Source organism: Muntiacus reevesi, chromosome 18 (assembly GCF_963930625.1).
Source record: "Muntiacus reevesi chromosome 18, mMunRee1.1, whole genome shotgun sequence".
Classification (NCBI taxonomy): domain Eukaryota; kingdom Metazoa; phylum Chordata; class Mammalia; order Artiodactyla; family Cervidae; genus Muntiacus; species Muntiacus reevesi.
The window spans coordinates 32,513,121-32,649,716 of record NC_089266.1 but is presented as its reverse complement, the minus strand read 5'-3'; the positions used below and the strand labels follow the sequence as shown (position 1 = coordinate 32,649,716).

The following is a 136,596-nucleotide window of genomic DNA, read 5'->3' as shown; positions in this document are numbered from 1 at the left end:
AAGATGGATTGGAGAAGTGTAACAGAGATAACCTACTTAAGCAGTTGTTGTGCTATTTTAGGGAAGAGTTGAGAACCTAAACTAAGCCAGTAGCTCTTGGAAAAGAAAAGAGGCGGGGGTGTGGGTGTGTGTGTGTGTGTGTAGGGGGGATTGTAGATTTGACTGTGCTTGCTGCTAGTGAAATATAAATAACTGTAGATGTTTCAGTTCAGTTCAGTCGCTCAGTTGTGTCCGACTCTTTGTGACCCCATGAACCACAGCATTCCAGGCCTCCCTGTCCGTCACCAACTCCTGGAGTTTACCCAAACTCATGCCCCTTGAGTCGGTGATGCCATCTAACCATCTCATCCTCTGTCGTCCCCTTCTCCTCCTGCCTTCAATCTTTCTCAACATCAGAGTCTTTTCAAATGAGTCAGCTCTTCACATCAGGTGGCCAAAATATTGGAGTTTCAGCTTCAACATCAGTCCTTCCAATGAACACCCAGAACTGATTTCCTTTAGGATGAACTGGTTGGATCTCCTTGCAGTCCAAGGGACTCTCAAGAGTCTTCTCCAACACCACAGTTCAAAAGCATCAATTCTTCTGCACTCTGCTTTCTTTATAGTTCAACTCTCACATCCATACATGACTACTGGAAAAATCATAGCCTTGACTAGACAGACCTTTGTTGACAAAGTAATGTCTCTGCTTTTTAATATGCTGTCTAGGTTAGTCATAACTTTCCTTCCAAGGAGTAAGCGTCTTTTAATTTCATTGCTGCAATCACAACCTGCAGTGATTTTGGAGCCCCCAAAAATAAAGTCAGCCATTGTTTCCACCATTTCCCCATCTATTTGCCATGAAGTGATGGGACCAGATGCCATGATGTTAGTTTTCTGAATGTTGAGCTTTAAGCCAACTTTTCACTCTCCTCTTTCGCTTTCATCAAGAGTCTCTTTAGTTCTACTTCACTTTCTGCCATATGAAACTAAGCCATGCCATGTGGGGCCACCCAAGATGGAGGAGAGGTCTGACAGAATGTGGTCCACTGGAGAAGGGAATGGCAAACCACTTCATTATTCTTGCCTTGAGAACCCATGAACAGTAGATGTTTAGGAATCACTTAATTTATTCTACCCCAAGACAATGAAAACAAAATTTCCTGAGATTACTGTAATGTTTCTCCATGGAAAGGGAACAGATTTAGAAGTAATGGACAAAGGATAGAGCTGTAATTCAACAGCAAATTGCAATATTAGTTTGTAGTAAAAGAATGCAAGTTTCCAAGAATAATAAACTTTTACTGACAGCAAAGTAACAAGCCCACCCTTGAGTTCAGTTCAGTCACTCAGTTGTGTCCAACTCTTTGCGACCCCGTGGACTGCAGCATGCCAGGCTTCCCTGTCCATCACCAACTCCTGAAGCTTGCTCAAACTCATATACATTGAGCCAGTGATGCCATTCAACCATCTCATCCTCTGTTGTCCCCTTCTCTTCCTGCCTTCAACCTTTCCCAGCATCGGTGTCTTTTCTAATAAGTCAGTTCTTTGCATCAGGTGGCCAAAGTATTGGAGCTTCATCATCTGTCCTTCCAATGAATATTCAGGGCTGATTTCCTTTAGGACTAACAGGTTTGATCTTGCTGTCCAAGGGACTCTCAAGAGTCTTCTCCAACACCACAGTTCAAAAGCATCAATTTCTCAGCATTCAGCTTTCTTTATGGTCCAGTTCTCACATCCTACATGACTACTGAGAAAACCATAACTTTGAATATACCAACCTTTGTCAGCAAAGTGATGTTTCTGCTTTTTCATATGCTGTGTGTAGGTCAAACCCACCCTACCTGACATCAAACATATTTTAAGAAATGTAGTGATGGAAATAGTGTGAAGTTAGTGTAGGTGAAGATGAGTAGATTAGTAGAACTACTATTAGTAGTCCAAAAATGAGTTCTGGCATGTTCAGAAATTTAGTATATCAAAAGATAGACTTCAGATCACTTGAAGGAGGAGAGAGAAAGGACAATTAGGTCCTTGCCTGACACCATTTATAAAAAATAAATGCTAGATGAATTGAAATCTTAAGCATTAAAGCAAAACTGTAAAAAAAAAAAAAAAAAAAAAACACACACACAAGAAATGGAGATATGAGTAAATAGAAAAAGTAGCCATAAGATACAGACAGATAGTTAATGGAAGAGGCAATACAAGTGGCCAATAAACTTGAAAATACTCAAAGTTCAGAATATTCAAAACCTAATAACAACTGGTATATTTCACCCATCAGGTTGAACAAAACCAAAACCAAAAACTGAACTAAAATTTAAAAAATGGACTTGATTGGTATAGAGAGGCATTTATTTGGGCTTTATTCTTTATTAGGACAAGAAGCACTTGAATTGTGTTCCGCTAGGCTACAAAATGGGAAAGATTTATATAGGCAAAACCCCACAAGGTTGCATAAACTGTCAGGAAGTAGGATTGGAACAGGTAAAAAGTGAAGGTGCTTGTTAAGCAAGGATTTGTTGGGTCTGTAATGATTATATGGTGGGGAGAGTACTTTAAGTTTGTAGAGTTATAATGTTTTGAAAATGGTTGTTGGTGTCCTTGAGTTTGATACATTTCAGAGAAAATTCAAGTCTTGATGTAGGAACATGTCTTGAACCACATGTAAAATGTCCATCTGGCTCCATTTTGGATGCCAGAACCATAGTTACTCCATTTTGATTTTTTAAATGATCGTAAATATGTCATCAAAATTGATAGTAGCAAATGGTGATGTGGAGGAGTGTATACTCTCCTATGCTGTGGGTAAGGGTGTAAAATTCCATCTTTTGAAATTTAAAATCGCAGTAATTGCCATCTTACTCTTTTCATATAGAACGGGGTGGGGGTGGGAGGGACAAGAGGTAGGCCAAGGCTGTGCATCTAATGTTTCTTCTAATAGCAAAACTTTGGAAACAAATGTCCCTTCAGTTACTTTGTCTGTGATTAATTAAGTGGCCACCTGTTAAGCAGTGATGCTCTGATTATGTGGTGAGTAGTTGAAACCTTATACTCACTTTAATCTGAGATAGGGATCAACATAATGCATTTTCCACTTGTTTTCTTTGAGATGCAACCCTGGAAATGGAAAGCACTATTTAAAATGACAGTAAACAAGCATGTCAAGAGTTTTGATGGCAATGTATAATAAAACTAGGCTGTGAGCTGAATTTTGCTAAAACTTATTTATTGCTGTATTCCAACCCTTCTCCAATGCAGATATCTCTTACACAATTCTTGTGTGACAACTCATTTCTTTTAACTTGGAGCAAAAGTTCTTCCAAGGTCTGGCTTATATCCATTGTCCTTGCTCTTTTCACTGTTGTCTGCTTATAATTAAGCCCAGAGCCAGCATTAAGTTACTGTATCTAATGGTCCTTTTCCTCTGATCCTATCCAAGAATTAGCTTACAATTCCTAAGGTTCTCTTTGCCCTAAGAATTTTTCTACTTTTTCTCTTGATTGAAGGGAAGCAGAGGAATTACAGCCACTTGAGGCACTTCTATCTTTTCTAGTTATCTTATCTTCAAGAAAACGAAGTAACTACTGTCTTTTCATGACTCGTGCCAAAGAGGAATGTTGTTTAGATTCATCTATCCTCTTTCATTTCTTTTTACTGGTGAATAGTAGTCTGTTGTGAGGATATACCATGTTTTTTTCATCTATTCTCTTGCCAAATCATATTCTTTCCTTTTTTGGGCATATCTTTTATTTCTTTTGTTAAATCTAAGGAGTAGAATAACTATATCTAAATGTGTAAAGGTATGTACTTAATTTATAAGAAATGGCCAGACAGTTAAAAAAAGAATTGAACCATTTTACATCCTTACTGGTATACATGAAAAATGTAGTTGTTCAGCATCCTTGTCAATACTTGTCATTGTCAGTCTTTATAATTTTAGTCATTCTTATGGATGTATAGTAGAAGCTTCTTGTGATTTTAATCAGTATCCTCTAGACCAGTGATACTGAACATCTTTAAATCTGATTATTGGACCTTCACATATCTTCATTTTGGAAGTGTATGGTAAGTTTTATGGTAAGTGTACATTTCATGCTTGCATTTCATTTCCTGTATGCACTGCAATGTGCTCATCACCAGAAGTTTAGTTTCTACCTAGTCACCATATAGTTGACCCCCCTTTACCCATTTTTCCTTTCCCCAGTCCCCTTCTCCTCTGGTAACCACTGTTCTGGTTTGTTCTCTATCTATGTGTTTTCTTTTGTTTGTTTGTTTATCCCACATATGAGTGAAATCATACAGTATTTGTCTTTTTCTATCTGCTTTATTTCATTTAGCATAATACCCTCAAGGTCTATCCATGTTGTTGTTTATGACAAGAATTCACCTTTTTATGGCAAAGTAGTATTCTATTCTGTATACATCTGCTTTATCCATTCATCCATCAGTGGGTACTTAGGTTGTTTTTTATCTTCACTGTTGTAATAATGCTGAGAATGAACATAGGAGCGCATATATCTTTTTAATGTTTTCATACTCTCTGAATAAATATCCAGAAGTGGGACAGTTGGATCAAATGGGAGTTCTAGTCTTAATTTTCTGAGGAATCTCTGTACTGTTTTGCACAGAGGCTATAACCAATTTACATGCACATTAGCAGTTCATGATGGGTCTCTTTTCTTCACATCTTGGCCAACACTTGTTATTTCTTTTTCTTTTTGATAAAGTCATTCTAACAGGCTTGAGGTGATGTCTCATTGTGGTTTTGATTTGCATTTTCCTGTAATCAGTGATACTGAACATCTTTTCATGTGCCTCTTGGCCATTTATATATCTTCTTTGGAAAAATGTTTAATTAACTCCTCTGCCTATTTTTTAATCAAGTTGTTGTTTTTTGTTTTGTTTTTGGTTATTGATTAAATGGTATGTCTGACTGCTTCCAAGATATTTTTCTTTGCTTTTAGGATTCAGACATTTATGATAGAACTTGCTGTGGATTTGAATTTATCCTACTTGAATAAACTCCTTATTGAATCTGTTGGTTATGTCTCTTGACAAATTTAGAACTTTTCAGCCATTATTTCTTTGAGTACTTTTTCACACTGTTCCTTCTCTTCATTCAGGACTCTGATAACAGAAATGTTAGGTTTGTTTGTTATGGAGCCATGGAACCCTTAGACTCTGTACATTTTCCTGTTCATTTTCTTTCACTTGTTCAGGTTGGGTCATTTCTGTTCCATATTTCAGTTCACTGATTCTCTCCTCTGTCCCCTCCATTTTTCCATCGAGCCTGTTCATTGCATTTTTAAAATTTGTTATTGTATTTTTCACTTCTAAAATTTCCATCTTAGATGTTTAGATCTTCTGTTTCTTTGCTGAGGCTTTATATTTTTACATTTGTTTCAAGCATGTTTGTAATTGCTTTTTGAGGCATTTTTATTGTAGATGCTTTAAAATCTTTGTCAGATAATTGTAACATCTCATATCATCTTGATTTTTACTTTTTCTAGTCGTTTATCCTTTTTTTTATTCAGTATGAGATCTTCTTGAATGATGAGTGATTTTCAGCTGAAGCCTAGACATTTTTGTATTATGTTCTGTAATTCTGGATCTTATTTAAAGCTTTCACCTAACTTTCTGTGACATTGTTCTGTTAAGTTAAGGGAGTGGTACTACTTTGTTACTGCCAGGTGGAGGTACGAATCCAGGTTTCTTTCTGTTAACACTTGAGAGGGAAGTCTCCTTATTAATCCTGGGTGCAGATGGATGTCTTCCAAGTGGTTGTCTCTGCCTCCACAGTTAGGGGCCAGTAGCCTCATTACCACTGTGCAGTTGTGAAAATGCTGACTTCCCATTAGGCCTCCTTTGACAGTGAGAAGGACAAGAGTTACTTGGTGGCTGAGAGTCAAGGATCCCATCTATTGACCACATTTGTGGGGTCCCATTACTGGCTAGCAAGCATGAAAGTCTTATCTTCCTATTTGGACTCTCCTGACACCACCCTAGTGGTGGTGGGGGGGCACCTCATTATGGCCTCATGGGGGTGGAAGAATAGATTTTCTCCTTGACTTTTGCTGGTGGTGGGATAGAGCCATAGTTTTTCGTTTGTTTGTTTTGTTTTTTGGTTGGATTGGATCAGTTACCTAAAAGTTTCTCTGTTGCTAGGCTGCCCATTACTTTGTACTTGGGTTAGAGAGAAAAGATTCTTGTTGGGGCTTTCTTGGTCTGCATCCATTTGTGTTTCTGTGTTGTCTGCTTCTTCAATTTCAAGTCTGGGGCATATTAGGCAAAAAGAAAACCTGGAGAACTTACCTAGCTGGTCTATCTTCTTCTCTCCACTTTCAGAATTTCTTAGGTTAGTTTTATGTCTAATGTTCAGGGAGTTTTAGCTGTTATTAGTGGGAGGAACAGGGGAAAGCAGATCTACCTCATCTTCCTGGAGACAGAAGTATCCTTACTGATTTTTTTGTTTAATTTCTATTGAATACTGAGAAAGTGGAATTAAAATATCATCTGGCTTGAGATTTATTTTGGGATAATGCATGTAAAATCCCTAACACTGTGCATGGCACACATTAAATTATTACTGGATTATTATTCATCCCACAAATATTTCTTGAGTACTTGTTACATGCCAGGCAGTGTTCAAGTTATCAGACATTCAACAGTGAACAAAACAAAGTCCTGCCCTTGTGGAGCTTTTGTTTTAGCTGAGGGAGAGAGAGATTAACAAGTAAGTTAAAAATCAAGGGGTGATTTATTCCTAAGTATTTTATTATTTTCATTGCAATGGTGAATGAAATCATTTCCTTAATTTCTCTTTCCATTTCCTCATTGTTAGTGTATAGGAATGCAAGGGATTTCTGTGTATTAATTTTATATGCTGCAACTTTACTATATTCACTGATTAGCTCTAGTAATTTTCTGGCACTGTCTTTAGGGTTTTCTTTGTAGAGAATCATGTCAACTGCAAACAGTGAGAATCTTACTTCTGCTTTTCCAGTCTGGGTTTCTTTTATTTCTTTTTCTTCTCTGATTGATGTAGCCAAAACTTCCAAAACTATGTTGAATAGTAGTGGTGAGAGTGGGCACCCTTGTCTTGTTCCTGACTTTAGGGGGAGTGCTTTCAATATTTTACCATTGAGGATGATGTTTGCTATGGGTTTATCATATATGGCTTTTATTATGTTGAGGTATGTTCCTTCTATGCCTGCTTTCTGGAGGGTTTTTATTATAAATGGACATTGAATACTGTCAATGGCTTTCTCTGCATCTATTGAGATAATCATATAGTTTTTATCTTTCAATTTGTTAATGTGGTGTATCACTTTGATTGATTTGTGAATATTGAAGAATCCTTGCATCCCTGGGATAAAGCCCACTTGATCATGATGTATGATCTTTTTAATATGTTGTTGGATAATGTTTGCTAAAATTTTGTTGAGTATTTTTGCATCTATGTTCATCACTGATATTGACCTGTAGTTTTATTTTTTTGTGGCATCTTTGTCTGGTTTTGGTATCAGGGTGATGGTGGCCTCATAGAATGAGTTTGGCAGTTTACCTCCCTCTGCAATTTTCTGGAAGAGTTTGAGTAGGATAGGTGTTAGTTATTCTCTAAATTTTTGGTAGAATTCACCTGTAAAGAAACAAAAGACCTATATATGGAAAACTATAAAACACTGATGAAGGAAATCAAAGATGACACAAATAGGTAGAGAAATATACCATGTTCATGGATCAGAAGAATCAATATAGTGAAAATGAGGATACTATCCAAAGCAATCTATAGATTCAATGCAATCCTTATCAAGCTTCCAACAGTATTTTTCACAGAACTAGAACAAATAATTTCACAATTTATATGGAAATACAAAAAATCTAGGAAATCTTGAGAAAGAAGAATGGAACTGGAGGAATCAACCTGTCTGATTTCAGACTATACTACAAAGCTGTAGTCATCAAGACAGTATGGTACTGGTGCAAAGACAGAATTATAGATCAATGGAACAAAATAGAAAGTGCAGAGATAAATCCACACACCTATGGACACCTTATCTTTGACAAAGGAGGCAAGACTATACGATGGAGAAAAGACAACCTCTTTAACAAGTGGTGCTGGGAAAACTGGTCAATTACCTGTAAAAGAATGAAACTAGAACACTTCCTAACACGATACACAAAAAACAAACTCAAAATGGATTAAAGATCTAAATGTAAGACCAGAAACTATAAAACTCCTAGAGGAAAACATAGGCAAAACACTATCTGACATAAATCACAGCATGATCCTCTATGACCCACCTCCTAGAGTAATGGAAATAAAAACAAAAATAAACAAATGGGACCTAATTAAACTTAAAAGCTTTTGCACAATGAAGGAAACTAAGCAAGGTGAAAAGACAGCCTTCAGAATGGGAGAAAATAATAGCAATTGAAGCAACTGACAAAGAATTAATGTCAAAAATATACAAGCAGCTCATGCAGCTCAATACCAGAAAAATAAATGACCTAATAAAAAAATGGGCCAAAAAACTAAACAGACATTTCTCCAAAGAACACATACAGATGGCTAACAAACACATGAAAAGATCAACATCACTCACTATCAGAGAAATGCAAATTAAAACCACAATGAGGTACCATCTCACGTTGGTCAGAATGGCTGCTATCAAAAAGTCTACAAACAATAAATGCTGGAGAGGGTGTGGAGAAAAGGGAACTCTCTTACACTGTTGGTGGGAATGCAAACTAGCATAACCACTATGGAGAACAGTGTGGAGATTCCTTAAAAAACTGGAAATAGAACTGCTATACCACCCAGCAATCCCACTCCTGGGCATACACACTGAGGAAACCAGAATTGAAAGAGACACGTGTACTCCAATGTTCATCACAGCACTGTTTATAATAGCTAGGACATGGAAGCAACCTAGATGTCCACCAGCAGATGAATGGATAAGAAAGCTGTGGTACATATACACATTGAAATATTACTCAGCTATTAAAAAAGATTCATTTGAATCAGTTCTAATGAGGTGGGTGAAACTGGAGCCTATTATACAGAGTGAAGTAAGTCAGAAAGAAAAACACCAATATAGTATATTAACGCATATATATGGAATTTGGAAAGATGGTAACAATGGCCCTATATGTGAGACAGCAAAAGAGACACAGATATAAAGATCAGACTTTTGGACTCTGTGGGAGAAGGCAAGGGAGAGATAATTTGAGAGAATAGCATTGAAACATGTATATTAACATATGTGAAATAGATCAGCAGTCTAAGTCTGATGCGTGAAACAGGGCACTCAAAGCCAGTGCACTGGGACAACCCTGAAGGATGGGATGGGGAGGGAGGTGGGAAGGGGTTCAGGACGGGGGGGCACACGTACACCCGTGGCTGATTCATGTCAATGTATGGCAAAAACCACTACAGTATTGTAAAGAAATTAGTCTCCATTTAAATTAAGTAAATAAATTAAAGAAAATCAAGGGGTGATTCGGTGCACGGAAGCATTTGAAGTGAATCCAAGGAGTTAGAAGTATAATTGGTAGGACAGGGAGAAGGGGTTGTCTTTTGATACTGAGTAGCTGGGGAAGGCCTCTCTAAGAAGGTGTAATAGACTTGAATCCTGCAGCTATGAAGGTGTGAGCTGTATGAATGTCCAGGTGAAGAGCACTCGCCCTTCCTTTCCTCTCATGAAATGCAGATTACTGACCTTGTTTCTAGGGGAAGGTTGTCATCAGCACCTCTCACTGGTCAGGCTAGGCTGGGTTCCTCAGTTCTTCCAGGATTGAGTTAGAAGATACAGGTCTAGGTCTCACTTTATTATCTGTTAATTATGCAACTATGGCAAACTATTGTCCTCTTTGTATCTCAGTTTCCAAAAGGATTCTGTCTGTCTCACATCACTGTGAATGTTTAGTGACTGATAAATTGTAAGTGAAAATGTTTTGCAAATAAAAGAGTCTACAGATGTAAGATATTATAATTATTTCATATAATTACAATGACAGTGCTTTCCAACATGAACTCAAAGGCATTTACATGGTATTTTAGTGATTATTTTAGCTCAGCTTTTTCATTTTATAGGTGAAGAAACTGAGGCCCAGAGAGGTTGGGCTGAATTGATAGGTATATATGGAGCAATAGTACATCGTATGTAATTTCTTTGTGAAATATTTGGTCATAATTTAGAGCCATGGTTTTCAGAATGTAATCACTGAACTAGCAGCAGCATTAACATCACTTGGGGCATTGTTAAAAATACAAATTCTTGGGTCCAAACATAGACCCACTGAATTAGGAACTCTGGAAGCGAGACCCAAAAACCTGCATTTTAACAGGACCTCTAGATGACTCTGATGCATGCTACATTTGAGCAGCACTAAAGAAGAGGTTCAAGTGGTCTTTTGGCTCTTGAGGAAGGATGCTGGCAGTCTTAATGCTCCGAGGCAGCCCTCAGCAAAATCGTTAGTAAATGGCCTCTGTGGATACATTTTCTTATCTCTGTCTTTCCCTGTCTCCAGCTTGCCTTCCTTCAGGCACATCTCAAGGGACCTCTTTCTATGCTTTTTTAGTTGGTTAGCCAATAATTCTAGCTAGAGTATTAGTTGAGATTAGTATATTCTCAATTTAATTAGAGATTAAAGTGAACATTGTCGAAGAAGTCAAGGGTTCAACCTCTAAGAGTAGGACACGTAGAGAGAAGATTGAGAGAAGGGAAAGTACTGTTTTGGAGTAGAGGGATCTTGAGATTTCTTCTGATTTTGGTGTCTGTTGCTTATGTGAAGACTTAAGAATTGAGGGGAAAACATTCATGATATTTTCAAGTATCAGTATGTTAATGATCCCAGATTTTGCTTTCAGTTGTCATGGTCCTAAGAGCATAGAGAGGTAAAGAAACTGGCCTTTGTACAAATTTTTAGGAGATGTTTTAGTATAATGGTGCCTGGCTAGATACAAAAGCACTAGGGCATGGCCATCTCTGCTTAGTTCTGCTTGCATATATTTTATTTTATTTTATTTTATTTATTTTTTATTTTTTCCCATTTATTTTTATTAGTTGGAGGCTAATTACTTTACAATATTGTAGTGGCTTTTGCCATACACTGACATGAATCAGCCATGGATTTAGATGTGTTCCCCATCCCGATCCCCCCTCCTGCCTCCCTCTCCATCCCATCCCTCTGGGTCTTCCCAGTGCACCAGCCCTGAGCACTTGTCTCATGCATCCAACCTGGGCTGGTGATCTGTTTCACCCTTGATAGTATACTTGTTTCAATGCTGTTCTCTCAGAACATCTCATCCTCGCCTTCTACCACAGAGTCTAAAAGTCTGTTCTGTACATCTGTGTCTCTTTTTCTGTTTTGCATATAGGGTTATTGTTACCATCTTTTAAAATTCTATATATATGCATTAGTATATGTATTGGTATTTATCTTTCTGGCTTACTTCACTCTGTATAATGGGCTCCAGTTTCATCCATCTCATTAGAACTGATTCAAATGAATTCTTTTTAATGGCTGAGCAATATTCCATAGTGTATATGTACCACAGCTTCCTTATCCATTCATCTGCTGATGGGCATCTAGGTTGCTTCCATGTCCTAGCTATTATAAACAGTGCTGCGATGAACATTGGGGTACACGTGTCTCTTTCAGATCTGGTTTCCTTGGTGTGTATGCCCAGGAGTGGGATTGCTGGGTCATATGGCAGTTCTATTTCCAGTTTTTTAAGAAATCTCCACACTGTTCTCCATAGTGGCTGTATTAGTTTGCATTCCCACCAACAGTGTAAGAGGGTTCCCTTTTCTCCACACCCTCTCCAGCATTTATTGCTTGTAGACTTTTGGATAGCAGCCATCCTGACTGGTGTGTAATGGTACCTCATTGTGGTTTTGATTTGCATTTCTCTGATAATGAGTGATGTTGAGCATCTTTTCATGTGTTTGTTAGCCATTTGTATGTCTTCTTTGGAGAAATGTCTGTTTAGATCTTTGGCCCATTTTTGATTGGGTCATTTATTTTTCTGGAATTGAGGTGCAGGAGTTGCTTGTATATTTTTGAAATTAATTCTTTGTCTGTTTCTTCATTTGCTATTATTTTCTCCCATTCTGAAGGCTGTCTTTTCACCTTGCTTATAGTTTCCTTTGTTGTGCAAAAGCTTTTAAGTTTAATTAGGTCCCATTTGTTTATTTTTGCTTTTATTTCCAATATTCTGGGAGGTGGGTCATAGAGGATCTTGCTGTGATTTATGTCGGAGAGTGTTTTGCCTATGTTCTCCTCTAGGAGTTTTATAGTTTCTGGTCTTACATTTAGATCTTTAATCCATTTTGAGTTTATTTTTGTGTATGGTGTTAGAAAGTGTTCTAGTTTCATTCTTTTACAAGTGGTTGACCAGTTTTCCCAGCACCACTTGTTAAAGAGGTTGTCTTTTTTCCATTGTATATCCTTGCCTCCTTTGTTGAAGATAAGGTGTCCATATGTTTGTGGATTTATCTCTGGGCTTTCTATTCTGTTCCATTGATCTATAATTCTGTCTTTGCACCAGTACCATACTGTCTTGATGACTGTGGCTTTGTAGTATAGTCTGAAGTCAGGCAGGTTGATTCCTCCAGTTCAATTCTTCTTTCTCAAGATTGCTTTGGCTATTCGAGGTTTTTTGTATTTCCATACAAATTGTGGAATTATTTGTTCTAATTCCGTGAAGAAGACCATTGGTAGCTTGATAGGGATTGCATTGAATCTATAGATTGCTTTGAGTAGTATACTCATTTTCACAATATTGATTCTTCCAATCCATGAACACGGTATATTTCTCCATCTATTTGTGTCCTCTTTGATTTCTTTCATCAGTGTTTTATAGTTTTCTATGTATAGGTCTTTTGTTTCTTTAGGTAGATATCCTCCTAAGTATTTTATTCTTTTTGTTGCAACGGGAATGATATTGTTTCCTTAATTTCTCTTTCTGTTTTCTCGCTGTTAGTGTATAGGAATGCAAGGGATTTCTGTGTGTTAATTTTATATCCTGCAACTTTACTATATTTCGTTGATTAGCTCTAGTAACTTTATGGTAGAGTCTTTAGGATTTTCTATGTAGAGGATCATGTCATCTGCAAACAGTGAGAGTTTCACTTCTTTTTTCCTATCTGGATTCCTTTTATTTCTTTTTCTGCTCTGATTGCTGTGGCCAAAACTTCCAAAACTATGTTGAATAGTAGTGGTGAGAGTGGGTACCCTTGTCTTGTTCCTGATTTTAGGGGAAATGCTTTCAATTTTTCACCATTGAGGATAATGTTTGCTGTGGGTTTGTCATATATAGCTTTTATTATGTTGAGGTATGTTCCTTCTATGCCTGCTTTCTGGAGAGTTTTTATCATAAATGGATGTTGAATTTTGTCAAAGGCTTTCTCTGCATCTATTGAGATAATCATATGGTTTTTATCTTTCAATTTGTTAATGTGGTGTATTACATTGATTGATTTGTGAATATTAAAGAATCCTTGCATTCCCGGGATAAAGCCCACTTGGTCATGATGTGTGATCTTTTTAATATGTTGTTGGATTCTGTTTGCTAGAATTTTATTAAGGATTTTTGCATCTATGTTCATCAGTGATATTGGTCTGTAGTTTTATTTTTTTGTGGCATTTTTGTCTGGTTTTGGTATTAGGGTGATGTTGGCTTCATAGAATGAGTTTGGAAGTTTACCTTCTTCTGCAATTTTCTGGAAGAATTTGAGTAAGATAGGTGTTAGCTCTTCTCTAAATTTTTGGTAGAATTCAGCTGTGAAGCCATCTGGTCCTGGGCTTTTGTTTGCTGGAAGATTTCTGATTACAGTTTCAATTTCCGAGCTTGTGATGGGTCTGTTAAGATCTTCTATTTCTTCCTGGTTCAGTTTTGGAAAGTTATACTTTTCTAGGAATTTGTCCATTTCTTCCAAATTGTCCATTTTATTGGCATAGAGCTGCTGGTAGTAATCTCTTATGATCCTTTGTATTTCAGTGTTGATTCATCTGTAAGTTAGAGAAAAAGGTCCCTTGCCCTTTGTAACATTTCACAGTCTTCTTTCGGTCTCAGATTCTTTCCATCCTAGTAAGTCTAAGCAATACTTATCAGGAAGGAATTGGACTTAAACTGCCTCCATTTTTCCTGATTTAACATTTACCATGGAGACAGCCTTCTGTTTTCTCCTTGCTAGCATCCTGTTTGGATTCTTGTATCTGGTATCAGTAATTTAGACACAGTTCCCAAATCTCCATGATCCCACATATCAGTTAAAGAAAATACAAAGAGCATTATAAGTATTTATATATGATCATGTGTGGTTTTATTGTAAGACAAAAGGATATAATCTATAAATCACTTAATCTATGAAGAAGATGAAGAAGAATATTAACTAGCATAGCTGTGACTCTAAATCCTTGCTGCTTTATTTAATCAAGCACCCCAGAGTAATTGACCCCTAGATAATGAAATCCACTCTCAACTCTCTACATAAGCAATTATTTAAATAATTAGGAGACAGGATAATAAAGTAATTGCCCAGTGCTTTTGAGGTCAATAGGTTAACTCTACAGAGTTTAATTAAAATTTGATAATAAATGCCTACTCCAGGCAGAATATTTCATTAGTCTTCATCATGACCTAGGTAAAATATTCCTTATAATTATGTTCTACTGCTTTTAAATTCTCTTCTCATGAAGCAGGTTCCTTATTGCTAATTAGGATTCCCACACTGGGGAAAGGAGGCTTCCCACAGTAACTTCCTCACGAGAGAGGGATGCACTGTAGAAGAGTAAATTGGGGTTCTACTAGCTTGTTTTTAAATGTCTACATAGTGAAAACAAATTGTAAGCTTTAAAAAGTATTTTAAAAAAGCACTCTGGCAATGGCTGTGATAAAATTTCAGTCACATTCTTTTTGATATTAAGAAATTATTTTTTCTAGTTCCTGCTTGAAATATGTATGGTACTGAGAAAATTTAGGTTTCTTGGTAAGCAGAAGTGTGTGTAGAAATTAGGTCAAAAGGAAGATTTATCTTAAAAGTTCTGTCCTTTTTCTTGGAGAGATAGGTGGTTCCGAGGAAAAGCTTTTCCCTCTGAAGGAAATAAAATCTGTAACTACAAAGTAACTGTGAGGTTTGAGTGGTATGAAACTGTCTTAACTTTCTCATGCTCTCCCAGGCCTTTCTTTATAGCATTGTTGGAACCCTGCTTTCATTCTGCATTTGTGTTCATTTCTGTCACTGTCATCTGCAGTCTATCTCATGTAAAAAGCTCCTCAGTCTTTCCAGGCACTGTTCTTTCCTATCCTCCTCCATCCTCCATGCTACTACCAGAATTACATCAACTCTCCTTCACATGAAATGTGACTAGGTAGATGCTTGTCCTAATTCCTCAGGCCTGCGTGTGGGACCGTGCACCTCACAGTCAGGTCTCAGCATCTGTCTCTGGCCTTTTCAGATGCCTTTTGTTCATGGAGCCTCTGCTTCAACTATTCTGAAATTTCATGCTGTTTTCTCTTCTTAGAATGCTCGTCTCCCTTTCTCTTTCACATGATAGCTATCTACTCATCTGTTAGGAGCTAACTCTGTCTCCTCTGAGACACCTTCCTAGATTCCCCAGGTTCGCATCTCATTCTCTGTTGTTACCACACTTTGTTTTCATGCTTCTCTTAGAGTATGCATACTGTACCAGAATCTGAATTGCCATGACTTGCTGGCTTGAGGTCTTCAAGAGCAGGGACACAGTGGTCATATCCACGGTGCCCATTTCTGTACAGACATGTTCTTGGTACTCAGTAAAAATGGTTGAATGGAATTGAGGGTCCATTAAACACCTTTGCTTCATTTCATTTGCCTTCTATTAAAGTTGGTTCACTGACCACATTCATTTTTTGTCATCATCTCTGATTGCACACAGTAGGAGGATAACAAATGTTGAACAAATGACTTAGTTCTAATAGCACTGTTGAACTTGTAATTAAGAGGCACATGTATTTTTAGATTGCAAAATTCTCTGCAGATTTATTTCCTTGATATTAAAATTACATTTGACAGTGACAAAGAATTTCACATTTTGTGCATTTCTTTGGTCACCTTTTTGCCTTAGAATGAATTACTCTTCACTTATGACTTTTGTGTGAACCTCCCGGCTCTTCAGCCGGAGCTTGTTGACCTGGGACTCGGCAATGTCAGCCCGTTCCTCAGCCTCCTCCAGCTCGTGCTGGAGTTTGCGGAATTTGGCAAGATTGACATTGGATTGTTCCTCCTGAGAAAAGAAATGCATTTGAGAGAACAAGAAAATGTGACATTTCCTGATTCTTACTGCCTTTGTTACTAGGAGCAGCTACAGGATTTGCTTCGTAAGTGAGAAGCAGAAGGTTCTGTTCTTTGGTGATATACCTGTTTGGGACAGGGCATCCCACACATTCACCTCTGTGTTGTTTGGGCTTACAACTCCCTGTTCATTATCTCTTATTTAACTCTCTTCTTGGCAAACTTAAGATGCTACAGTGACAACAGGGAGATCAAAGTAGCAGGAATTTGAATCAACTTTGTTTCTGTAAAACAAACTCTTAAAAGTAGGTACCATGGTAGTATTGGGTGCAGAGAACCTTAAGGAAGGATTTTAGAATTAACAGTATGAGAAAGCACGCATAAGTGCTCAGTTGCTAAGTTGTGTCTGACTCTTTGTGACCCCATGGACTGAGGAGCCCACTGGGCTCCTCAGTCCATGGGATTTCCAGGGCAAGAATACTGGAGTAAGTTGCCATGTCCTTTTCTAGGGTATCTTTCTGACCCAGGGATTGAACCAGAGTCTCCTGCATTGGCAGGAGGTTTCTTCACTACTGAGCCACCTGGGAAACCCATGAGAAAGAACTGCAACCAAATGAAAAAGAAATGTTCAGAGGTGGATTCATCATAAACTTAAATAAGGCTTAGATTCAGAGCTCTCATTTGCACACCTCTGTGAGTACTCATTGTTGCTGAGTGTTCTAGATAGGGAGGGACGTGAGTTATAACCAAGAAACATTTCTATACTACCATGTCTGGCAAACTGCTTAAAGAGATCTCAGAAGAAATGAACCTGAATCTCCAAGGCTCCGGTAATTAGTGTTATGGTTTCTTTCCTTCTAAATATTCATTTTTTAAACCCAATTTCATATGCCCAATTCTGTGTTCTTTGCCTTAAAAAAAGCATCTTAAATTCTTTGACCTTTTGTCTCCACAAAACCTGGCCCTGCTCCTGAACCTTTCTCTCTTGCTTAGAGGTACTCACAGCTTCTTCAGCTTGTCTCTTGTAGGCTTTAACTTTGCTTTGTAACTTGTCCACCAAGTCCTGCAGCCTGAGAACATTCTTGCGGTCCTCCTCAGTCTGGAATAAAAGAGGTAGCAAATAGATAGTGTCATAATTTGAAAACAATTTATTTTTATTTTCTTGAAAGCAGTAGGCCTGAATTACATGGAAAGACTTGTCACCTGATAAGTGAGTTCCTTTACTCTTCTCTCATGTTTCCGAAGACCCTTGACAGCCTCAACATTGCGCTTCTGTTCATTTTCAACCTCATTTTCAAGCTCCCTCACCTGCAAGAGTACAAAGATGGTTAGCCACTTGGCTGTAACTAGCAGCATGAACAGGCTGGGAGTTGAACAGGTTGGGAGACCCACCCTGGCCTCCAGTTTCTGGATCTGCTTCTTCCCGCCCTTCAGGGCCAGCTGCTCAGCCTCGTCCAGGCGGTGCTGCAGGTCCTTCACCGTCTGCTCCATGTTCTTCTTCATCCGCTCCAGGTGGGCGCTGGTGTCCTGCTCCTTCTTCAGCTCCTCAGCCATCATGGCTGCCTAATTGGCAGTAAAACAAAGCTAGTTGAGAAAGGTGAGACAGCCCATCAAGATTCTAGCTTGACAACCCGGTATGGCCCTCTGCTCACATCAGTGATGGCCTTCTTGGCTTTCTCTTCTGCGTTGCGAGCTTCCTGGACAATGTCCTCCATCTCTCCCTGGATTTGAGTGATGTCTGTCTCTAGCTTCTTCTTGGTGTTGATCAGGCTAGTGTTCTGTTTCAAATTAGTAAAAAAGAAGACAAGGTCATTTAATTGTATTATACCTTATTTACATTGTTATTTTTACTAGGCATTAACATTACTAATCATAAATATTCAGAATAAAAACCAAATCAAAGGTAGACTCTGTTTCACTTCTCTTCTTTCTACCTACCTACATCTGTTAATAAAAATTCTTTTAGATTCTTCCAGATGAAAATTAATTTTGGATACCAAGCATATTCAACTGTTATCAGTGGCTGCTGTAAGTATAAAGCATGACCACTGCCCCAGGAGAAAATGTGAAGTGCTGCAGATAGCATCACATAGCTCATGATGAATGGATTATTAATTTTTAGTTGTTTATTCACATTTGTTGGCTCTATATGGATAAATAGCATCATTATTGGTACAAAAATGGACCAAGGATCTCTTACATTTTTAGAAAGTTGATAGTATTTGAAGTATGCAGTCAATTCAAGGATACTAATGATGAATAACAAAAATGCTGCATTTTAACTTGATTTTAAAATTATTTTGTAGTATGTGATTTTAACTTTTCATGATGGCTATTTCCATATATTGCAACTTTAAAAAAGTATACAATAATATATGTTTATTGTAAAAAAAATTAGTTGAGATACAAATTAGCAAAGAAGAGACAAAGAATAATTACTATATTCTTACTACCCAGAGATAACTGTTGATAAAACCTTTGCTTACACTTCTGGATGTTTTCCATGTATTTTTAAAAGAAAGGATAATGCTTTTTATATGATTAAATTGCTTTTTTAACTTATTACATTGTGAAAATATTTCCATAACGTTTATTACATGAATATTAAGTGCTGCCTGTTAGCCTTTGTGAGGATATAGCCACCACTGATTTAACAAATCCATTATAAACAACAAATGTTGACTAGAGGTACTGTGGCCTTCCTGCATTTGATTTATCTCTTTGCAGCTTAAAGTTACAAGATAAGATGTGTTACTGATGTTGTAAATATGATTGTTAGTAGGGGGTCTTTTGTGCTTTTTTTAAACAGAAGTTTCTACAACAGTAAATTATTTCAAATCAAGATGATTAAGCCAGCCTACAAATGTATTTGTGAATCTGCTGGACCCCAGTACGTATTTACTGCTGTACATTTTCCTGAACTCCTGGGAGGGACCCTTGCCAAGGTTTCTCCTTACTGTTGAACAAGCTTATCCTCTGCAGTGGTCTTCAGCTTCAGGGAGTGCATTTGCTCAACCATAGTCCCAGACCTCACCTGTGTGTGCAGGAGCTGCACACGCTCACTGGCGTCCAAAAGCTCTTGCTCTGCCATTCGCCTGCTCCTCTCTGTCTGTTCCAGCGATGCCCTCAGCTCTTCAATCTCAGCCTGCATCAGGTTGGCTCTGCGCTCAACCATGGCCAGCTGCTCCTTAAGGTCATCCTGGCTCCTGATGGCATCATCCAAGTGGAGCTGAGTGTCCTGCGCAGATGGAGCAAAGGGCTGTTACTCATGCTCCAGTTAAAGCAAATACAACTTTAGGGTCATGTACACACATTGATCTTGACAACTGAGTGCTTGATTGGACAGGAAAAATCCTCAAGTCTCTTTAAAGACAAATTCTTTGTAGCTTGGGTGGCAGTTCTACCCAAGAATGTGATGTTATATTATTTTAGATCCTGAATCATTAAAGAAAATGCTACGAATAAAGCTATACAATTTTGGATTAGGAAAGTATCCTTAGAGATGAGCTAATAAAATGGTCTTATTTTATAAATGTTAAATAAATAGAGATAAACATATTATGTTTCTATTTATACATTAAACACATGCAGTCCTTGTAAGTGAAGTGATTTGTGCAGTGGTATGTAGCTAAAATCGTTCATCACTACCTCTGTGTTGTCACCCCTCATCACTTTGTCTTCTTTTCAGATGACAAAGTAAATTCTGCCCTGGGCTTTTAAGAATTAAGCTGTTTTTCAACTGTGTACAGCAAAACTTCAACTAATTACTGTACTATTCAGATGATTTATGGCATATAGTCCTCCTGAAATATTAAAATTTGAGTCACACAATTACTCCCAGACTGTATGACACCAAGTTTGTTTATCCTAATGTACCTTCAGTACTCCTTGTGTGTTTCTAAGATTCTTTATTGCCTCAGTAGCCTGGCGGTTGGCATGGTTCAGCTGGATTTCCATTTCATTGAGGTCTCCCTCCATCTTCTTCTTGATCCTCAGGGCATCATTCCTGCTCCTGATCTCAGCATCTAGGGTGCTCTGCATTGACTCCACAACTCTGAGATGGTTCCTCTTTAACTGATCAATTTCTTCATCTTTTTCAGCAATTTTCCGGTCGATCTCTGATTTCACCTGATTTAACTCAAGTTGGATGCGAAGGATTTTGCCTTCTTCGTGCTCGAGAGATGCCTTTAGAAAAAGAAACATTTAAATTATCTAAGGAGTGCTTTTGGGGGGTACATTATGATGATTTCTTCAAGAAGGCATGAGAAAAACTCACAAGTTCTAATACAGCATAGTTTAGCCTTTTATTCTGTATTCCTAAGGTACAATTCAATATTTCTTACTGAATAGCATGAGTTATCCCCTGGAAGTTTGCAACGTGATAGATCTCAGTGGCTATTAATTTTTCAATTTATGTATAATGCATAGGTGAGCAAACAAAACATGTACCTCTGCTTCCTCTAGAGCAGCCTGTAGTTCACCCTTCTCATGTTCTATTTGTTTCTTTACTTTCTCCAGTTCATGGATATGCTTTCCTCCCTCTGCAATTTGCTCGGTCAGGTCAGAAATCTCCTCTGTAGTTTAATAATAAAATACAAAGTTCAGTTGAGAAAAATGAAAAATTGAAAAGATACCTGTCTACCATTTTTGAAATAGAAAGGTTACAAAGACTCACGCTGTAAGTTCTTGTTTTCTCTCTTTAGGGTTTCAAGTTGGTCCAGGGACTCCTCATAGGCATTCTTGACTTTGAACAGCTCAGTACTGAGAGAGCGGGACTCTTTCTGGGAGGCCTCAAGCTCAGCCTGAGTTTCCTCATACTTTTGTTTCCATTCTGATAGGACCTGAAAAACAGTAAATTGTCAGTTGATGGAGAAAGGGAGACTAAATATTAATAAAACATGGGTGGAGTTTGTATAGGCTGAGCCACCTTGTCAAAGTTCCTCTGCTTCTTATCGAGAGCCGCACAGGCAGCATTGGACCTCTCCACGTCGAGCATGAGGTCCTCAACCTCATTCTGGAGCCGCTGCTTGGTCTTCTCAAGGGAGGCACATTTGGCATTCACCGCTTCTACATGTTCCTCAGCATCCTGCAGACGCTGGGCCAGCTTCTTCCTGAGAAGTTGGTCAGTGTGAGTGACCAAGTGCAGAGTCAGTTACCACCATGAACTTTATAAAGCTGCTGGCTAGCATATTTTCCCCAAGACTTTTTACTCCTTTGCCCATAAGTTATTACAGTTTTCTAAAGTACCTTCTTAGCACCTGTTTTATCTCCGATTCTGTTTTCCCTAGTGAATTCTTTTTTATCTTGGAGATATTCAACAATGTATGAGGTCATTTTGGTGTGTTTGCTGGTGGTAATGGTTGAGGGGGTATGGAGAGTCTGAGTAAGCACTTTAGTGGAGCAAGCAATGTGAAGATGTGAGAGTGAGGAAAAAGGGACAGCCATGAACAGGAAGCCTGGCATTAAAGACTTTTAACTTTGAATAGGATCCTCAACCATTTTCTAGTATTGTGTTCTTTACAAAGGAGGAAACTGTGGCCCAGAGTGATACTGTCAATGTCATACAATTAATCAATATTTTTCTGGATTTGGTCCCTTGAGAGAATAATATTATTCCCTTATTACACTTCTCCAAAGCCTTATTGCTCCCTTTCAGCCCACACTCATAACCAGGATGCTTCCTCTACAAAAGCTCATCAAACTCTCTCATTCTGTTTAATTCTAACAACTGCAAAGATAAGCCAAACTTTAGAAAACGTCCTTCACTAGAATATAATGGTTATTTTCCTTCCATGTATACCTCCCATGAGTTTTATTCCACAGCATGTGTAATTAGTAAGTTCATTGGTACTGGTTGTTAGTTAAAGGATGGGAAAGTATGATAGTCTTATTCTGAACTAATAATACTCCAGGTAAGGATAAATGGATTGCTGTTAATTATAATATTCATAATAATGTACTAGGTAGTCTCAGTACCTCTGTTTTTCCATATATTAAAGAAAATGAATTATTCTTAATTCATAAAGGATATGCTGATAGTTATTAATTCATTTTGGTGGAAAGAAATTTAAGTTGCTTTTGTAACAGACCAGAATAGGGTGAGGGCTCTGGTCTTGGCCTATTCTCTAGTGGACAAACACTGGGCTGACAGAAGGAGAATATGGTAGAGTCTACCATTCTGCATAAATAGGCTGAAATCCTTCCCCTATCTCCATGGAATAGTCTCTTTCTTTTTTCTTCACTATTTTAAAGCTTCTATTTCTTTCCACCCGCCTTGCTAAGAGCTCATACTTGGCCTCCTCCAGCTCCTCCGTGCGCTGGATGGCGTCCGTCTCATACTTGGTCCTCCACTGGGCCACCTCGCTGTTGGCCTTGGACATTGACCTCTGCAGCTCAGCCTTGGCTTCCTGCTCTTCCTCGTACTGTTCCCGCAGCAGGTCACAGTCATGGCGGGCTGACTGCAGGGCATGGGCCAGGGCACTCTTGGCCTGGACCGACAGAAAGTGTGCACTATAAGTTTATGTTCTGATCACTGATATTCTCAGTGTGGAGTTGGATAGTGTGACATGTTGCAGAGTTCAAGTGACTGAAGGTATCATCTGGAGAATTCTCACCTTAGTCTCCTCTTCTAGCTGCCTCTTTAATTCCTCAATTTGTTGTGTAAATGCTTGTTTGCCTCGGGATAGCTGAGATACCAGAGCATCTTTCTCATCTAGCTGTCGTGAAAATTCACCTGTGAGAGACAGAATGTGGTGATTTAGTTCTGTTGTCTAGGTGAAGAATAACTTAATGAATGAAATAACACCAGAGCTCTGTTATTTCATATGATAAGGAGAGTAACTCAAGAGCTTCGATGCTGTTGAAAAGTTTATTTCCTGCTCTTTTCTTCAAAAAGTGTGGGAGTTTTCTTTGGTATTTTAAGGTTGAGAGGAGTGGTTTGAGTAATGCTGAGGCAAAAAAAAAAAAAAAAATCTCTTCAGCCCACTGAGATTAAATTTTTTTCTGATTATAACTTGTAATCATCCTACTGTCTCACAGTAAAAAGACAGAGGAATAACATATCAATGATAAAGGGGTGTACATGGCCAAAGAAATGATTCCGTTTTGATAGGTGTACCCTGCACTCCAGCCCCTCCACGTTCACTGACCTGACTCTGTATGTAGACGTGCCTTCTGGGCTGACAGTTCATTGATTAGGCGCTGCTGCTCCTCTTCCTTAGTTTTCACTTCACTCAGTTGGTCCTCTAGTGTACGGCACATTTTCTCAAGGTTTCCCTGTGGTGGGAAGTAGAAAACAGGGAAAGATAACATGCTTGCCTTTGTAAGTCTGGGGAGACTTACTTCTCTCTGTAAGTCTGTAAGTCTTTGCACAAAGGGGCTGAGTTTTCTTTACCTTCCTTTCTGCTGCAAAGCCCTGCACAGTGCCTTGGATGCAAAGTCAGAGGCACCTGATTTTGGCTAAATGAATAAATGAGCTATTTAAAAGTTAGATTATTGTCTTTTGAAAAACTATAACATCATTTAAATTCTGCACAATGGAGGATATGGTTTTTACAGAAGTTTTTTATTTCTGTATTTTCATTGTTTTGTGGTAATAGTGACGAAGTTTAAAGTGATTTTTCTACAAAGGAGATAGGAAGATTGAAATGATTCATTTCAATATAGTAATACCTATTAATAATAATTTTAAAGTTTGACATAACATCTAAGGCATGTACAGTTAGATTAGATCATATAGAAACTCAATCATTTTGAGTCACGGAAAATAAGATGAAATGGGACAGGTTAGTATATACCTTGGCTTTGGAGACAGTCTCCATGTTGCTGGCCAGGTCGTCGATCTCCATCTTCATCTCGCTCTTCTCCTTCTCCAACTTCTGCTTGACCCTCTGCAGGTTGTCGATCTGCTCCCCCAGCTCAGCCACACTGTCCGCGTGCTTCTTGCGAAGAGCGGCCGCCGTGGCCTCGTGCTGCAGCGTGGCCTCCTCCAGGTCCCGGCGCATCTTCTGGAACTCGGCCTCGCGCTTCTTGTTCATCTCAATCTGGGCGGAAGTGGCCCCGCCGGCTTCTTCCAGCCGCTCGCTGATCTCCTCCAGTTCCCGGGAGAGGTCTGAGCGCTGCTTCTCTGCTTTGGCGCGGGAGGCGCGCTCGGCCTCGATCTCCTCCTCCAGCTCCTCGATGCGGGCCTGGAGGTGGGAAGAAGCTCATAATGAGCTCCTTTGAGATAATTGGTAATTTTATCATGTTGCATGAGACTGATGGAAACCATGGACTTACCTGTAACTCCTTGATCTTCTTCTGCAGCTGCATCCCGAGGGCCTGTTCATCTTCAATCTTGCTTTGCAGATTGCTCATTTCAAACTCCTTCCTGTTAGGAGAGCAGCATGTTAGCTCACACTGTGTCCTCTTGCCAGTCTTCTTTTCTATGTGTAACTGAACATTTTTATATGGCTGGTGTTGAGGGAGTGCTAAGTACATGTTTTATAAGTCAATAATGTAACATTTTCATTAAGTACAAAAGTCAAAGATGTCATTATTTGTATTGTTTTTTTTTTCTGTGTATCATAAAGTAATATTTTTGAGATCCAGATCGTGAGCCGGTTACAAATGTATTCTCTCATACTCACTTTTTAAGTTTCTCATCCAGTTGCTGCTTATCATTTTCTACATCCATTGTGGATTCTTGGGCCAATTTTAGGTCACCCTCCAGTTTCCTCTTGGCTCTCTCTAAGTCCATGCGCAGTTTCTTCTCTTGTTCCAGAGATCCTTCAAGCTAAGTTTATAATGCATTTTATTTGTTTCAGTTCTTAAGCACTGAACGTAGCTTTCAAAGACACAGGAGTATTTTAAAAGATACAGCAAAGAGCATGAAAGCTTTAATTATTTTCCAAATCAGCAATTAAAGGCTTATGAGCATCCCTGATGGTTGTGTGTCACAATTGTTTATTTCACCTTAAGAGGGAACACTGTGTTTTTCACACTTACGTCATCCACTTGCTGTTCTAGCTTGGTTTTAGATTTGGTCAGGGTGTTGACTTTGTCTTCTTCTGCCTGCAAGTCATCCAGGGTCTGCTGGTGGGCCTCCTGAAGGGCCTTCTTCTCCTTGGTCAGTTTTGCAATATTTTCATCAAGGCCTGCCATCTCTTCTGTGAGGTTTTTCACCTTTAGAGTTAAACAAATTACAGGAATATTAATGACATCCTGTTGCCTTGATGAGAAACATGGTAATATTTTAGAATAATGTCAACCTGAGATGAAGAATGGAAACTAGAAGTTAACCAGGCCTATGTAACTGAAAAATATGGGAGATAAAGGTCAAGGTAAATGGATAAAGATGATGAAAACTATAGAGATGACATAATTATAACAGTATTATCTTTTCATATTCAATAATTTCAGGATTAAACATGCAGTTAAAATACATCAGTAACAAGCTCGCAGTTGTAAACACTTTAAAATGGGTCATGATTTGTACCTTGTTCTCTGTGGCATGTTTCTCCTTCTCAACCTTGGCCAGTGTCAGCTCAAGGTCATCTATGTCTTTCTTTAGTTCCGAACATTCGTCCTCCAGTTTCCTCTTCTTGGCAGTCAGCTCAGCATTGATCTCTTCCTCATCCTCTGCTCTCTCAGTTAGCTCTTTGATTTTTGCTTCAAGTTGGATTTTGGTTTTAATCAACTGGTCACACCTTTCCTCTGCATCAGCCAAGCCATCTGCTTCCTAGAGGCGGAAAGGAAACATATTCATTTGTTTAAGCTGTATCTGCAAATACACAACAATGTATTAAAGGGAGTAAACTTCCATGACTCAGTGAGAATGGTCAACACATATGCCAACTAACCTGTCAACTTAATCAAATGGACAAAATGTTAGTAATTGCAGTCTACTGATTAAATAAATATAATAGTGAATTTCTTCCAAATATCCGTGTGTGGAATGTCAAATCAGTAAAATTAGCCTTTTGGCAAAATCTGCTCCTTGGCTACTTTGGAAAAGTTACTTATTCATTCTAGAGATCAGTCTTCTCACATTTGAGGGGGGATTAATTTAGCCTTTTTTCTGTCCTGGTAAGAACAACATAACTTCCATTTTATGCACAAAAACATTTATTAAGAGGAGAACATTATAATGCAAGGGAAGGTTCTAGAAAGAAAGGAAAATGTTTATGGATTGTTTTGTGTGTGACTTTGCTCACCAATGACCGAACTATGCATGAATGTGCATTGAATGTATAGGGCATAATTTGTGACTGCGTCTACTCTTCTTTAGGTCTGAGTGTTAGAATTTTTGAAGGGTAAACAGTTACAACAAATGTTACAGTGGAAACCACTTATTTATAAACCTTCAGTTTAAAAAGCTTCATATCCAGTCAGTGATTGGATGATATGTAGCTGAACTGTGCAATGTCTCATACTCACAGATTGAACTTGGAGTTGTAAGTCGTTTTTCTCTTGCATCAGAGTCACCATTTTCTCTTCAAGTTCTTTCCTTTTTGCCTCCGACTTAGCCAGCTCTTCTTTGGTCTTCTCAAATTCTTCCTTCATGTTGGCCATCTCCTTCTCTGTCTCTGCACTCTTGAGGAGGGGCTTGATCTTGAAATACAGCTTCATCCAGGGCCAGTGCTTGACGTTCATGAAAGCACGGACATTGTACTGGATGCAGAAGATAGATTCTCTGTTGGAAGAAAAGATGCAAGTGAAGAAGAATGTGGAAAGTTAACATCTCTCAACAAAAATAATGACTGGGTTAAGCTATGAATATGTGGAGAAATGAGACTTGTACTTGTTTGCTCACCTTCTCTCCATCATCTTCTTGAACTCCACTCTCATCAGGAACCCTCTGCAAATGGCCTGAGTGCGTGTGATGAGCTGAGCCAGCTTTTCATCTCGCATCTCCTCTAGAATTCCCAGCAGGCCAGCCTTAAAGAAAACCTTGCCAAAGAACAAGATAAATATGTTACTTCTGCTCATAAGAAAGCCCAAAGGGGGTGAATTATGATAGAAATTAGGGTTGCTGGTACCTTGGTGTGACCGAATTTGTACTGGGTGTGGTCAATGTCAATAGACCCTAAAAGTTTCTCAGAAGCCTTTTTGCTGTCGATGAACTGACCCTCTGGGATAGCACTTGCATTTAGAACCTTATATCTGTCAGAATAAAAAGAATAAAGATGTGGATTTTCGCTGAAAAAAAATGAAACTCTTGGTAGCTACTATTGAAAAAATTAGAGTTTTGGAGAAAAAAATTCCATTAAAACCATCAATGCCTTTTGTAAAACTTGAGAAGATAGGATGAAAAACTTAATGACTATATAAACCAAGGCTTGCTTCTTTTACAATCACCTTTAAAATGGCTGAAGCTCACTTTTCAAGAAAAAGTGTTACAAATGAACTGTGTGGCAATTTTTACATAGACTAACACACTAAAAGAGAAAAATAAAGAGACACAAACCTCTGTTTGAAGTCTGCATACAGGATTCTGCTGGGGAAGCCCTTCCTACAGATGCGGATACCCTCCAGCACCCCGTTACACCTTAGCTGGTGCAGGACCAGCTCGTGCTCCATGGCCCCTAAAAAAAGACATGTTCTCCATATAACAGTCTCCTGAGAAGTCACACTGGAGCTTGTCTGGGTATCAGAAGTGCCTTACCAGGAGTTTTAGTTTCATTGGGGATGATGCAGCGTACAAAGTGGGGGTGAGTGCTCCTCAGGTTGGTCATCAGCTTATTCAGATTCTCCTGTGGAACCATGTTAAAAGTTTCAAAACAATTTCTAGTTGCATCAACATGAGAGTTCCTATCAATGATCCTTAGTGAATTTACCCCCATTTCATATTTTAATGAGCTGTCTCAATGAAAAATTAGTCATAATGACCAGGAGAAATCATATGTATGCAGTATATAGAGGAAATTATCGATTACAAAATATCAGTCAACTTCAGTTTATTTTCCTCAAGCACTGCCAATCAGAGAAAATTTGTATTGAGACTTCAGTCATATGAAGTAGATGTAACTGACTACATCTGCTTCAAAGAGGGTTTGATTTCATGTGAAATTTGCTTACTACCAGAGCTTTTAGATATGGGGCTTAAGGGGTAAATGATTAATTTATCCTAAAAGTTGATGTGAAGAAGAGACACACCATGGGTCTTTTTGCTAAATTTTTCCTTAAGGAATTTTCCATTTTTTTTTTTAAGTATGTCACTACCTCAGTTTCTCCATATATTTCTTTAAAATAATTTTTTTAAGTTATGGTAATATTATTTTTTAAAAGTAATCCTTTGGAATTCAAGAATATACTATACCCTGAAAAGAGCTGACACAGTCTGGAAAGAAGAACCCTTCTTCTTGCCACCTTTCTTTCCACCTCCACCCTCTGAAATATGAAATGGAAAAATTAAAATTATTTACAATGATCCATAGGCATGAAGGCTGCCAAAATTCCCCTGAGAATTTAAATTTGCATGCATTCACTTGTGTCATTCCTATTCTTTCCATGTCTCTCCCCCTTCAACTTTAGATTAAGAAAATATGTGATGGTTCATGTAATAGGCATGTAGAACAACAGCAACAAAAACAAAAAAAAAACTTGCAGGTGAAAAGAATATATGTGGGGAAGGGATGGGACACAGCTACTCCAAACTGGCCAAGTCTGTCCCCTGAAGGAAGTGCCCAGGAGACAGAGTAGTAATGCCTCCTTAGTGCACACAATTCCTGGAGGGAAGGGAAAGTTGCATGCTTGGTCCCAGGTGGGTGAACCTCTGGTCACCTGCAAGGAAGTCTTATTTCCTATTTGCCCATACCTTTGTCCTTTTTTTTTTGCACATTTTGATTTTAGGAGAATAGAACTTTAATTTCTTAGGCACTGGTGGGCTGACAAAAGATGTCCTCATTTCTAGCTTAGCTGAATCCTTGAAAAACCCAATACTGTTAAAATACTATGAATGAGCTCTATGATCTGAGTAAGTCCCTTAAGCTCTTGGAGTCTTCGTTTCCTCATTGGTGAAATGAGGCTATAGACAAAGGATCCATAGTGTCAACTGTAGCTGTGAAAGTCTGTGATCTTAGAATGATACCATGCTTATTAAATATACCTCTTTCTATTAGGTCCACATTGGCCAATATTTTCAATGATAGATTTTGCTATATCTGTCTCTGATAAGCAAGGTATTTCTGTTTTGAGACTCTTAAGGATATATAATTGATCTTAAAAATACCTTCAGCACTTGGACCTCCAGCAAAGAGGAAAGCCAAAGTCTTCATTGCAGACTTCTGGTACAGCCCAACCACCGTCTCATTCAGGGGGTCCTTGTTCTTGTCCAGCCAGCCAGTGATGTTGTAGTCCACGGTGCCCGCATAGTGCACCAGGGAGAAGTGGGCCTCAGCCTTGCCCTTGGCAGGTTTGGGTTTCTGGAAGTTGTTGGACTTTCCAAGATGCTGTTCATAAAGCTTGTTCTTGAAGGAAGTGTCTGTGGCCTTGGGGAACATGCACTCCTCTTCCAGGATGGAGAAGATGCCCATAGGCTGAGAGAATGAAAAGGAACATGCCACTTGAATTGTCTGCCTGCAGAAATAATGGGTAGCGTTCTGATCTGACTTGAGTAAATACATCGTATCATTCTTTACAGTTAGTGAAAACTCATTTCTTTGGTCAGAAGTTGTTAAATGGCAAGTATTAGTTGGGTGCCTATCAACACCCAGGTGTGTGCTGGGCTCTGGGATATGGCGGGGAGTAGGATGAGCAGGAAGGACCTCCGGTGAAGTTTGTGTCTTTGCCCCAAAGCCTTGGAGCACTGTTTCTCCAAGTGTGACTTGCAAATGGGTTGTGTCAGAAACACCTGGTAAAAATGCAAATTCCGAGGCCCTACCCCACCCTTACCCAAAGCTATTTCTAGGAATGAGTTTAGGGGAATGTGCAGGTTTACTCAGTACTTGCGGGGTCTTTGGCACAACTGAGAGCCCCTGCTTTAAAATACTAGGAACTCCACCTTCAAATGCCAGCAGTGATGACTCCAAAACTGACAAAGAAATAAGTGAATCATGCTCTCCTCAGGGCTCTTTAATAAGGAAAGATGGTTTAAGAATCAGACTTGTCATCAGACTATGAGGAAGGGTAGAGTTCTGGACTCTAGGAAAGACTCAGTCTCCTTCCATCAGATGATCTCCCTCAGAGTTGGCCAAAGGACCTTCCCTGATCTTAGTTACCAATAGAAACCTTTCACCAGAGTGTGCAGTGAGATTTGTGATTTTCTTTTAAATACGGGTCAGAGGGTGACCTGTGGTCTGAGAAAGGAAAGCGAACCTTCTCGATGAGCTCGATGCAGGCAGCCAGGTCCATCCCGAAGTCAATGAACTCCCACTCGATGCCTTCCTTCTTGTACTCCTCCTGCTCCAGCACGAACATGTGGTGGTTGAAAAACTGTTGCAGTTTCTCATTGGTGAAGTTGATGCACAGCTGCTCCAGGCTGTTGAACTAAATAAGTAGAAAATACAAATGAACATTTTTCTCGTGATAACAGTTTCTCCTCGAAAGGACCCTTCTTACACAGTTAGCCTAACTGCTCCCTGCTTGAAAACACAACCTGACCCAGAGCGATGTCCCCATACACAGAAGCCAAAGAGGTCTGAGACACGGGTGAACCTTGCAAATACTAGGCTGAGTGAAGGTAGCCAGGTTCAAAGGACCACGTAGTGTATGATGTCATTTACATGAAATGTCCAGAATAGGCACATCCATACAGACAGAAAGCAGATTTCCAGGGGATGGGATAAGAGGGAAATGGGAACTGACTACTTAGTGGGGAGTGGTTGCCCACTCGGGGGATGAAAATGTCCTAAAATCTATTGCACTGGTCTGTAAATATATCAGAATTCATTGAATTCAGTACTTTAACAGGGTGAACTGCATGAGATGTGAATTATATCTCAGTAAAAAAAGCTGTTATTGAAAACTCTCAAAGAGGTTGCCGGTTTACACTGTCCTTAGCTCTCATTTGAAAACATGTGGATTACTCTTTGTATTGTTGCTTGGAACAAGATTATTCCTCTCTTCCCATGTTGGGTTGAGGATTTCTAGAAATGCTTTTGTTCCTAAACCCAGAAAATCTCATCCAGTGTCCATGAGTGTACCCAGAGAAAGGTGTGGAAATGAGACCTCTGGATCAGACACACCTGAGATACTGCTGTTGGGGAGAAGACTTGGGTAAACTGTATGGGAGGTATTCTGTCTTAGGCAGATGAATTTGAGTTTCTTTACCATGCCATTTCCATCCCCTCTACTGGCCATGGAGGGCAGGTAGGAATCTCAGAATTGGTCTTTGAATTTGTCCTTGTCTCCCACACAACCATCTCTGCTAACTATGAAAGTGCTAACTATGTGCTGGGGGATGGTGCTTAGGCCTATTTTTTAGGTTTTCACTATTTATTTATAACAAATATTCCATGTCTGGGATCCTCTTCAGTTAAAAATATGGAATGAGTTTGCGTGTCATCCTTGCGCAGGGCCCATGCTAATCTTCTCTGTGTCGTTCCAATTTTAGTATATGTGCTGCCGAAGCGAGCACGGTGCTTAGGTCTTTAAATCCAGAAATCTTGTAATGGCAAAAGATTCACAGAAGTAGATCTGTTATCTGGGGTGCTATGTGCTTTCTATACAGGTTTTAGTTGAATTTACCCTGTTTGGGGTCAATATCATTTCCATTATCCAAGTACACAGGTAGGAAATGACATTGGTGGAGTTTGAACACAAAGTTGATGCCCTTTCATGGACTTTTTGATTGTCTTCCATGTGTCAATTTAAGGTGTTATAGTGTTAACTGTTGTTTTATAGACCCTTTCTAGTAATGACTACAGCAGCAAGATTTGTAAGTTTTCCTCCTGCAAAGTTTCTGCTTACTCACATCAAAGATCTCAAAGCCAGCGATGTCCAAGACCCCGATGAAGTACTGCCTGGGCTGCTTGGTGTCCAGCTGCTGGTTGATGCGGGTGACCATCCACAGGAACATCTTCTCATAGACGGCTTTGGCCAGAGCACCCACTGCATTATATACCTTCATGGACAGAGTAATAATTGTTGCTCTTATTAAAGACATGACCTGAAGGCCTGGAAAATGTGTGACTCACAGAGGTTGTGCCCTTACCTGCTGCACAGTCTGGCCTTTGGTGACAAACTCATTGCCGACCTTGACTCTGGGGTAGCAGAGGGCTTTGAGCAGGTCAGCAGAGTTCAGACTCTGGAGGTAGGCGGCCTTGTCAGCAACTGCAGAGACACAATTCAGACATCTAGCATGGCCCACTGTGGCCCCATAACACCTAGGGGCAGAGTAAGGAGATAATCACTGCTATGTGGGATTTGGTTTGTGTGTCCATCAGATGCTCAGGTGTAAAGGAGACATGAGTTTGGAGTTGCCTATTTTCTCTCATTTAACCCAGTTGGGGGTTCATTTGGTACCTTCAGTGCCATCTGGTTCTGCTTGCTCCTCACGCTGCTTTTGCTTGAATTTCAGGTTCCCATAATGCATTACTGCCCCCGTGAGCTTGTAGATGGACACTCTTTCATCGGAAGTGAAGCCCAGGATTTCAATGGCACTCTGCCAGGAGAGATGAGAGGATTGAATTAGGACATAAGACACGAACTTATTCAGGAGACTTTATACTGTGTCCTGAATCACACCTACAGCAGGGTTGTCACTGTCATTCCCATATATAACAATTCATTTTAAAAAACTGCCTGTGAAACTTACATCTGTGGCTATCAGCTCTTCTTGGTCATCGATGCTAGGGACTGTGATCTCCCCTTGACTCACAAAGGCGTAGTCATATGGGTTGGTGGTGATTAGGAGCATTTCTGGGTACATAGAATTCAGCATGTATGTTTTGCATTAGAAGGGACTAATAAAGATGTTAGCTTTTAACTTAATACAGTTAAACTCTTGCATACCAATTAGCTCTGGCTTCTTGTTAGACATGATCTGATAAAAAATATGGTAGCTTCTTTCTGCCTTCAGCTGGAAAGTGACTCTAGACTTCTCCAGAAGATCTGCAATGGCAAGTGGACTTGGAATTAGATGGAAAATTGATAAAGTTCTTGGAGTGACTTTGGATTGTAGGTTCATGAACTAAAAATTTCATTGACCCCTTGTGATTTCAGCTAATGGTCTGATGAGGTACCACATAATTTTGTCTTTACCACTGTGGTTACTCTTACCCCTCTTGAAGGAAACTAAAGTTGTCTGTCTCAAGACATATTCATTTCTCATACATAGGATCCTTGACAATTGGTTCTTGATAACCTGTTCCTCCTCAGGGTCTCTGCTTACTTAATAATAGAGTAGTTACTAAGAGCAATATTTATCAAGCTCACACTAAGGAAGAAATCTCACACTAAACCCAACTAATGCACCTCTAGTCTTAGTTTTTTCTGAGAAAATTTTGAAATGTCTTGTGAGGCTGAAATCCTTCTGATAAGCCCAGCAATTCCTGGCAGTTTCTATAGCAGAGTTAGCTCCTGACTGAAATGGGTGAAGCACACCTTTGGGTCTGGTTAGACTGGCATTTCCCAAGGGCATGTTTGGTGTTGCACAGGCTCCTAGGCCCAGCAGGAGCTGGAAGATATTCCTCCAGTCCATCACTGTCACTCCAGATTCCATTTAGGAGGTCCTGTTACTCACATGTTTCAATATCAGCAGAAGCCAGTTTCCCTGTGGTCCCGAAGTGGATCCTGATGAATTTACCCTTGCAAGTGAAAAAGACGATGTTACATACAAAACAGCACATGAGTAAAAGAGATTGAAATAACAACTGAGACATGCCTTTGTGGGCATTTAAGACCTGACAAAACCCTTTTGTGACCCAGAAACTCACAAAGCGAGAGGAATTGTCATTCCTCACGGTCTTGGCGTTGCCAAAGGCCTCCAGCAGGGGGTTGGCACTGATGATCTGATCCTCCAGAGTCCCCTGCCAAGGCAAAAGCAGTGCTCACATCCGGGGCTTGGGAGTTTTTCACCTGACAGCAACCTGACAGCTGACCTGGCAACCTGACCCACCTGCATTTTGCCTGAAGTTGGTTCCTCCTTCTTCTTCTCCCCAGTGACTGCAATTGTTGCAAAGTACTGGATGACACGCTTCGTGTTCACAGTCTTTCCTGCCCCGGATTCTCCACTGTCAAACAAAAACCAAGTCAGTAGAGTTCCTAAAACCAGCAGTCCTGAAAACAAAGCATCACGTCTACTTACGTGATCAGGATTGACTGGTTCTCTCGGTCTATAAAAGAGAAATTATAGGCAGTCAATACCATTTTTTAATATATTTGTAAATGGTAAATTAATAAAATGGCATGAACCTAGTATTTTTCAGCAATCCTGATGGCTTGGTGGTCCCCAGGCCCAGCACCTTTTCCAGCTCCCCTCTCTCCTTCTCCCTGAGGCTCCCCCCATCACATCAGCTTACAGACCACCGTGGTAACAGGACACTACAAGGAAGTAGCAGACTTCCTCTTTTTATTCTCCACACTAAATGCACACCAAGTGGACTGGGGTTTTCAGATGGATTTAATTGACAAATTAGCATGTTTATTGTAGATACATGAAGTAACGACATAAGGCATTAGAGATATTTTTAGCATGAGAGAAGGAGTCAGTATAGTAAAGGTGGTAGCTTTGGAAGTAATCATGGCCTTAGTCATATTTTCACGGAAAACTAAAGGCTCATTTTGATGTTCTGCTCTCTCTGAAGAGGAAATCTCTCAGTCCTTTTCCCCAGGTGCCATTGTGCCTTAGAATGGTCTAGCTGAGACAGCATTCTAGGAAGAAGATTCACAGTATGATCTCTTTAATTCCAGATACATCTTAAAATTTGGAGTGTGTTTTGGTTGGTTCTGGGCAAAGGGTGATGGCATTTAGGGGACCACCTCGAAGAGTGTGTTGAGATGAGCAGAGTCTCCTTCTCCTATGGTTAGTCTCTCTCTCCTAGAGTCTCATCTCCTAAAAAGATGCACATGGAAAACATCCAACTCACCAGTCAGCATGAACTGATAGGCGTTGTCAGAGATGGAGAAGATGTGGGGCGGGGCCTCCTGGCGCTTTTTGCCTCGGTAGGCCGTCACCACCTCTGCATTGTACACCGGCAGCCACTTGTAGGGGTTGACGGTGACACAGAAGAGGCCCGAGTAAGTCTGCACCATAAAGGAAAAAAGGAATATAATTATTTCATGAGGACACTAATACTGTTTTTCAAAATATTAACCACCTGTGTGAACAGAGTCCATGAGAACAAACTCACGTAGATCATCCAGGCTGCATAACGCTCTTTGAGGTTGTACAGCACAGCGGGCTCGTGCAGGTGGGTCATCATGGCCATGTCCTCGATCTTGTCATATTTAGGAGGGTTCATGGGGAAGACTTGGTCTTCTTTCACAGTTACTGTCTGTTGAGTCAAGTAATAGAGGCCATATCAAAGAAGTGTCAGCTCTCCTAACTGGCAGTGGAGCCCCATCTCATCCCCTCCAGATGCTCTACTCACCGCTCCAGCTTCAGTCTTGGCTGTCACCTTCCCGCCTTCCCTGCTCTGCACGGTTGCTTTCACAAAGGACTCCTTAGGGTCCACCACGAAAACTGAGGTCTTGGCATCGAAAGGTTTATTCTGGGCCTCAATGCGCTCCTTTTCAGATTTTCGGAGGTAAGGAGCAGCCTCGCCAAAAATAGCCATCTCAGCGTCGGAACTCATGGCTGCAGGTTACTGGTGGCAGCAGGGCAGCAGATACCTAGATGGAGAGCCAGCTGGATGGTGAACCAGGGTGCAGGTGGACCTCTTCCCTTTGCTTTTTGGTCAGTATACTTCAGTGGCTGTGCTTATTCCTCACTCTGACTTGAGGACTTACTCCTGTGTACTATGCCAGTGTGCTGGTAGAGTAGATCACTGATTTGAAAGTCTTATCTTGGTAGCTTAGTATTTGTGATATTTAAGCCTATATCCTATCCTCTATATTATTAGCCATCCTTGACAAATGTGGAGTAATTGACATTTCAACCAGCAACATCTCCGATGTGTTCAGAATTTTTTTCTTCTCCTTGCCTTTTTTTTTTGTTTACTTTTCCAAACCCCCTGCCTTTTTTTTTTGACATTGTGACCATAAAATAAATGGAAAATAACTATTTCTAGTGGCTTTACCATCTAAATGAACCTATTTTAAAAACTCAACTACTCAGGCAAATTTTCCTCCTGTCTCAAATTATTAAAATTGGATTTATTAATTGAACATGAAAATTATTAAAATTGGATGTGTCAAAAGGTAAACCTGTTTTTTGAACAAAATTCCATGTTGAAAACAGCTGATAAACACAAATATACTCCTCATTAATTCAAAGGTATTGGACAAGTAAAAGGATAAGTACAGTGAAAGCTGAAAATGCAACAAATGATTTTGTCCTAAGTCATAAAAAAGTCTTTTCCTATAATCTGTTCTTAAAATTTGTGGAAGTCAGTGGTTTATCTGAACAGAAGATAACTTTAAAAGACTCTTGAATTAAAACATCTGAATTCTTAGTAAAATTTCATAGTGATTGTATATCTTTGGTCTATGATTTTTTAAGCTAGATTTCAGCATACTAGTTGCTTTTATCTGATTCTTATTATTTTAGGTACATATTTATATCTATATCTTCCTCTTTCTCTTTCTTTTAAAAAATAGACCAGTCCTCTAAATCTCGCTTCTGAAATGGGTAGCCAGTATAAAGTTTCAAGCCAAAGTGAACTTTTTTCTCACTCACAAATTAACTATGAGAAAGTCCTCTAGCCCAGATGAGTGACCAGAGTTAAAGAAGGTGGAAAGCCATGTGTTGGTTGCCACCAGCAATGACAGCAACAGCCTCAACATTTTGTAGGCTTTCCAGAAGAAGTCTTGGTCCTTAATCATCAGGATTAAACTTCCCTCAACTTAGAAGGTTTGGGTGTTTGCCACGTACCGTATCTCTGAAATCTATCTAATTTGTACCTCTAACAGTCTCTTGACAATACTGAAATTTAGACATATTTTCAGATACCGAGACATTTAATGTTAGGGCTTTCTCTTGCAAGGCGAAAAGCTTTTTTTGTTTCTGTGTTTGTTTTCACACCAGGCAGTTTTGAATTAACAATATCCTACTTTGCAGAGATTACTACGGTGCATTGTATCCACAGAACTCAGAAAGGATGCTTCTCATTTCAGTCTGAGATAAATCATTTCCCAACGTGAGGGTCACAAACCTCCAAGGATCCCCAAGGTCCTTGAATCCACCCGCACAATGATAATGGTCTCAAGTTCGAACAAGCATCATTCCCAAACTATGTTTTCTCTTCTTTTAATGAATATATCTAATATAGCTGCTATATTAAATATAAACTCATTCAAAATAGTTATTAAAAATAGTAGGTTTTTATCATTATGTATATTTCTGGTGTAATAGTAAAAGTACATGTTCCAATACATAGAGTGAGGGAGATCCATTAAATGTTTCAGTTCCAGGGAGAAGTCCTTGGAACCATTGACTTAGATCATAGATTATAAGAGCTGGAGGCACCTGAGTAGTCATGCAGGATTCAGCTTCCTTATTTTGCTGGTGAGGAAACTGAGGCCCAGAAAAGTGAAGAGTCATGCAGTGTTCCAAATGTGTGAGTGGTGGTGTTAGGATGTGAGCCCCATTGTCTTAAGTCCAGGTTCAGTGCTAATTCCACTGCAACATGCTGTATTTTAAGATACGCAAAGCCAACTGGCTTGACCCAGGCAACTAGAGTTGGTGCAAAGCCTGGATTGGCACCTGGAAATTTTGACATCTATAGCTGCATGTTGTTGATTTTATCCCTCCTGATAATATCCTCAGTGGTTAAGTTGCAGTAATAGTTCATATTAAATATGAGATGTGATCTTTGCATTCTTTCTGAAGTTCTCACATGTCAAAGAGAAGAGTCATAGATTTTGTGTGGGTAAGTGGTCTGAAAAGCCAAAATTTTATGAGAAGCCAGTTTTAAAGAAGAACTGCTTCTTGTATCCTATTCCCAATACTAAACTAGAAAATAAACTGGTAGCTCTTTAAGATATAGCAATATAGAAATCCCTTTATTCTTTAGAGTATAATAATAAATTACTCTTACCTCTTGTGTTATCAGATGCAGAAGGTGGCAGGCTCAAAGCAGAAACTACTGTTGAAAGACAAACAAGAGAATGCAGATTCTTTCTTTTTTTTCCCACTTAATCACAAAATATTAGTAATTATATTGTGTACGATGTCATCTTAGGAGTGTCGGACAGAGAAATTAATTTCGGAAATAGTAGCCATCTCCCTTAAGTGAATAATCATTTTCATCAGGAGTGTAAGACTAGCCAAGTGTTCCTCCACGTATACATACCTTAAAGACTTTTGAGGAAGGACAGGACAGAGGCATCCCAACTCCACTTTTATAGAGACCGTTCTGCAAACACAGCAGCCACCTCAGCTGTCCCATCCGGGAACCTACTTGGCAAAACCTTTTTTGGCAATCTCTTTGCACAATATTCACTGACTGTGGCTGTGAATGGATATAATTAGAAATATTTCTTGACACCTATAAATAATTTGACAGAGGATGATCTAGGGTTCTTTATAGGCATTTGATAGGGATGGGGATTCAGTGCTTCTGAGGCTATTTCTCCAGCTTTGCTGTTGCATCATTCATCACAGCATTCATAGCCAGGTTCCCACTATTCTCCTATAAAATTGGTCCAACAGAATGAGCTTGACATGAGGAGTTTAGAACTAATGGATTTGTTAGCCCTTAGTGCCATTAAGGAGCTGGGATGAATTTTAGATCCGACAGTATGATTGGAAGCTGTGAGTGATGGATATTGAAGCAGAAAATTTCTAGCCCAGGTCCAGATCTTGGAAACACTAATGATGGATTCTTTTCAAGTCTGAGTGCCTAAACATGAAGGAGAAAGTTTAGGCAGATTCTCAGATTAGGCAGTAGTGACAGACCAGTGGTGGAGTCATATAGGATTTAGAGTGGATATAAACACTTCTGTTCCTTTCTGGAAGACATGGCTGTCTTCAGTTCACATGTTTTCACTGAGGAAACAATAAGATGCCATGTTATATTCCATGTATGTTTCCACTGAATAATGGAAGGAGACATAAATACACATTCCTAGTTGACAGGCAAATCCTCATGACTATTTGTTGCTCAAATAAGGTGGGTAATACACATTTTTATTGAAGGTGGGAGGAAAGCTATGGTATCCATAAGACTCTCTCTCTGAATTGAGAACATGAGCGGGCTGTCACATACGCCCATAGTACATGTAAACTGGGTTTTGGTGGTTTTGCCACAGACAGCTGCTGCTGAACATGACAGGAAACCTATCTACTCTGTGTGACTGAGATCTGATATGATATTTTTCGCTATCATCTAATAGCTTAAATGACCGATCAGTGTGACTACTGTTTTCAAATATCCTATTAACTTAGAATTTTTCTTTCATACATTTGCAGATTGAATCTTTTACATGTTTTATTTCTTTGATAACTACTGTGGAAGAGTTGGTCAGTCTGTTCCCTGCCTCCCTTCCCCGTCTCCATGGAAACGATTCACAGAAGTCTGGTGACTTACCCAAAATGTTAGTCTTGAAGCCAGAAAGAAGAGACGTCTTTTTATTTTTTCTCAAATTTAAGATTTTCACAACTGATTTATTTTTACTTCTTCTGGAACTTAATATCTAAATGATAGACATAAATGTTATCAAACACATGCACTAGTTTTGGAACTGAAAGATGAAATTATGGATGAGACCAAGACATATAGGCTAAGTTATACAGATAGTGGGGATTCTCTACCTAAAAGCTACAGCTTTGCCCAGTTGTAGATAGATTGATCATGTAGTTCTTAAAAAGTCTAAAGCAAGGAGTAGGTGGAAGGTGAGGAGGTAGAGTCAGTTTGTATATATAACACTTTTGAGAATCTGTGTAAAGGAAAGCAGAGAAGTGACTCAATAGCTGGAGAAAAAAATTAGGGCCAAGGGAGAGTTTAAGAAAGGATACAGTAGAGTGGGAGGGATTGGAAATAAAACTGAAAGAAAAGGATAGTCCATTGTAGAAATATTCTAAGTGGGGGGAAGGGATGAGACTCACAGCCAGGCAGAGGAGAGGGCCCTGAATTAGTGGAGAGACCTCCACATCAGAAGGATAAAGCTGGTTTTGCAGTAAAATTGGATGGCCTTTTTCATCTGATGACATCCAGTTTATTTTTTCTTTTAAGCAGGATGTGAGATCATTTTGTCAGGCAAAGAGGGAAATGGAAATTTGAGGAGAGTGGGGAGATTTGAAGTAGAAAGAAATAAGAGTGAGAAAGTTGACTATGTAACTCCAGCACTGAAAGCTCACTGGGGTTAGTGATTGGGAGTTTCTCTGAAGTGTGGAATAATGAGTTGTCTGATTCATTAGTGTATTTGCTCTCAAGTGTGACAGGGGATAGGAGATGGCAAGGACGTTTAGTTCCAAGGGGCATGAGGAATCTCCTGTTTTCCAGGAGAGTCAGTATTCAGTGAGGTCCCACTAAGACTGGCTGCCATTATCAGAGCCTGCCTTTCTTTCTGTTTCTTTGCTTAACATTTCTCCATTTTCCTATTCATTTTTCTCATTAAGTCAGTAGAACAGACAAAAAGCCAAATTATGAATTTTTGCTTAGTTGGGGAAGAAATAAAGATGAAATAGGGGCTGATGGATATGGGAGAAACAAAAGGTCAAAATACTGGAAATGTCAATGGAGTTGAACAATTGTTATGTTGAAAATAGTCCAACAAACAAGCTAGAAAATCAGGAGACAGATACTTGATTTGGTGACTTAGAAGTTTAGGCATTTTCTAGAGTGAGGCTGTAGAAGAGATGGAATGGAGGTAGGAGTCAGTGTATTGGATGAACCATCCATGTGGACACTGAAGTCTACCAGGAATGCAGTGTGAATTGCATGGAGAGAGGAGAGGTGCCAAAATCTTCAATGAATGAGAAGTCATTAGGTATCATCAGTAGGTATGCTGAATAGCAGAACAGCATGATTCTCAAAGGAGAGTTTTCTATAAGAGGATAAATAGCAGTCGGGGGTCGAGCGGGTTATCATTTCTAGTTTAGGACTAAGGCATTCTTAAAGCATTAGGGAATAATGGTCAGCTCTTACAAGTGCTTCCAGAGAAGCACTGTTCTTGGTGGGTGGCAGATTTTAGTTCAAGCCAAGAGGTGGAGCATGTTCCAAGGGGCATGAGGAATCTCCTGTTTTCCAGGAGAGTCAGTATTCAGTGAGGTCCCACTAAGACTGGCTGCCATTATTAGAGCCTGCCTTTCTTTCCTGTTTCTTTGCTTAACATTTGTCCATTTTCCTATTCATTTTTCTCACTAAGTCAGTAGCCAAATTAAATGGCAATGTGAGATTGGAATATTAGGTTGTAACCACTGGCAGAGAATTTAATAATATATTAAGGACTGTTAAAAACTGCTTTATATAGTATTTTAAAGTGCAACTCGAGGTGCAGCATTAAACAGTTGTCTCTAATGATTGATAGAAAGCAGATGGAGGTGTGTAATACCCCAGAGGGAATCGTCCCCAGGAGCTGAGGTCCAGAGGGTACAGTTGGGTAACTTAAGCTACTAGATAATGTAATTAAAAACATTTAATTTTGTATTGTTCCTTTTAAATAGGTGCGTAATGTTCTTGTAAGACCTTTGTTGTATATACTCCTAATAGACAAGATAATGCTCTTTAACCTGCTCCCTGCCTGTGAAAAATAAGGGGAAGGCCCATGCTGGCCTCAGCACTTGTAAATCTACAGTAGTAACACCAGTTAGAGTAATGATAGTAATTGCCGTACACTGGAGAGAGGCACAGTGTAGGAACCAAAAGATCAAATAATGACAGCAGGGAACCGACTCTTTGGAAATATAAATTGACCTTCTGTTGCTAGTAGAAGTACTAGGAGAAAGCCTTATAAAAAGTACAGAAATTTCCAAAGAGACAGAACTACTGAAAATATATCCATTCTTAATAATTGAGAAGACTCAGTAAAACAAACAGCAGAACATCTGTAGGTAGCAAAAAAACTAACAATTCCAGAAAATCTATAGAACGTATTTCCCTCTCTAGGGGTCCTAGTCCCAACTTAGTGGATATAGTTTGCATTTTAAACACTTCGGCATGTCTATTCCAATTTTTTTCAACTTTTTCTTTTCTTTTATGTAGGTAATTGGTGTTTTATTTATTGTAGGTAATTTGGTGTTTTATTTCCTTAGGATCAAGGACTTCCTACCGTTTTATGAAGAAGGTCAGTAAACTCACGAAGAGAAATCGTTTTTTCCTGATAACTAGCTGATGTTTTGCCAGGTGCGATTTACACTCGACTCTGCATACTCTTGTTTTGTACGTCTAAGATCTGCCTCTAGGCTTTACCTGCTCTTCCCACAGGGCCACGTGGTGTTTAAGGGCTCTTCCTAACAGGGACTGGCTTGGCTGCTCGGTCCATGTTTTATTTTTGGTGACTAAATACTTCTCCATAAGTTATAAGTAATATGTTTGTTTCTTGTGGCACCAAAAGATAAACTGACACGGTGTAAAAAAGAGACTCACAAGGTCTTTGCAGATAAATTTTTTATCTGCAAAAATCATAAGTACAAAACAGAGTGACAAAGATTTTCACATTTTGTGCATTTCTTTGGTCACTTTTTAGCATTTGGATGAGTTACTCTTCACTGATGATTTTTGTGTGAACCTCCCGGCTCTTCACCCGCAGCTTGTTGACCTGGGACTCAGCAATGTCAGCCCGTTCCTCGGCCTCTTCCAGCTCGTGCTGGAGCTTGCGGAATTTGGAGAGGTTGACATTGGATTGTTCCTCCTGAGAATAAATGGAAATGCATTTAAGAGGGGGGAAAGTTCAAAATTTCTAGTTTCTTAGATCAGTGGGTCTTGAATTTATTACTTAAAAATGGTTCACTCTAGTATACCTTTTTTTAGCCTAGAGAAATGCTCTTGAATTAAAAAAAAAATTAACTTCTCTCATGCTTCTGAAGTCATGGGTGGCAAGGAAGGACAGGTGACATTTGTCTCCAAGTTGTTCTAACTAAAAGTTCTCTTTTTATAACATCTAAACATCTTAGGTGGTGGTGGTGGTTTAATTGCTAAGTCGTGTCCAACTCTTGTGATCCCATAGACTGTAGTCTTTCAGGCTCCTCTGTCCATGGGATTCTCCAGGCAAGAATACTGGAGTGGGTTGCCATTTCCTTCTCCAGGGGATCTTCCCAACCCAGGAGTCAAACCCTGGTCTCCTGCATTGCAGGCAGATGATTTACCAACTGAGCTATGAGGGAAGCCCAAACTACTGCTAAATATGCCAGCTTTCCAGCCTCTTATTTTTTCCCCTTACCTCCCAGAATTCTGAGAATGGAGCCAGATCTCTTAAAAATACATGTATACAATTTGTATTATACCAAGCTAGCACCCTTGACTATAAATTATTGTCATGCTAAGTCGCTTCAGTTGTGTCCAACTCTGCGACCCTATGGACTATAGCCTGCCAGGCTCCTCTGTCCATGGGATTCTCCAGACAAGAATACTAGAGTGGGTTGCCATGCCCTTCTCCAGGAGGTCTTCCTGACCCAGGGATCAAACCTTCATCTCCTGTGACTCCTGCATTGCAGGTGGATTCTTTACCACTGAGCCACCAGGGAAGCCCCGTAAATTATTGTTGTCACTTGAGTATAAATTATTGACACTTAATGCAGTTTAAAAATTAAACAGGAAGTTGTTTGCCAAGACAGTCTATGTGTTCCCTGATTATATGAATATTTGAACACATAGCAGTAAATTTGGGAAGGCCAGTTCTAGTTTAGTCTCTAGTAGTCATTCTTTTTTTAAAGGCTCATTAAGAACTGTCCAAAGTAAGGCTTTCCAATTTAGAATGTTTAGAAAACTTTGAGTCACTTAAAAATAGAGCTTGAGAAAACCCCCAGATGGCCCTCTTGTAAATGAAAGAGTAGGAGCCAGAGAAATGTTTTCTCTCTCTCTCTCTCAGACCTTAGATCAGGGGAAAAACAAAACCAGAGATGGTCAGAGGGACTAATTTGTGATATTTAGGTATGTATCTATTCATACTTTTATACCTGGGAAATTCATATTTTTATTATTAGTTCAGATAATTCACAGGCTGAGGAAATGAGATGGGGTGGAATGCTGAGGATCTAGTGGATGGAATATAACCAAGACCTTCTGAGACTTGATATTTAAAGGTTTACTTGACACCTTCACTTGTGTATGTATAATGGTATCTCAAAGAATGTTTCCAAAATAGGATTCCTGTTTCCTTCTTGGCCTACATGTGTTCCTTCCTTAGTTCCTCATTTTAGTAAATTTATGTCATGCACCTAGTTACTCAAATCACAAATCTGATTAATTATCCTTGTTTTCCTTTCTCTGTCTTTCAAAGAAAGACCTATTAGTATATCTTCTAGTTTTGACCTCCAAAATATATCTTGAATCTCTCTCCTTCTGTTTTCTCCACAAGTCACTGGACCACTTGAAAATCCTCCTAAAATGTCTTCTTGTACCTAATAGTGTTGTCTTACTATCCATTCTCCAATAGTAGTCAGAATTCTTTTTTTAAAAGTATAAATCAGGGCATGACCAACCCAGCTTAAATCCTGCTGTGGCTTCCCCAGTGTTCCACTGTACCTCGAATAAAAACCAAACTTCTTATCATTTCCTAGAAGACCCCATGACCCACCCTCTGCCCAGGGCGGGGCATCTCTATTGCTGTTCCCCTATTCTTTCCACCTCTCAGACCAGGCTCTTTCCCACTCAGTAGATTGACAATGGTGTTCCTCCTTCCTAGAACATTCTCGCCTATCTCGTCAAGTGGTTGGTTTCTGTTCATTTGTCACATCTTCATTGAATCATCTTTCATTGATCCTTCCTTATTTTACCCTTATTTCTTTCACCCCTTGAACTAAATTGGCTTGAATATATATGAGAACAGGAGGCAGCCCCATCACCCCGAGGGGGTCTGAACTCACCGCTTCCTCAGCTTGTCTCTTGTAAGATTTCACCTTTGCTTGCAGTTTATCCACCAAATCCTGGAGCCTGAGAATGTTCTTGCGGTCCTCCTCAGTCTGAAATATTTTCAAGAGTGAGTTTCTTGAAAGCACAGATACCATCCCATTTTGTTGTTTATTTGGTTTTTGATCCCCTGTAGCCGAGGGGAAAACAGAGATGGGGTATTTTCCTTACCTGGTAAGTGAGCTCCTTCACTCTTCTCTCGTGTTTGCGCAGACCCTTGACAGTTTCAACATTTCGTTTCTGTTCACTCTCAACTTCTGCTTCCAGTTCACGTACCTGCAAGAAGATGAATATTTTAGAGATGTTTACTGTGGTCCATTCACTCAGTGGATTTCTTCTTCAGATGAACCATAATGCTGCTTTTACTCTGCTTTATATGTAGTATACGATGCCCTAGTCTAGTCACCCCCTTTATAAGCTCTTACAAAGAATATCTCTTCTGAATGTTTGTATGCCCCACATCATCTACCAGTGTAAGGTTCTTAAAAAAAAAAAATCATGCATTAGATTAGAATGAGATGGGAATAGGCTGATCGGAAGACCCACCCTGGCCTCCAGCTTCTGGATCTGCTTCTTCCCGCCCTTCAGGGCCAGCTGCTCAGCCTCGTCCAGGCGGTGCTGCAGGTCCTTCACCGTCTGCTCCAGGTTCTTCTTCATCCGCTCCAGGTGGGCGCTGGTGTCCTGCTCCTTCTTCAGCTCCTCGGCCATCATGGCTGCCTGATTAACAGTAACACAAAACCAGTTGAGAGAGCTGACAGGCCATCAAGATTCTAGCTTGATGACCCGGCATGGCCCTCTGCTCACATCAGTGATGGCCTTCTTGGCCTTCTCTTCTGCGTTGCGAGCTTCCTGGATAATGTCCTCCATCTCTCCCTGGATTTGAGTGATGTCTGTCTCTAGCTTCTTCTTTGTGTTGATCAGGCTGGTATTCTGGTTAAAATGCCAAATTTAGAAATATTAATACATGAGCGCAAAATCAGGGTGTCCAATGTTCTAATGAACCCACAAGCTAATTAATTAAGGTAACTAATTAGTATCCCTTCTTGTTCCATATATTTTTATAAGACAGTCAACTCTGAATGTCATAGTTCATAATAATAAAAATATTTGTTAATTCAAAAATATTACATATTTTAAACTTTAACCCCCCATATAACACTGTGAATAAATTTTTAAATAATATGAAGATTAGAGCAAGATTTTCATTTCCAGTATCTTTTGCTCTTCTGTTATGCCCACCTGAGTGTGCAGGAGCTGGACGCGCTCACTGGCATCCAGGAGCTCCTGCTCCGCCATCTTCCTGCTCCTCTCCGTCTGCTCTAGGGTGGCCCGCAGCTCCTCAATCTCAGCCTGCAGCAGGTTGGCTCTGCGCTCCACCATGGCCAGCTGCTCCTTCAGGTCCTCCTGGCCCCGCAGAGCATCGTCTAGGTGGATCTGGGTATCCTGTGGAATGAATGATCATTGAGACACCTTGTTCTCAGGGCTGCAGTCACCCACCTGCACTGGGACCATCTCCAGAACCCACTTACCTTGAGGATGGCTTGGGTGTTCCTGTAGTTCTTCAGGGCCTCAGCAGCCATGCGGTTGGCGTGGTTCAGCTGGATCTCCATTTCATTGAGGTCTCCTTCCATCTTCTTCTTGAGCCTGATGGCGTCATTCCTGCTCCTGATCTCAGCATCCAACGTGCTCTGCATGGACTCCACGACTCTAATGTGGTTCCTCTTCAGCTGGTCAATTTCCTCATCCTTTTCAGCAATTTTCCTGTCAATTTCAGACTTGACCTGGTTCAGCTCCAGCTGGATACGCAGGATCTTTCCCTCTTCATGTTCAAGAGATGCCTTAACAACAGCAAGGAGGTGACGTTAGCAGGGAATGGAAGTGTTTAGTATTCTGGAGATAGGAATTAGCTCCTACCTTTGTGCTACCATAATGCATCTTTATTCCACTGTTACAGAAATTTCTGCAATGTGGAGTTGTTGGTTTTATATAATTCTATCTTCCCAGCTATCTCATGCCCTGGAGTTCAGGGCCCTGACCTCATCTTTGTTTTCTCAGTCTCTAGCGCATAGTTCCTGATGTCCAGTTATGCTTGTTGTATGCATGGACAATTTCCACCCTCATATTTACTATTACAGAGTAGAAATTATTTTTCTTTTCTCTTCATTCACCTGTTCTTGCATGTATTTGATCTCAGTTGCTCTCAAAATGGTTTTAGAGTCTACAGTAAAATGTGTACCTCTGCCTCTTCTAAAGCAGCCTGAATTTCAGACTTCTCTTGTTCCACTTGCTTCTTTACTTTCTCCAGTTCATGGATACGTTTCCCTCCTTCTGCGATCTGCTCCGTGAGGTCAGAGATCTCCTCTGTTGGTGAAAAAAATTTAAAAATTCATTCAATGAGGAAAACATTCTTTCAAATTCTTTGTTGAAGAAAAGGTAAGGTGCACTCACGTTGCAAGTTCTTGTTTTCCCGCTTCAAGGTTTCTAGTTGGTCTAAGGACTCCTCATAGGCATTCTTGATCTTGAACAGCTCTGTGCTAAGGGAGCGAGACTCCTTCTGGGAGGCTTCAAGTTCAGCATGAGTTTCTTCATACTTCTGTTTCCATTCTGATAGGATCTGAGGGGCAAGGAATGGTCAAGAAATTTGGGGGAGAAGGTTGGATGGGATGGAACCAGTTTTTCTGGCAGCTTTCAGACAGAGTTGAGATGGTCGGGGACTGAAAAATAATTATGAATGAGAAGAGTAGAAACCACAGGAGTCGCCCCTCCTCCCTGCCTACTTATGGCAGGAGCTGCTAAGCACAGCCCTTGGATGGTTTGAATAGGCACACGGAAGGTGACCAGCTGCCCTCAGTCACACATGAATGCTGAGGCAGAAACTGGTGCAGAAGTTACCTTGTCGAAGTTCCTTTGCTTTTTGTCCAGGGCTGCACAGGCAGCGTTGGTCCTCTCCACGTCAACCATGAGGTCCTCAACCTCATTCTGGAGCCTCTGCTTGGTCTTCTCAAGGGAGGCGCATTTGGCGTTCACAGCTTCTACGTGTTCCTCAGCATCCTGCAGACGCTGGGCCAGCTTCTTCCTAAAATGTGAAATAAATGCTCACACAGATACTCTTCTAAGGCATCCACTAAAATGTTATCATTCCTGTCTGGCTGTACAGTATTCACAGAATAAATGACTAGATCTCTGCTTAAGTTTTCTCTTGAATAAGCAGGTCCCTTCCTTAAACTTTTTGTAGAATAAGATTCTCCCTGTTAAGGTCAGTCTTGAAATTTTGGTTGCATTTAAATCTTTATATAAAAATGTTTTCTTTCTGATTATAGAATTTGATGTCTCCTTTTTAATCTTTAACAATAGATTTCTTTTTCCCTCTACAAGTATCTGTACTTTTACATCTCAAAAGGAGGAGCTGTGGTTTAAAGCCAGATATTATTTTCTCTTACATACCTATCACTTTGGATCAATTTTTCCATTAGTGACTAAGAAGGAGGAAAAGCTCAAGACCGTACAATTGACTCTTACTCTATATACACTTGTGTAGGAATGATGACATCAAAAATTTCCTTTTTAAAAAATAATCATTCAGCTTCCTGTTGCCCATGTCCTTCTTCCTTCTACCCTCTAACTTAATTTCTTTTCCTAGATAACCTAGAGTATTTGTTTTACTTGCTTAAGTTTATGTCATGCATGATCTATTCCTAAGTTTTTGTTTGGGGAGCAATGGGCATTTGTTCATGTGGTACTTAATATCAGGTGCACTTTGATTGTTATCTCTATTTCCATTTTAAGTAAGTCTAGAACATACTTGGCTTCCTCCAGCTCCTCCGTGCGTTGGATGGCGTCTGTCTCATACTTGGTCCTCCACTGGGCCACCTCGCTGTTGGCCTTGGACATTGCCCTCTGCAGTTCGGCCTTACCCTCCTGCTCCTCCTCATACTGTTCCCGCAGCAGATCACAGTCGTGACGGGCTGACTGCAGGGCATGGGCCAGGGCACTCTTGGCCTGAGAACATAGCAATTGGTGACTTAATTTTATCATCTTTAAAGTGATGTTTAATGAGACAGGTGCTTAAGGCTGGTGCACTGGGATGACCCAGAGGGATGGGATGGGGAGGAAGGTGGGAGGGGGGTTCAGGATGGGAACACATGTAAATCCATGACTGATTCATGTCAATGTATGGCAAAAACCACTACAATATTGTAAAGTAATTAGCATCCAACTAATAAAAATAAATGAAAAAAATAAAACATCACAGATGCTCTGATAAAAATAAATAAATAAATAAAGTGATGTTTAGTCCCTAAGCTCCTGTAGGCCACCAGAAGAAAATCTGTAGAAGTAAGCAGAAAACAACCTTAAAAGCAAGTGTAATGACAGAAACAACAACAGTAATAAGTAAGGCTAACCTTTATCTCCTCTTCCAGCTGCCTTTTCAGTTCTTCAATCTGTTGTGTGAATGCTTGTTTGCCCCTCGAGAGCTGAGAAACTAGTGCATCCTTTTCATCTAGCTGGCGTGAGAATTCACCTATAGAGACCAAGAACCAGAAAACTCAACTTTACTTTGGAAATTAAAACTCTTAAGTTTCAAACTGGAGCAGGGGAAAGGGAGCTGGGGTTGAAACATGATGCAGAGTGCAAATTACAGCAAACCACTAATTTCTACTTCAATCCTGGTGAGCACATCCATGTGAAAATGAAAAGTAGGGAAGACTTTAAGGCAGATTACACTCTTCTGAACAACATAAAAGATTTCAGGATATATTTAAAATTGTTTGTTCACAGTAGAAATTGATGAAGAAATATATGAAAAGAAATATAAATCAGACTAACAAAAAGCATTCCAGTTTTTTTTGTCTATGGCAATGGTGTTGTACTAATTTAACTTCCATTGAAACTTGACTGAAACAGAATTTATTCTGTGGGATGTAGGAGATTTTGAGCAGCACCCTTTGAACTGATGTTCAAAGAAAAATCCTGGAAGAATTTTTATATTGAGACAGTCAAATGTCCTTCCACCCCAAGAATGAGTTGGTTTGTGGATAACAAATCAGTTCCTAAACTGTCATTTAAGTTTGTCTCCCATTCTTTAAGCATCATAATTTGAAAATATGCCAAACAGTTGACCCTTGAACAGCCAAGGGATTTCAACCCTTTGAGCAGTTAAAAATCCAGTTATAACTTTACAGTCAGCTCTCTCTGTCCACACCCATGGACTCAACCATCTGTGGATCATCTAGTATTAGAGTACATTTTAATTGAAAATAATTCACGTATAAGTGGACCCACACTCTTCAAACCCATGTTGTTCAAGTGTCAAATGTATTATGTTAAAAAGAGGGAAAACACTTTCAGCACCATTTTTGAACTGATAACCTGGAAGCCTTAGCTCTTTAACATTTAATAAGAAGCACAACTTCCAATTTTTTTCATACCACTGGATTACTAGGAGCAAACATTTAATGAAGAAAAGAAACTACAAGGGGCATTTTGATTCTTTGAGAAGACAATTTTTTCTTTTCATGAAATGTACTTACCACCTTTATAACAGTAATAAAAACCTTACTTGAGTTTTGTTTTAGAAAGAGCAATATTTGAATGAATATGAAAGAGTAAAAGTGGTTCTCCAACAATTTGATCTACCCATTGCTTTGCTGGTTCAAATGACCCATAAAGCAATTTCCATCTCGTTACCTCTCACTTGGGGAGGCAGAACTTTGGTAGAAAGTTGGACAAGTTGGTATGTACAGGGAGGAGTAAATGCAGAGACTTTCTAGTTTGGAGAATCAGAACTCTTTGGACCTCACTTGCATGCTCCTGGTTAGATTGTGGTCCTGAATAGTTCCCTCTTAACTGTGGTGTTACCAGAAATTGTCAAGACTTCAGGGAAAAGACTGGAGTAAGCATTCTTGGACAGGTCATTTCTCTGCTATCGTAATCTGACGTCGTTAAAATGGGGATAACATTACACAGACTAATGAGGGTAAAAAAGTAATTAATGTGTGGAGGCATTTTGAAACGTGAAAGTAAATACTGTTGTTGTTGTTCAGTTGCTCAGTCATGTCTGACTCTTTGTGACCCCGTGGATTGCAGCATGCCAGGCCTCCCAGTCCCTCACAATCTCCCAAAGTTTGTCCAAGTTCATGTCCATTGCACTGGTGAATACATGTCCAAGCCAGTGGTAGCTAAGGTGTTCATATTAGCAGCGCCTCCCATGACCTCAAGTAACTCAGTACAGGGTTTATCAGCCAGTTGAGAATCCAAGGTAAACTGGTCATTCAAAGTCAGGACTGGTAGATGCCCACCTGATTCTGTCTGCAGACGCGCTCTCTGAGTCGTCAGGTCGTTGATCAGCCGCTGCTGCTCATCCTCCTTTGTCTTAAGTTCACTCAGTTGATCCTCTAGAGTGCGGCACATCTTTTCGAGGTTTCCCTGCATTCAAAAAGTGGTAGATGGCATCATCTCCAGTATTTGGATCATGGAAATCTGCAGTAATCCCAGGATTCCATAGGAAATGTACTCATTTCCTTTGAGAATAAGTTATCTTTACAAACAAAACCAACTGAGGCCTTAGACTGTGATGGAAAGAGTCATAAGGTAACAATCTAAACCTACTGCCATGAAATTGTCTTGTGACGCAAAACCTTTACTCAGCTGGCTTATCTGTGATATGAGAATAGTGATAGTCAATGATTCAGCTCATGAAATTTTTTTTGAGAAATTATGTATTTGTGCTTAAGGGGAAAACAAAGAGCCTACTCAAGGTGAGGTGTTTTTAAAATTTCAAAGTATACCATTGAATTGTATTTTTTATTGGAAGGAACTTGAGTTCTCAGGATGCACAGTCTTGGGATACAGCTAGTCTCGTGTAAGAGGGAACATTCGGCCCCATCACACTGGGGTTACCCCTTCCTGCCACTAGCCTCTGGTCATAGTCTCATCCTGCCAGTTGCTAATGATTCCTGAAAGGCTCGCTCTCACCTGTCCCACAGAAATCTCTTTTAAGACTTAAATCATGATTGTACCTTGGCTTTGGAGACAGTCTCCATGTTGCTGGCCAGGTCATCGATCTCCATCTTCATCTCGCTCTTCTCCTTCTCCAGCTTCTGCTTGACTCTCTGCAGGTTGTCGATCTGCTCCCCCAGCTCAGCCACACTGTCCGCGTGCTTCTTGCGAAGAGCGGCCGCCGTGGCCTCGTGCTGCAGCGTGGCCTCCTCCAGGTCCCGGCGCATCTTCTGGAACTCGGCCTCGCGCTTCTTGTTCATCTCAATCTGGGCGGAAGTGGCCCCGCCGGCTTCTTCCAGCCGCTCGCTGATCTCCTCCAGTTCCCGGGAGAGGTCTGAGCGCTGCTTCTCTGCTTTGGCGCGGGAGGCGCGCTCGGCCTCGATCTCCTCCTCCAGCTCCTCGATGCGGGCCTGGGGGTGGGGAGAAGCTCATCGTGAGCTCCTTTGAGATAATTGGTAATTTTGTCATGTTGCATGTGACTGATGGAAACCATGGACTTACCTGTAACTCCTTGATCTTCTTCTGCAGCTGCATCCCGAGGGCCTGTTCATCTTCAATCTTGCTTTGCAGATTGCTCATTTCAAACTCCTTCCTGTTAGGAGGGCAGCATGTTAGCTCACACTGTGTCCTCTTGCCAGTCTTCTTTTCTATGTGTAACTGAACATTTTTGTGTGGCTGGTGATGAGGAAGTGCTAAGTGGGTGTTTTACAAGTCAGAAATGCACCATTTTCATTAAATCAAAAGTCAGAGATGTTATTTTTTTTTTTCTGTGTGCCGTGAAGTAATATTTTTGAGATCCAGACAATGAGCAGGTTACAATCGTATTCTCTCATACTCACTTTTTGAGTTTCTCATCCAGTTGCTGCTTATCATTTTCTATATCCATTGTGGATTCTTGGGCCAATTTTAGGTCACCCTCCAGTTTCCTCTTGGCTCTCTCTAGGTCCATGCGAAGTTTCTTTTCTTGCTCCAAGGACCCTTCAAGCTGAATGTAAATAATGTTGAGTCAAAGAATTGCTTAGCTTCCTTTTAAAGAAAATTTCCTTGACAGTCCTAGACTTACATCATCCACTTGCTGCTCTAGCTTGGTCTTAGCTTTGGTCAGGGTGTTGACTTTGTCTTCTTCTGCCTGCAGGTCATCCAGGGTCTGCTGATGGGCCTCCTGGAGGGCCTTCTTCTCCTTGGTCAGCTTGGCGATGTTTTCATCAAGGCCTGCCATCTCTTCTGTGAGGTTTTTCACCTAGAAAGGTTAAGAAAGAGATTATCTCTGCTATAAAGCAGCCTAATTAGATGGCAGAGTCTCTATATGCTGTATAGAAGTATATTTCATACCTTATTCTCTGTGGCGTGTTTCTCCTTCTCAACCTTGGCCAGTGTCAGTTCAAGGTCATCTATGTCTTTCTTCAGTTCCGAACATTCGTCCTCCAGTTTCCTCTTCTTGGCCGTCAGCTCAGCATTGATCTCCTCCTCATCCTCGGCTCTCTCAGTCACCTCCTTGATCTTAGCCTCCAGTTGGATTTTGGTTTTGATCAGCTGGTCACATCTTTCCTCTGCATCAGCCAAGGCATCAGCTTCCTGAGAAGGGATGGTAGACACTTTTAGCTCTTGTTCGGTGGACCTTTTCAGATTTTATTAAGAATTGAAACCAAATAAGTAAATTGTACTTTAAAGCTTTAGGTTAATTTTTATTAGTTTTCCATCATTTAGGAAATATTTACTGGGTATTTAAGGCACTGGAGATTTTTTTAAAAGGAATTTAAGTTACAATTCCTGGTGAAATTATAATAAAGTAAACTTACTAATGATGAGTTTCAGGATACACTACCCAAAATATGGTACCTTGGCACAATGAATATCTTAAGCTAAAGGAGTTTGAGAAAAGAGCAGAAACAGGAAGACTACTCTGAACTATTCCTCTTGGCCCTTTTCCCTGAAACAAGTCATTAACCTTCTACGTGGAAGGTCCCCTCTCTGTACTGGGAGGGAAGAAGGCATTCTTATTACAAGAGATGGGAAATTTAGTGCTGAGAAGGTTGTATAAACAAATTTTGTTAAACTAACTCTTATATTTCTGTTTCTTCATCACTTACTACCCCAGTCCAGGCCCCCTTGTCTTGTCAGTTCTTCACGTATTTACCATTTCTTTGTCTCTAAAAGCTTCATGTTCTGGTCACTTCTTTGGGTTTTCAGTCTCTTGTGAAGGCTTACATATATACATAAAAATAAAGTTTGTATGTTTTTCTCCTATCAATCTATCTTTGTCAGTTTAATTTTCAGACCTAGCCAAGGAACCCTAAGAGGGTCAATGAAATTTTTTTATTCCCCTACATGATAACCCATGTTTGCAGTCAGATTCTTTACCATCTGAGCCACCAGAGAAGCCCACACCTGATTCCCATAATTTCAATTAACGGTCCTTATTTAGTATTGCTTTCCAGAAAGGTTTAGTAAATGAAAAAAAAGAAATGGTTGGAGCATATTATACTGGGAGGAGTCAATTCCCATGTAATTATCCCTTGATTTTTGAAGGTATGATAAATTTGTCCTCAGTTTGAAAAACCTTGGGCTCCATAAACCACAAGGGAAGTCACAGTGCCATCCCAAGTATTTATAATTCACTTTTATTTTTTCTAGTTATGTGTTTAAAACCTGTGCACTCTCTAGAAGCAATGTAGATTCCCTTCTGGATTCAGAGAACTAGGGAGTAACTTTTAACATTTCTGTTGTTGATTTCATTGGTGGCAGCTGAAATTTTCTTGTCATTTGGGTCACAGAAATGGGATAGACAGTGGTGTTCATCAAATATCTCTTCCCAAGCCTCTGGAGATTTCTTAGGACATCAGAACAAGAGCATCAGCTCATGCTGTGCCTAATTGACACTATTTATAGAAAGTACTGCCATTATCTTGGCAATGATATTATTTTTTCAGGCATTGGAGGGTTCCTAAAGAGAGAGTTGAGAGGGAAGTTGCCAGGGGGCCATAGATTTAAAAATTCACAATATTGGTTTCCAGTTGGTACATTTTTATCATAAAGTCTCCACCCTCTTCACTGTCTATATTGTTCTTTCTTCACTGTTCTTATTTGCATTTTTAAGTGGGGATAATCTTAGGGAGCAAAGATCACTTTATTTCCTGCCCATATTCTGCTAGGAAAAACACCAGGGGCAAAGGAAAATCATTTTTATTAATCTCTTCTCAACAGCATGGAATCCTCTGACAGAGCTGTTCATAGTACTGCATATGAAGTTCTGTGGAACACTTTGAGGACAGGAATTAGGAAAGACTGGTGATCAGTCCCTCAATAAGGTGCCATCTAGACTCTCCCCTAGCAGCTGCTGAATTGGGATTTTAGCATCAGATAGTAGACAGTGGCTTCTGATACTCACAGACTGAACCTGGAGCTGCAGGTCATTTTTCTCTTGTGTCAGAGTCACCATTTTCTCTTCAAGTTCTTTCCTTTTTGCTTCTGACTTAGCCAGCTCTTCTTTGGTCTTCTCAAATTCTTCCTTCATGTTGGCCATTTCCTTCTCTGTCTCTGCGCTCTTGAGGAGGGGCTTGATCTTGAAATACAGCTTCATCCAGGGCCAGTGCTTGACGTTCATGAAAGCACGGACATTGTACTGGATGCAGAAGATGGACTCTCTGTGATAGGAGCAGAAATGTTCAAAGTCAGGTATATCAGGAAACAGAATTACAGGTCATAGACTGATAGGGTTAGAAAGTTTCCCATATAGTACCTCCTCTCCACCATCTTCTGGTACTCCACTCTTGCCAGGAACCCTCTGCACCTGGCCTGGGTTCGGGTAATCAGCTGGGCCAACTTTTCATCTCGCATCTCCTCTAGGAGCCCCAGAAGACCAGCTTTGAAAAAGACCTGTGCATGGCCAGAGTTGCAGATCAGAAACTTTATACAGACTCCAAAGGGACAGACATAGTGCCAGGTGGGCCTTAGAGACTATTACCTTGGTGTGACCAAATTTATACTGGGTGTGATCAACATCAATGGATGCAAGGAGCTTCTCAGAAGCCTTCTTGCTGTCAATGAATTGTCCTTCAGGGATTGCACTTGCATTTAATACCTTGTATCTGTTTGAGCCAAACAAATAAGTTATATAGCTGTTGTCACCAACAAGAACTCTTTCTGCCTTACTACAGAAACGGTTGAACTGCTGGGTAGTCTAACACACATAACCAAGTAATCATATCTACTGCTTTATCTATTCTTTGTATATTCAAAGGCTGTCAAACTTTTGGTATATCAATATGGAATTTGTTAAATTCGTTGCTTTTTCCAGTTGTAGTAGAAGTTATAAAGGATAAGCTTATTTCACTGAAAAATTCAATAACAAGAACCTTGTAAAATAATTCATAGTGAGAAAGTCTGACCTTTGTTTGAAGTCTGCATACAGGATTCTGCTGGGGAAGCCCTTCCTGCAGATACGGATGCCCTCTAGCACGCCATTACACCTTAGCTGGTGCAGGACCAGTTCATGCTCCATGGCCCCTAAAAAAAAAGATATGTTTTCCATAGAATAGTCTTCTGAGAAGTCATGCTGGAGCTTGTCTGGGTATCAGAAGTGCCTTACCAGGAGTTTTAGTTTCATTGGGGATGATGCAGCGTACAAAGTGGGGGTGAGTGCTCCTCAGGTTGGTCATCAGCTTATTCAGATTCTCCTGTGGACCCATATGCATATCTGGTTAAAAATGCACCATTTTTATACATTCATATTTATAGATATAATTGTCACCATCCTTGACATTTGTTTAATTCCAGTGAATAGTATCTAGATTGAATTTGCCAAGGGTTGTCTCTGAAAATAGCTCTACTTTCCCTATCTTTGTGCATTATAAACTTGCTGTTGAAGTGGTTGTTCATTCCTGTTGAATTTTCTAGTATATGTTGTAAATGTATGGCATTTAAACATATGGAAGTACTCCACCCATTATGTTTTACCATGATATGGAGTCTGATTTACAAATTCAGAGTCTTCCTCCAATTCACCCCTTTCTTTCTTTTCCAAACTTTTCAATTGTATCTGCTTCTCTAGCACATGTTTTTTTCTTTATAATTACATAGCTGTGCCCTCCTGCTGGTTTCATAGAAAGGGGTCTTACAATGCCTGATTCTGGGAATTGGCAGAAAATGGACAGCCATATTATCAAGTGTGAGAGATCATTCACCCTATGGAAATCCTGAGTTTTCAGAATAACTGAAACTTCAGTTATTAAAGATAGAATTCTGAAAAGATAAATAAATTTTCCTTAAGAGGTGTTTCTTAGCACACCTTTTCTGATTTCTTATTTTCTTCTTTTAGAACAGCCTTCAAATCCTACCACTATTTTTCTATCCTCACCTTTCAAAATCCACTCATTTTAGTTCTGTGCCAAGATACACCTAAGCCTCTACCTCAGTTAGACGCCCCCAGAAACTCAAGAAAATCTCCTGATTTGCTTTTCCAAGAAGAACCTTTTAAGTATCAAATGACTATATTGCCCAACCCCAATATTAAATTTTACCATCTTATACTGAGTCTGACCTTCTGACACCTCTGTTTCCCATCTGCTGACTATCTCTTCCAAGTTACCCCAGATCTTCCTGAGAGACTCGGTGCTCCTGCCTCTGCTGCCCTGTCTTCTTGAGTTACATTTAGTTCTAGAATATTTGCAAGACTATTTCCCCTTCCCCACACAGTAAATTAATATTTAATTTCCAGAATCTAATTAGAGAAAATGGAGTCCGTACCCTGAAAAGAGCAGACACGGTCTGGAAAGAAGACCCCTTCTTCTTGCCACCTTTCTTTCCACCGCCGCCCTCTGAGGGGAAGAGAAACCACACGCACTCATAGTATAGGCTTTCTTTGTCTCAGTTTTATACCTTAAATAAAGATGAATTCTGTTGGTAATTACCTGCTTCAGCAGATGCCGCGCCAGAGAACAGGAAAGCCAGAGTCTTCACTGAAGACTTCTGGTACAGCCCGACCACCGTCTCATTCAGGGGGTCCTTGTTCTTGTCCAGCCAGCCAGTGATGTTGTAGTCCACAGTGCCCGCATAGTGAATGAGGGAGAAGTGGGCCTCGACCTTGCCCTTGGCAGGTTTGGGTTTCTGGAAGTTGTTGGACTTTCCAAGATGCTGTTCATAAAGCTTGTTCTTGAAGGAGGTGTCTGTGGCCTTGGGGAACATGCACTCCTCTTCCAGGATGGAGAAGATGCCCATAGGCTGAGAGAATGAAAAGAAACATGCCACTTGAATTGTCTGCCTGCAGAAATAATGGGTAGCGTTCTGATCTGACTTGAGTAAATACATTGTATCATTCTTTACAGTTAGTGAAAACTCATTTCTTTGGTCAGAAGTTGTTAAATGGCAAGTATTAGTTGGGTGCCTGTCAACACCCAGGTGTGTGCTGGGCTCTGGGATATGACGGGGAGTAGGATGAGCAGGAAGGACCTCCGGTGAAGTTTGTGTCTTTGCCCCAAAGCCTTGGAGCACTGTTTCTCCAAGTGTGACTTGCAAATGGGTTGTGTCAGAAACACTTGGTAAAAATGCAAATTCCAAGGCTCTACCTCACCCTTACCCAGAAGTATTTCTAGGAGTGAGTTTAGGGGAATGCGCAGGTTTACTCAGTACTTGCAGGGTCTTTGGCACAACTGAGAGCCCCTGCTTTAAAGTACTAGGAACTCCACCTTCAAATGCCAGCAGTGATGACTCCAAAACTGACAAAGAAATAAGTGAATCATGCTCTCCTCAGGGCTCTTTAATAAGGAAAGATGGTTTAAGAATCAGACTTGTCATCAGACTATGAGGAAGGGTAGAGTTCTGGACTCTAGGAAAGACTCAGTCTCCTTCCATCAGATGATCTCCCTCAGAGTTGGCCAAAGGACCTTCCCTGATCTTAGTTACCAATAGAAACCTTTCACCAGAGTGTGCAGTGAGATTTGTGATTTTCTTTTAAATATGGGTCAGCAGGGTGACTGGTGGTCTGAGAAAGGAAAGCGAACCTTCTCGATGAGCTCGATGCAGGCAGCCAGGTCCATCCCGAAGTCAATGAACTCCCACTCGATGCCTTCCTTCTTGTACTCCTCCTGCTCCAGCACGAACATGTGGTGGTTGAAAAACTGTTGCAGTTTCTCGTTGGTGAAGTTGATGCACAGCTGCTCCAGGCTGTTGAACTAAATAAGTAGAAAATACAAATGAACATTTTTCTCGTGATAACAGTTTCTCCTCTAAAGGACTCTTCTTACACAGCCTAACTGCTCCCTGCATGAAAACACAACTTGACTCAGAGCGATGTCCCCATACACAGAAGTCAAAGAGGTTCTGAGACACGGGTCAATCTTGCAAATACTAGGCTGAGCGAAGGAAATCCAGGTTCAAAGCTCTACGTAGTTTATGATGCCATTTACATGAAATGTCCAGATTAAGCATATCCTTACAGACAGGAAACAAATTTCTAGGGGGTGAAGTAAGAGGGAAATGGGAAAGAGGTTGCAGGTTTGCACTGTCCTTAGCACTCTTACTTGAAAACTTGTGTATTACTCTTCATATTGTTGCTTGGCACCAGATTATTCCTCTCTTCCCATGTTGGGTTGAGGATTTCTGAAAATGCTTTTGTTCCTAAACCCAGAAAATCTCATGCAGTGTCCACGAGTGCACTCAGAGAAAGGTGTGGAAATGGGACCTCTGGATCAGACACACCTAAGACACTGCTGTTGGGGAGGAGACTTGGATAAACTGTGGGAGGTATTCTGTCTTAGGCAGATGAATTTGAGTTTCTTTACCATGCCATTTCCATCCCCTAGACTGGCCATATTGGAGAAGGAAATGGCAACCCACTCCAGTGTTCTTGCCTGGAGAATCCCAGGGACGGCGGAGCCTGGTGGGCTGCTGTCTATGGGGTCACACAGAGTCGGACACGACTGAAGTGACTTAGCAGCAGCAGCAGACTGGCCATGGAGGGCAGGTGAGAATCTCTGAATTGTGCTTTGAATTTGTCATTACCTTCCCCATGGCCATCTTTTCTGACATTGTCACCCTCATCACCTTCTTTATCATTTACTAAATGCTAAACTATGTGCTGGGGGACAGTGCTTAGGTCTTTAAATCCAGAAATCTTGTAATGGCAAAAGATTTACAGAAGTAAGTGTGTTATCTGGAGCTTTCTGTACAGGTCCTAGGTGAATTTACCCTGTTTGGGGTCAATACCATTTTCATTATCTAAGTTCACAGAGGTGCAGTTTGAGTCCACATGTGTCTTATCCCAAAGCTGATGTCCTTTCATGGACTTTTGATTTCCTTTCATGTGTCAGTTCAGTTTGTAGTGTAGCTATTTTCATGGATTTCTTAAAACATTTACTGTGGCAGCAAGATTGGTAAAGTTTTCTCCTGCAAAGTTTCTGCTTACTCACATCAAAGATCTCGAAGCCAGCGATGTCCAAGACCCCGATGAAGTACTGCCTGGGCTGCTTGGTGTCCAGCTGCTGGTTGATGCGGGTGACCATCCACAGGAACATCTTATCATAGACGGCTTTGGCCAGAGCACCCACTGCATTGTACACCTTCATGGACAAAGTAATGATCATTGCCATTAATAAAGTCATGAAATGAAGGCCTGGGAAGAATGTGACTCACAGAGGTGGTGCACTTACCTGCTGCACAGTCTGGCCTTTGGTGACAAACTCATTGCCGACCTTGACTCTGGGGTAGCAGAGGGCTTTGAGCAGGTCAGCAGAGTTCAGACCCTGGAGGTAGGCGGCCTTGTCAGCAACTGCAGAGACACAATTCAGACATCTAGCATGGCCCACTGTGGCCCCACAACACCTAGGGGCAGAGTGAGGAGGGAATCACTGCTATGTGGGGTTTGGTTTGTGTGTCCATCAGATGCTCAGGTGAAAAGGAGACATGAGTTTGGAGTTGCCTATTTTCTCTCATTTAACCCAGTTGGGGGTTCATTTGGTACCTTCAGTGCCATCTGGTTCTGCTTGCTCCTCACGCTGCTTTTGCTTGAATTTCAGGTTCCCATAATGCATTACTGCCCCCGTGAGCTTGTAGATGGACACTCTTTCATCGGAAGTGAAGCCCAGGATTTCAATGGCACTCTGCCAGGAGAGATGAGAGGATAGAATTAGGACATAAGACACGAACTTATTCAGGAGACTTTATACTGTGTCCTGAATCACACCTACAGCAGGGTTGTCACTGTCATTCCCATATATAACAATTCATTTTAAAAACTGCCTGTGAAACTTACATCTGTGGCTATCAGCTCTTCTTGGTCATCGATGCTAGGGACTGTGATCTCCCCTTGACTCACAAAGGCGTAGTCATATGGGTTGGTGGTGATTAGGAGCATTTCTGGGTACACAGAATTCAGGGTATATGTTTTGCATTAGAAGGGACTAATAAAGATGTTAGCTTTTAACTTAATACAGTTAAGTTCTTGCATACCAATTAGCTCTGGCTTCTTGTTAGACATGATCTGATAAAAAATATGGTAGCTTCTTTCTGCCTTCAGCTGGAAAGTGACTCTAGACTTCTCCAGAAGATCTGCAAGGGCAAGTGGACATGGGATTAGAGGGAAAACTGATAAATTTCTTGAAGTCACTTTGGTTCTTGGGGCCAGTAACTAAAAATTTCACTGGCCCCTTGTGATTTCAGCTGAATGATCCCATGAGGTACCACGTAATTTTGTCTCTACCACTGTGGTTACTCTTACCACCTCTTGAAGGAAACTCATGTTCTCTTGCTCAAGACATATTCACCTCTCATGCAGAGGATCCTTGACATTTTAGGTATAATTGATTCTTGATAACCTGTTCCTCCTCAGGGTCTCTGCTCACTTTATCACAGGGGGGTTATTACTAAGAGCAACATTTATCAAGTTCACACTAAGGACGAAATTTCATACACTAAACCAACAAATGCACCCCTAATCTTAGTCTTTTCTTAGAAAAATTTGAACTGTCTTGTGAGGCTGGAATCCTTCTGACAAGCCCAGCAACTCCTGGCAGTTTCTGCTTTCCCTGACTGAAGTGGGTGAAACACACCATTCGCTTTAGTTAGACTGGCATTTCCCAGGGGCGTGTTTGGTGGTGAGTGGTGTTGCACAGGCTCCAGGCCCAGCAGGAGCTGGAAGATGTTCCTCCAATCCATCACTGTCACTCTGGATTCTGCTTAGGAGGTCCTGTTACTCACATGTTTCAATATCAGCAGAAGCCAGTTTCCCTGTGGTACCGAAGTGGATCCTGATGAATTTACCCTTGCAAGTGAAAAAGATGATGTTATATATAAAACTGGAAGCACACAGTAAAAGAGATTGAAATAATAACACAGACAGCCATCTCTGGCATCTAAAAGAACACCCTTCTGTGACCAGAGACTTACAAAGCGAGAGGAGTTGTCATTCCTCACGGTCTTGGCGTTGCCAAAGGCCTCCAGCAGGGGGTTGGCACTGATGATCTGATCCTCCAGAGTCCCCTGCCAAGGCAAAAGCAGTGCTCACATCTGGGGCTTGGGAGTTTCTCACCTGACAGCCCACACGCTGACCTGGCAACCTGACCCACCTGCATTTTGCCTGAAGTTGGTTCCTCCTTCTTCTTCTCCCCAGTGACTGCAATTGTTGCAAAGTACTGGATGACACGTTTCGTGTTCACAGTCTTCCCAGCCCCGGATTCTCCGCTGTCAAACAGTTATCAAATATATGTGAGAATTTAAGCTCTATGACAAGTGAAACTGTTTCCCTCATCACCCTTAACTATCCAATGTGCCTGTCTTTATATGCCTTTGTCAGAGCCCCCTAGGTTTTTCTCTTCAGCCCGTGTTTAGCTCGTATTGTTTCTGTTGCTTTGCATTGATGAAAAGCTGAGACATTCAATCATTAATCATGCAGCACTTGTTTCTTGAGTGCTTAAAATGTGTCAGACTCTCTTCTATGTGCTGAGGCCAGGGCTTGAGGAGTCCAAGAAGCAGCTACTCAACCATTATGTAGAAAATGAAATGATTAGTAAAAACTCTCTGAAACAATGCATGCGTTCTTTTGCTTCCTTAGACTAAAGAAACTCCCAAGTTAGGTCTTTGAAGGAATAGACATTCCTCCAGTAAGGCTTGAAAATGAAACACTGGTAATATTCACAAAGTGTCCAACCTTTAGAAGGTGTATATGCTTGCTGTCCAGTACTGGGTTCTGGCCATGTGTGGACATAGTGTTCTACATCTAATCCCTGGAAAGCTCTGAGACTTTTAAGGTTGGTCTAGCAAATGATGTAATTTGGGACATTGCTATTTTACATTCGGATGCAATCCGAACCCTATAATAAATAATAACGATATTTAATTCCGGCTGATTTGCCATTGCTTTAGTATGGGGGCATGAATTAATTATTCCTTTGATTAGTAATTTTCCCAGTGAAAATAAAATTGGAGTAAGTGTCAGAATAATAATACATACGTGATCAAGATAGACTGATTCTCCCGATCTAGAAGAAAAACAGTGGACAATCAGCTTATCTACCAGTTGCTTACACAGAACTTCCTACAGGGAAACATTGAGGGCATTGAGTATAAGTGTCATATTCAGGAGAATTTTTCAGTATATTATTATAAAGGTACATGTGATGTTGTTATATCTCTCAAGTTGGGGAAGAGAAATGTTAAAATGTTGTCATATTTTAAACTCCTTGAACTCCACAGAAAGTGTGTCCTTCTGGTTTAAAGGAAAGAGCAATTCTTTCCAGAGGCACAGTTGTTATCTCTAGGCTCCAGTGGCCTGCTCTTCATGGACAAATGCATATAACTGAGAAATGCACGGTACACTAAGGATTCAGGCTGTATTTCATTGTTCCAAATAGTGTTAATTAGGCCAAGATTGAGATTTAGTTTCTAAATGGATCAATCTCACACAGACATACAAACACACATACACACATCTGTCTGTCTCAAGATCCCAGACTGTAACCTTAACTCTGATCAGGCTTCCCAGAGTAGGCCACTGGGTCAAAGACAGATCAGAGAGGATGCCTTAATCAGAATAAAGTCCTCTGGAGAGGGGCCAGTAGCAGCTTCCATTTGAATGCTGTAGTCCCCCAATACCATTTCATTCAGAGAGAGGCTGCTATCTCTGAAATGGGTTCTGATAATTTTAAAGACATAACAACACTTCTTAAACCATCTAATTCAAAATCAACAAGAAACTTGAGTATTAAAATGATTAAACATATATTTTTCATTTCTGTTCAGACAATACTATTCAGCTCTAACTTAACCTTTTTTGTTACTTGAATATATAAAATGAATCATGCATTTCTCAGCAAGGAGACTGTAAATAAATTAAACTTAATTGTGTTGGAGCAGCAGCGTGGTCTGGTAAAGTCGTGGAGGTGGAATCAGGAGAACCGAGGTTTTTTTTCCCACTTGACAGTATATGCATGTCTGTTCTTTCCTTACTTTTGGTGTGTAACTAAGGGGCTTGGATTTGGATTTGGTTATTTCTAAGGGTCTTTTTATGTTTTACCTTCACCATTTTATGATTATAGATGGTGAAATAATTTGTACGAAAAACAGTCAAGGCTCATACCAGTCAGCATGAACTGATAGGCGTTGTCAGAGATGGAGAAGATGTGGGGCGGGGCCTCCTGGCGCTTTTTGCCTCGGTAGGCCGTCACCACCTCTGCATTGTACACAGGCAGCCACTTGTAGGGGTTGACGGTGACACAGAAGAGGCCTGAGTAAGTCTGCACCATAAAAAAAAGGAATATAATTGTTTCATGAGGACACTAATACTGGTTTTCAGAATGTTAACCGCCTGCCTGAACAGGGGCCATGAAAACAAACTCACGTAGATCATCCAGGCTGCATAACGCTCTTTGAGGTTGTACAGCACAGCGGGCTCGTGCAGATGGGTCATCATGGCCATGTCCTCGATCTTGTCAAACTTGGGAGGGTTCATGGGGAAGACTTGGTCTTCTTTCACAGTTACTGTCTGTCAAGTCAAACAAGAGAAGCCAGGTCAATAAATAAGTGTCAGCTCCCCTAACGGGCAGTGGGGCCCTGTCTCACCCCCTCCAGATGCTCTACTCACCGCTCCAGCTTCAGTCTTGGCTGTCACCTTCCCCCCTTCCCTGCTCTGCACGGTTGCTTTCACAAAGGACTCCTTAGGGTCCGCCACGAAAACCGAGGTCTTGGCATCAAAAGGCTTATTCTGGGCCTCAATGCGCTCCTTTTCAGACTTTCGGAGGTAAGGAGCAGCCTCCCCAAAAATAGCCATTTCCTGGTCTGAACTCATGGCTGCAGTTTATTGATGGCAGCCCAGTCAAAGACCCTGCCTGGCAGAGGAAGAAAACATTACAGAAATTCAGAAACTGGACCATTAGATTCATGTTTAAAAAAAAAAAAAAAAAAAAACCCAACCTTATTCCTTGACAAGTTGAACACTAGCCTCTTGTTGGGTATGACTACCTCCCTGGCTTGGCTGGAGGTGAAATGTCAGCCTCTGTTCTGTACCATTGCTGACAATACTTATTTGGCAAGAGACTGTTGGTTCTGGCTCATCTTCTACACTATATTGTAACTCCTTTCTCTGTTTCTTTTCCAGAAAAGAAAGGAGCCTATCATCAGCTTATACAGAACACAATGCTAAGATGACAGCAGGGATTTCTCAAGTTCTTTCACCTGTCTTCCAATCAGATTACAGGGACTTTGCAGGCTGGGAGTATGTTCCTTCTAGAGCATCCTTCACGCCTCTTAGAACACATGCTGGGTGTGGGTAAGGACCAGAGTTGGCTTTATAAATTAAAAGATTAATACAACTATGTTGCTAAAGTTATAGGAACTATTTAGTGCATGGTGAAAACGTTTTCATTATAGATTTGGAATTTACAAGGACCACCTAATAATAAAGGAAAGCATAAATGTGAGGAGCTTTGTTTTGCATTGTTCAGTTAAAAATATCCTGTTTTTATATCCACTGCTCTTGTTCCTGTGCCACAATTTTGAGAAACTCAGCTTCTTCACCTGTCTTTAGTATTTCTCAAAGACATTAATTATTACTTAAGTTTTCTAGCTTTATTACTAGTATTCTCATAAAAATTTCAGGAAACTTTTTCTTTTCAAAATCTGTCTCTTGTCACTTTAACATTCATTAATCTTGTTAATAAGAATCATATATAACCTATTTTATAATTTTTAAAAAGATATTTTATAGAGAAAAATTCAAAGCACGTGAGTAGTCTTCTCAATATTTTTCTATTCAACTACAGTGGTTTGGATAGCACAATTAAAATCCTTTGTCTAGATTTTCCTGGCAGTGCAGTGGTTGGGACTTCACTGTCCAGTGTAGGGGATGCAGGTTCGATACCTGGTCAGGGAACTAAGATGCCAAATGCCTCAGGGGCAGAAACCCAAAGCATGAAACTGAAGCAATATTGTAACAAATTCAGTAAGACTTTAAAAATGGTCCACAGTAAAAAATATTTTTTAAAAATCTTTTGTCCTACTAAAAATGCTCACAATCATTTTTCGTATCATATATTTTTTTAAATGTTTGTTTTACAGAGTGTGAAACAGCATGCAGATTTCAGCCATTTTTCCAAGTCAAAGATTCACTTCATTTTATTAGTCCAGTAATACCGCATCTCAAGGGTTTTTATATTATATACAGTGGTAAAAGTTGTAGTATAGGACATTTACATTTTCTCTGTAAATGAGCAATAATGGTGTGAAATGCTGTGTTGCATATTGTCATTGAATTATTTAAAAGATATTCTTCAATGCTGGAAATAGAAAAAACAATGTATCTAAAAACTCCTGAAGCATTTTATTTATTGCAAAAGATACTGATTAATGAGAACCAGTTTCCAAAGTCTCCCTCTGAGTTTTTCAGGGAAGCATGAACAGCCATGAAATTGAAATGCTTTTATTTTGTAGCCCTTCCCCTCAACCACTCTCCAAACCACTGCAGAAGGTTTCCTACACCTTGCAAGGAATGAGAAAAACAAGCCAGTGCCTTACCTTGGAGATGCAACCTTGAAGTGGGTCAGAACTGTAAGAAAAAGAGCAAATGTCCTGTGATTAAATGCGAATAGTTCCCAATAGTAGCAAGAATGATTCTGAATTGAGAAGCAGGAAGTGACTGGGAACACTAAAACATCTAATTAAAATTGCTGTGGAGTAAGTTGGTGCTTCGCTGGAAGGGCTCCCAGGGGCAGCAGGAGCCAGGATGTGTGGCATGCATGCGGGCAGCCAGGCATCCCTGCTGGCCCTTCAGACAGAGCCCTGTCCTCACACACACTTACCTTGAAGCTTTATGAGGAAAGACAAGTCATACTCATCCCCAGGGTACTTTTATAGGGTCAAATATGGAAAACACGTCGCCGCCTCCTCTTTCTTAAATCATATTTGGCAAAACGTGTTTTTGGCAATGAAGGTCTCCAAGCATAATTCCCTTCATATTAAAGATGTTTGGATATAATTAGAAATATTTCCTCTCACATTGGGTTAAGTGTATAAATCAATCTCCTATAAATAAGTTGAGATGTTGGCAACCTGAACGTGGCTGCCTTTGGAATAATGTAAGGTGTTGTTTCAGAGGCAGCTATGAGCTGGGTTCCCTGGACTTTGTTGCCTGCTGCTGTTGTATTTCACTGAATCGCCTGTGGGAGTCTTTTCAACTGCCCGCACAATTGCAGATATTATACTAGGGAGGAAAGTTTCTGCTCTTGACCAGAGCATCAGAAAAAGATAGTTTCTCCCAAGAAGCCATGGTTTTTTTCTCCCAATTTATTGTATTTTTTTTCAAGGATGCTTGGAAACTTAATTTTAAAACTTTCTTCATGAAGAGCAGTCAAAGATAGACAGCTTCTTTTGTTTCCTTTGGTTAGTCGCTTCTGATTCATTGTCAAATCATTTTTGCCAAGCCGGCAAAATCATTTTCCTTCACTTTTAATTTTTAAATGCAAGTTGCTTGTGACATCTGTTTTCCTCTATGAAACTTACCATAGAAAACACTAGAAAACAGGGCATTTCTCTGTCTAAATATGTAACATCTGTGACTTCTCTATCAGTTATCTCTGGTATATATTTTACATTTTGCTTACAAACAATGCCGGTACATTATTTTCTATTTTGATTTTTAATTTTGAAAAATTTTGCTTATTGTCTCTGTGGTCTTGCATCTCTTTATGTCAGCATTGTTTATCTGGGACTGAGACAAAATTTGCTTAATATACCCTGTTTGGCAACCATTCCTGTATTATTGTACTGATATTTCAGTTGATTCAATGCAAAGAGGCTGCCTTATGAAAAGCAGACATCTGGAGATACTGTTTGTAACAGTCACATGATTTGATTGCTGTACTGGACTATCTAACCCCTATTCCTTACTTCGCTAATAAAGTAACGGAGATTCCAAGAACAGAAGAGAGTTCACAAATGACACAGCCGTGTAGACACGGGGCACCTGATTGGCAGTCCAGTGTGCTTGCTGGTAACTGAGTAGGTTAAAGCCTTCAGGAAGGGTCCTTGGAGGTGTGAGTCTGAGAGGGGCTTTCCCTAGCCTACCCTTCACCTGCTTTGTAACCACAGGTGCATCATTTGGCTTTTTTACACACTTTATCAGGATAATGTTGCGTTTTCTGGAAGAGAGAACATTTAAATAATGCTCTCAATAGAGTTCTGTGGGAATTTTAAGACAGCCTTTGGACTCCTCTGGATAGAGTTTCCAATAAGTAGAAAATAGATGTTGGTTTTGGTCATTACTGCCAAGTTCTGAGGCACACATGTATTTACAGGTGGTGTGGGAACACAGTGAAAGCGGCCAGGGCAGCGAGAAGGGATTCCATGCCCTTCCTGAGCCAGTGTGACAGTCTGAATCCAAATTACCTGTGCAACTACTTCCGCACATATGACTAAGTCAGTTCTCTCGCAGGGCCATTTAGACTGATGTGCCTTCTATTCAGATGGGAAATCATCATTTAGTCTTTCCTTTATTTTATGCTGTCCAAGAAGGCTATATTTTGGGGTATGCACTGCAATTAAATCCAGCTTAAAAAAAATCTTGATTCTCTTGGGAAACTCCTCTAAATAATTCAGGTTGCTACTATATCTAGCTTTTGCACCAAATTCTTATCATTCTGTGGGTTTAATATACATTTGAATAATTTATTTGGGATCATTGTATTGATACTTGTAATAATTTATTTTGACTCTTTACATAATTATAGGGGGCCATAAAGTCTGGAAACATAGGCTAATAAACAGCCTATTGATATTACATAAGATATAGAACAATATTTTGTCTCCAGACTTTATGGCTTTCATAGAGAGAAGTCACATCTCAGTTTCATGTGGTTACCTATTACCCAGCACATATACTATGAGTATATTGTACACTGGTATTAATGATGAAAATCTTTCTGTGCTAATAATACCCATACTTGGAATTCATATTAATTCTGAATTCAAGGAGAATTAGCAAGGAGAATTCATGATATACTTCAGGAGGCACCCCTGTATGAGAATATAACTAGGGCCATTCCTTGCATAAACCTGGAAAATAGATTCACATTAGGAGAAGTAGGAACTTTCTGAGTTCCTACTAGACCCCAGTATCAGGGAAAGATTAGGAAGAAATAAAAGTAATTTCCATATTTCTGTTCATCAGAATAGGCTTCCCTGATTAGTGACAACCTTATGGTCTTAAAGTATGACTATTCCCCCTAAGTTGCTTCAGTCATGTCTGACTCTTTGCGACCCCATGAACTGTAGCTTGCCAGGCTCCTCTGTCCATGGGATTCTCCAGGCATGAATATTGGAGTGGGTTGCCATTTCCTTCTCCAGGGGATCTTCCCAACTCAGGAATTGAACCCACATCTCCTACATGGCAGGTAGATTCTTTACTGCTGAGCCACCAGGGAAGCCCCAAAGTATGACTATAGACCTAAAATAAAAGCAAGTGCATAATTACTTCTTAGTGGCAGATCAAGTGGGATTGTTTATAACCTATGATTATTTCAGTTTTGACTTTGCTTCAGTAGAGAAAGAAAGGAAAAGACCAGTCTAAGGGTATTGCTTATACAGTGCCCTATGCTCTTTATTTCCTTTGCAGTAGGGTAGGATAGATGATAATTACAGAAAGAAATGACCAAAGACTTCACATTTTGTGCCTCTCTTCAGTCATTCCATAGCATCAGGACATGATCACTCTTCGCTGATGATTTTTGTGTGAACCTCCCGGCTCTTCACCCGCAGCTTGTTGACCTGGGACTCAGCAATGTCAGCCCTTTCCTCGGCTTCCTCCAGCTCGTGCTGGAGCTTGCGGAATTTAGATAGATTTGTATTGGATTGTTCCTCCTGAGAATAAAAATGGAATTGTAAGGAACGCATACTGAACATCTTCGTAGATTCTGTAGGCCTAAGGAAAGAAAGGACTTGGCATCTACGAAGAAGTTAGAATACTCAACAGGAGACATTATTATCCTACCACCTCCTGGATTTTTCTTATCAATGAAATTAACTTTAAGATTTATCTGGGGCTTTATGTTTCATAAAGAATTGCAGCTCTACTTTTGCAACCAAAACAGGATAACAAATATGTACCACAAGTAACCAAAACATGGTAACAAATATGTACCACAAGTAAAGCAAGAAATAGTATAAGAGCAGGAAAGAAGGCAAGGATAAAATCATGCTTGTTAATGCTTGCTGGAAGATGATGACTGTTCACTTGAGTTAGATATTCTTCATCACTAAGGATGCATTTCTTAATAGCTTCTTTAAGTAGAAATAAATATTGGATTTTATCATATATTATTCTGGCACATTTCAAAACAATCACTTTTCCCCTCCTACTTCATATGTAATGATTCTGTTGACAGACTCCTTAATATTAAGTAATCCTTACTTTGTAGGAATTAAATCTATTTAATCACTGATGGACAATTTCCTTAATAAAGTATGGGTTTCAGTGACTTAGTAATTCATCTTCACTACAACTATACTTATGAATAAAACTGCCTTTAGTGTCTTTCCCCACCCCTGTTCTCCTTTGGACAGGTTTTGGTATGAGTGTTATGTGAGCTTCTTAAAATGATTTGGAAAGCTTTTCATCTTTTCCCATGCTCTGAAGTAGCTTACATAGCTCAGGGATTATCTGTTCCTTCAAATTTTGAAAGACATATCTGGACTGAGTTCATTTTCAGAAGTAATTCTGAAATAACTTATTCAGCCAATTTAATAATTTATATTCTCTTATTTAAATTTCAACCACCTTGATAGATATGTATTTTACATTTAAAAATAATCTTTCTGATATGGTTTGTCCCCTTTCTCATTTGTAATGTTGTGAGTTTTTACTTTCACTCACTTTTTCTTTGATTATATAAGTATATTTATTTTTATTAATTCCCAAGATACTACTGAGATTAGCTGTTGAAAATAGGATATACTAATTCATTCATGTCTACATTACCTTTAACAGTACCTCTTCATTATTTTACTATTATTTTTAACTTCTTTATTGGACTGTCAGTTTCTTCATTTATTTTTATTTTTGATTCATAATGAAAGCTTACAAAGAAATGAATTGTCCTTGAAGGACAGCTCAAACTACATTATAGGTTTATAAAAGTCTCATCTTCCCTGAAATTTTATTTACAGTTAAAATTTATTCAGTAATTGTGTTTTTATTTCAAGTTAATCCAAAAAATTTTTAGGAAAGTCAGTTTTTTAACATTTAAATGCTTGGAAATTTTTGTTTATATTTTCTCATCACTTTACAACTTTATCACACTAGGGCTAGAGGATGTAGCCTGTATTATTTCTGCTTTGAGATTTCTTGAGGTTTCTTTGTGGATAGAAAGTTAACTTTAAAAATTAAAAAAATGAGCAAATATTTTTAAGAAGTACTCAGTCTTCTATAATGCAGATAGCTTATTTACTACAAGTAAATAGTAAATCTAATTATTTATGAGTTTTTCTTAACAGAGGACTTTCTTCTCTTTGTCTTAAGAATACTTACAGCCTCCTCAGCTTGTCTCTTGTAAGATTTCACTTTCGCCTGAAGTTTATCTACCAAGTCCTGAAGTCTGAGAATATTTTTCCGATCTTCTTCCGTCTGAAAGATGATAAAAGCCACAGGGTCATAGTTCAAAAGCACACAACTGTTGTATCATTACCTGGGAGCGTTTCCCATATATTCAAGGAGTGCTGAGCTGAGAGAAACTGTTGTTGTACCTGGTAGGTGAGCTCCTTCACTCGCCTCTCATGTTTGCGCAGGCCCTTGACGGCTTCCACATTGCGCTTCTGCTCACTCTCGACCTCTCCTTCCAGCTCACGCACCTGCAAAGGAGTAGGTACTTAAGAACTTTGATTCACTAAGGCGTTGGGGATAAATGGAAATAGGTAGATACTGGGAGACCCACCCTGGCCTCCAGTTTCTGGATCTGCTTCTTCCCGCCCTTCAGGGCCAGCTGCTCAGCCTCGTCCAGGCGGTGCTGCAGGTCCTTCACCGTCTGCTCCATGTTCTTCTTCATCCGCTCCAGGTGGGCGCTGGTGTCCTGCTCCTTCTTCAGCTCCTCGGCCATCATGGCCGCCTGGTTAACAGTAACACAAAACCAGCTGAGAAAGGTGAGAGAGCCCATCAAGATTCTAGCTTGACCACCCGGTGTGGCCCTCTGCTCACATCAGTGATGGCCTTCTTGGCTTTCTCTTCTGCGTTGCGAGCTTCCTGGAGAATGTCTTCCATTTCTCCCTGAATTTGAGTGATGTCTGTCTCTAGTTTCTTCTTGGTGTTGATCAGGCTGGTGTTCTGTTTGAAAGTAATAAGTTATATGCTCTTTTAATCATCTTACCAAAGTACTTAGTGGTAGCCACTGTTTGAAAAAAATTTCAGATAAAAATTTGGAAGTCAAATGCCCTTGAATATTATTCTGTTATGTAGTACAATTAATTAAAATAGAAATGTTACAGAATATTTAGCATCTTCAAGTATATTGCTTATAATTGGACCAAATAGCTCTATAATTTTATAACTGCCATTTACTAGTGAGACCACTCACAAGGATAAAATTATAACATGTTCAAGTATTTCTTTTTCCACAATAAAAATGTCAATATTGATAGCCAGGGTCAGTAAAGATACTAATACAAAAGAATATGGCAAGTCTTAGAATATTTTAAGAAGTTAGTCACTAATAATATGTGCAAGATGAAATAGTGAAAGATTTCTCAATAATGCAGTGAAAATTTGGTAGAAGTATAAAACCTGACTGTTATATAAAAATTCAAGTTTATCTTTTCTGAGACATAGACATTTACTGAAGGTGAATTTTTTGTGCTGAATCTCACCTGGGTGTGCAGGAGCTGGACGCGCTCACTGGCATCCAGGAGCTCCTGCTCCGCCATCTTCCTGCTCCTCTCCGTCTGCTCTAGGGTGGCCCGCAGCTCCTCAATCTCAGCCTGCAGCAGGTTGGCTCTGCGCTCCACCATGGCCAGCTGCTCCTTCAGGTCCTCCTGGCCCCGCAGAGCATCGTCCAGGTGGATCTGGGTATCCTGTGGAATGAACGATCATTGAGACACCTTGTTCTCAGGGCTGCAGTCACCCACCTGCACTGGGACCATCTCCTGAACCCATTTACCTTAAGGATGGCTTGGGTGTTCCTGTAGTTCTTCAGGGCCTCAGCAGCCATGCGGTTGGCGTGGTTCAGCTGGATCTCCATTTCATTGAGGTCTCCTTCCATCTTCTTCTTGAGCCTGATGGCGTCATTCCTGCTCCTGATCTCAGCATCCAGCATGGTCTGCATGGACTCCACGACTCTAATGTGGTTCCTCTTCAGCTGGTCAATTTCCTCATCCTTTTCAGCAATTTTCCTGTCAATTTCAGACTTGACCTGGTTCAGCTCCAGCTGGATACGCAGAATCTTTCCCTCTTCGTGTTCAAGAGATGCCTTAACAACAGTGAGGGATGATGTTAGCAGGGAATGGACACATCTGGCAGCTTTTCTGCACACTTTTCCTTGCGCTAATTTTGTGCCATTTATTCTTCTGTTCAGTGTATGTGGCTAGTTCTAATTCTTTTCTGAATTTGTTTACAGTGTACATTTTGACTCATACCTCTGCCTCCTCTAAAGCAGCCTGAATTTCAGACTTCTCTTGTTCCACTTGCTTCTTTATTTTCTCCAGTTCATGCATACGTTTCCCTCCTTCTGCGATCTGCTCCGTGAGGTCAGAGATCTCCTCTGTTTGGGTGAAAGATGGGAAGAGACTTGATCAGACAGAAAACACAAGAGAAAGGTTCCTCCAAGGCATGAAAACTATTCAAAGTGAAAGGGACTCACGCTGCAAGTTTTTGTTCTCTCGTTTCAAAGTTTCTAGCTGATCCAAGGACTCCTCGTAAGCATTCTTCATCTTGAACAGCTCAGTGCCCAGAGAGCGGGCCTCCTTCTGAGCCGCCTCAAGCTCTGCGTGGGTTTCCTCATACTTCTGTTTCCATTCTGCCAGGATCTGAAACACGCACCAAAAGAGCTTACCTGGCTGGAAAGGATGGAAGACAGTGGTGGAGGCCAGAAGCTGCTGCAGAAGTTACCTTGTCGAAGTTCCTTTGCTTTTTGTCCAGGGCTGCGCAGGCAGCGTTGGTCCTCTCCACGTCGAGCATGAGGTCCTCGACCTCATTCTGGAGCCTCTGCTTGGTCTTCTCAAGGGAGGCGCATTTGGCGTTCACCGCTTCTACGTGTTCCTCAGCAGCCTGCAGACGCTGGGCCAGTTTCTTCCTTGAAGATTACATGTGGTTGTAGAGAGAAGGAAACCAAACTGAGAATTATGAACTGTTACCATGCTGAAAAGTTTGGGGAACTTCATATTAAAAATCTCCATCCATTCAAAAAAATATTGATGAGCTTCTTTTATGAACCAGATACTGAGTACACAGCAGCGAATAGGACAGAAAAGGTCCCTGCCTTGTGAAGCTTCCAAACAAGTGAGAGAGATAAACAATAAACAAGTTAGAAAATGCATAACAACCTATTGCAGATGTAAAGTGCAGTGAAGGAAGATAAAATGGAGTAAGGGGTGGGCAGCTATTCTTAGATATTCAGGGAAGTCTTTTTCAAGGAGGTAATGTTTGAGTCAAGATCTAAAAGAAGTCAGAGAGAGCCAGAGGGAGATCTGGCAGGGGGAGACTGTTCCAGACACAAGAGGGGCTAACAAATTCCTGAAGCATCAATGAGCTTGGTGTGCTTGACAGCCAGCAATAAGGCTGATTATCTGTGTGAGTGCTTGTTATTCTTTGTTTTTTAACTAGATTTTAGGCTCAGAGGGCAGTGATGGTGTTTGCTTTATTCATTTCCTGTTCTCAGGGGCTGATAATGCCTGGCAGATGGGAGCTAATTAATGAATGTTTGTGAGCTAATTCACTGAATCTTCAAAGGTTGTGTTTCTGTGATTCAATGTTCAACATTCTCTGCACATTCTCTCACATCTGCACACGTACTTGGCCTCCTCCAGCTCCTCCGTGCGCTGGATGGCGTCCGTCTCATACTTGGTCCTCCACTGGGCCACCTCGCTGTTGGCCTTGGACAGAGCCCTCTGCAGCTCAGCCTTGGATTCCTGCTCCTCCTCGTACTGTTCCCGCAGCAGGTCACAGTCGTGGCGGGCTGACTGCAGGGCGTGGGCCAGGGCATTCTTGGCCTGAGAAGAGAGTTATATGTTAATTTTACTGAATACTTAGTGTTTAATTCTTAAGTTTCAAAACCCTTTAAAAGTTAGTATAATGGACTTCAATTAGGGTCAGGTGAGGGGGAAATGAGTCCTATCTAGTTACCTTTATCTCTTCTTCAAGTTGCCTCTTTAATTCCTCAATCTGTTGAGTAAATGCTTGTTTGCCCCTTGATAACTGAGACACCAGAGCTTCTTTCTCATCTAGCTGACGTGAAAATTCACCTGAGAGGCAAATGATATGGCACCACTTGTTAAAGTGAAGAAAAGGTTTTGCAAGCTCATATGAGAAATAAGTTGAAAATCTCAACACCCCCTTTTCAGTTGAGTGCTCGAGTGGTTGGATTCTTTATTGACATCGTCATGCTTGATGTCAAATTTCTGATTTTTATGGTGAAAATAACCTAAATGAATAAATACAGCTTAACTTCTCTTTGTCCTCTCCATAACTGATTCTTTCAGGGTTACATTATTGTGCAAAACCTGTTAATAACTGTCAAAGGGAGTTAAACTTTTTAATTCCACATTGGCCCTGTTTCATAAGACTTTTGAGAGACTGGGTTATCCGTTGCCCTATGCAGGAATTTGGTTCATTCTGGTTTAGCTAAAAAGAAGCACGATCTAAAACAGCAGGCCTGGAGCCATGGTGGAAAGACCCTTGACCCCAAGCATCCCCTCCATGTGGCCAAATCCTCAGGGCCTTTGTGGAGCAGAGCTTGACCCAGTCCTATGGAAGTCTTCACCTCAGCGTCATCCCTAAGTGACCTTGCATGTGGGGGAGAGTCTGAGCTGTGCAGTGAATCACATGTTCTCAGCTGCTTTTATTAGGCTCTCACATATCAGTTGTTTTAGACCACATCATCTCCACTTTTAGGCCTCATGGAGGAGGAGAGAGTTACCAGATTCAGTCTGCAAGCGTCCCCTCTGGGCCGTCAGGTCATTAATCAGCCGCTGCTGCTCCTCCTCCTTGGATTTCAGCTCGCTTAGTTGGTCCTCCAGAGTTCGGCACATCTTCTCTAGGTTTCCCTGTGAGAGGAAAAGTGGAAGAAGCAAGTGCAGACATTTTAATAACATTTCTCTACAGCTACCATTTCTTCTAAAATAGAAAAAGATTTATTTTGACATAGAAAATAAATTCTCTTGTATGTAATACATAGGAATTTTTTCCTTTATCTTTTATAATATTATTGCTGTCATAAGGTGAAGACACACATTGGGAGTTTTAAAAAGCTAATTGTGAAGCTTCATTCATTATTCCAGGCATTCCTTGTATTATTGCTCTTCACAGATATCACTTTTTTTTTTTTTAAAACAAATTTAGGGTTTGGGCAACCCTGTATCCAATGTCTATCAGCACTATTTTTCCAATAGCATTTGCCCAGTTCATGTCTCTGTGTCACATTTTGGTAATTCTCACAATATTCAAGCTTTTCTTCATTATTATATTTGTTTTAGTGATTTGTGAGCTCTGATGTTGATACTGTGACTCATTGATGGTTCAGATGATGGTTAGCATTTGTTTTTTTTTAGCAAGAAAGCATTTTTAAATGAAGGGATGCATGTTTTTAGGCATAATGCTATTGCACACTTAATATACTACAGTATAGTATAAACATCATTTTTATATGCATTGAGAAACCAGGGAATTTGAGTGACTTGCTTTATTTTGATATTTGCTTCGTTGTGGTGGTCTGGGACCAAACCTGCAATATCTCTGAGGTCTGCCTGTGATACAAATTAAAGATCATGTACTAAAGACTTTGTGAAAAATGTAGTGACATATTTTCAAAAAACATAAATATTTCACTGCCTACTTATGTACAGTGAAACTGCATGTTGGATAGTTGAGAATTTGGGGGACCTGTGTTCCCCAGTTGGAGGGCTACAGAACATGGACAGCCTGGTTGGCTGCAGATGTTGTCATGTGTTAATAGTGTGGTGGGGCTAATATGCTCAGCTTCTTTGAATTTTAGTTTCTTCTTATGATTGAGTGGAAATAATATAAGTACTGGTATCTTTCTTGCTTACCATAAAGAACAAATGATCTATGTGTAAAGGCCCTATGCAGACTGTGACGTGCACATAATGGGTCATTGCTATTAATAACAGTTTCTCAGACTCTGCGGTACCTTGGCTTTAGAGATCGTTTCCACATTGCTAGCAAGGTCATCAATCTCCATCTTCATCTCGCTCTTCTCCTTCTCCAGCTTCTGCTTGACCCTCTGCAGGTTGTCGATCTGCTCCCCCAGCTCAGCCACGCTGTCCGCGTGCTTCTTGCGAAGAGCAGCTGCTGTGGCCTCGTGCTGCAGCGTGGCCTCCTCCAGGTCCCGGCGCATCTTCTGGAACTCGGCCTCGCGCTTCTTGTTCATCTCAATCTGGGCGGAAGTGGCCCCGCCGGCTTCTTCCAGCCGCTCGCTGATCTCCTCCAGTTCCCGGGAGAGGTCTGAGCGCTGCTTCTCTGCTTTGGCGCGGGAGGCGCGCTCGGCCTCGATCTCCTCCTCCAGCTCCTCGATGCGGGCCTGGAGGTGGGGAGAAGCTCAATGTTAGCTTCTTTATGCTCATAACTGTGGCTCTTTGAGCCAGACTGAGAGAAATATGAACTTACTTGTAATTCTTTGATCTTCTTCTGCAGTTGAATGCCAAGTGCTTGTTCATCTTCAATCTTGCTTTGCAAATTGCTCATTTCAAACTCTTTCCTTTTTGAGAAGTAGTAAAGGATAACAGTTGAGTCCATAGTCAACATAGGAAGTGAGTCCATAAACAATTTTCTCATACTTACTTTTTGAGCTTTTCATCAAGCTGTTGTTTTTCATTTTCAATGTCCATTATGGACTCTTGGGCCAACTTGAGATCACCTTCAAGTTTCCTCTTGGCTCTCTCTAGGTCCATGCGAAGTTTCTTTTCTTGCTCCAAGGACCCCTCAAGCTAAAGACAAATAATGCTGAGTCAAAAGAATTGCTCAGCTTCCTTTCAAAGAAAATTTCCTTGACGGTCCTAGACTTACATCATCCACTTGCTGCTCTAGCTTGGTTTTAGCTTTGGTCAGGGTGTTGACTTTGTCCTCTTCTGCCTGCAGGTCATCCAGGGTCTGCTGGTGGGCCTCCTGGAGGGCCTTCTTCTCCTTGGTCAGCTTGGCGATGGTTTCATCCAGACCTGCCATCTCTTCTGTGAGATTTTTCACCTTAGGAAGTAAAAACACTTTGCATTACATGTTACATGGTGGCTTCAGTTCTTTACTTGGATTGCCTAATAATAATAAAAACGTAAACTTTCCTTGTACATTTCATACCTTGTTCTCTGTGGCATGTTTCTCCTTCTCAACCTTGGCCAGTGTCAGCTCAAGGTCATCTATGTCTTTCTTCAGTTCTGAACATTCGTCCTCCAGTTTCCTCTTCTTGGCCGTCAGCTCAGCATTGATCTCTTCTTCATCCTCAGCTCTCTCAGTCACCTCCTTGATCTTAGCCTCCAGTTGGATTTTGGTTTTGATCAGCTGGTCACATCTTTCCTCTGCATCAGCCAACCCTTCAGCTTCCTTGAGTTGGAAGCAAAATCAAAATTGGGAAGTAAGAATGAAGTATTATACAGTGATAACAGTATAAATCTCCCCCATTGGTTCTTTGGATTAAACTCTTATGAACCACTTGGCATGTGTGCTTGGCATGTGTGCCATGATTGCCAGATGCTCCATATTTTGGGAAAAACAAAATGTATCAGGTATTGTCCTGTTCATTTACAAGAGTATATTCTACAGTAGGTTAGAAAGCTTAACCCCAACAAGCTACCACTAATTCAGAAAGCAATTAGTGACATAAAAGATCAGAGAAGTTGTTTCAGATATGATTTAATGAATGAAGTGGCATTTGAGTTGGGCTTTGAGAGATGGGTAGGACTTAGTCCTGTAGAAATGAACTTATTGGGGGAAGGATCAAGAGAAGGGAAAGCATTCCAGCAGGAGAAGTTTTCAGGTGTAGCCACTACTAGGAAATTATTTCCCTTTGTAGTCTTGGAGGGTGGTCCTGGTTATGATGCTTTAAATTCTAATTGAGGCATTAAGTAATCAAATTCCTAGCAACCTATGTTTCTACTTAAGAGGGTTGGGGGTGGATGGAAATGAGAGAGAAATTGATAGATACATTCATCAGTGAGCCTCCATATCAGTCTTTGGATACATAAAAGAATAAAATGTGCTGCACATAGATGGGTAGTGAGCATGGTAATGTAGGACAGTGTCTAAGTGATTCTCTAGGGACAAGAGAAGAGAATTCAGGATAGCTTTGAAGGGAATGGGGACAGAAAAACAGCTCTTTTCCTTTCTGTAATCTAAAGGAAGGAGTTATTACATCATCCCAACTTGACAGAAGAGACCAATCTTAATCAGCAGGAAAAAATATATGATTTTGTGATGAGTAAATTATAGCAAACCAATTCAGCTCACTTCAAATGAAAGACAGTCTCATAAATTACATTTCAGAGTTGATGAAAGCAGTTGTAAAATGATTGGTTCAGGCATAGCAATGAGCAGGCTGGATGGAGGGAGAGGATTGGGGGCAGGTAGAGCAAGTTAGGCGCTGATGCAGCAACCCAAACGTTATATGATGCGGGACTGACTATGGAGATGGATTGGAAAGAGGAAGTCTCAGTTCTAGAGATCAATAGCAAACAATAATTCAGTAAAAACTGATGTAGAATACTGCCCTTTGTCAGCTGTATACACTGTGATTTAAGATCCATGAACATCTAGAAGTTCAAGGACGTTTCAGAGAAAACAAATCGCTTTCTCATGCTGTTCTCCCCTTTTGTATTTGGGCTAGTTTCATGGTAAAATCCCTTTCAAAGACTGTCTTCAAAGGGAAAAGAAGTCATTAATGCTGTAGTTTGATGAAACTGTACAGAATAGAAGACAGTGGTCAGTTCTAGCTCATTGCCTTGGTTCTGGTTTGGGGGCATTTACTGGGTGATGAAGGAATATGGACTTTATTAACACCATCAGAGCATTTTAACCTTCTCCTGCCAGTGCATGTCTCTCATGCTGACTACCCAGCTCACTGCTACTAGTGACTAGAGTTTTATGTTTGCATCCTGATTAGCAGCAGTACATAGGATGATACCACTACTTACAGCCTGAACTTGGAGCTGCAGGTCATTTTTTTCTTTCAATAATGACACCATCTTTTCTTCCAGTTCCTTCCTTTTTGCCTCTGACTTGGCAAGTTCATCTTTAGTTTTCTGGAACTCTTCCTTCATGGTGGCCATCTCCTTCTCCGTCTCTGCACTCTTCAGCAGGGGCTTGATCTTGAAGAACAGTTTCATCCAGGGCCAGTGCTTGACATTCATGAAGGCTCGGATGTTGTACTGGATGCAGAAGATGGACTCCCTGAAATTTAACCAATGCAAATTAGATGCTGTGTGGATGATGGAATGAGATGAAATCTTGGCAATGAGAGTTGGAGGTTCTGCCCTCCACCATGTTCCTCACCACTTTCAAAAACACAAACGAGAGAAATTGTATTTGGGGATGGTGGTCAAGGACTCATCAGTCATTCATTTCTCTACATTGGTGCTTCTCAAACTTGAGTGTGCATAAGAATCAGCTAAAGTCTTGTTAAAATACTGATTCCTGGGCTATTTCCCTAGAGATTCAGATTCAGCAGGTATGAGATGGGGCCAAAAATGTGCATTTTTAACAAGTTTGTAAGCGATGCTGATGATACAGGCCCAAGGACCACCCTTTGAAAAGTACTGCTCTGCTTCAGTGCTTCACACACTTTCCTATGTGACCACCACTGAGAGCGGTGAAGGGAGAACCAGACCCCTGCCAGGTGTGATGCACAGGATAAAGAGAAAGCTCAGTTTCTTTGAAAAATTTCTGCTTTTATATTTTAATGTTGTATGATTTTTACATTCTATTCTTTAATATCACATTTGTTTTAATATAAATTATTTTTAAAAATTGCCTTCATACATAGGCAATTGCCCAAATATATATATATATATATATATATATATATATATATATGGGGGTTATGACCAAACTTATTTTTAATGAAATTGAATATAGTAGAAAATATTAGCAGAACTACAGGTGATAGAAAATCTGTTTCATGTAAATTATGTATTTACACACATAGGTATGCATGTATACAAGTATCAGTGTAAAATATTCTCCCTGTGGATCCCATTCATATGTGTCCTACAGTTTGAGACACCTGATCTGTAGCCTTAGAGCTCTGTCACTGCATCAGATTAGATCACTAAAAAGTGAGATACCTTGGTGAAATTGTATTAACTTATTGAAAAAATTCTTTCACCTATTTGCCCTTAATACTTTAAATTATAATAATTCAATAATATAAATGTTCAGACAAAGAAGTTGTTTCTGCACTTTATGTAAAACTGCTGTTGAAAATAAACGTGTGCTCTGCAGTTCAACATCTTTTTTAATTATCTACCCAGTAAATTCATATTAGAATCAAATGCTGGGGCAACATTTTGCCTCTGCTTGCTCAATGGTATGTTTTCTCAGTAGATGAGACTTACACATCTCTCTCTGTCTTTTTTATTATGCTTCCCTCTCTTTTAAATTTTTTACTTTTTCTTTTTTACCCACGCATTCAGTTTATTCCATAGTGATTGCTACCTTAAGTGCTTTGGTATATGTATATCTCCAGTTCAGCATCAGACTCTTATTCATCCCTCTTACTCTAGTGGACTTATGATATCTGAATCTTAATTGTAAGCCACCTCAAATGTGTCTCTGAAGAAGGAAAGTATGACTAAATAAGCAATATGTTTGTATACCTCCTTTCCACCATCTTCTGGTACTCCACTCTTGCCAAGAACCCTCTGCACCTGGCCTGGGTTCGGGTAATCAGCTGGGCCAGCTTTTCATCTCGCATCTCCTCTAGGAGCCCCAGAAGACCAGCTTTGAAAAAGACCTGTGCATGGACAGAGTTGTAGATTATCAACCTTAAATAAACTCCAAAGGCACAGGCAAGTGTCAGGTGGGTCTTATAGACAATTACCTTGGTGTGGCCAAATTTATACTGGGTGTGGTCAATGTCAATGGATGCAAGGAGCTTCTCAGAAGCCTTCTTGCTGTCGATGTATTGTCCTTCAGGGATCGCACTTGCATTTAATACCTTGTATCTGATAAAATAAAGACAGTTTTGTAAAACTTGGTTTATTGCTGAGACTAAAAGTAGTGAACGCTAAACGATTGATTTTAAAAAGTCAGAGCTTTAAAACAATTATTTTCTTCACAAGAAGGACATTGTATACATAGATGGCCAATCTAGGATCTTCTGTCTCTTTTTATTCCATTTTACCTTTCTGCTCAGTTGCAACTTTCCTTTCTGCCTCATCAGACCCTGTTCTCAGGAAAGGATTCTGTAATCTGGTTCACATGAATGTGTAGATGACCAATAAATGCATTTGCTATTGATAGTGCTTAATCGCTACTGTTTTTGGAAGGATTAAATGAAATAACCCAAATATATTAAGCACTCCAAAATGATGTTCCCTAATTATTGAAATTATGGTAGACATCTGTGAGCTAAGCTGGGAGCATGGTAAATCCAGTGAAAAGCCCACAGAGTACCCACCATGTGGTATATCTGTATTTTAAAGGTGCTTTGAGGCTTATAAATTTTTACACTTTCAGTGGCAAATTAAAGATAACAAATAGAGGCATGTTTTTTTACTAAATTGCTTTGCTTGCACTAAGCATATATATACTGAACTCCAGGACACCCCATAATTAGGAGAGGCTGACCTCTGTTTGAAGTCTGCATACAGGATTCTGCTGGGGAAGCCCTTCCTGCAGATACGGATGCCCTCCAGCACACCGTTACACCTCAGCTGGTGCAGGACCAGCTCGTGCTCCATGGCCCCTACAAATAAATGCTCACGTCATTGCAGAGTTTTGTTAAAGGGAGGTATGGCACTCATGCTTTTTTCTTCATCTCTGTAACATCTTACCAGGGGTCTTCGTTTCATTGGGGATGATGCACCGCACAAAGTGAGGATGGGTACTCCTGAGGTTGGTCATCAGTTTGTTCAGATTCTCCTGTAAAATCAGGAAACCCTGTTATCTGAGTTTTAGACATGCTTATGAACGTTTGGCAATGTCTATAAAATCAGTGTCCATGACTGAATTGAATGACTCTTGTGGACCATTTTCACTTAAGGTAGCACCTTGGTAAGCTTCTCCTGAGAGGCAGTTTCCTCCTTACTACCACTTGTTCCACTCAAATTGGCAGGAGTTACACATATAAAGCAGTCTTGAGAGCTTAATCTTTTCAGTATCCAAGCACTATCGTCCTCTCAGCCCTGGCCCCTGGCCACCCACAAACCTTCACAAAGCCATTGGCTGCCCATCCTGGACGGTCACCCTTTCTTCTGCTAAACTCTATGGTTCTCCGTAAGGAAACATGCCTGCACTGCATTTGGACAATTCTCATAAATATAGCTTCCCCTTTTCAACTCTGTCAGCTTTTGGAGCATAAAGATTATCTGTAAGGAGAACCTACCAGTTACAATTGAGAATTGACTAGATTAAGAGCAAGGATACCATATTAGTTTCCTTAAAGACTAGCTGTCAGATTTTCATTAGAGCTACTGAGGACTTAGTCTTAAGAGTACATAAGAGTATGTACCATTGCTTATTTCCACAACTCAATTAGATTATGAATAGCAGAGCATTACCTTTTATAATATATAAAATATTTTTTAGTATTTGGCTTAGCATAAAAGATGACCTAATAATTTCCAAGTAATTTAAAGTTCTTCTCTCCAGAACTCATTAACAGAAGTCATTAGCTAAGGTCAGTCCTTTCCTAAATGACTTGTGCAGTTAAAAACAAATTCACAAAATAACAAGAGAGTGTCAAAAACAGTTTCCTCCTTACCCTGAAAAGGGCAGACACCGTCTGGAAAGAAGAGCCCTTCTTCTTACCACCTTTCTTAGTTCCACCACTAGCCTCTGGAGAAAAAAAATCAGAAAAGATGTCATTCAAATATAATTTTAAATTGACAGTTGCCCATTTGTTAATTTCTGTGTTCAGATGGATTTCTTTTAACGCAGTTGGCCTCTCTGTTTGAGCCTGAATGAATCTTATATGTCAATTAAGTTCATATCCATTTTTTAGTGATACTCAATAAGCAGCAGATATGGAGGAAGAAGCAGGAGAGAATGATAGAAGCCAAGCCTTTTCATTGCTTAAGATGTTGAAAGTTCCTTTCTGGCTCTTGGCAGCAGGGCCTTCATCAGGGCTGGAGTGAATGTCACGGTGCAGCCTGCTTCCTCAGAACTTGGAGGCACAATGGATTTGGCCATAACACATCAGCCTGGGCTGGGATATCACTAGCTTCAATCTAACACTATGTTTTGTAGTATCAGGAGAAAACATTGGGATTTTTTTGAGCTTTACCTGATTCAGCAGTTGGAGTCCCAGAGAAAAGGAAAGCTAGAGTTTTCATCGAAGACTTCTGGTACAGCCCAACCACGGTATCATTCAAGGGGTCCTTGTTCTTCTCCAGCCAGCCAGTAATGTTGTAGTCCACGACGCCAGCATAGTGGATCAGGGAGAAGTGGGCCTCGGCTTTGCCCTTGACCACCTTGGGCTTCTGGAAGTTGGCAGACTTGCCCAGGTGCTGGTCATACAGTTTGTTCTTGAAGGAGGTGTCTGTGGCCTTGGGGAACATGCACTCCTCTTCCAGGATGGAGAAGATGCCCATAGGCTGGAAGCAGCCCGTGACACAATGTTACAAGTCTATGTAAGCATTTTTGTCTGTCTATAGGCTTAAACAAGATGTGTGAATAATTTAGTCATCACAAAACATAGTTTCTAAAACTTGAAACAGACCTTCTCAATGAGCTCAATGCAGGCAGCCAGGTCCATCCCGAAGTCAATAAACGTCCACTCGATGCCTTCTCTTTTGTACTCTTCCTGCTCCAGCACAAACATGTGGTGGTTGAAAAACTGTTGCAGTTTCTCATTGGTGAAGTTGATGCACAGCTGCTCCAGGCTGTTGAACTAAATAAACAGATGGGTTTACTTTTCTCTCAACATATTGGACATTTTAAAATATAGGACTTTTTAATTTAAAAATGTATATTGAATAGCCTTTAGAGTATAGATATCAAAATCCTTGGGGACCTATGAAATCTATTGTTTCTCTGCTGTCATTTTATCTAAAATCTTAAATCATTAGTAATTATTTTTTCTTGTACTAGCTTAAATTGACTCAAGTGTTTTTCTGAGTTCCTGCTTAATCATTCTGTACTTATTTCCTTTATCTTTTGCATTTTCTATTGACTCACTTAGCAACTAATTTGCAACCTATTAGAAGCTGACTAGAAGTTTCTCTCTGTTGTGTGGAAGCAATCATAGTCAGCATTATGAGGGAGCAATAATCACCACCTTTATTTTTTAATGATATGAAAAAAAATCAAGTATCTAATATTGTGTACCATATGTTAACACACACTCATATTTTTTTGGAAAAAAAAAGCCAAAATGTTGACATTAAGTAGATATGTATAGTGGAATCCCTGGTAGCTCAGCTGGTAAAGAATCCGCCTACAGTGTGGGAGTCCTGGGTTCGATCTCTGGGTTGGAAAGATCCCCTGGAGAAGGGAAAGGCTAACCACTCCACTATTCTGGACTGGAGAATTCCAGGGACTATAGTCCATGAGGTCGCAAAGAGTCGGACACGACTGAGTGACTTTCACATATAGTGGAATCAGTGTGGAATTCTTTTCTTTGATTTTCAATGATTTCTGCCATGCCTAAGTTTTGTGTCTATATTTAGAAGAATATAAGCTTCTTTAAAATTATAAGGAAGAAAAACTGTATTTTATAATCAAACACGAGTTTTTATCCCATATCATATTGAGAATTGAGTTCCTTGCACTGAGTTTATTAATGCTGGCTCTAAATTACTGACCCTTTCTCAGCTCTTATCATCTGCTTATATGTTTCTGAGTGGTTTCTCTACCATATATTGAGAGCATATTATACATTGCACAGGTTTATTTTTATGTTTTTATATTAACTTCACTTTGCATTGTGGGATTTTTAGAACTCTCATTATACCAACCTAATTCCTGACTTCCTTTAGATCATGTAGTGAGTTAAAGCATCCTCATTAAGTGGGTTATTTCTCATAGTAGTGGAATTGCCACTACAATAAATAATTAGGAGTTGCCCAGTCACTCTGTTTTAAATTTTAGCATAAATTTTTGACACTGGTAATAAAAGGCTGTAATATTCACAAATTTCTTCTTACTGATATTCCATTGCTTTACTGTAAAAACCCCTTATGAACTGATTACCAACTCACATCAAAGATCTCGAAGCCAGCGATGTCCAAGACCCCGATGAAGTACTGTCTGGGCTGCTTGGTGTCCAGCTGCTGGTTGATGCGGGTGACCATCCACAGGAACATCTTCTCATAGACGGCTTTGGCCAGAGCACCCACTGCATTGGTTACCTTGAAAGAGAAAGGAGTATTTTTTGTGGTTGACAGAGGACTGTAAAATGCCTGCATCCCTGGTCGTGAATTTGAATTATGTGCCTACCTGCTCTACAGTCTGGCCTTTGGTGACATATTCATTGCCAACTTTGACCCTGGGGTAGCAGAGGGCTTTGAGTAGGTCAGCAGAGTTCAGACTCTGGAGGTAGGCTGCTTTGTCAGCCACTGAAAGGAAGAAAGGATAGAATGATGTTATTGCCCAAAGCAGTCCACTTCCTTAAAAAAACAAAAAAAAATAAGCTACAGGCATTTTGTGCAGTGTTTTCAGAATATCTTTTGAGTATTCTTACCTTCCCTCCCCCTACTAAGTTCAAGACCTTGATTATGGGTAGTGTTCCCTAAAGAATTTAGAAATTGTAGCAACATGTGTCTAATACTCATGCCACATATATCTTATCTAGGCATACTTTCAAATGCAATTCTTGAAAATGAATTTGTCTTCTCAGGAGAGCTCAAGGGTAACAAGTTAAGAATGTGATTTTCAAGCAGACATGAAGTCAGGTGGGTGATTCAGTCGATACCTTCAGTGCCATCCGGCTCTGCTTGCTCCTCACGCTGCTTTTGCTTGAATTTCAGGTTTCCATAATGCATCACAGCCCCCGTGAGCTTGTAGATGGAGACCTTCTCTTCATTAGTAAAGCCCAAAATATCAATAGCACTCTGCCAATACAACCAGTAGAATAACTGTTAAGTTAGGATCCACATGTTTACTATCAATACTTCACATATGGATTCCTGATTTGTTGGTCAAACTGAGGAAACTGCCAGTACTGATGCAGAGCAAGGAACTCCTTAGATTCGGCATCTAGGGAGCTGGTCAGTCAGGGGCCAGCACAGAGCATGGGAATCACAGGTGCATACCTTCTGAAGATGCCAAAAGTAAATTTACAATAGAGAACACGGATAGTTATTTAACTTCTTGTTTTGGGAGGTGGAATAGATTCTTGTAAGATAACATGAAGTGATCCAAATGATTGTTTCTAAATTCTTAGAATAAGTGGGAATATAGAATGAGAGAATAATGACTCTGCATTTAACTTATTTTCTGGATTCAAAGGAAAATTGTTTAACTTGAATCAAATTGCCAGTTTCAAAATGACTGATAGACAAGAAAAGGAAAAATAAGCAATCATAGCAGGGCACTGAAGTGGCGGGGGGAATCATCCAATAAAAGAGCACTTATTAACTGTTACGAGCTTCTCAAGTGGCTCAGCAATAGAGAATCCACCTGCCAATGCAGGACCCATAGATTTTATCGCTGGGTTGGGAAGATCCCCTGGAGGAGGAAATGGCAGCCTGCTCCAGTATTCTTGCCAGGATCATCCCCTGGAGAGAGGAACCTGGCAGGCTACAGTCTGTGGGGTTGCAAAAGTGTTGGAACGACTGAGCAACTGAGCACCCACACAGATTTTAAAAAATGATTTAGGGAAATTCACAAAGGATAGACCATTAAGACTATTAAGGGAAAGTGAGATGTTGTAGGAGCACATGCTAGTCTTTTCAGTTGACTCCAGGTCATGCCCATCTTTGAAGCTTCTTTTGCAATTTCTACTAGAAACTGAATGTTTATCTAGAGGGACCATCACTCCATCCAAAGTAATCATTCTAATTTTCTTGTGTTTTACTTACATCTGTGGCTATCAGTTCTTCCTGATCATCAATACTGGCCACACTGATCTCCCCTTGACTGATGAATGGGTAGTCATATGGATTGGTGGTAATCAGAAGCATCTCTAAGTAAATGGAAGAAAGCAAAAGTAAGCAGAAATATCCTCTTCATTAAAATGAGAGATTACAAAAAAAAATAAATAAATAAAAATAAAATAAAATGAGAGATTATGAGACAAATTCTAAGGCACTAGAACGAAAAAAGCCATGATATATTATTGCTCAGTAAAAAAGGTAGATGATGGAAGAGCATGTAACACTGATTCTAGTTATTGTATGTATGTATATATTTAAAGATATATGTACAGAAAATGACTAGAATTATATTCATCCAAGTGTTCATAGTGGTTATTTCATAGTGATAAGATTTGGAGGTGTTTTCAGTTTTCCTTTTGAATTTTTATGAAGAACACACATAAATTTTTACCAAACTTATAAAGCGATTTTCAAAATAAAGATAATGTATACAGTTAACAAAATTCCATCATGGAATACCAAGTTGACCAGGTATTGATAGGTGTAGGTGAGATAAATTTTGTAAAGAAATGATGACATTTCTTACCAATTAGTTCTGGTTTCCTGTTTGATGTGATCTGGTAAAAAATATGATAGCTCCTTTCAGCCTTAAGCTGGAAAGTAACTCTAGACTTCTCTAACAGATCTGAAAAGAAATTAAAAACAAACAAGAAAAATTCATATGAAATGCAAATTTTATTTCTGTTCAGTGTTGTAGGTCATAAGAAATAGAAATGATGGTAAAGATTATCCAGGCACTTACATGTTTCAATATCAGCAGAGGCCAGTTTTCCTGTAGTACCAAAGTGGATTCTAATGAATTTACCCTTGAAAGAAAAGTTAATATTACTGCTTTGTTCTTGAACCATATCAAATCTTTGAGAAACTCAAAATACTAACATTAGCACTAAGTGCTAATGTTTTAATAGTAAATCAATTCAGACACTATTTGTATCTGGTTAAAAAAAAAGGTGTATCTCCTATTTTGTAGATAAAATAATTTTAACTTAAAAATCTGTGAATAATTGTAGGTAATGAAAGATAAGAATTCAGATATAGGGTTACATTTCTTTTTAGACAAGACTTGGATCCATGTTATTACATGCTCAGAGGAAAAGGAAAGAACCCTGGTATAATGAGAATGAAAAAGACTCAGAGAATGTATTCACAGACATCCCATAAATCTTGACCAGTGAGTAGTGTCCGTGGTAGTGTCCAAGAGACTCACAAAGCGAGAGGAGTTGTCATTCCTCACGGTCTTGGCGTTGCCAAAGGCCTCCAGCAGGGGATTGGCACTGATGATCTGATCCTCCAGAGTCCCCTGCAGAGAAACACAAGAGCAGAAACACAAGGAAGTCCAGAGCTTCCTGAGCGCCCTGCCCATCATGATTCTCACATGCCCATCAGACCCACCTGCATTTTGCCAGGTTCCTCCTTCTTCTTCTCCCCAGTGACTGCAATTGTTGCAAAGTACTGGATGACACGCTTCGTGTTCACAGTCTTTCCTGCCCCGGATTCTCCGCTGTCAAACAAAAACCAAGTCAGTAGAGTTCCTAAAACCAGCAGTCCTGAAAACAAAGCATCACGTCTACTTACGTGATCAGGATTGACTGGTTCTCTCGGTCTATAAAAGAGAAATTATAGGCAGTCAATACCATTTTTTAATATATTTGTAAATGGTAAATTAATAAAATGGCATGAACCTAGTATTTTTCAGCAATCCTGATGACTTGGTGGTCCCCAGGCCCAGCACCTTTTCCAGCTCCCCTCTCTCCTGCTCCCTGAGGCTCCCCCCATCACATCAGCTTACAGACCACCGCTGAAACAGAATGCTGCAAGGAAGCAGCAGACTTTCTCTTTTTATTCTCCACACTAAATGCACACCAAGTGGACTGGGGTTTTCAGATGGATTTAGATGACAAGTTAGCAGCATGTTTATTGTAAGTACAAGAAGTAATGAAAAGAAAAAGGCATTAGAGATATTTTTAGCATGGGAGAAGGAGTCAATATAGTAAAGGTGGTAGCTTTGGAAGTAATCATGGCCTTAGTCGTATTTTCAGGGAAAACTAAAGGATCATTTTGATGTTCTGCTCTCTCTGAAGAGGAAATCTCTCAGTCCTTTTCCCAGGGTGCCATTGTGCCTTAGAATGGTCTAGCTGAGACAGCATTCCAGGAAGAAGATTCATAATATGACCGCTCTAATTCTAGATATACCTTATAATCTGGAGTATGGTTTGGTTGGTTCTGGGCAAAGGGCGATGGCATTTAGGGGACCACCTCGAAGAGTGTGTTGAGATGAGCAGAGTCTCCTTCTCCTATGGTTAGTCTCTCTCTCCTAGAGTCTCATCTCCTAAAAAGATGCACATGGAAAACATCCAACTCACCAGTCAACATGAACTGATAGGCGTTGTCAGAGATGGAGAAGATGTGGGGCGGGGCCTCCTGGCGCTTTTTGCCTCGGTAGGCCGTCACCACCTCGGGGTTGTACACCGGCAGCCACTTGTAGGGGTTGACGGTGACACAGAAGAGGCCCGAGTAGGTCTATGCAAGCAAATAAGAAGGAATAACTAACCAAACACCTTTCCTGTTATTTGCACAGCTCAGTTATTAAATGAATTTTAACATCAGAAGAACTCTCTTAAGTAAGTGATCTACATATCTTCAAGGTATCAGCATCGAAACTAGTTGAAAGGTTCAACAAGATAGCGAAATCTTGAGGGTGAGGAATACAGTTTAGATTCTTATTCCACTTGGGATTTGTCACAGTGATTTTCACATAGTAGGAGCTCCAAAATTGTGGGTTTGTTTTTTTAATAATGTTTAATACATTTTTACTGTAGTTTAGAAAATAGGAGTATATTTCTTTTAAGATAGTTCAAATTCATGAAAACATAAGTTTGGTACCTAAGTACTCAACAGTATGAAATAGGTGAACTATGGGAAATCTTCTGAAAATAGTATGATCCAGACATTTAAAAAGGCAAACATGAAGGTAAGCAGCAATACTGGGGAAATATTTGTAAACTACTATTGAGTTGTGAAGAAACAGAACATAGAATGATGGGAATATATTACAATTACAATAGCTGGATTTCCAATATTTTTGATGTCTGGTCTAGGATAACTGCCAACCAAACAGAATGGATTCTGACGCTAACCACAGGTACACTTGTGTAGGTGTTGTCCAGCTGAATAGCAGCAGTGACTACACTGTTCAGAAATGATGAGAATTCCCTGATGGTCCCTTGGTTAGGTCTTTGAACTCCCAGTGCAGGGGGCACGAGTTCAATCCCTGGTCGGGGAACTAAGGTCCTGTAAGCTGTGTGGTGGGGCCAAAGCAGCAACCACAAAACTGTACAGAAATGTCAACCTAACATAGTAAATTCAACCAGAAAGTATACTGAGTTTGTGTTATGTGAAAAGTCTCTGCAAGGCCCTAAGAATGAAATATAAATGTTATTTTTCTTTGAACAAATGATACTGTTCCTTGAGGAATTCCCAGTCTATGTAGGAGATGGACATGTAAATGATTCATGCTGAAAAAACATTGTCAGCATTATTGCAGGGCAGAAACAACAGGACACAGTGTTGAACTCTGCCTAGGGAAGTTGGCAAGATTTCATCAAGGAAGTGTTCCATACAAAAGGAACCAGAACACAGAGATACAAATTGCTGTTATTTTGGAGGACTGAAAATTGGTCTTTAAAAACATTACTTTTAAGTGTTGAAACATGTGTTTATATTTTTCCTCTGGATGATTCTGCAGCAGGAATGGGGATGAGGGGAGATGCAGGCATGTGGTTGAGATGTAAACAGTAGCTGCTACCATGTTTGTTCAGGGGATCTGTGGCAAACCCAGTCCATGTGGACGGTGGCTTTGCCTGGCTTTGGATGGGAAGACAAAGGATTATGTGCCATCTGTTGGGTTGGGCCTTACAGTAGCGATCGTGAACCTCTTAATTAGTTACACTGCTAGTAAAAGTGCAGTGAATCACTATCTGTGACCCATTTGTAGTACAGTGAGCTGACAGAGTCCAGTGATCAAAACCACTTTGGGATTTGGGGAGCACTCACGTAGATCATCCAGGCTGCATAACGCTCTTTGAGGTTGTACAGCACAGCGGGCTCGTGAAGGTGGGTCATCATGGCCATGTCCTCGATCTTGTCGAATTTGGGAGGATTCATGGGGAAGACTTGATCCTCTTTTACTGTCAGAGTCTGGTAAACAGGAAGGATAACTGTTTATGTCAACCAAGTGGCCAAACAAAATAATCAGTAGCATGTGGTCATCCCCTGGGACTACTCACTGCTCCTCCTTCGGTCTTCACTGTCACTTTCCCACCTTCTCTGCTCTGGATAGTCCCTTTGACAAAAGATTCCTTGGGCTCGGCCACAAAGACAGATGTCTTGGCATCAAAAGGCTTATTCTGGGCTTCAATGCGCTCCTTTTCAGACTTTCGGAGGTAAGGAGCAGCCTCCCCAAAGACGGCCATTTCCTGGTCTGAACTCATGGCTGCTGAACTCAGAGGTCCTAAAGGTAATGAAGCATTTCTTACTAGAGATTCTGAATTGTCATCTATACCCATAAATCTCTACCTTGATGATATTTCATGGGCCCAGTTGGAAATTTCACCAGGCAGATGCACTGTACTCCATGCTGTCGTTATTGAAGCAAACATAATCACAAGAAATCACAAAGACTCAAAGGCGTCCGGGGTCACTCTGTACCCAGCAGTGGACTCGGGGCTACCTTCTTTCATCCTTCAAAACTGATGTTCTAATAAGAGAGCTGAGGGGTAGCCTCACAAGCTGCTAAAGAGCTTGTGACCTTGGGTTGCACTTGATCCTCTGTGCCTCAGCATCTCCATCTTTAGGGATCACAATATTGCCTTTTGTAATCCACAGCCCATGAGACAGAGTCAAGACAGTTTGAGAAAAAAGTTAAAATTTGAGTAAGAAAGCATTTTGAACAAGTTCAGGCTATGACAGAGATAGAAAATGTACTTCATTATAATGTAAGAGAATTCCATTTCTTGCCATATAATATGAGACTTTATTTCCTCCTTTAGGTGTTCAGCCGGAAGTGCTCATGTTCAGTGGATTTGGCACGAGGTCAGATTATAATTTTATATGTTTTTTTTTTTTTTTAGTTAGGTGCTTAGTAGAATTTCTCTGGCATAATTTCTTTGCATATTAAATCCAGTTAATCAGCTTAACCCAGTTAAACTAATTGAGGATAAAAGCCACAGCAAATATTATCCTCATTCTTCCACACTGAAGACTCCCTTTCCTGTGCCACATTTCCTTCTGAAGGACACAGACTCAGGCTGCTTCATTCAGTGTTGTCTGCAGATCACCGGTGGCATCAGTAGAATGAAAGGCTTGGCAGATGATGTTACTTCAGTCATTACATGATCGAGTTACTTGAAACTCACTTTAATCACCTACCCACCAGTCTCTCTCTTTAGAAATGCAGTGTGTAGTAGTGGGCAGACTAATACCTTCATTATTTATGTAACAAAAATTTCAGTGTTCTGGTTTCATATAACACTTAGCGTTGGGTAAGGTAACTTTTTTAAAGTCTTCACAGAAGTAAAAGCAGCCCGCTTTCCTAGGTTCTTCTTTTCTTACTTGTTGGATATCATGTTTGCTAAATGAATTCTAAAAGCAGGACACATTTTTACAAATTTGAGATTTTTAACCAGGGAATCTTAGTGCAGATTTTTCCCCCTACAGAAACAATATCCTTTTGACAACCTTTTCCTTGCTAAAATGTCATCCCATCAGTGCCAGAGTCCTAAGACTATGTGCGTTGTTCTAAAAGGCAAGTCCTCCATCCCCTTCTCCCTCTCCTGCATCTTTCCTGAAATACAGTTGTTAGGTATTTACTGAGACAAGCACTTTCTCAAAGGTTGCTAAGTGACACACATCCATCCTAGAGGCTCTTGCCTTCTCCAGTCCAAACCTTACCTTGTTAGCAAGTGAGAAGATGCAGCCTGGAAGTGAGACGGTTCTATAAAAGAAGGAAAAGCACTTGATTAATTAACCAAAAAGAAAGCAAACCAAAAACCCCATTCGCTACATCACTGGCTATTGGACACAGAGGGCAGCTAAAGCCATGGATGTAAAATGTGCAGAAGGAGCAGTACCCCAGACAGCAGCTGCTGCCGACACGGGGTGGTGCGGCTAGCGTCCCTCTTGAGAGTCTGGTCCTTGTTCCCACTTACCTTGGAGCTTTTTAAAGCAGGACGAGTCAGCCTCATTCCAAGGGCTCTTTTATATGGATAGCTATGGAAACAATGCAGCTGCCTCTTCTTTCTTAAGTCAAAAGGAATTGTTTGGCAAAAAAGTCTTGGCAATCTTGTGTCCCCGCATAATTCTCATTCATGTTAAGAATGGTTGGATATAATTAGAAATATTTTTCTTATTGAGTATGTGGATAAATCTCTTATGGATAATTTGAGAAGATGATCTGAAAGGAAGGTTCAGGCTGGTGGATAAAGGCAGTGGCCAGGCAGCCAGAATACCTGGCTTCTCTCTTAAATTCCTCCTGGCCTTGCTGGGCATGCCTTTCGGGCTTGTTGCATCACTTTTCATATTTGACAGATTAAATGGTAGAAATAAAATACAAATAGTTATTTTAATTTTGTGAGGGTTAATTTTCACCTGTTGATCCTTTCCTTCCAGCCCTGCAAAATTATGCTCCATGCCCTCCATGATTTAAAAAGAAAACCCTCTTTTCTAGTCTTCTTGTCATTTGGGGTGCACCCTCACTCTCTCACCGTCTTGTTTTCGCCCAACCTGGTCCTTACATAGCACACTGTCTCCTGCCCACCTACTCGCTTGACTTGCCTGCAAAAAAAAGAAAAGCTGAATATTTCAAAGGACTTTTCGGGCATACACCCCAGTGTTTTTCATGTCAGCACACTGGGGAAAAAATCATGTTTGGGAATTTGCTAGAAAAACGTGAGTGTGATTCAGTTATGTATTAATATATACAGGCCATGGTGAGAATATGTCTTTATACTTCTTTATGTGATAAAAATAGAATAAATATACACAGCATTAAAGAATATATTAAATACTGAATGTGTCTAAAACTTCCAAATAATTTTGAAAAATCGTATAAGGAGAAATTTCAGCTTGATGCCATGAATCAAACTTGTTTATAGCTGAGTTTGTACTTGAAGCCGTGACATGTTTCCTCATCAAAAATAGTAAATGAGAGCGTGGAGCATGTGCATGGCTGATAATTACCATTGTAGAGTAACTTTGCCCATGAAGGCTATGCTAACATAAACCTCTGTGTGTGTGTGTGTGTGTGTGTGTGTACACACACGTATATGTGTATATTTTTTTAACACCTGTTGAAATTGTAAAAATTTATAGTTCTTTTTCCTTAATTGACAAATATAATGCTGAAATTTGCAGGATAATGAGAATAAATTTTGAATCCACTTGAACTCTTTTTTATGTCAAGTATTTCAAAAGGTGATGAAGCCCTCATCTTCACGTGATAGAGGACTCATCCTGTAGCAAGATGGTCATCACTGAAACGGCACCTTGGCCACAAATACAGAGAAGTGCCCGAGAGAGTCAAAGTCCAGAATTTGGAGCTACCAGTTGGAGCTGTCTCCACTAGAACAATCCCTTGGCCTTCCAGCACCCCTGCGTTGGCTGGCAGCTCTCTGGCTGCATGCCCTGTTCCAGGAATCCTGGAACAGTAGCCCTCCCAGAAACTCCAGGGGTCTCCTGCCTACAGCTGGCAGCATCACACTCTCAGCTGGCTCTTAAGTACATGCCCTTCTTGGTTCCACTCAGCACATGGTAAATGCCATCACTGTGCTTGCCTGCTTTGAGGGTTGTAGGGTATAGTATCCATTCAACTTTAAGTCAGCCCAGACTGACCTCTGAGGAACCCCTGGCTAATGTCTCACAGCCAGAGACCACCTCCCAAGACTCTGGCCTCTCTGCTCATCAGCCACCCTGTGACTGCTGGAATCATTATTTCATGGCACATCGGTAGCCTTTTTGATGCTGAGACTCACTGGTTGACAGCTCTGCTTTAAGCGGAACTGTGTTTCTATTTCCCCATACTAAGCAACCAACTTTTATTGCCCAAACCAATATTTTGACATGTCTTGTTCAGTTCTTGCTGCCCATAGGCATTTTTCCCCATGTTTTATTAAATATTTCCTGTCTTATGTTCTTTGCAAAGCATCCTTCACTTTTAAGTCTGGTTATATATTCTGCTTTCTCGGTTTGTAAACTCCTTTGGCGAAGATTGTATTTACTGACAGAAGTGTCTAACATATATATATTTTAGTGTAAAAAAGAAAGTGCAAAGCCTCATTTCCAGTGGATGAGAAATACTTCTAATTGTCCCCTGTGGAACTGTGTGGCTCATGATTTGTCTCTGGTAGATGTTCTCTGAGAACTAGGGCTTAAGGAATATGTCTACTATGATAATCAGTTTTTCCAGTCTACAAACAAGTCAAAACATATATTCTCTTCTGGAATTTTTCTTGATTTCAACATTTTGGCCACTGATCTAACAAGTCAGGTGCTTTTGACTTTCCATTGCTTACCCCTTGAGATATGTGTCACATTTGGATCTAGTGACAACTCAGGAATAGGGGGATTCAAGAGTGAATACTGGCCTGTGCACTTAAAGGGAATGTCAGGCACTGATTGTCTTCAGAAGTCACACTCTAACTGGGAAACCAAAAAAAAAAAAAAAAAAAAAAAAAGCTTAATGAAGTGGCTTGGATCACCTTCTGAATGATGCGATGGCAGGTTTAAAAATACAGCATACAAGTTATTTGCAGGGAAGGAGCCATATTTTAGCCATCTATTTGATTTTCATCAACACCTAGAATAGTGCAAATGTATAGAAAGTGCCCCCCAATTCCAGCTTACAAATTCCTGATATTCTAGATTTCTTTAATCATTCTTGTTCCCAATAGCAAATTGGAATCTGGATTTGCCTTGAATACACACAAGCTGGGTATTCCTGGATAGTTACTAAGCCTCCCCAGTAGACTCTGTTTCTGATCTATAGAATGGATAAGGAAGTGATATGTCATAAAGATGTCTGAAGAATAAATAATACAAAACCTAAAACCATAGAATAGTGTCTGAAAACATTATTAATTCAAAGGATATTAACAATTGTGAGTTCTCTGGCCCAACAATAATCTGTTGTTATTTCTTATTGTAAACTCTCTGTTGCAGTGAAGTAGTTTTCTTTCCTGATTCATGTCTGAGACAAGACATGCTCGTCTCATTGATTATTTCCAGTAAACATTTTCAGAACATTCTTCTATAAGGCTCTTAGGTAAGCTCCCCACTGCCACTGTAGAATATCTGCCTCTCTTTTGTTATCACTCATATGTCTCATGTATATCGAAATCCAGCCTAGGACTTACCCAGACATTTCTTTCAGTTATCCTACCTGATAGAGGAAGGGTAGTTTGGCCTGCAAAGAGACAAACTGGTGTAAGAGACAAACTGTTACATTACGATAGTTGTGAAGAAATGGAAATCCAATCTAGAGAACTGGTGGTAGAAATGAAAAGAAAGGATGTTGAAGAAACTGGTTCACTGGTACTTTCTCAGGACAATGGAGATTGACATTTGATAGCAAGGTCGAAGGGAGACTGAGGTTTCAGGCTATACCTTTCATACTTTTTGACTTTTGTGCTGGGTGTGTGTTTAACTGCTTTAAAAGAAAAAAATTGATTATTGGTTAAAAGAGGGTCCCTCTAAAAAACATAGCAAGGGAATGAGTGTAATTGAAAGATGTTTGGCCACAGAATTAAAGAGATGAGAGACTGAAGAGTCAAGATCCTAGAAAGTTCTAAGTGGCCACTTCTCTTTTCCACAGACGAGACTCGTTGAACCACATGTTGAAAACTATCGGTGTCGATGTTGTTTTCTCGGAATGTGCAGACTTGCTTGTTCAGACTGATCCCTTTGCACTAGCAACCCACATGTATGAAGTCCCATTGTAAAAATCTGCACTTTCAAATATGTAGTTGCAGAATTCCCTGAGAATTTGCTTTATAAAGAAAAAAGAAAATGGTTAGCAAGAGCCCAGTGGGAGTGCTCATAATTGAAAGTTGTTCAGAGAGATGGTGAGAATCATTCAAAAGCCATTTATAATTTGGTTTGGTCGTGTATTACGTGGTTCTTTTTCGTAGCTGCAGATTGGGCTTTGAAATAAAGCCTTCGTTAGTCCTACTTGAAAATAGGTGTGGGAGAGGGAAAGTTTGTATCTGTGAGCACTGGTGGGTAGAGTGATTCAGGAAGTTGCTGGAACTGTGCTGCGCTGAAATGCAGGAATCCAAAGGCTTGTTGTACATGAAGCAGCCTGTTGAGTGCTTAGGAGAGAGGAAGATGGGCCATGTCTGGTGCCAACACCCAACAGTCCCACCAGCACAGAGCATGGAATCTGTGTGCGGATAAGGGAGCTTCGTGAGCATCCTTGGAGAAATTTGGGAGAAGAATAACTAACTCCCTTAGGACCAAACCAATGTTTGTTTTCCTAATTACAAAAGTAATATAGGTATGTGGATATTCTGGAATTGGGAAAAAGAATAGCAAAAGAATGAAAGTCAAGATTATTTATTTCTCAACGTTGGATGCAGAGAAAAATGCATTCACTTCTGTACATCTCAACATTCACTTACCAACTTGCATCAGGTTAATTTGATTATGCAGTTAAGAGGTATAATAAGTATGTTTTGGTCTATATTATTCTCCTGCTTATCAAATAGTAGACATCAATTCATGTTAGTTGAATGATTAAAAACAACATCATTTTGATAATGCCAACTATATACTAGTATTTTACAGCCTGTAAATATCTTGTGGGCATTATCTTACTTTCGTATTCTGAAGCTCTGGGGTGTGGATGGAGCAAATACACTCTACCCATTTTATATTTGAATTAACCATGATTCAGAGGGAGTGTCAAATGGTTGCCTGTGCAGAAAGGAGCTCAACTAAGGAGTCTCTGCTCCACTATCTTCTGCTTATAATGCCTAACATGTGTAACTCCAATTGCTGTTCATTTCAGAATTGCTCTAACTCCTTTACGTAGACTGTTGAGATGTACATTAGTCAACAGCTAGCCTTCATCAGTCATCATACAATCCTTCTGGGGAGGTAAGATGATTATGCCAATATAAATTTACCACTAGTTATTCTGGAATGCAGACAGTTTGAAGTGTGCACCCCAAGAGGAGATGCAGTGAAATAATTCTCACCCCCAACCCTTTGCTACCATATGCTCTCAGTCACCTCCAAGTTAGTGACTGCCTGTAACTGAACACACTCGTCTCACATGCAGAGATGGGATCTAGTGGAGAGAGGAGGGAAGGCTTCATAGAAGTGACATCTGAGCTGGTCCAGGAAGGAGTGGGTAGGATTTGACAGGTGGAGTTCCAGGAAGAAAGAAATTCTGTAGGCAAGAATGGAAACAGAAAGATCAAAGCAGGAAAGAGGGGAAGCTTAGAGTCTGCCTGAGGATGAGGGAGCTGTCTTGGCTGATGTGAGTCAAACAGATGTGTAAGGGAGACGTCTGGGGAGGCAAACTGAGGCCAGTTGTGTCAGAGGCTGTTTCTGTGACTAACCTATTGAGAACAAAATGTCTTTCCTCCAAAGTGCAACTGAGGCTGACCATAGCACCTCCTGCAGGGGTTCTGCCTTTATCCCCAGACCACTGACCAACCCCCAACCCAATTTCCTTAGTTTTCATCCGGTTCTGCACTGGGTTTGTTTTCCCATCCCCCTTATCCTCACTCACCATGATAGCCTTTCACTTTTGGGGCCCTATTCTGCCCTTGATCTGCCTTTGAGCTCTTCCTCCCTGGACTGCCCTTTCTCACAGTCAGGACATCTGACTTTCACCCTCTCCCTTGACCATGGCCCTTCCTCACACTGATGTCTCTTGAAGCTTGAAACAGTTGTGACTTCTGCTCTGCTCCTATGCTGCCCTCCCAAACCCACTCACAGCCTGTGACCACAAGGGGACTTGAAGGCTAGACAGAAGAGTTTGACATGAATAAAATAGATATTTAGCCTCCTAAATATGGGATATTAACCAAAACAACAGTCCATGAATCCAGAATGCAATACTGTTGAGCTCTAAAATCTTCTCACACATGGTTTAAAATACCCAATGTTTCTCTGAGAAAATTTTATTTGACTGTGATGGGATTTTTTTTAAGTCAATTTCTAAGAATGGAAAAAATATTCAATTAAGTCTTTCTTTGCCTTTGTACCAGTTGCAATGAAAAAAGCTCAATCAAAATAATTTTTGTTCTCTCCTACCAAGATCATTCCCCTCAGAAAAAAATCCCCCCCAAAAAGTGAATTTAGAAAAGAGTGTGAGTTTGGGATGAGAATGGAATTCTCATGGTCAAAAGAAGAAAGATTTTTACTCTTTCTGTGAACTTGATATTTCAAGGAGAACTGGCTTCCTCAAAACTGCTCCTTTTTCTTTGCTTTTGGCTTGTTCAAGTTGAGCAACTGGTCCAGTGGACAGGTGTTGATGAAAACAAGGGTGAGCTCCAAGTCTGAGGAGTATTTTTAGGTCTTGAGGAGGCAGGTTTCTTTATTTGAAGGAAAGGATGATAATGTCATCCAAAGTACTGGTCCTGTGTAGAAGCTGGCTCTTGGCAGGACTCAGGGAGAACACTTCAGGAGAAATGTAGCCAGGGGCCAGGCATCCAGAGACCGAACGTGGTAGAGACCCAGTTGTTCTAATGGCCTGTCCAAAAAACCTGACAGCAGACTTTTGAGTGAATTTTCTCATTCTTTGTCTCTCTTACACACTGTGAGTGAACACAGGCATTGGCTGTGTTTTGATTGTCCCATGGGAGGCTCGAGCCTCATGTTCTGTATTCTTTCCCCCTTGAGCAATAAGAATAACCATTGAAACCCCCAAGTCATGTCATATTGTCATGGCATGCTAGCTGACCAATCTTGAACAGTCCTCAAAGAAAAAGTTCTGTGAAGAAACAGTGGATTGAAGATGGAGGCCTGTGTGTGTACACACTTGGGTGCAGTGTGAGTTTAGTGTCCCAACCTCAGACTCATCACAGGGTAGCTGGCTCTTTAGATAGGACTCTCCCATGAGGTCTTATAGAGCAAAGGATTCTAAGTTAGCATTCAGGGAAATGAATAATTTAGGTGAAATAAGGAAATAGGAGTCCGAGAAACTATCTTCAACTGAAACTTTTGATGTTTGTTCAGCTCCTCAGGTCCCATGGGCAAAGGCTTATGAACAAAAATTCTTTATCTGTAGATTGCCTTAAATGGTCTCTTGTATTTTGGGGAAGCTTTTCCAAAGATATCAGCTTTACTCAAAATATATCCTTAGGACTGTTAGTCCAGCATGACTGATGATTTAGTGGTCACATAAACTTGGGACACACTGCCCTCCACATTCTTCTCCTGAAGAGTGACTGTGCACACTGGCATGATAAAGCGTCTGAGCATAAATCTGATTTCATTGCTCTAAAGTTTTCACTTATCTACTTAGCATGGGACATTTATTTTCTTTCCCACTTTGTACTTGCACCATATTGCTAAATGCAGAAAGTATTACGACACAACGTGTGTGGTGTTCAGTCACTAAGTTGTATCTGAGTCTTTGAGACCCCATGGACTGTAGCCCACCAGGCTCCTCTGTCCTTGGGATTTCTCAGCCAGGAACACTGGAGTGGGTTGCCATTTCCTCCTCCAGGGGATCTTCCCGACCCCGGGATCGAACCCACATCTCATATGTCTGCTACATTGGCAGGCGGATTCTTTACCACTAGCACAACCTATCGCTGTTCCTGAACTTGATTTTTCTGTGTATGTGTCATTAATTATATCAGAGATAATCAAAGACGGCTCTGTGTGGATGGGCTGCTCTATGTGCTGTGTATGTGTTTTCATAAGCTCTCCATAGAATTCGTGTCTATGCCAAAATCTGAGAAGTCCCATTGCAACTATTCAGTCAGAACTGAGACCAACAACTACATCTTAAGGACAAACAGTCCACCAACCTTGTGGACTCTGTCCTTGGTTTTTAAGCCCCCACCCAACTCTCCACCAGTCCAGAAGTAGTTGACTTCTATCCCCGACTCTGCACCCTGCCCCCCCCCATCTCCTGTTCTTCCTCTGCTCTCACGGCCGCCCAGCCTTGCTAATGCCGTCTTCACCGGGTTTTGTGCCATAGGCCCCATCCCAGAGTAATTGTTAAATGCATACAGTGAAACATGTAAGATTTCAAGAGAAACTTACACTAAAGTTGTACTGAAATACAGTTATCAAAATATTTTAAAAGGTACATTGAAAAAAAAATAAAAGCCATACTTGCATTTCCTATAAGATCTAAAGGCAGACCTGTGACTGTTATAATTTCACAGAGGTCATGTCTATAAACAATATTTGAAATATCTATAGTTAACTGAAATATGATATGAAAATACCTGTAGTTTCTTTTGGTGACAAAGTCACAGGTGCTGCTACTAGTCCTGGGGTTTGTCACCAAATGGACTCAGTTAATTTTTCATTACTGTGGACTGTGTTAGTCACTCGGTCGTGTCCGACTCTTTGTGACCCCACAGACTATAGCCTGCCAGGCTTCTCTGTCCATGGAATTCTCCAGGCAAAAATACTGGAGTGGATTGCCATTCCCTTCTCCAGAGGAACTTCCCAACCCAGCAATCGAACCCTGGTCTCCTGCCTCTCAGGCAGATTCTTTACCGTTTGAGCTACAGAGAAGTCTCTAATTTTTCATTAAAAATTTGCCAATTCCTGCCTGCCTATCCATATATCACTTAGTTTTCAAGACCCAGCAGCCTTTTTAACCCTCTCTAACCTCCACAGAGGATACACATTTCTGGATGTTTTGTGTAAATGTAACAATACACCCAGAAAGGCACTTCATTTGTTCATAAAATTCAGCTGTGTTTTATCTCTCCTATCTCACTGTGGGTTTCTTGGAAGCAGAGATTGGACTTGTGTTTCTTTTGAAATTCCATTATCAGTGGCAAACAGCATGGTGATGGGCAGATGGTACTCCAGTGGTTCTTAACCTTGGACACCCATCAGAATCACTGCAGATGCTTGCATCCTGTGCCCTAGGCCAGTGGTTGTCAAAGTGTTGTCCCCGGACTAGCAGCATTGGCATCACCTAAATCTAAATTTGTTAGAATGCAAATTGTTGAACCCTACCCTGGAATAACTGAATCAGAAACTCTGGAGGTGGAGAGGAGAGCAATCTGGTTTTGATAGGCACTGAAGTTGATGACTGTCCTAGGGATTCTTATTCAGAAAGTATGGGGTGGAATTCAGGGAACTGTATGAAAAAGCACCATTATTCAATAAACCCCATAAACTGGAGGGTATGGTTCAGCTTTGCTCACCATTCTTTCTCGATTGCCTGACATATGGTCAGGGCTCAGAATTATTTGTCAAAAAAAGGAAAAAGAACCAAAATGTGATGTTTCTGAAGCTCTCTAATTAAGTAATAAACAGCTGTATGTCTCAGTGTCTGATGACTTTTATAGGAATTAGGTGAAACAAGCCTTTTGGAAGATGAATATGTCCTTCAAAGCTGCCATTTATTGCAGGGCATCAGTTATTTAATAAAGGATGCATTGTGGCTCATCTAATAGTCACAGCTACTGAGTTAGGTTGTGGGAGAATTTTGAGAAACAAGACTGGAAACCTAAAAGTTTTAACCAAGTTAAATTTTGCATTATTTTCTTCTATCAGGAGAGCTTGCCCTGCTGAACTTACTACCAAACTGAACTGGGTCCAAAGCCTGACATGCAACAAAGTGAATCTACGGACCCCAGCTTGTGGAGAAGGTAAATACAGCATTTATTTGTAGAGCACTAAGCAAGGAGAATGGGAGCTCATGCTCAAAGATCTGAACTCCCCGATGGCTTTCAGGAAAGGGTTGTTGAAGAGAGTGTGAGGGAAAGGGTCACAGATGTGTGATCAGCTGGCACACAGTTCTCTGATGGTTGATGACAAGGTAAGAGGGTGCTGTTTTAGGAATCTCAATCAACCTTCTGTTTCCAACCCTTCTGAGGTTTCTGTGCCAGTGGCCAGCAATTTTCATCTGGTAGGAGTTTGGTTTCTGTAAAAACAACCCAAGGATATGGCTAGGGATATTATCTGTAGCCCTTGACACACCAGGAATCCTTGACTTTGTTTTATAGCTAAATTATTATTATTCTCTTTTACTTGACTGCTTTCCTTTGTGTTTTCATTTTCTCACTTCTCTGATTAAATTTGCTCTTTGGAACTCAGAAGACCTGGGAGGCTAAAACTTTTCTATTGATACAAACAAGAGGCAGGGGACACAGGGTGGGGGTTTTCCCCATGAAGGCTCCTGCTCAGTTTCTAATTCTTTGGGGTTTTCTGACCTTCCTGACTATAGTGAGTATGATGTGAGCTCTTGTACCCTACAGAATGAAGGACAATCCTTCTGCATTCCACCTCCAGATATAGGTAGAATAAACTACAGCTAAAGGGGTGTAATTTCCAGAAAACTGTAATTTACATTCGAACAAAAGGTTGTCAGAGCATATACTTTGCTCTTTAAATAGTCTGTCACTGACGTATTGATTCTGCTATGAACAAATCATTGTTTAAGACCTTCAGGGAAATCTGAGAAATATTCCTTCCCTCCAAGAGCTCACAACCCAGGAGGGAAGGTGAAGCAGGAATACAGCTCGAATCCCTCCTCATCCTCTTTAGTGCTCCCCAGGGGCTTAGCCAGTTGATTTCTTTACTTTTCATTTGATTGTGGCAGAGCATTCTTTTCACAGTTGAGCACTATCGTGGTTTTCTATCTCTTGCTTTTCTTTTTCTTGTAAAAATCGTTGTTGCTGCTTATTTAGTCACTCAGTCGAGTCTGACCCTTCGTGATCCAATGGACTGCTGCATGCCAGGCTTCCCTGTCCATCACCAACTCCCAGAGCTTGCTCAAGCTCATGTCCATTGAGTTAGCGATGCCATCCACTATCTTGTCCTCTGTCATCGCCTTCTCCTCCTGCCTTCAATCTTTCCATGCATCAGGGTCTTTCTAATGAGACTGTTCTTCACATCAAGTGACCAAAGTATTGGAGCTTCAGCTTCAGCGTCAGTCCTTCTAATGAATATTCAGGATTGATTTCCTTTAGGATTGACTGGTTTAATCTCCTTGCAGTACAAGGGACTCTCAAGAGTCCTCTCTAACACATTGGAAAATGCAAATCAGTAAACATTAACTAATCCTGGATCTGGGCTAAAAGAGTCTTCTTATTCCTTGAAAACTACTTCTTACTGGGGAACTGGGCCTAGGATGGCAAAGGGAACAAAAAACCCTGCTGGCCAGGGAGGATCTGGCTGTCACTTAGCACTAACGTCCTTCTCTTGTGACAGCCTCTCGCAGACTTGACAAGCCTGTCTCCAGGCCTCCAAGGCTCTTCTCTCAGGCCTCTTTCCTCCTGCCACTACATGCTGAAGTTAGGTGAAGTTAAGGTTTTATTTGTTTGTTTGTTTGAACAGTAAATAATGCATTGCTCTATGAAGTGAAAAGCTTTTTAAAGTGAATTCTGCAGGGTAAAAGTGAACCTCCTCCTCCCCTCTCTCCCAGGTTAGCAGTTAGAGCAAGCCCTCCAGATCAGTTGGTTTGCAGCTTCAACATAAAGACATCTTTCTGTGCATCTTGCACTACATTTTCCGAATCTTTTTAAGTCAGAGCATATGTAAATATACCTATTCCGTAGCATGAATGTGCATCATGTAACTTCTGATGGACATTTCTTTATTTGCTGTCTTTCTCACTCTCTCCCTTTGCTGTTACAAAGGATGCTACACACACACACACACACACAGATTTCTGAAGAAAACTTACAATCTTATACAATTAATGAATCTTTAATGTAGCTAAGTTTTATTTTAATGCATTAATGTGATGTAACCATACTTTGAAAGAAATAGATATCCTTTGTTCCCAACCATCTATTTAATAGACCCTCTTGTTCCTGTTGGTCTAAGATGTAAACTGTATCTTGAACTAAATTTTCATGAATACCTGTTTCTGACTCTTCCAGTGATTTGCCTTTCTTTAGATTTATTTGTCTAAACCAACCATACTTTCCATGTCATACAGTTAGGATAATCTTATAGGATGTTTTCAAATTTGGTGGGACAGGTCTTCAAACACTGTTCTCAAAATATTTTCTTTTTTTTAAAATTTCAATTTATTTATTTTAATTGGAGGCTAATTACTTTTCAATATTGCAGTGGTTTTTGCCATACATTGACATGAATCAGCCATGGGTTTACATGTGTTCCCCACCCTGAACCCCCCTCCCACCTCCTTCCCCATCCCATCCCTCTGGGTCATCCCAGTGCACCAGCCCTGAGCACCCTGTCTCATGCATCGAACCTGGACTGGCGATCTCTTTCACATATGATAATATACATGTTTCAGTGCTATTCTCTCAGATCATCCCACCCTTGCCTTTTCCCACAGAGTCCAAAAGACTGTTCTATACATCTGTGTCTCTTTTGCTGTCTTGCATATAGGGTTATCGTTACCATCTTTCTAAATTTCATATATATGCGTTAGTATACTGTATTGGTGTTTTTCTTTCTGGCTTACTTCATTCTGTATAATAGGCTCCAGTTTCATCCATCTCATTAGAATTGTTTCAAATGTATTCTTTTTAATGGCTGAGTAATATTCCATTGTGTATATGTACCACAGCTGACAAAGAATTAATCTCAAAAATATACAAGCAACTCCTGCAGCTCAATTCCAGAAAAATAAATGACCCAATCAAAAAATGGGCCAAAGAACTAAACAGGCATTTCTTCAAAGAAGACATACAGATAGCTAACAAACACATGAAGAGATGCTCAACATCACTCATTATCAGAGAAATGCAAATCAAAACCACAATGAAGTACCATCTCACACTGGTCAGAATGGTTACTATCCAAAAATCTACAAACAATAAATGCTGGAGAGGGTGTGGAGAAAAGGGAACTCTTTTATACTGTTGGTGGGAATGCAAACTAGTACAGCCACTATGGAGAACAGTGTGGAGATTCCTTAAAAAACTGGAAATAGAACTGCCATATGACTCAGCAGTCCCTCTACTGGGCATATGCACCAAGGAAACCAGAATTGAAAGAGACACGTGTACCCCAATGTTCATTGCAGCACTGTTTATAATAGCCAGGACATGGAAGCAACCTAGATGTCCATCAGCAGATGAATGGATAAGAAAGCTGTGGTACATATACACAATGGAATGCTACTCAAAATATTTTCATTATTCTTGTTCATGTTTTTTCCCTTAGAGCTGAGCTTTAGTGTTAGTTTGTCAAGTTCCACTTAAAAATTACATTGGACATTAAAAAAAATTAACATATAGTAGAATTAACTTTGGGGGAAATGTACAGTTCTGTGAGCACTGACGTATGCAGATTTGTGTACGCACCACCCCAGCCAGGATATGCAACACTTTCATCAACCCTTTTACTGTCAGACCTTCCCCCAACCATAGCTCCTGTCATCCACTGTCTATCCTCTGCCACTATCATTTTGTCTTTTTGAGGATTTTATATGTATGGAATCGAATAGTATGTAGCCCTCTGAGACCGATCCCTCAGTCAGCATAGTGCCTTTGAGATTCACCCAAGTTCTTGAGTTTGTTTCTTGCATTGTAAAGTAATATCCCATGGCATGAATGCATCCCAGCTTTTTCATTCTTCTCTGCTGAAGGACACTCAAGTTGTTTGCAGTTCGGGGCCACTCTGAAGAGAGAGTCATCTTAAACACTCATGTACAGATTTTCATGTGAACATAAATCTTCCTTTTTCTTGGCTAAATACCAAGATGTGGGATTTCTGGATTACATGCTGAGCTTATATTTAATTGTAAAGACTTCCAAACTCTTCCAGAGCAGCAGTCCTGTTTTGCATTCCCCCAAGTCATGTTTGAGAGTACAGGTCCCTCCATTACCCTCATCAACCCTTGTTGTCATGAGTACTTTTAATTCTGTCATTCTGATCAGTGTGCAGTGGGATCTCATCATGGTTAATAATGATTAATAATAATGGTTAATAATGATTAATGATGCTGAACATCTTTTCATGTCCTTATTTGCCATTCTCACATTCTCTTTGGTGCAAGTGTCGGTTCACATCTTTTGCTCATTTTAAAAATGGGTTATTTGGTTCCTTATTATTGAGTTTTGAGGGTTTTTTATACATTCTGGGTTTTTTATATATTTTATATATTTCTGGGTGCAAATCCTTTGTTGGCAAGGGTGGCTTCATGGGAGTGTGATCCGTTTGGTCACACAGACCTATGCTCAGAGGAGCCCCATTTAATGTTCTGCTGTTGCAACTGAAATTCTTAATAAGTTTTCTACAAGAGGTCCCACATTTTCAATTGGTACTGGGCCTCATAAATTATGTAGTTCATTTTATTTGTTGGTATAAGATTTGCAGATATTTTCCCCCATCAGTAGCTTGTCTTTTTTTTCTTCTTAACAGTGTCTTTATAAGAGCAAAAGTTTTACATTTTGATAAAGTTCAGTTTATTTATTTATTTATTTATTGACTGACTCTACTTTTGGTGTCATGACCAAGATCTCTTTATTCCCAAAAAGTTTCTTTTGTTATCTTATAAATGCTTTATAGTTTTATGTTTTATATTAAGATATATGATCTGCTTTCAGTTAATTTTTGTGTAGTATATATGATTATGATTTAGGTTTTACATTGAAACTTTGATTGACAATGTTTTTCATTTATAGATTCATTTAGGAAGCACTGGTAGTACTTTTATACCCAAGAACATGATCATGTTTTTTAAATGATTCAAGTCTTTTATGTCTATAAAACTTTATAGTTTTACTCACATATATCGTGTTCATTTTTAGTAGTTTATTCCAAGATATTTTGGAGTTTTTGTTGCTACTTGAGTGAGATTGTTTTCCATTATGTCGATCAATTCCTTTATAGTTGATGGGTATAGTTGAAAAGAAAATTATTGTTTTTGTGCTTTGATCTTGTGTCACAAATGCTTTACTAAAGGGTCTTGCTCATTGTTTTCTTTAGGCAGGTTTCCAACATTCCCTTCCCTCCCACTTCCTGTCTTTCCCTTCTGTCAGCTAGGAGTGGGAATGGGGTGGGGCGTTGGTCCTGTGAATTCTGCTGAAATGACAGATGCTGGCCAGCACCGAGGGTCAGGAACTGACCCCATTGGCTGTGAGGTGCTTAATGCCATTGTCCTCAGCTCTGGGATTTAAGAGCTAATTGCATCAGATAGACAAGAAACACATTTTATTAGCTCATATTTGATTCAGCTCAAGTAACAGACTAGTTGAGTGACATTTACTTTTTAGGATGTGTTTTGTTTTTCTCATGCAACAAGAAATCTGAACGCAGGCTGTTGCTGGTGTTGGTTCAGTGCTTCAATAATACCACTAGGAATCCAAACTCTCTTAGACTTTTTAAAAAATAAACTTTTTACTTTGAAATAATTTTATATTCACAGGAAAATCACAGAGAAAGTACAAAGAGTTCTCATATACCCTTCCCCGAGTTTCTCCTAACATTATAGTCTCATATAAAGAAATTTGTCAAAAGTAAAAAGTTGGGACATTGTTATTAAGTAAACCATAGTTTTTTGGAATTTCATCAGTTTTTCTACTAATGTGTTTGTCCTATTCCACAATCCAATCCAGGTATCACATTGCATTTAGATTTCATGTCCCCTTAGGATCCTTGTGTGTCTCTAAGCCTTCACTTGTTTTTCATGACTTTGACACTTTTTGAAGATTACTAGCCAGTTTGTAGATGGTTCCTCAACATGGTTTGGCTGGTGTTTCTAATACTTAGCCTGGGACTGTGAGTTTGGGGGAAGAATGCCCCAGAGGTGGAGTGCCCCTCTCATTGCATCATATCGGGGGCTACATGACCTCGACATGATTAATCCCCTGTGATGTTAGCCCTGTGACTGTCAACTGGTAGCGTTAAGCTTGATTACAGAAGTAGTGTCTGCCAAATCTTTCAGTCTTTTTATTATGGAGAATTTGAAACATACACAGAAGTAGAGAGAAGATGCTTGTATGTCTAACTTCAACAGCTATCTATCTATAATCTTGTTTCATCTATACTTACACTCACTTTTCCAACAGCCCCCACTGAGTTATTTTGAAGCAAGTTGTAGATATCATAGTAGTAGTGTATAAACATTTCAGTATGGATCACTAAAGTATAAGGACTTCAAGAAAAATAGTTACAATATCACAGGGCTTCCCAGATGGTAAAGAATCTGCCTGCAATGCAGGAAACCTGGGTTCAATCCCTGGGTCGATATCACCATTTCTTAAAAACTTTATAATCTTGAAGCTGTTTCTATTTTCCCACTCTGCCCTCCTTGGCGTGTGATTCTTTATCTTGCTGTTTAACAGTTGCAAGAAAGCTGCTCTATCTTCAGCCGTCCCATCAAAGTTCAAGGCAAGACACCATGAGGCAGAGTAGCAAGAAATCATCTTTCCCAGCCCCCTCCTTCCTCCGTCACACCCACAGACCTCAGAGTGAGGTCCCGCCTTTCATCAGCCAGAACTATGTTGGTGGCTGCCACAACTAACAGGGGAAGTTGGAAAACTGAGTGTTTGGCTTTCCAGCCTCTATAATAGAGGATTATATGGGTTAATAAGGTGGAGGACAGCTGTTAATAAGCCAACATATAGTATCTTTCACACTAGTTTTGGGAAGAGAGAAGTTTCACTTGGCACCTCTCTCCATTCTGTGAAAATAATCATTAGGACTGGACGAGGACAGAGAGGAATTGGCAGCAGGAGTAGCTGAGCTACTGAGCCGTGGCAGTGATCACGTGTTACTGCTCTTGGTCTGATGAGGCCTTCAGGCTGAAACACGAATGAGCAGATTAGTGGAGGAGCCCCAGGTGTGGAAGCTAGAGCCACATGGGGCTGGAGCCTGACAGTCATTGTAATTTGTCTTCAAACTTCTCAGGGACATGGGTGTTAAAGAATGTCATTCCATAGGTCATAAAATTGAGGCTTTTCTAGATTACTGAGTAGGCCCAGTAGGGAGTCTGAGAAAAGTTTGATTTTGATAACTTTAGTAAGAACTTTGCAAAATAAAAAAAATTAGAAAGAAGATACCAATTTTCAATGAATCTAAGATGTACCATTAGTTTATATACTTCTAGCAACAAAAATATGCTGCCAATAAACCATGATGTGCCATTGAGTATAAGGCATATCCTGACTTCAGAAATGTTAAAATGTGTGGAAATGTGTCTTAGTAGTGATGAAATACGGTATTTTAATTATGTTAGACAAGTAAATTTCAGGTTTTATACATCACAGCGTTTAAATTTTGTAGAAATTGAGGCATAATCGGATCAATGGAATTTTACCTGTACTACCACCAAGGTTAATATATAACACTTTTTCACCATCTCAGAAAGTGTCTTTGTGTGCCTCCTCAGTCAAAGCCAACCGCAAAGGTCACCACTTGCTGATTTTTCCACCACAAATTAGTTTTGTTTGTTTGGGGACTTCATATAAATGTAATCCTTCAGCTTGTTCTCTTTTGTGTCTGGCTTCTTAATTCAGCATAATGTTTTTGAGATTTATCGATCTATATAAAAGTATAATCATTGTTATCTATTCTCCTGTTGATGGACATTTGGGTTGCCTACATTTTGTTTTTTTTTTACTATTGTAGTAAAAGCATCTGTGAGCATATGTGAACAAGTCTCTGTACAGACTTGAGCTTTTATTTCTTTGGGATAAATACCTGGAGTGGAATTACTAGATCATAGGGTGGTGCAGGCTTAACTTCGCAGTAAGGCACCAAGCAGCTTTTCAGTGTGGTTTTACTGGCTTATACTCTCAGCTACAAAGTATAAGAGCTCCAATTTCTCCATGTCCCCCAAACATTAGAAATTGATAGTCTTTTAATAAAATTTTAACTAAGTAGTAGGTATTAAGAAGTATCTCATTGTGGTTTTAATTTGCATGTCCCAGAGGGCTAATGAAATTGAATGTATTATCATGTGCCTTTTGACCACTTGGATATCTTCTCTTGGGGAATTCTCATTCAAATCTTTTATCTATTTTTAAAAATTGAGTGATTTGGTTTTTTCTTATTGAATTGTAGGAATTCTTAATTCATAAAGATTTTCAGGGCAGACAGAACACTTGTGTCCACCCTACCTCCTCTTCCTTCCTGCTCTTCCAGTTATGTGAGACTTTGTCAGGGTGTCCATCTCACATTAAATCTGATATCATCATCTTTACCTTCTTTTTGATAAAATTGACAATTACTAGTATAATTCATAGTCATTTGCTATCTAGGTAAAGCCTTTTTGTTATGATTCCCCAAAATCGAGAGAGTAAATGACCCTAAATAGGAACCAAGTCTATTAGCGGGACATGTGATTTCAAAATCTTTGTATCCAATAAAATTAAGAAACTTACCTACTAATTGATCATTTAAAAAGTTTTTTGCATACCACTTTATGATTTTAGCTATATGACCTGTGAAGCTAATAGTAAAATATTAATTTCTTTGATAGAATCTCTTTTCTTCTGTTTATTTATATGAGTGGAGTTTCAGCACTTACATCTATAAAAAGAAAAACAATAGCAAAAGAATTCTGGAAGCCTTTTTCCAAAATTAGTAACATCTATCCCTGGATTTATGAACTAATTAAAATATAAAAACAGCCAAATCCATCTCATTAAAAAATACCTTTTGTGTACAACTTTACTATTTATGTTTGGTCATTACTCATCAAAACATCATATATTTAGATTTTTTTAATTAAATTTTTACTTACAAAAATTGTAACAATAGCAATGTAGAAAAACCTTATGAACTTTATGGTTACAAAAAAATTAATCTCAAATAATAGACATATTTTATTGCACAAAGGAAATATAGCTCACTTAATAGCAAAAAAGAACATTCATTACATTGTGATCAAACTCTAGGGAAGAAATAGAATAGAAATACAATTTTAAGTAATAAAAAAGAACAGTGGAAACTTTGGCCTGTTATAGAAGAGCTTGTTCACATATTTTAGATATTGGAAACCAGATGCCATGACATTTAGATTCTGTTGTAGCCACATAAAAGAGTGAATTAATAGTTTTATTTTAAAATGTCAAAAATTACACAAGATTATTTCTTTTTCAGCCATTTATAACTGATAATGAAAAAAAAAACTGATAATGAAAAAAAAAACTGATAATGAAGGATTTGGGATGTCAACCTAAAAATATAGGAGGGGACTCAGTTTTTCAAAATTCCTAGTGGTACATGAAGGATAATAACAAATTGATCACGGCTTCAGTTTTGGTTCAGGCCACATGCCCCCTCCATCCCTGGAGGTAGCAGGGTGGGGGGAATCACCTTCTCTGGAACTGTCTAGACACACAAACAGAAAGCGGAAGGGCTTTTGGGAAGGGCCAAAAGAGGTTGGCTGATTCAGAGGCAAGGAATCAACAGGTATAAGGGGAGAGACCACTGAAAGGTCGGTACAGTCAAGGTAAGCTTCCCCCCCTACCCCCACCCCGTCTTCAGTAGGAGTATATGTGCTTGTTTGAAGGCAGAAGGGAAGAAGCACTGGTTAAATGGGGTCTAGGGGTCCAGTGGTGATGTCCTGGGGGAGGAGAAGAGGGGAAGAGAGAGACAGTGGGTATGTGACTTTGTAAACAGGTTGTGGCAATTGACACCCCTGAACTTGAACTGCCTGGTAGATGGACGGGCACAGCTGGTTATGGCTGAGTACAGTCTCCTGGGGATTCCTGTGGTAACAGAGGAGCTTTTTTCTGCAAGGTCTACCCCCAAGCCACAAGAGAGCAAAACACTCTGTTGAATAAATGGATACTGTTCAAACAAAGGGTCCAAACTTCCAGTTGTAAGATGAATAAGTTCTGGGGATCTAATGTTTAGCATAGTGATTATGGTTAATAGTTCTGTATCATACACTTGAAAATTGCTAAGTGAGTAGATCCTGTATGTTCTCACCACAGAAAAGAAATGGTAATTATGTGACATGATGTAGAGGTGAGCTTAGGTTATGGAGGTAATCATTTTAAAATACATAAGTGTATCAGGTCAACACATTGTATACCTTGAACTTACACAATGTTATATGCCAGTTGTATCTCAGCAAAGCTGGGGGGAGGAAAGGGATATTGTTGTTTGTTATGCTTAGGCATACCCCAACAAATAAAAATGAACTTCCAGGGCCTAAGACTGGGTCCCTGAACTTATTACTCTTTCTTGGTTTCAGGCAACAACCATTGCAGTAGTTTGACTGGAAAAGCTCTTGGTAAATCATATCCCCTTGGTAAATCATATCAGAAAGTGAAGTGAAGTGAAGTCGCTCAGTTGTGTCCGACTCTTTGCAACCCCATGGACTGTAGCCCACCAGGCTCATCCATCCATGGGATTCTCCTAGCAAGAGTACTGGAGTGGGTTGCCACTTCCCTCTCCAGGGGATCTTCCCGACTCAGAGATCGAACCTGGGTCTCCCGCATTGTAGGCTGACACTTTACTGTCTGAGTCACTAGGGAAATCATATCTTAACTGTCTATATCTCCTGTATCTTTCTATGGAGATAGCATGTTTAGTTTTTAAAACTCTTTCTGGAAGTATAATGTAAACACAGAAAGGTAAATGTGTCATAAGATTATTGCTTGACGAACTTTTATAAACTAAATGCACCGGGTAGTCAGCATCCAGGAAAGAGAGAGCATCGCCTGCACCTGCAGCCCCTCCTCCACATTAATCTGACAGTGTTTAAGTTTAGCTTAGACCCAAAGCTGGGAAAACAAAAAACAAACAAACAAAAATTACAGTCTGCCTTTGAAATAACAAGACGGTGGTTTCAGAGTAAACTGTTAACTTAGTTCTCTGAGTATTTCACTGCTGGAAAACTGATTTCAGAAACATATTGGTCCTAAAAACCTCATCTTTAAGCAAAAATCTGAATTGCTCATAGAAATGATTTTCTTCATTTGATATGTCAGCAGAATCTGTCAAATGAACTGGTAGATTGGAGAGAAGTAGAGGATGTGAGCTTTTATTAAGCAACAATGAATGAGCAGAGAAGCAAAATATTAGCCAAAAAAGTGGGGACTAGACCTTAGTAATTTGATCTAGGATCCTGCTTTATAAATGTGCTCTGTGAGTGAAGTGTACCTAGCAGCTTTGTAAGGTGTTTTATTTTGTAAAGGGGATTATTGTTTGGAGAAGCCCTTTTTTTTCCACCTTGTTTTATACTATAATAATATCAATAGTATCTAGTCACAGTATCTAGTTTTATATTTTTATAGTGTCAATACATTCATTTTCATTGTTCTAATTCTTTCCTTTTTTATTTTGTGTCTATACAGATCTGATGTCTATCTTCATTTGTTCTAATTAGCATACCCAGGCCTATGTCAGTGGAGGGTGAGGCATATGAGTGTGGGTATGGCACCTGTCTTTTATAAAACATTGGTGTAGAGCCCCCATGGCGTTTTTTTTTCCTGGAGTAGGGTAGAAAAAGCAGTTGAGGGTTGGAATGGGAAAGGGCATGATGGGAAGGGAAGAGATCAGAGTCCAAAAAGTCCTGGCAGTTGTTCCTGCTGAAGTTGTTGGTTAAACCAGGGGCCAGATAGCCAAGCAGAGGTAGGCGGGACACTTCCCCCATGTCCTGGGCTCCCTAACCCCACCTGGCTCTGCTGGGACTGAGGGCTAGGAGGCAGCTGCCATTGGCTGGTGCCCACCACTTCCCTTTCCTCTAACCGTGCCGTGGCTCCTGGGGCTGGGCTAGGTCTTTTATATGTACACTTATTCATCAGTGCACACCCTCAGCCTGGCACATCTAGCTATTAGGAAAATAGCATTGACAGTTGTTTGCTTGATTATCAACAGTAGCCAGAGAAGTCAGGTGAGTGTCAACTTTTTTTTGGTAGTTAGAACATTTAACATGAGGGTGAGAAAAGTCAAAGTGTTAGTAGCTCAGGTGTACCCAACTCTTTGCAACCCTATGGACTGTAGCCTGCCAGGCTCCTCTGTCCTTGGGATTCTCCAGGCAACAGTACTGGAGCCATTCCCTTCTCCAGGGGATCTTCCTGACCCAGGGATCAAACCCAGGTCTCCCACATTGCAGGCAGGTTCTTTACCATCTGAGCCACCAGGAAAGCCTGTTAATAATTTTTTAAGTGTACAATAAATACAGTACTGTTAGCTCCAGACATAATGTTGTACTGCAGATCTCTAGAACTTTTTCATCTTGCATGACTGAAACGTCACACCTGTTGACAAGCAGCTCAGCATTTCCCCCTCCTTACAGCCCCTGGCAACCACCATTTTGCTTTCTGCTTCCAAGAGTCTGACTATTGTAGGTTCCTCATATAAGAGGAATCATGTAATATTTATCCTTTTGTGACTTATTTCACTTAGCTTGCTGTCATCAAGGCTCATCCATGTTGTGACAAATGGCAGGACTGCCTTCTTTTTCAAGGCTAATATCCTATTGTGTGTATAGTATGAAACACATTTTCTTGATCCATTTATCCATTGATGTACATCTAGGTTGTTTGTACATCTTGGCTATTGTGAATAATACTGCAATGAACAGGTGAGTGTAAATACCTCTTTGAGGTCCTGACTTCAGTTCTTTTGAACAGATACCCAGAAATGGGATTGCTGGATCATATGGTAGTTCTATTTTTAATTTTTTGAGGAACCTCCACAGTATTTTCCATAGCAGCTGCACCATTTGTGAATATATGATATGTTAGCTTAGGTTACTTAAGTAACTGTCTCATTGCAGTATGGTCACCATGCGTACAATTATCACTTCTCAAGAAATACCTACGTCAGTAGTTGTAACTTTGTAGGCATTTAATTTTTGATAAGAAAGAAACTTGAATATCAGAAAGGAACTTGGAAATTGGGAAGATCTTGCTCTTTGATTTAAAAAAAAAAAAAAAATATATATATATATATATACATTTTCTATCAAAGGTAGTTACCACTAGCTTTTCCTTTTTCCTTCCCAATTCAGTATTTTAAGTTTATTACTTTTTGGCTTCATTTAAATGTCCACTTAAACTAATTTAAATGTAATACATGGCCCTTGACACTCTGCTACTTTCTGTCAAAATGGACTATCAAAAATGCAGCCTTTCAATGGGAAAGGTTTCTGCCCACAAAGAGGGATTGTATCCACACTCTGTGAAACAACATGGACTCAGAAGCTCAGAACGGTAGGCTACTGACATGTTGAGGTCAACAAAGTTACAAATGTGTTCCCGTTAATGGCAAAGTGTGAGGGTGCCTGGTGATTGGAGATCAAGTTAAATATGGAGGGAGGAGTTAAGACAGTGGGCTGAGAAGTTGGAGGGAGGAGGCTGTGGGAGTTGAGGACCAGTATAAGTTTTAGGAGGGAGGACACTGGTGATGGGAGAGCAGGGCTCAGAGAGTGGAGAGGGGAGGAGAAGGAGGCAGACAGGGTGAAATTAGAGAGAGTGAAATGAGACGAGAGGTGGGCCCTGGAATATGAGAGAAGAGGACATCATGATACTGTAGGAGGAGGGATGGAAGGGGAGCAGAAAAACCAAGGATGGCAGGACAGGTAGATGTGGGGAGGGGCAGTGAAACGAGTTTCCAGCAAACCCACCAGCATCCTATCTGCCTGTAGAACTATGGCCTTGAAATAGTTCCCATGGAATGCTAGAATATCTAGAAAGGTAATTGGATACAGAGTATCTGTCAGTTTACTGAGCTTGGGAAAGGCAAGAGCTTGGTTTCCTGACTTGTGAATAAACATTTACTCCACTAAGAAAAATTCAGGGACTCTACTTCATCCAAAGCAAAGTGAGTCCTTTTTTTTTTTTTTTTTTGATCAGCTTAAAAAAATATTTTCATTTGTCAAGGGTTCCAGACATAGTACATAAGAATATTGGTATTATATATTTTGCTAGCAACCAGTAATATTTATATCAGGCAACAATCTTAATAGAAATGAACATGTCTTATGTAGAGATTTCTTCTTTATTAATCAATCCATCAAAATAAAAGAGTTTAGCCAAAGAGTTAAAATCTCCCAGCTGAAATGTCCTCACTGTTAACTGTCCTGAAAGAATAAAATAGGTTGATATGCAGGAGAGATGCCTCCATTTAAGAAATGAAATGTGTCTGCTAGTAATGAAAGAATACTGCCTGCCCTATATCTTCTGAGTCTTTATGCTGCCCAGGCACGTCCAGAGCCTAGAGTGCTAAGTAGAGTGTTGCCCTTGGGCGGCTCATGATCAACTCGATGAAAGATGACTTGTGTTGAAAGACATGCCACCTTCATCTGGAACTCGTAAATTTGAGCTGGGGACACATTTGTCACATAGCGACCTTGAAATAAACAGGGTGGCTGCTCACCCAGGAAAAAAGTTTTCATATGCTGAGGGCACTGGATTAGATGATCTTTCTGGTCTTGATACAATTCTAGTCCTCTGTAGCCCGTTCTTCTGCCTTTTAAATATGCCTGTGGTGAGGGGTTCTCAACTCGTGCTGCTGTTGGTATACACTGAGGCAGTGTCTATAAGAGGGCAACTTGGGAGTATCTATCAACACTTGAAATGCACAAATCCTCTGGCCAAGAAGTTCTGCTTCTAGAAATTTAAATTGTACCCTTAGTCACATCGGTGCACCAGTATATATGCTGAAGACTCGTTGTAGCAGTGTTTGTAACAGGAAAGAAAAAAACAAGATGGAAAAGGCCTATATACCCATCACTGGGAGACTGAATGACTATGTCATGAATACGCATTCAGTGAAATACTACTAATCCATCTAATCAGTTTTAGAAAAAGTATGAGATAAATTTACTTGTGTTCTTACCTCTGTTAAGGCATATATTTTTGTCTTTTCCCTCTCCAACACTTAAAACAGTACCCAGAACATAAATAGGTACTTGTAATTATTTTAAGTGACTAAAAGAATGATGAATAGGTTTTTTTAAATGAGTTTTAAAATACCTATTATAAATGCCCAAAGAGCACTCTGTAGTTCCCAGGGCATTTCATAATTGGATCCTTGGTCTTTTCCAGTTGTAATTGTAGGAGGTATAAATATTTTACACTACTCTATCCTTGAAGAGTAGTTTGTTTTGTTTAGTAGTGATTAGGCTTCATCCCAAATTCCAGTGACACGCCCTGGAGCTGTAGGCCGTGAAAGAACCACTGAAGAGCTGCACAAACACTGCTCACCATTCAGAGCACTCCACAGACAAGATGCTTACGGCCACAGGTGGCTTTAACTGTGCTCGAAAAATGAATAGGAAAGAGATTGTCAGCTGTTCCATTTAAAAACATTTCCCTTGATTCCATGTTCGTTTTAACACAAACTCAGCAAAGTTCTCTCCTTAAATGAGAAAAAATATTTCAAAAGAATGTGTGTTTGCAGTGAGCATGATGAAGTTTCCTGTCAAAGGGTTTAAAGTGTTAAGAAGAACCATCAAGCCCCAACTGGAGTCACTCAGGCAAAGTCCCACCAAGACTGAATACCTAACCTCACTTGCAGTTTCAGCCAGGAGTAGAATTTTAAACCAGGCAGACTGGAATTTCCTAGTCAACACTAGTGAGCCAGTCTGCTGGAGATGACCCCCTGCCCGCCCCTAAGGGCACATGACCTTGCCTGAGATAATCCACTCCTTTAATCTCTCTGTCTGTCCTTCCTTTTGCCTATGAAAGCTTTCCATTTTGTACAACTCCTAGAGCACTCTTCTCTCTGTTAGGATGCTCCCTTATCAGGACTCTTGAATAAAGCCAATGGGATCTTTAAATTTACTTGGTCGAATTTTGTTTTTTTACTAAAGATATATACTGAGTGAAAAGAAAATAAAAAGTGTTCTTTTCTTGAATAATAATGTAAGAAACCTTTAAGTCCTATTATGAACATATTTGTTACTGTACTTTGAAAGATTGGAAAGCATGATTTCCTTCCCTTTTGCTATTTCATTTCTTTACCTCATGTTTATTTTTATTTTTCTACTCTGTGCATTTCAATAAAACACCTGGGGATATACTTTTACAGGAACTTGAAATGTATAGGGCCACGCTCTAAGTCCTTTGTAGAAGAAATTATAAAGCCAGATAAACACAGCCACACCTGTTGGTTAAAGATCCATGTTACAGGAAATAGAGCTGCCACTCATTTTCCTTTGCGTGTTTGTGAGAATATTTAAGGACCTGTTTCAAAAGAACTGCTGAAAATGTAGAAACCTAACATCATCATAAAACTTGCTGAGATGCTGGGTGCTAGGTTTACAAATACACTCCCTCAGCACCCTCATTGCACTGGATAAGCCAAGTCTTGGCAGCCTGTTGTGGCCACTGAAATTGGTATGACTCTTGTATAGCCTGACTTAGAAACTTCGAAGAGTATAGCTTTGGATTGGCAGCTCTAGGACCGTAAGGACCATGATATTGCCCTCCACACCTTCTTATTCGGGGAGACAGAATTGAAGGAGATGAACCACGTCACTGCTTACCATGAGCTAGATCCTGCTTGCATATCTAAACCTTTATAATGGACTAACTGAGGAATGTGAAGAAATGTGTTGGAAATTTAGACTCCTCGTATAAGTGGAGCCTACGGCCCCTTTGTCAGTTTATTCTATGGCAACAGTTCTTCCCACTTCCCCACCCCCACTTCTTACGCCTTTAAAATATCCAACGGACTTTAGTTTTTCACCTCATATTCCTTTCGTGTTCCAGGAGCCTGTGCGGCACACTGCATTTTGCTGAGTTGTTCATGACCCTTAGGCTCTTCTTGGCTCTGACAGTTTCTCAGACTTCACTTGCTTTTGATGACCTTGACAGTTTTGAGGAGCACTGCTCTAGTGTTTTATAGGATAGTCCTCTAGTGTCTGATGTGCTCTCATGATTAGGTGGGTTTGGGGTTGAGGATTAATATCCCAGAGGTAGAATGCCATTTTCTGGTAACACTGACTTTATTGGCCAGGCTCTCCACTCTAAACTCTTCTTTCTGCTGCCTGTACTGTGTTCTTTGGAAGGAAGTCACCACGAGCAGCCCACACCCAAGGAATGGGGAGTTATGTTCCTCCTTGTTGAGGGCAGAGTATCTACATAAATTACTTGGAATTTTTCTGCTTGGGAAATTTGCTTCTTCTCCCTCTTTATTAATTTGATCAATCATTTGTTTATATCAGTATAGATTCATAGATATTTTATACTTTGAGTTATAATCCAATTCTATTTTTTTGTTGTTCTTGTTACATTATTCCATGTTTGGCCATTGGACGCTCTTTCAGTTGGCTCCGGTGTCCCTTTGACATAATTCCCATGATTGTGTGTGGGGGGGTGGGTATTGGTTTTATCACTTCCTTACTTTCTAGCACCAGGGATGCCCCAGGCTCATTCTATAGTTCCCTCCCAATTCTTCATTAAGCTATTTCTCCAATAAAATCCTTGTTCCTTTTGTTGGAGAATGCTATTGGAAACAAGTGTCTGGGTGTAAGGTGTGTTTGTTGCTCCTGGGGTCTTTTAGGCCTTAAACGGCTGGCAACAAAGAAATACATGTGTATCTACTAATCTGTGTACATACACATTTCTGTATGTAACTATCTATCTAGTAAGCTAAACATGAGTTCTTCCTGATGAGCCTTAATCTATTACCCCAGGGCTCATTCCAGCCTCCTTCCTTTGCTTATATGTAAACTCTCAGTCCAACAGGAGACACTTGGCTCCCGATATTGGCCATTTACTTCATTGTTCAGCTTCAGTATACATGTGTAGAGGCATCAGCATTATCACCCTGAACCCCCATGAAACAATTTTATCAACTGGAGCACCATACTTATTCTGAGTTCCGCTTGCTTTTGGTCTTGTAGACTCTATTTCCAAATTACTTAAGTCAGCACTTTTTAGCCTGACTCCCTTCAGTGAAGTTGTTTCATACATTTGTAATATAGATACAGTCTCTTACAGAGACTTACAGATCCCTTCTGTAAGGGAACTTACAGATCCCTTCTTTACTGGGATCCCCTGACCTCCTAAATGTTTTTTTCCCCCCAAACTGCATACATCAAAGTTCCCTCTTCATGCTATAACTTCTATGGGTTCTGACAAATGCATAGTGTCCAACAAGCAGGGTATCATGAAGAATAGTTTCAGTGCATGTCAGACAGAGAAAGAAAATACTGTATGATATCACTTATATGTGGAATCTGAAAACCACAACAAACTAGTGAATATAAGAAAAGAGAAGCAGACTCATGGATATGGAGAATGAACTAGTGTTTACCAGTGAGGAGGCAGCCCGGCATAGGGGTGGCGGAGTGGGAGGTACAAACTGTTGGGTATAAAACAGGCTTATAAGGATGTATTATGCAGCACAGGGAATGGAGCCAATGTTTTGTAATAACCTTAAATAAAAACAAAAACTTTTGAAGTAAAACCTTAAATGTATACAACAGATATTGTAAAATGAAACAGTTGTTTCACTGGCCTAAATATCCCCTGTAATTCCCCTGTTCATGACACTCCATTTCCCTGAGCTCCTTGCAGCCACTGATCTTTTTACTGTTTCTACAGTTTTGCCTTTGATAGAATCCCATATATGTAATTGGAATCACAGTGTGTAGTCTTTTTAAAGTTTTGTGTTTTTTTTTTTTTCACATAGTCATATGCATATAAGTTTCCTTCATGTCTTTGTGGTTTGGTAGCTCTTTTGTTTTTATCATTCAGTATTCACACCACAGAGTTTGTTTATCCATTCACTTATTGAAAGACAATTTGACTGCTTCCAGTTTTTGACGATTTCATACAGTTGTTGATATACATTTACATGTAGGCTTTTGTGTGGAGATAAGTTTTCACATCAATTAGGTAAATTGAAACTCACGAAACTCACAGAGAAATGTGAATGTTTTTAATTTAACAATGATAGGAAAGGAGAAGCCACTTTCCAGTGGTTTATGACTATTTCTAAGTTCTTAAAATGGCCATGTGGTCGACATTTATCCTGTTCTTCTAACCACCATCACCTTGAGTTTTAACTAAACACAGTCGTACTAAGACATTCCACAAGTGGTTAGGACTGAGTAGTTTTGATAGTATCTATTTGAGTATGAGTACCTCAATTATAATTGACGTAATGATGGACAAATTTAGTTCTTTCCTAGCTACCCTGCCTGCTAAGCAAAATCTGCCTGATGCAAGAAGCCTCAAATGAGAAAATTCTCCCATGGAAATGCAATAACCTATTCTGGGTTCCAGTTAAAGGGGTGAGAGGGTCTGAGTTCTGCCGATATTTCAAGCTCACCTTTGTCCATGTTCCCTTTCCCTATAGTCTCCTGGGTAGTGTTTTCATCACACTAACTCCCAGGGTTCTCTCTCATGATAGGCTCCCTGTTGTGGCTGGGGAGAGAGAGTTACAGTCCTTAGCCCTCACTGAACTGTGATGTTTGCCTAATGCTGCATCCTGGTGAGGCCTCTCCACGCCCAAAGTCAGGAGCCATGGGCGACAGGAGGCCGAAAGTTCAAGAAGAGAGTCGTCATGAGGGAATCCAGAGAGGAGTACTTCCAAACTGGGGAGGGGGGAGCTGCATCGTTATCTTCTGGGACTCCTGCTCACTGTTAGAGCTGGTGGTCTGCTGTGGTACTGGGAGAAGATGTGGAGAGTGGCCTGTGCAGTGGTGAGCTGGGTCGTAGCCTATATAAGCCTCCGTCAGAGCCCTGATCCTTCAGCGTGTGCTCGAGATGTCCCTCGCCTGTTCTCAGGATTGTCACAGTGTCATATTGCAAGAAAATTTTCCCAAAATTCTGGCTGTCAGACTGATCTATATACTACCTTGGGACCCTACAGAGATGTAAGGAAAAGCTGGAGTTTCTTTCAGTTCTACTGTGAAATCTTTCATTCAACATCACTAGCAGGTTATGATTTGTATTCCATATTTATAAGCACACAGTTTGCTACATTGCCTTCTTTTTAATTTATGTATTTATACTGGTGTTTCAAAGCCTCTTTAGCAATTCATTTCATGTACATACTTGGCAACGGTAACGTCCTTGTTCTGTAAGAAATTGTGGCTGACCCTATCTCCAGATTAAATAAGACATTATTTAAATATCTAAAAACAGAATATCAACTTCTAACTTACCAACAGTGACACCACTGAACTCTTTAAATAATTGTAATATGAAGCATATTGTACATATAATGGCATGTACAAGGTATATGCATAGTTTAAATAAAAGTAAGTTTTCTTCACTTTGAAGTTGTGGCCTTTCATGATGTAGAAACACCCCATCCATGTCACCTTGGGGTCTGCAGAGGTTTTCTGACTTCCAGCAGCAGAATTGGAACCTGGTTCCACTGGTTCTTGATCCAGTGGGCTTTCACTGTTCAGCTATACAATATTATTATATCTTCTTTCTCTTTCAGTTTTACTGAGATATAGTTGGCATGTAAAGCATAGTGAATTGACTTACATATGCCGTGAAATAGTTACCACAGTAAGTTTAGTGAACATCCATCATCTCATGTAGATACAAAAAAGAAAAAGAAAGCAAGCTTTTTCCTTGTGATGAGAACATTTAGATTTACTCTCCTGACAACTTTCATATATAACATACTGCAGGGTTGATTATTTTTATCACGTTGTGTATTACATCCCTCATACTTACCTATTTTATAACTGCAACTTGTGTCTTTTGACTGCCTTCATCCAACTCCCTCTCCCCCTGCCTCAGTTAACCACAACACTGATCTCTTTTTCTATGGATAGTCTGTCTTAAGAAGCAAATATTTGACATTAATTCTGAACAAGGACCATCTTTCAAGTCAAAGTAGATACCTAACGATTATTATCTACAACCATTCTCTATTACTATTTTTTTTAAATTTTATTTGATTAGTTGGAGGCCAATTACTTCACAAAGGAAGCTGTGGTACATATACACCATGGAATATTACTCAGCCATTCTCTATTACTTTTCACTTGATATAAAAGTTTGCTTGTTCTAGACCCTCAGAGGAGCAAAGACCCCCAAACTTTTATCTCATTGCATAATGAAGGAAGTGAGTGAATAGAAATAGTTTGTAAAGTCTAGAAATGATGACCACATGGCTTTCAAATAGTGACAGATTCTAACAAAGTCCTACTTAGAAGCCTCTGTACTCTGGAGATACTCAAAGGTGGTCCACAAACCAGTAGCAACCATATCACCTGGAAGCTTGTTGAACATGCTGTGGCCCTGCTGAGTCAGAATCTGCATTTAGCAAGACCCCCAGGTGATCCTCATGTACCATAAAGCGTGCTTCCTAGTCCAGTGTCCAGGATGCATAGTCAGACATTCACCTAATTCACATTTAAGGCACAGAAGATGCTTCCCCAAATTCTAGAGTCTCGTGAGGAAGTATGAATGGGGTTTTCTAGAATGGCTTTATCTCCTAAGATGTTGTTTCTTATATACACACATTAATGTATACCTTAGAGTGAGTAGTCAGTTTCTGTCTTTGTCACCCTTCTACTTGGCCACCTGAAGCCATCCTGAGATACATACCTAAGAGTAGGAGCCAGTCTTGTCTCTGCAGCGCTCAGGACTAGAGAGAGAGCCTATGAAATTGCAGCTTACATCAAATAAGCTGGAGTCAGCTTCATTCGGTGTCCTTGTTAAATGACAGCTTTGAGGATGTGGAGATAAAATGAGGAAATCTGTTGAGTCAGCAGGGCAAGTCTCAAAAATGAAATGCTCTGCAGTGTGACTGAGAGTATGCATCTCTAAAATTAATTCTCATGTCTGAATTTTTGGTTGTCAATCATCCATCAAACCCCGAGCTGTAAGTCAAGAGTTTCATGGGTTGTTAGCAGATTGACTTGAAGTAATGCTTGAAAACCATTTCAACATCTTAAAACTTTGATCTCCCTCTTCCAGGGTTTCTCAGCCTCTGCCCTGTTGATGAGGTCATTCTTTGCTGTGGGGGCAGACCTCTCTTTGTGCAGAGTGTGTTTAGTAGCATCCCTGGCCTTTCCTCTAGGAGACACCAGTAGCGTCTCCCCTCCTGAGATGTGACACAACCAAAAATGTCCCCAAGGGTGAGCAAAATTGCTCCCAGTTGAGAACCACCACATGTGAAAGTGAATATTCACAAGAAAGATAATGTCTGTTCCTTGGGAGTTCTGCCGAGGTCATGACCACAATATATATACCAGTGAAGCTTCTGCCTGGTGCCTCTGCAGCCATTATAATCAGGAGATCCTGGGAGACAGCTGTCAACCAGGCAGGGCGTTGTTTGGATATGCAGAACCATCAGTTCTCAAGGGCAGAATGGTGACTCTTTCAGAAGGAGCCTCACAGCCGTGGTGACCCTTGGTCTTGGCTTCCTTGACCGTAGCCCCGGACTCCTGGTGACCCTATAATTTCTTAGTCAGTTCAGGCTGCTCTAACAAAATAACAACAGTGTTGTATTAGAATTGAATCCAATCATATATTCTAAAATTGTCCCCAATTCTTAGATTTTACATCCAGTCCAAATATCCTCTTTGAAAAAGCTTTAGGGATGGCTAGTAATAGCAACAGCCCCTAAAATGACCTCTGAGACTTTTGCCCTTCTTAAGACAGATCTGCCTTGGTCACTGCAATTCCCGTAAGTGCTGACTCAGAGGGACTGTCTTCTTAGATGTTAGCTGGGTCGAAAAGATCATCCCCCTAGTCCCTTTGCTCCACTTGAGACCCCTCTGGTTCTCCCACATTCACAGTTACTCCCTACTTCATTTACCTGACTGATGCTTTTGCTCCTTGCCTGTTATTTGCCCAAGACTCATCTCTGTTTTCATTTGTCCAACTTCTCTCCTTTGAGATCCCACTCCCACCCCTTCCCAAGATGCTTGTGTGAAAGGAGACTCTGAGACCATCACTGACCTGTCCTCCCATCCTGGGGAGAGCCTCCTGTGCCCCACGTGTGAACATTGATGTCATCATCCTCTTCCTGGGGCTCTGTGCCTTGAAGGTGGGGACCGCTCCCGACTGCATCTCTTCAGCCTCACCGCACTTATCCTTCTGACTCAACTGTGGCTTTTATCATTTGTGTGAAAACAGGGGGAAATTATATCGCTCTGATGAATAGTTTGCACAGTTGACTCTCAATTTTTGATGATTCTACATTTGCTAGTTTGCCTGGTTGTGACAATTAATTGGTACCCCACTCCCAAAATAAGTACTCATGAACTTTTGTGGTCATTTGTGGATAATGCTCAGGGTGGTGAAAACTTTGAGTCACCAAACTTGGACATTCTCAGCTGAGGAAGAGCAGGGCTACACTCTGCCTTCTCACTGAAAGTATCTTCTCAGGGTCTATTTGGTGACACCTTTTTTTGGAAACTTTTTTTTTTTGCATTTTTAAGACTGTTGGTGGTCTTGCTGTTTAAAATGGCCCCCAAGCATAATGATAGTGTTCTGTTTCATGTTCCAAAGCACAAAAAATGCTATGATGTGCCTTATGGAGAAAATAATGAGTTAGATAAGCTTCCTTCAGTCATCAGTGATAGTGCTATTAACTGTGGTTTCAAGATTAATGGATCAACAATATGTATTAGACAAGGTGTCTTTAAGCAGAAATACACAAAACATTACTTATTGATTGACTGATGAAAATATTGTGACCAAAAGTTTGCAGGAACAGAACCTTGTATTTCCTCCTAGGAGCAATCAGTCAGTATTCACTAATTTAGTGTTCACAGCAGCAGTTTCATAGTACATGGCAACCATGAATAACAAGACTCATATGTGTATATCGGTGTGTATATGTGTGTATGAGTGCTCACTTGAAGGATATGCAGACCACTAGTAGCGCTGATTGCTTCAGAGACAGAACCAGGCAGCTGGGGAACAGCAGGGAGACTTTTTACTATAATACCTTTGGGTTTTGTGCCATATAATTAATACCCATCAACAAACTAAATTAAAACAGTTCAAAAGCAAATAATGAAATGAAAACAATACAGTTTAATCATTTTCTCTTCCGTTTTAGGGACACAAAGCAGCTCCCACCAAAACTCCAATCACTCAGACTCCCTCCCTGGTCTCCTAGGCCCTGCAGAAGCCACCCGCATGCTCTGCCTCCCCAGCTGTGCTTCTCACCACCCCCTTCGTGAGCATCTCAGGCCATCCATCTGGTCTGCTCACTGCTCAGTACTCTGGTGGCTTTGCCATCGCTCAGTCCATACTTGCCATCAGAAACGCTTTTGTCCCCTCTTCCTAGCAACACCTTGCTCTTCCTTCAAAGTCTTTGGCAATTTTCCTGATTACCCCACCCAAGGAGGTCTTTCTCTTTTCCTTGTTGGAACCCCTTAGAGAAGTCCATGGCCCAGGAGTTTTCCCTAGTTTGGTGATTTTAAAGTCTGGTCCCCAGACCAGCAGCATCAGCATCACCTGGCACATCTTAGAATTGCCACTTCTAGGGCCCCACCCCAGACTCACTGACACAGAACCCTCCGAAGGATTCTGATGTATATAGTAAGGTGTGAGAACCACTGCTCTTGAAAACTCACGGAAAAGAAACACAAATAAACAAAGGAAAGTCAGTAAACAAATGAAAAAGCACTCAACCTCACAATTAGGGAAGTAGAAATGAAAACAACAAGGAGATATACTTTTTAATCTTTCAGATTGGTAAAGATTTTAAGGACTGATTAAAATCTCATGTAGCAGTAGGAGCCAGGAAACAGATACTTGCATATCCCACCAGAAGCATAAACCAATATAACATATTTGGGAGAGGGGGGTGGTAGTTGATTTTAAAATTTAAAATATGCCCATCTCATGACCAAGCAATTTCTCTTCTCAGCCTCTCTGCTAGAGAAACGCTTGAATCAGCGCATAGACAGACACACACAGACATTCGTGTGCTGCTGTTGGCAGTGGGAGGAAGCTGGAAACACCCTAAACATTTCAGTAGAGAAGTACCTAAGCACCCCAGCACAGCTACGGAGGAATATTATGCAGCAGGTGAAAAGGATGGGGTGGATGTATATGTACACATGTGGGACTTACCCTGAGACATCACGGAATGCAAAAGCAAGTTGCAGAAATATATATAAAATATGGCACCATTTAAGTTAGAAAAAACATACCCAAGTGCTCTAAATTTTCTCTGAGTGTGTAATTATGAAAGTGCATAGAAAAGTAGAACAATTATTACCTCTGTAGCGGGCAAAAGTAAGGAGGACAGATCTGGAATGGAATTTTAAAAAGACTTCCAATTTAGCTATAATTTTAAAATTTCTTAGAAGATTTGTGTATGCAAGTATTTCTTGACCAATAAACAATTTTCAATAGTGAAAAAAATACCTTTGGAAATAATATACTAATTTTATGGTTCTAAATCATTTTTTAGTCATGACTTCTGAGATTTTAATGAAGATTTTCCCCCCTAAATTCCACAAAGTTATAGAAGTTTTAGTTTCATTTCAGGGAATTTCTAGATACCCCAAAGCCCACCCCTAGAGCTCTCAGGCTTTCTGGACCCTGGGCTAAGAGTTTCTGGCCTGCGTGAGGATCCATCTTTGCTTTTTGCTCTGGGCTCCATGACCCTCTTTGGCGTCCGTGTCCCGGAGGAGTCATAACGTCTGACAGCTATTTTTATGAGTGTCAGCAACTCTTCTTCGACAGATTAAATTTCCCCAGAAGGTAGATTTTCGCTGACATCTTAATACTTGGAAAGGAGCGGGTGATCCTTGAGGAGTGAGTGAATATAGCATATGGGTTGCTGAGCCACAAACAGAAGCTGATCTGTGTCAAGGAAGCTCCAAGCGCCCTGCATTTGATCTTGGAATTCATCAGGTTCCTTTTTTAAGTCCTGCCGCATCATTCTCCCATCACATGCACGCAGACCCTTTTACAGTGTTTTCCACTTGGCTGTAAAAATAGATTTTGGTTTTTGCTATTATGTTTTTAAAGAAGAAAAGGTGAAGAAAAGTGCTGACCATTAGCCCTTTGACTGACCACCATTTTCAGTCCTAAAATTTTAATCAATTTTCTTTCCACTGTTTCAAAATGGTTGCCAAAGAAAGGTTTTTATTTGCCCCTTTTAAGTGTCCTTTAAACTGTATTAAGTGACAGAGTCAGTTCTCAGAAAAATAAGCTCCCTGGTAACCTACTTCTTGGTCTGTCTGGGAGCTGCCAGTAAATTTATGGTCCTTATGTGCCGAGTCTGATCCTAAATGTGCTATGCATACCTTTGCCATGCGTGCCTTGCACACAGGCTCCCTGGGGAAGCACTTTGAACCTTCTCTCTGTACCCTGCCACAGTCCCCACACCATGGCAGGTTTAGGGGAGCTCTGGAGAAGCTGGCTGTGGCTGGATTTATTCATCCTTTCCCTAGCTTCTCTTTGATTTACTTGCATCCTAAGTAGGAAATGAGAGGTCTACACACTTATTTTCTAGGAAATGTGGATGGGCATGCCTTTAAAACAATAGCAACAACTGTGCACTCTATTCAGTAGGAATGCAGCTGAATATCCTCAGGTGCTTTCTCCTCTTGGGGAATATTTTCTGCAGGTGGCATGGAAGCCTCTCCACAGGCTGCTCTGACCTGTCTTTGCAGGCTGACTGCTTGCTTCTATGAACTCTTGGGTCTAGCCACGCTTAAAAAACCCCTTCCTGCTTCTAAGTTTCTGCTTATGCCCTTCTGACCCTCCCTCATACAGCCTCTGAAATGGTTTTATTCATCATGACTCAGATTCCCATCTGAGTTTTTCAGAGAGTATTTGCAGATGCATCCAGATGACCATCCTCTTTCTCCCTTGAGTGTTTACAGAACTTCTGTCTTCCACCCACAGAGGACTTCTCTGTGGAACATTCCTTGTAGCTGCTGCTCAACAAATGTGCCTTGTTTGGTAAGATACTCGGGAGAGTTTCTGTGAGGAAAAAGCATCTGAGTTGAAATCTGTGTCATCAAAGGTACCAGTTATGCAAGAATCAGAGAAAGAGCGTTAGGTCCAAGTAACAGTAGGTGCAGAGGCCTTGAGGCAGGAAGGAGCTTAGCATGTGGGTGATCGAAGGTTTCCTTTTTAAAAAGACTTTTTATACAAGAACTATATCCCCTTACAGCCTCTAGCATGTAGTAAGGCTGCTAGACTGTCATCTCCATGAGGGTAGATTCCAGCTCTGTCTCACTTTTCGTGACCAGGACAGCGGTTGGTTCATACCAGACACTCAGACTGGTGGAGGGATGGATGGCTGCTCATTGAGTAACTGAACGACTTCTCTCTGGCCTGAGGACAGTGTTGCCTCAAAGCCAGAATGGACCAAAGGACTCCTTCCCTTCCTAAATGTGGGTTCGTGCTGAGCCAGCCCCCTTCAGCTCTCTGTCTAGGTGGCTCAGAACCACCAGGCATTCAGTGAAATAAGAACAGGGCACTTACTTCCTTTTTGGAGCGACATTGTCCACATGAGTGAGATCTCATCTACCAAATGTTTGGGACTTTTGGAAGCTGCTCAATAAATTCAGACAATTCCTACAGCATGGCTCAGCCAGCAGGCAGCCAGAAGTCATCGTATGTGAAGTTTCACCCCAAGAGCATGGGAATCCACTGTGACAGTCCCTGCACTCGCCACTGTAGGATTCCAAAGCCTGGCACCTCTTTTAAGCTTTTGGAATGTGGACAAAGCATTCCATCATGTTAGCGGGGCACTCTCTCCCATGCTGCTCGGCTTATTGTTGTGGTCATTCCAGGGCTTCTGTCTGGCCATTGTCTTGCATTCTCTCATGGAGAAGCCTCTGCTACAATCACTCAGAGTAATCCCTAGTGGTGTGCTTTTAGTGAATTGAGGAGGCCGTCCATTCACAGAAGCAACTCTGTACTAAGGTCAGTTTTCAGGAGCATCAGGTCTAATAAAGAATATAATCAGGAGCTTTGTTAAATAATGAGCCTCCCTACTAATACCTTCCCTCTCAAACAACAGTAACAAGCACAACAGTTGAAACTCCAGGCCTGCGTCAGCATTCAGGATAAGTATCAGGAGTATAAACTACTCTAGACATCCAGATGAGGATAAGTGCAATTTATCCTTTCAGTGCGTTACTTCTCAGTATTGTTTCAGGGTTATAAAATAGTAGAAATAGTGGAAATAGTGGTCACTTGTTCAGATAGCTGAGTGGGTGAAGCACTTAGATGCTCTTGCTCCAGTGATATCAAGACATCCCAGTTCACCCCACCAAGGGGTCAAATCTTCTCTAAACAGCAAAAAGAAGTGCTGGTGGAGTGATAGCTTTTAGAAAGAATGCTCAGCCCACTGCTATTTGCAAACCCGTCCTGTTGCTGTTAACACTGCCAGGGGCAGTGCAGACCAGAGCGCAAGTGCAGAGATCATCTGTAGGCACACAGCCTGTCCTGTAGTTCACGAGCCAAGCTAAACTCATGGTTCAGCTTTGTTTTTGCACAGCCGCAAATGACCTGGGCTGTTTTTCAGCACACAACCTAGTTGTTTTCACCATTCCACTTGAAATGTCAGATCCAGCACTGACCTGGTATAGTAGTAAGAGGCACACATTGTATGCGTGCTGCTGCTGGTGGTTTATTCACTAAGTCATGTCCAACTCATGCAACCCTGTGGATTGTAGCCTGCCAGGCTCCTCTGTCCATGGGATTTTCTTTACTATTGTATAACCAGCAAGGGTGGGAAGAAGAGACAGGCTGCAAGGGCAGCCAGGGTCCATGCCTCCTGGCTTAGCCTGATTTGCCATCTCCCGATTACTGTCTCAGAGGGCATTGCCTGAGATGCAGTTTGAGCTTAGACATATGGTAGCACTGGATCTAATCATATGACCCTTTTTGCAAATTGAATTGGGGGAGGGGGTCAGTTTGGCAGCTGAATTCCCCCCAGTGTTCCCTGGTGCACAAGTCACATCTCCAAAGCATTCCCAGCCTCTAACAATAGAGGGCCTCTACCTCCCAGGATTCACAGTCCAGATGCTGCAAGGTGAGACCACCGATGTGCCCAGGGTAACCATGCTCTGGGGTCTCTCTAAGTAGAGTCCAGTTTAGAATGAACTGAAAAGACCCTCTTAGCAGCAGGAGGGCACATCATGAAAGACTATTATTTGTCCCACAGTTATAATAAAACTTGTTTCTAGCTGGTTTCTATTTATTTCCCAAAGAAGCAATTTTCCCTCTTTCTCAAGAGGTCCCAGGAAGGAATTTTGACTCTTAATAGTCAATAGATAAGGAAAGTCTCCTTGAATCCTTCAGGATAAAAATCTTCCCTTTAGACCCTTATGTGTCATCAAACAAACTCAGTTTTAAGGGCATACTTTCCACCTGTTAGGGCTAGTTTTCATAAAAATAAAATTCATGACTAGGAGACTGAGGGTTTACTCAATGGACTATTTTAGCTTTTGCCTTTAGTTCTTTTGTGATTATATAATGTTAATATGACTCTGAACCAAAACTGTGAGCCTTAGAGTCTTCAACTTCAAACCAAACCCTAGGCTAACAATGCTCTCCAAAGTCCTAATTGTATTTCCAATTAAATTCAGTATATGCCTTCACTCATACAAGGTACTTTGAGCACCCAGTGTAATTAGGTACTGTAGTACTAGTATTTGTTCACCATAAAGATGAGTAAGATAAAGCAAGAGAGAACAGCCATTGTCTTCGTCGAGTCTGGTGGGAAAGACAGACATGAACACAAAATGATAAAGAGCAATACGCCAGGGGCTAGATTTGTGGGTCTGCCACAGCGTGGTAGGGAGAGGAAGAGTCATTCTTATGGGACTAGGGGAGGTTTTGCTGAGACAAGGACAGAATTGTAATTTGTTCTTGGACAGGGGCTTTGCCAGACAGAGACTAGATAAAGCGCATTCCCAGTGGGGAAACCACATGGGCGGGATCTGCGGTGTTGGAGCTTCAGGAGAACTTGATGTGTCTGTGCGGCAGGAAGAGAGCGCAGAAGTATCTGGAGACATACTAGAGACAAGAGACAAAGGGCCTTCCCTTAGAACAGTTCTGGACACTGTGACACATAAGCAACCACTACTGAAGCCCAAAGGGCTCTCCCGTGCAGTCTTTTATTATTATTTTTATTTATTTTATTTTTTTGCTTCTCTGGGTCTTCATTGCTTCACGTGGGCTTTCTCTAGTTGCGGTGAGTGGGGGCCACTCTCTAGTTGTGGTGCACAGGCTTCTCATTGCGGCGACATCTCTCGTTACAGAGCACGGGCTCTGGAGAGTGGGCTTGGTAGTTTCTGGAGTGTGGGCTTCATTGCCCCACAGCACGTGGAATCTTCCTGGATCGGGGATTGAACCCATGTTCCCTGCATTGGCAGGCAGATTCCCAACCTCTGGACCACTAGGGAAGTCCCTCCCACACAGTCTTACCCATGATGTTATTACATTATCTGTAAAATAGGGGTAAGAGTAGCACCTTCTTAACTGGGAACATAAGGAACAAGTAAGAGAATGTATGTGATGTGGTCAATCAATGCTGACTGCTAACTATTCACAAATACTGAATTTATGTTAAACTAAGACTAATGTTATCATTTTGTGGAAAACCTATGATTGATGATATAGGTCAGGTTTCCTTGGTCAGGTCAGTGCAGAAGTCCGGGGTCAGGTAGATCAGTTAAGGTCAGGTAACTCCAACACTTGGTTTCTGAGAACAGTCTCAATGGGATTTACAGCTTTGGCCCCATCTCTTGGCCAAGTTTGCAGAGTTGGGAGGACACTGTGCAGCTCATTCTGTCCTCAGGTTTCTTTCCACGTGGGGATCAAGGAGGGGAGCCCAAGCCTTGGATCATGAAGATGCCCTCGCCTCTCCTTGTGTAAGATGATAATGTCAAGGGTGCCTGGCACCAGCAAGGGAACGTTTCCTCCTTCCAAGGCTCCTCATCCCCACCATAATGACTAGGTGCCTTCTGATATCAGACCTTGCGGACTGCCTGGAGCCCTTGTTTCTCTCCCCTTTTTTCTTTGTTTAATAGCTGTATTGTAGAGTGGGTTGTGTTTATGCCTCCTGGCAGTGATTATTACCTTAAGCAAATTTTTAGTAGGCTTTTTTTTTTTCCTTTTGATCTATCTTATGTTCACAGCAATTTGGGCAGAAAGCACAGAGAATGCCCATTTACTTCTTCTCCCCTCAAACACACAAGAGCCCTCCGCCACTATCAACATCCCGCACTGGAAGGTACATTTGTGACGGCCAGTGGACCAACAATGACCTGTGATTATCATTCAGATTCCATA

The 136,596-nt window shown here is 40.4% G+C and overlaps 3 protein-coding genes and 1 pseudogene across 4 annotated transcripts; all 4 read right to left on the bottom strand.

The window, feature by feature from the left end:
• Nucleotides 1-16,077: 16,077 nt before the first annotated feature.
• On the bottom strand, nucleotides 16,078-35,983 carry LOC136149192 (myosin-4). Its single transcript, XM_065909260.1, has 38 exons — nucleotides 35,780-35,983; nucleotides 35,540-35,683; nucleotides 35,276-35,432; nucleotides 34,495-34,522; nucleotides 34,306-34,420; nucleotides 34,124-34,216; nucleotides 33,931-33,994; nucleotides 33,201-33,299; nucleotides 33,004-33,107; nucleotides 32,712-32,850; nucleotides 32,401-32,519; nucleotides 32,161-32,310; nucleotides 30,564-30,734; nucleotides 29,479-29,785; nucleotides 28,567-28,637; nucleotides 27,913-28,000; nucleotides 27,715-27,832; nucleotides 27,287-27,410; nucleotides 27,061-27,197; nucleotides 26,685-26,940; nucleotides 25,744-25,986; nucleotides 25,254-25,430; nucleotides 24,896-25,041; nucleotides 24,546-24,636; nucleotides 24,065-24,454; nucleotides 23,417-23,543; nucleotides 22,883-23,001; nucleotides 22,560-22,756; nucleotides 21,196-21,379; nucleotides 20,944-21,109; nucleotides 20,718-20,842; nucleotides 20,145-20,453; nucleotides 19,303-19,506; nucleotides 17,921-18,046; nucleotides 17,661-17,831; nucleotides 17,472-17,576; nucleotides 17,272-17,367; nucleotides 16,078-16,260 (listed from the first exon to the last, which is right to left on the bottom strand). Exons 1-38 carry the CDS (start codon nucleotides 35,981-35,983, stop codon nucleotides 16,108-16,110), a joined length of 5,817 nt encoding a protein of 1,938 aa, XP_065765332.1. The 3' UTR covers nucleotides 16,078-16,107.
• On the bottom strand, nucleotides 31,725-31,824 carry LOC136150380 (U6 spliceosomal RNA; annotated as a pseudogene).
• A 6,900-nt stretch (nucleotides 35,984-42,883) lies between the features above and the next one.
• On the bottom strand, nucleotides 42,884-67,666 carry LOC136148879 (myosin-1). Its single transcript, XM_065908485.1, has 40 exons — nucleotides 67,642-67,666; nucleotides 67,358-67,388; nucleotides 65,430-65,673; nucleotides 65,187-65,330; nucleotides 64,926-65,082; nucleotides 63,801-63,828; nucleotides 62,917-63,031; nucleotides 62,738-62,830; nucleotides 62,549-62,612; nucleotides 61,802-61,900; nucleotides 61,605-61,708; nucleotides 61,314-61,452; nucleotides 61,003-61,121; nucleotides 60,763-60,912; nucleotides 59,356-59,526; nucleotides 58,267-58,576; nucleotides 58,103-58,173; nucleotides 56,946-57,033; nucleotides 56,746-56,863; nucleotides 56,322-56,445; nucleotides 56,097-56,233; nucleotides 55,746-56,001; nucleotides 53,690-53,932; nucleotides 53,421-53,597; nucleotides 53,197-53,342; nucleotides 52,859-52,949; nucleotides 52,378-52,767; nucleotides 51,658-51,784; nucleotides 49,762-49,880; nucleotides 49,161-49,357; nucleotides 48,251-48,434; nucleotides 47,807-47,972; nucleotides 47,595-47,719; nucleotides 46,888-47,196; nucleotides 46,598-46,801; nucleotides 46,163-46,288; nucleotides 45,905-46,075; nucleotides 45,530-45,634; nucleotides 45,316-45,411; nucleotides 42,884-43,142 (listed from the first exon to the last, which is right to left on the bottom strand). Exons 3-40 carry the CDS (start codon nucleotides 65,631-65,633, stop codon nucleotides 42,990-42,992), a joined length of 5,820 nt encoding a protein of 1,939 aa, XP_065764557.1. The 5' UTR covers nucleotides 65,634-65,673; nucleotides 67,358-67,388; nucleotides 67,642-67,666; the 3' UTR covers nucleotides 42,884-42,989.
• Nucleotides 67,667-70,409: 2,743 nt separating this feature from the next.
• Nucleotides 70,410-95,519, bottom strand: LOC136148881 (myosin-2). Of its 2 annotated transcripts, none has more exons than XM_065908487.1 (40): nucleotides 95,500-95,519; nucleotides 95,243-95,285; nucleotides 93,580-93,803; nucleotides 93,347-93,490; nucleotides 91,657-91,813; nucleotides 90,869-90,896; nucleotides 90,686-90,794; nucleotides 90,501-90,593; nucleotides 90,036-90,099; nucleotides 89,820-89,918; nucleotides 89,219-89,322; nucleotides 88,111-88,249; nucleotides 87,636-87,754; nucleotides 87,398-87,547; nucleotides 85,918-86,088; nucleotides 85,483-85,792; nucleotides 84,961-85,034; nucleotides 84,032-84,119; nucleotides 83,826-83,943; nucleotides 83,077-83,200; nucleotides 82,853-82,989; nucleotides 81,173-81,428; nucleotides 79,344-79,586; nucleotides 79,059-79,235; nucleotides 78,834-78,979; nucleotides 78,660-78,750; nucleotides 78,184-78,573; nucleotides 76,954-77,080; nucleotides 76,161-76,279; nucleotides 75,831-76,027; nucleotides 74,928-75,111; nucleotides 74,680-74,845; nucleotides 74,456-74,580; nucleotides 73,981-74,289; nucleotides 73,691-73,894; nucleotides 73,026-73,151; nucleotides 72,766-72,936; nucleotides 72,578-72,682; nucleotides 72,363-72,458; nucleotides 70,410-70,696 (listed from the first exon to the last, which is right to left on the bottom strand). In XM_065908487.1, the coding sequence occupies exons 3-40, from the start codon at nucleotides 93,781-93,783 to the stop codon at nucleotides 70,544-70,546; spliced, it is 5,817 nt and encodes a 1,938-aa protein (XP_065764559.1). In that variant the 5' UTR covers nucleotides 93,784-93,803; nucleotides 95,243-95,285; nucleotides 95,500-95,519; the 3' UTR covers nucleotides 70,410-70,543. The 2 variants fall into 2 exon arrangements, with proteins under 2 accessions (XP_065764559.1, XP_065764558.1); XM_065908486.1 differs by lacking the exon at nucleotides 95,500-95,519 and adding an exon at nucleotides 95,422-95,481.
• Between the last annotated feature and the right edge of the window lie 41,077 nt (nucleotides 95,520-136,596).

Bases quoted from the DNA above. Each gene is read 5' to 3' on its own strand.
- LOC136149192 (XM_065909260.1), bottom strand. From the start codon at position 35,983: ATGAGTTCCGACGCTGAGATGGCTATTTTTGGCGAGGCTGCTCCTTAC. The intron at 34,421-34,494 runs GTAAGTAGACGT...TTTGTTTGACAG, and splicing joins AACCAGTCAATCCTGATCAC to TGGAGAATCCGGGGCAGGAA. The intron at 16,261-17,271 runs GTGAGTACCTCT...TTCTTTTCTCAG, and splicing joins AGAGACAAGCTGAAGAAGCT to GAGGAACAATCCAATGTCAA.
- LOC136148879 (XM_065908485.1), bottom strand. From the start codon at position 65,633: ATGAGTTCAGACCAGGAAATGGCTATTTTTGGGGAGGCTGCTCCTTAC. The intron at 61,709-61,801 runs GTATGCAAGAAC...CTGTGTACCCAG, and splicing joins CAAGAAGCCAGAGCTAATTG to AAATGCTCCTAATCACCACC. The intron at 46,289-46,597 runs GTGGGCATAACA...CATTTTAACCAG, and splicing joins TCCAGCTCCTGCACACTCAG to AATACCAGCCTGATCAACAC.
- LOC136148881 (XM_065908487.1), bottom strand. From the start codon at position 93,783: ATGAGTTCAGACCAGGAAATGGCCGTCTTTGGGGAGGCTGCTCCTTAC. The intron at 79,587-81,172 runs GTAAGTAGTGGT...TTCCAACTCAAG, and splicing joins TGCAGCTCCAAGTTCAGGCT to GAAGCTGAAGGGTTGGCTGA. The intron at 78,751-78,833 runs GTAAGTATGAGA...CTTCTCAAAAAG, and splicing joins CTTGATGAAAAGCTCAAAAA to GAAAGAGTTTGAAATGAGCA.